This window comes from Dasypus novemcinctus, chromosome 27 (genome assembly GCF_030445035.2).
Source record: "Dasypus novemcinctus isolate mDasNov1 chromosome 27, mDasNov1.1.hap2, whole genome shotgun sequence".
In the NCBI taxonomy this organism is placed as follows: domain Eukaryota; kingdom Metazoa; phylum Chordata; class Mammalia; order Cingulata; family Dasypodidae; genus Dasypus; species Dasypus novemcinctus.
This window is the reverse complement of record NC_080699.1, coordinates 33,761,889-33,906,067: the sequence shown is the minus strand read 5'-3', so window position 1 is coordinate 33,906,067 and position 144,179 is coordinate 33,761,889. Positions and strand designations below refer to the sequence as shown.

The following is a 144,179-nucleotide window of genomic DNA, read 5'->3' as shown; positions in this document are numbered from 1 at the left end:
GGGTTGGCATGGCTGGGTCCAGGCGCTTAGATGTTGTGAGGTCTGTTTCCATTCCCCTCTTTCAGCAGGGCTTCCTTCGGAGTCTCTTGGTGTTAGATTTATCCTCAGATTGGCATTCTCCATGGTATAGGAAAGAAGGCTGCTGACAGCCCCAAACCTACAAAAAGAGAAGCGGCCCTCTCTCTACATATTCATATACTGAATTTCATGAATGGACTCTCACCAGGCTTTCCTGGATATGTGTCGACCCTTACTGATTGTGACAGTTTGAATTTTGTGAATCCCAGAAAAAGATTATGTTCTTGAACAAATCCATTCCTGTGGGTGTGGGGCCCTTTTTGGTTGAGGGGCTTTTGGTTAGATTACTTGATAAGATAGATTTAGGGCTTTGATTGCATCAGTGAGCAGTGAGCCAGCTTGGGTCTCCCCCTATTGCTGGGTCTGATAAAAATGGAGATGAAAGAGAGGGAGGAAAGAGAAGAGAGAGAGAGATTGCCATATTGCTCTTGCTACGTGAGAGAGGACTGCAGGAAAACAAAAGCCCTGAGAAGCTGAAAGAGAGGTCCCCGAGTCTGAAGCCAGCAGAGCACAGAGGCACAGAAGGAGTCCCCTGAGGGGCTGGGTCTGCAGAACAGCCCATAGCTGAGGAGACAAGCCCTGGCTTATGCCTGATTGTTACGTGGCAAGACACCAGGATCAACAGTAGCAGGCTTTGGTGAGAAAGTGTCCTTGATGTGAACATTTCATGGTGTTGAAACTGTAAGCTTTTACCTCAAATAAATCCCCATTATAAAAGCCCGCCCAGGGAAGTGGGTGTGGCTCAAGTGATTGGGCTCCCGTCTACCATATGGGGGGTCCTGGGATCAGTTCCCGGGGCCTCCTGGGGAAGGTGAAGCCGGCCCAGGCTGGGGAGAGCTGGCCTGCACCGCAAACTGACGGAACAAGATAACACAACAAAAAAGAGACGCAGAGGAAAGACAAGGAGAGTTACAACAAACCAAGGAGCTGAGGTGGCTCAAGCGATTTGTTACCTCTCTCCCATGTCAGAGGTTCCAGGATCAGTTCCTGGTGCTTTCTAAAGAGAAGATGGGGGGAGACGGACTTGGCCCAGTGGTTAGGGCACCCGTCTACCACATGGGAGGTCCGCGGTTCAAACCCCGGGCCTCCTTGACCTGTGTGGAGCTGGCCCATGTGCAGTGCTGATGCGCGCAAGGAGTGCCGAGCCACGCAGGGGTGTCCCCCGCATACCGCATAGGGGAGCCCCACACGCAAGGAGTGCACCCGTAAGGAGAGCCGCCCAGCGCGTGCAGGGGTGTCCCCCGCATACCGCATAGGGGAGCCCCACGCGCAAGGAGTGCACCCGTAAGGAGAGCCGCCCAGCGCGTGCAGCCTGCCCAGGAATGGCACCGCCCACACTTCCCGTGCTGCTGATGACAACAGAAGCGGACAAAGAAACAAGACGCAGCAAATAGACACAGAGAACAGACAACCGGGGGAGGGGAGGGAATGGAATTAAATAAATAAATAAATCTTTAAAAAAAAATAAAAATAAAAATAAAGAGAAGATGGGAAGACAAACAGACACAGAAGAATGCACAGTGAATGGACACAGAGAGCAGACAGTGAGCGCAGGCAGCAGGGTGGAGGCAGGCAATGAATAAAATAAATCTTTAAAAAAAAAAAGGCCAGCCCATTCTGGGTACTTTGCTTCAGCAGCCCTGTGGCAAACGAAGACATTGATGAACATTCCAGGACCACTGCGACCCCGTAGGTCTTGGGGAGCGGTGGGCCAGTCTGAGGACGGTATGCTGGCAGACAAAAACAGGGCCCCATCAACGCCTTATGGTAAAGTCATTACAGAGCAATGAGTTTAGTTAGTCCTCTCCTTCTCTATGTTCCCTTAACATTCTGTGGGTACTGTCTTAGCAGTTATCCCACTCCTGGTAACTGTTTATATCTTATGCTCTTTCTCCAGGCTGTGAATGCCTATAGAACCAGGATTCAGCCTTTCATTTTGACATCCCCAGCATCTAGTACTGGGCCTGTGCAAGGAGGAGGAGTCAATAAATACATACAGAACAAATGAATGCAATATAATGCTATGGTCGACAACGCAGTGTGAAGAAAGCCAGCATTCTCCAGGGGTCTGGCATATACCACAATAATAAAAACTATGACTTAGATGCCACTTTCTAACTTACAAAGTAAATTAAAAATACTGTGTAGATAAATTTTATATATGCACCTCATTTAAACCTAAACATGGTTTGATTCAATGAAAATTTATATACTACTTCTTAAAAGCCTTGTACTTTGTTGGGGGTAGAGGTAGATTAAGAGGGTTACAAATGAAGTAGACGGTGCAGGGTACAGTTTTTAAGGAGCATTTGGTCTTAGGAAGAGGCGAGAAAACCGAGACAGTCCGTGATAAAATTCTCATCCAATTCGACGGGTGCTCTCTGGCTAAAGTCCAGGGGCCGTTCAGGGTTCCAAGGAGGACTGTTGGGATACATTCCGAGTGGGGTTAGAAGGGAGTGCCAGGGAGCTGAGCTGGAAAACCTAACATGTGTGGAAAGGTCGAAGGAACTGGAATGACTCAGGTTGGAGAAGAGAAGGCCGAGGGGAAATGGAATCCTGTTCTCCTGCCGGGGGTTGGTGGCCAGCTGTCCTCTTTTGCCTCAGCAGGCAGAGCACGGGGAAATGGGCTCAGCCTGGAGCCTGGAGGACTAAGATTAGCGAGAAGGAAGAACTTGGCAGTGCGGTGGAGAAGCAGGGATGTTGTATAACCTACTTTCGGAGACAACTTGGGGCCTGAGGAGCGCCCACACTCCCGGTCTGGGCCCAGTGGACACGAATTCCAGGATGATCTGGCTGGTGTGTGGGAACGGAGGAGGTCCTCTGTCCCTTCTATAACCTGAACTTTCTCACTGCTCCCCATTTCCTGTTGGATGTTAACACCCCCTCCCCATCCCACCCCAGATTTTGGAGCTGCCCTCCCCACCACCACCACCACCACCACTGCCACCACACACTGCACCAGCCTTCCCCGGGCTGGGTAACAATGCCTGTCATTTCCTCTCCCGGGGGAGTGGGGCTGCAACCGCCCTGACAGCCCCGAGGGATTGAAGGCAACTAAAAATAGTGCCTTAAATATAATCTGTTGAGGGGCACATTTGCATCGCTTTCCTTTCCCCCTCTCCTGTCTCTTCTGCCGCCCCAGCGGGCCAGGGCTGGGTGGAGCTCTAGGCTTTAGGACTCTGTTTCAGCGGGAGCTCTAGCAGCTTCCATTTTGCTGCAGAGGGTTATTTTGCCAAGGGCCGGAGGGAACGAGTCCATAAAGAGCAATCGAGGCTCTAGGGGTGTTCCCTGCTTCCTTTTTCCCACCGGACCCGTGGGGTCCTTTGTGGCCAGATAGTCCAGGGAGAGAACCTGGAAGGTAGGGGCACGGTGGAGGGTGGCCGGGGGGAGGCAGTGTTGAAAAAGAGAGCCAGCCAGGCCTTTGTTCTCCCATCAGCCACTTCTGTCTGCTACACAATCTCTGTGAGGTTAAATATTAATTAAGAGCAGAATGACAGTGAGCGCTGAGCAGTGTCACTTTCTGTCCCAACACAAATGCTAATTTCCTTCCTGGTATGAAGTGACTTCGGAGTGGGATTGGCAGCCCAGGAAGAATAGCTGGGGAGGGGGAAGGAGTGGAAGCCAGGAGAGATTGGTGGCGGTGGTGGTGGAGGGAGGGTGGGGCCTGCTTCAGAATTATTCGGAGGAGTGAAGCCAGGAAGGTTTTGCAGCTGGCATTCGAGAGGCACGGAGGACATGGTCACAGCACAATCCTGGGCTCTCCCTGCTTTAGCAATAGCTGTCTAAGAAGCTGGAGAGTAGGCTCTTCCCATTCCCGAGGCAGGCTTCTTAACCTCGCGTCCATGCCTTGGTTTCCAGGCTCATGAAACCCCTGAAACCTGGGCACAGATTTCTGGAGAGACTTGTGAAATGCCCGCACACCGCTGGTGTGGTGTTTCACCGCGTCATCCTCAGCATGGGGTGCCTCTGAGACCACTCCCTGAACCAAGATGGCCGCCAGAGCTTCAGTGGAACATCTAGGTTCTAGTCGAGAAGTAGGGAAAGGTGAGAGTGGGGGTGGGAGTGGGGTGGCAAAAAAGCCAAACTCCATTTTTCTATCCTATTAATGAGCTTTCCTGGAAATCCACTTCCACATTATTGGTACACCTATCTGGAGGAGAGGCCAGGAAATAGTTTTTCAGCTGACGGCATTTGTGACAGTTTGCATTTTGTGACTCCCAGGAAAGGTTTTTCTTGCGCAAATCCATTTCCTGTGGATGTGGAGCCCTTTGATTGCATTAAATTCAGTTAAGGGGTCTTTAGTTAGGTCACTTGTGATTAGACTACTTTAGGGCTTTTGATTGGGTGACATCAGTGAGGCACGACTGAGGTTAGGTCTCCAGCCTCTTGCTGAGATCTCATAGGAAGACCTCTCTTAGGAGAACTGAACACAGAGACACACGGAAAAGAAAGCTCTGCCATTTTGACCTAGCCATGTGAGAGCGAGGACTCCAAGTTCATCAACCTGCTGAAAGACAGAGAAGCCCCCAGAGGCTCAAGGAGACAAGGTCCAGGAAGCGATGCCCAGTTGCCCACAGCTGAGCTTGAGGAGAAAGTAAAGAGAGACTGGCAGGCCAGCCATCTTGCCTCGCCATGTGGCAGGACTCCAGGATCAGCTAAGAGCTGACCTTCTGTGAGAAAACATTTCCAATGATACCTTTTTTTTTTAATTAAAGATTTATTTTATTTATTTCTCTCCCCTTTCCCCCCTCCCCCCCAGTTGTCTGTTCTCTGTGTCCATTTGCTGTGTGTTCTTCTTTGTCTGCTTCTGTTGTTTTCAGCGGTATGGGAATCTGTGTTTCTTTTTGTTGCGTCATCTTGTGTCAGCTCTCCATGTGTGCGGCGCCAATCCCAGGCAGGCTGCACTTTCTTTTGCGCTGGGCGGCTCTCCTTACAGGGCACCCTTCTTGTGTGTGGGACTCCCCTATGCGGGGGACACCCCTGCGTGGCACGGCACTCCTTGCACACATCAGCACTGCGCATGGGCCAGCTCCACATGGGTCAAGGAGGCCTGGGGTTTGAACTGTGGACCTCCCATGTGGTAGATGGATGCCCTATCCACTGGGCCAAGTCTGCTTCCCTCTAATGATGCCTTGCTTTGGACATTTTTGCAGCCTTGGAACAGTAAACTTTTACCCCATATAAATCCTCATGGTATTTTTGCATTGGCAGCCTTTGGCAAACTAAAACAATGTTGCAGCTCCATCTAAAATCAGTGTTTTGGTTAATAAGTAAAATGGAGAGAATGGTGGCCAGTTGGAGTTTCTGTTGTAGTCTCTATGTCTCAAAAGGTCAAGAATCTCTGATGGGGGAGGGAGGCCTAACATGAAAATGTTCACATGGGTTTGGAGTCCCGTCATCCCCTCCTGAGTTCACAATTGGTCTTTAGAGGCTGGTCTTCCTAAGTGAAGTCAGCAGATTTAGCCTCTGACCAGGGCTTGACTATTTGAAAGGAGGCTGGAAAAGGGGGTTGTTGTTCCCTTAAGGAACATGACCCTGCAGTGGGCTTTGTGTGTGTTGTCTAGGAACAACCTTGTTTAGTCTCTGCTAAATCTCCTCTTCTTGATAGCCTTTGCTCCTCACAGCCTAGGGACTGAGGAAAAGGAGGACATTTTTACTTCTTAAGGAAGGCAACAAATGGGGAAGGGTCTAGGAGGGGTGAACGGGTCGGCATGAGAGTCCACTTGTTGCCTGAACAGCTCCCTGAGAACCTGGGTGGTATATTACATCCAATCCGTTTCTCTCAAGCTCCTCCCATCTGGTTGGAATGGCCATCCCAACCTCTCCAAGACTCAGTCCCATGAAATGGTTCCTGATTCTCTTGCCCATCTCCCCTCCCCGCGCTGTCCTCCTGGAGGAACCTTCTTGGGATTCTGTGGTCCTCTGTACATAACTCCATTACAACAGTCATCACATCGTTTAAAATTGTTTTCTTGTTTTGTCTCCCTCCACTGGCCTAAGAAATCCTGAAGGATCACGAATGTTCTTGATCATCTGTGCTATGGAACTCTTAGTAGGGCTCAATAATTGTTTGATAGATGAACAATTTTTTCAAAATGTTAATGAACACCTACCTGAGTGAAGTACCCTATAGGTATGAAGAGGATTAAAGAAATAAAATGACATAGACATTGTCTTTTAGGAATTCACAGTCAGTGGGGGAGACAGAAGAATACATCACAGATCTGACAAAAAGGTGGTGGTGGTAAGTTTCATAAGATGCAGAGGTCTTTAGAACAGGAGACCGAGAGATGACTAAAACTGAGGGAAACCTGGGGAGGGCCCCAGGCAACTTTGTGCCAGGCCTCGAGGGAAATGTCAGGCTGCCATCTTTAGGGCAGTGACTGGGAGAAGAGGGGCAAGGAGAAAGGAGCAAAGACGCACCTTCTTTGGGGATCAGCTACTTTGACAGCACTGGAGAACCCATATGGGCACCTAGAAATGTCTGTTTGTTTGAAGCTTGACCCTGCCTACATTTCCTGGAAAAAGGGTGTCCTGTTTTTTTGTGGTTTTTTTTTTTTTCTGTATGGCTTGAAGTTGCTTGGGAAGGTGTCAGGACTGGAAGATGGTACTGTTCAGGGAAGAGGTGGCCAGAGGCCTGGGTGGGCATGGGGTCTGGATGGGTACCACATCACTCTGGGTGTTCTGAAGGCTGGGGGAAGGAGGTCCCATGCTAGGCCCTCCCCTCATCCTTCCCTGTTCCGTCTTTCTTAAAATACCCCGTGTTCCTGCAGCAATGCGGCTGTTAATCTAAAATAAAAACAGCAGGAAATGCAAATGGTCAGGTTCTCCTAGCAACAGGAGCCAACCCACGCAGGGCGTGTGGAGCAGAGTAAAACTGTCCTGAGGCTGAGATGCAGGTGGCTGGGGCAAGGAACAAGTCTCTGACAGTTTTAGAGAGGGGCTGTCTGGAGTGCACCCACCTCCTTCGCAGGAGATATCCTCGTGAGCTGGACTGGAGCGAAGGACCCTGTGCTGGGGAGGCCGTGAAGGTCGGGGAGGGGGAGCGACAGCCCTAGTTCTAAGACAGGTCCTGACTGCAGTGATTGGGATGGTGCCTTGCCGAGAACAAGACACGAGGGGTCTAATGAGGTGCGTGATTGGGAAGGACCTGGCTTTGTGTGTGTTTCTTCTATGTGTCCGTTTAAATAAACCCTTGCAGCCTTGTCATTCCTAACGTTATGCAACGAAAGAAGGTGCGAGATGGCTCCGATTCCTAGGCAAAGGAGATCAAAATCAGAAAACTGCAAAGACTCGTAGAGACAACTGGTTTAATCCACTCCTGTGACAAATGAGGTCCAGAGAGGAAGTGATTTTCCCAGGACACAGACCTAATTAGTGGCAGGGATGGAATAAGGAAACAGGTACCCAAGCCAGGATACCTTCCTCTGCACACAGCTAGACAATCAGAAGCCATAATAACCTTCCTGAACCCTTGGGAAAAACAGTTATCTTGGGCACATCAAATAAGGCTGGAATTGGGGCCACAACCCCATTGGGGTACCTTGGAAAAGGGAGCACCCAAAGGTGCAAGAGACACGGGTGGGGGCAGAAACAAAAGGATGTAGCTCAGAGCACACACTTTTGGTGGTTGCTATTGCAGGCATCCCTCAGGGAAGGGATCACCCTACCAACGTTATACAGGAGGAACCCGGAGAAAGTAGGGTGATGTCCTCAAGGAGACAGACCCAAGTGTGGTAGAACTTGGAGCAGAAGCCGGGCATCCTGGCTCCCGGAGAAGTCCGTGTGCCCTAGACAGTTTGGTCTTCTATTACATAAGCATCTCTTTTATTACTCACATGCTGGCTCCCTCCTGCAAGACTCCTACAGCATCTCCCCCAGAAAACACTGTAGAAGAAAAGGGTTCTGAGTTCTGGCCGAGTGCTGGAGACTTGAGGACATGGGCAGTCCTGAGAATTCCAGGGTAGCTAGCAGAGTGGGTAAGAGCAACAAGTCTCACTGGGGAAACTGCTGGCAGACTTGGGGCTGGATTTCAGAACCAATGACTTGCAAGTTTCACTGTCCTGTTTCCCCCATGCTGTCCCCTGACAAGAGCCCAGTAGGTGTGCCCCTGGTCCCAGGCTTCCCAAGCTGCCCCACTCCTTTTTGGCCAGGATGCCAGTTGAGGCATCAGTAGAGGAAAGGACATCGGTTTTGGAGTCCGTCACATGGGGTTCAATTCTAGCCCAGTCACTAACGGTGGGACCTTAGTTTACTTAGCTTCTAGGTAATGGATACTTTTTCTATGAAATGAGAGCAATGGTGTCTGTCTCATATGACTCATATCTTATGGATGCATGTAAAGTGCAAGTACAGCTAGACATACAGTAGGCCCTCAATAAATATTGGTTTCTACACTTCTTACTTGTGGTTGCAGTTGCTCAGGGAGCAGGTGGAACTCTCAACTGCAATTGCCAAAGCTCAGAATGCTATTTTCCAGGTAGTCTAAGATGGAGCTCAGAATGCAATTCTCACCCCCAACACAAAAATTAGTTTACTTTTCTTACTGATTGAATAGGTCTTTCTGGGTAGATCTTGGAATGTCTGTTTTTCATCATTGTATCCCCAACACCTGGTATGGTAGGCATGAAATAAATGTTGAGTGAAAGAACAAACACGTTGTATATATGGGGAAAGACACCTTAAGTTATAACCAGCTTACAAAAGAATAGCTGGAACATAATTAGTTCATGAGTCGGGTTTGTTTATAGAAGCTCCTTGAGACCAGGCCCAGAGGAGACAGCTCAGGGTGTCCAGGGAGGGAAACTGATCTGCTGGTAGGCCTACCAGGCCATGAGCAGTGTGTAGTCCAGTCCTTGTACAGCTTCCCAGCTCAGACAGGAAATCAGGCTGTACCTATAAATGGATAGTGAAGGATGGGGGTTCTTCTCAGGAAGTACCCAGAGACTATTTGGACAGCAAAGTGGATAGTCACCTTGGCCTTGACAACTCCATCCTCTATCCCGTTCTTCTGGCAGCAGGGATGGGCTTATTCAACTGAGGCTCCACCAAGGAGCTGTATGTTCTTCCCTCTTAGCTTGGACATTGATTCTGCCATGTTTAACCCCAAATTCTGCTTTTTGAATGTAGATAGAGCTGGTTTATTCTCAGTTCTCTTGCTGAAATAGAAGTACCCCGTGTCTCTCAGAGGCTCATCAGAGACGATGACCTCCACACCTGACCTCTGGGAAATCACAGAGGCTCTATGACTGTGGGGCCAGCGTGTGCGGATGCAAGGCGATTCCAGCCCTCTCCGCCCAGGAAGAGGATAGAAGAGTATGCCTGCAGAGCTTATTTGCAATCTCCTTGAGTCCCAGACTCTCCAAAGTGTTCAGAGCCTCTCCCTTTTGCTTTCCTATGCCGAGCACATCACAGACCTGCGAGGGCAATCAGTACTCTAGACAACCCGGGTGAGAGGCAAAGGGTTCGGCCTCAGCTTTCTTCTTTCTAAAATAAGGGGCTTTGCTCCCTGGAAGCAGGCGGCCTGATATCATTATCCATGGAACTAGTGGAAAGTAAGAAAATCGTATTTCTCTTCATGGGTGGGAAATCAGGTCATCTTCCCAAAAGGTATAGTATACTCCCCCGGGCTGTGGAGAGCAGCGTTCTGGTTTTTACCCAGAAAAAACTATAGAGCAAAAGTGTGGCTGCCTACTACTGCATATCAGGGGGGAAAGCAGAGATATTTTTAACATACGGAATATCAGTGAACAGAATGCTAAGGAACTAAAAAACTTATTCCAATAAATACGAAGCATATGCTGTGCCTAAAGCAAATCCAGCTTTTGCTATATACAAATTTCAAGAAAAAAAAAAGGCTGGAAATTGCAGGGCTGTCTGGGCGTGTGGAAGTGGCCTTCCCACCACTTGGTGCAGGAGACCAGAAAGGCCATGGGGGTGGGGGTGGGGGTGGGGTGGGGTTACTCGACGGGGCTTTATCAATTGCCTCTGAGGACTGTCCAGAGCTTTCTGGAGTCCTGGGAGCACAACCTCCTGATGGACAGCTCCCCCACCACAGCCCAGGCTGCAACATCAGAGCGCACATCACCAACCATCAAAACATCCTAACTGGCGACATGACCCTGTATCCTCAATTCCCCAAACATCGAAGGTTCTTGTCTCAATGGCAGATTCCTGGGCGAGGTGAGAGAGAGAGAGAGAGACAGAGAGAGAGAGACAGAGAGAGAAATACAGAGAGAGACAGAGAGACAGAGAGAGACGGACAGAGACAGAGAAAAGATTGCGCGACAGCTTCTTCCATTTGAAACCTGGAAAGGCAATCTGTATTCATCTCATTAGTGAGGGTCTAGTAATTGAGGATATTAATTTTATTGCTAAGCCCGCCAAATATTTTACTCTCTCCTGTAGTGGGTAATTGCATCTCCAGCAGCCTCTCTTTCTGTGCTCCCAGATGGGAAGGATGTGTGTTTGCCATTTTCATTAATACAATTAGTACCTTCGCAATTAGTACCTTAGCATCTCGGCGGCTCCCTCCCTGGCTGCACACTCTGGGAAGGGGGATAAAGAAGGAGGCCTGCCTGGGGGCCGCGGTCCTGGGGAGAGGCTGAGGGGCGGGGCTGCTCCCACACAGGGAGGCGAGGCGCTGCCTTGTGCCAAACCGCAGCAGTAAAAACAACACTAACAACTCCGTGGCTCAGGAGAAACAAATCATTACGCCGCCTGTACCTCCCCCTGCTCCTCTCGGTCCCGGAACGGCTCCCGCACAAAGGGCACCGCCGCGCACGTGGGCGCCGCTGCCGCCCTCCCCTCGCAGCAGCCTGACTGCTGACACCCTGCAGCCCCTGTCGCCCCCGCGCCGCCCCCACGCCTCGGTGCTTTTCGGCTTCCCAGAAGGAGCTGGAAGCCTCATTAGGGAAGCGGGGTGAGTAGCTGCCTTTTCAGCAGGCGGGTATTTAGGCATCTGAAAGCCTGTGCCCTTTCACTTAGGAATGGGAGCAAGCACCGTGCTCTGGCTGCCTGGGCCTCCACGTAGCTCTGCGAACCATCCCCTTCTCCATCCTCACCTCCGGCTGCTCTTTTTGACACATACCTCCTATGCCCTTCTCCTTGCCTTCTGAGCCGTCAGGGTGTCTGACGGGCGGACACCCACTTCTGATGCGATTTCTCCTCGGGAAGATGGAGGCAATGGCAGGAGAGGTTTGGGCTTTAGCTTGTGTCTTGATTCCTTTGCGCTGACAAACGGGACCGTAATACACTAATTTTTCGATGGGACTCCTCGGGGTCCCATCTGTTCACAGCTGCCAGGAAGCGGGGTGCACTGTGCCACCTATTTCCGACCTTGCCAAAGGCAGAGGTAAGGCAGAACTAGACAGGGGTCCCTTGTCCTTTCCTCCCTTTCCTCTGGCCGCTGAGTGCCAATTTGGGGACTGTTAGGGAAGAGTCCCAATCAGAAGCCACTCTAGGACAGCCACAGCCTGCACCTAGAAGGAGTCAGTCCTCAAGGGACTGTGGTCCTTATGGAATGGAAAATATGTAACATTTTAAATTCATCACCGGGTATATGAGGCAAGGGTGGCCATAGCCCTGCATTTCATTCACACTGTGCAGACACTTTTCTGTAAAAAGTGCAGACACTTTTTGCAGAAAAAGAATATCACATTCTTTTTCTGCACTGTGAGTCGCTTCCCGATACCATCTTGGCCACTGATGGCAGGGGCGGCAAAGCCTTACTTTAAAACACTCAGACAAGTATAGTGGGACTTGGAAGAACTTGGGTAGAGGCACACCCGTGGTCCTTAATCCTGATGGTGTCACCAAAGGACAGGAAACTCTGAGCATCAAGTGACCTCTCTGATTTAGGAATGGTACTTTTCCCTGAGACTGGAATTTTGGAAACAAGGCTAAATGGAGATGTGTGGGTCTTTTACCTGTTTTCCCTGATCAGAATGGAAGTCCTCTTTCTTTCCAACGTATGATCCCATACCTCTTCTTCCCCTAAGCAGCTTTCCTTGATCATAGCCATGCAAAGTAATCCTCTTAGAAAACACACTACCCGTCCCATTCACCCACCACTTGTCCATTCATTTTATCACTTGATCAGTGCTCTGCACAATTCAAAGCGACAGGACAGCTTGCTCAGCAGCCTCGACCTGTTGCAAAGCCTCTTTTCGCTCTAGACCCCACACAAAACTGACAGCCTTCTTATGAGTTTTGTGATAAATGGATAGGAGCAACACATTCACAGGTGGTGCATGTTGCCAGTCAAAACCAAAGAGGCCTGCTGGGCATTATGCCTCTTTCTCTGTGGGTAGGTAGTACAAGGGGCAACAGATTGTCTTTCACTTTAGAAAGAGTATCTTGACATGAACTAGCCTACTAGAACCTCTGGGACGTCACAATGTGGCAGGCTCTTGAACTTTCACAGGACTTATTTCCTACCCTCTGGTGTACCTACACTGGCATGTTAAGGATCTAGGACTCTTGCTATTTCCTGCTTCCTACGTCCAATTAGTATAATGTTATCACTGTAATGGGCCAGTGTGCTGTTCTGTAGGATATCACGACAGTCAAGGTCTCTCCTATATTATGACAAAGAGCAGGAGCAGTAACATAGTCTGAGGTAAGGCAGTAGAAGTATACTGTTGTCCCTGCCACACAAAGGCAAATTGCTTCTGATTATCTTTGGTGATGGGAGTGGAGGGAAAAGGAAATATGAGAACAATAGGATATCAGCGTCCCATTTTTGGGGTCTGTTTTCTTGGTCCTTTCCTTTTATCTATTCCTGCATCAATCTGGGGCCTGGAAGGCAACACAAAGTACACTCAAATGGGGTAATTGAGAAGGATATAATGAAGGAACTGTTTTTAAAGATGAAATCAGGGATGGTAGATTGACTAACTGACGTCAATTCTTCCTCCCTATTCTGCATTCATACGGTTTCATGTTCTTACATGGGTGGAGAGCATTCCCTGTTTTGGTCAATGGCATGTGGCTAGAAGCAAGAGCATCCCAGTTCCAAGCTCATGTGTAAAAAGGCTTCATGTGTTTTTGTTTGCTCTTATTTTTTCAATTTTTTTATTTATTTCTCTCCCCTTCCCCTCCCCCACCCCCATGCCACAGTTGTCTGTTCTCTGTGTCCATTCGCTGTGTGCTCTTCTGTGTCCACTTCTGTTCTTGTCAGTGGCACCGGGAATCTGTGTCTCTTTTTGTTGCGTCATCTTGCTGCATCAGCTCTCCGTGTGTATGGCGCCACTCCTGGGCAGGCTGAACTTTCTTTCACGCTGGACAGCTCTCCTCATGGGGCACACTCCTTGCGTGTGGGGCTCCCCTATGCGGGAGACAATCCTGCGTGGCATGGCACTCCTTGCATGCATCAGCACTGCACGTGGGCCAGCTCATCACATGGGTCAGGAGGCCCTGAGTTTGAACCCCATACCTCCTATGTGGCAGGCAGATGCTCTACCCATTGAGCCAAGTTCACTTCCCAGTTTGCTCTTTTGTGCCTCTGCCACCTCCATGAGAGAAACATGTCTGCTGGTCCAAGAGGACGAGAGACATGTGGAACAAGAGTTTGTTGTAGACATACAGTGAAAAGCATAGGTCTTGCTACCAAAGTATGAAGTAAGGATGCCCGACTGAACCTAGCCTGGATAAGCCAAGCTGTAGTTGTCCTGCTGATCTTTGAGAACAAATGGTGGTTTTAAGACATTGGGCTTTGGAATGGTGGTTATGCAGCATTAGTGTAGTAGAGCTAACTGATACACTAGAGTAAATAAAAAGAAAAGAAACAAAACAAAAACAAAAGCAAGAAGAACATGGGCCCTGCCCCAATCAAAATGGTAGAGTGAGAAGTTTCAAGGTTCTGTTCCCCAACAGAAGTTTTGAACAACTAGCAAGAACTGGAAGAAATATCTTTCTCAAAGCTCCAGAACACAATGAAAGGGTTTCTATAATAGGAGGGTGCCAAATCAAGAAAAAAGCCACGGTAGGATCTTGTGGTGCCCTGGTTGGTCCCTCACTCATCCTCTCAATGGCTCAGCCTGGAGCCAGCTACTGCTCCCAGTGGTTATGGAAGGAGCAGATTAGCTCTTGTGCACATAGTGGAAGCCTGTATATCTGGCCCAGTCTTTCTGGTGAACTGAACTGGAACACTTGTCACAGGCTCCTCGTCCAAGAACTTGCTCTGAATGTAGAAGGCAACTCACAGAACTCTCTTATAGAAAGTTGTGGGAGAGCATTCTAGTCAGAGATGAATAGGGCAAGGGACTGTTGGCTGTGAGACATACAGTACAGTGCCCAGACCATGAGGAATATATTTTCATTTGTATCCATCTATTTGGGGGAATTCCTATGGCCACATGTGTATGTCTAAGACAAGACATATGCACAGAAAAGATCAGGGCAACCCCAATGCTTTGGCCTCAGGCTATTCTCTGAAACTCATTGGATAAGCTCTGAAGGAGAACACTCAAAAAGGTCAATCTGAAAAGACTGGGAAAGGGGTTTTCTTTTTTCTTCTTCTTTTTGTTAATTCCTGGCATGCAAAGAAAGCTCTGCCATAACATTAGCTGTATACAAATTTAAGGAACAGATACCTCACAGTCTAAATTCCAGGGATAAATAATGAAATATAAAAATGTCCAGGTTTTAATATAAGATTACACATTATACAAAGAAATAGGAAGCAATGGTCCAGGCAAAGGAGAAAATTAAAGCATTAGAAATCACCAGTGAGAGGAATCAGACCTGGGACATACCAGACAATGCTTTTTAAAAAGTGGTCCTAAATATGCTCAGCTAGCTCAAGGAAAATATGGACAAACAACTAAAGGAAATGAGGAAATCAATAGATTGGCACAGAGAACATCAATAGAGAGATGGAAATTATGGAAAGGAACCAAACAGAGTTGAAGACCACAGTATCAGAAATTAAAAATTCTCTAGAGGCTTCAACAGTAGATTGGAGCTGACAGAAGAAAGAATCAATGAAGTTGAAGGGAAAACAATTGAATCATTAAGTCTGAGGAGCAGAAGGAAGAAAAATGAAGAAAAGTGAACAGAGCCTGAGGAAACTGTGGGAAACCATGAGGCATTGTGGAAGTCTCAGAAGGAGGAGAAAGAGAGAAAGGAGCAGAGAGGATAGTCAAAGAAAAAATGGCTGAAAACATCCCGCAGTTTAGGAAAGACATGAATATACACATCCAAGATGCTCAATGAACTCCCAACAGGATAAACACAAATAGACCTGTGATAGCTTAAAATTCTTTTATGAATCCCAGAAAGAAAAAGATTATCGTTTTGAACTAATCCATTCCTGTGGGTGTGAGGCTTCTTTGATTGGATTATGTCAATGGGGCATGAGCCAGCTTGGTTCTCTGTCCTCTTGCTGGGTTTGATATAAATGGAGACACAGAGAAAGAGAGAGAGAGACATGCACACAGAGAAAAGAAACCGCCATATTTGATCTGGCCATGTGAGAGAAAGAACTCCAGGTTTGTCCACAGCTGAGCTCAAGGAGAGACATCCCAAGAGGGTCAAGGAGCCAAGGCCCAGGGAAAGATAACTGATTGGCCACAGCAGAGTTCAAGGAGAAACTGGAGAGGCCAGCAGACCCACCCTCTTGCCTGATCACCACATGGCAGGATGCCAGGATTATCAGTAGCTGATTTTGGTGGGAAAGCATCTCTGATGGTGCCTTGATTTGGCCATTTCATGTCCTCAGAACTGTAAGATTTTCCCCTAATAAATTCCCATTATAAAAGCCAACCCATTTCTGGTACTTTGGATCAGCAACCCTGTGACAAGACCCATGTCATGACATATTATAATTAAACTGTAGAATGCCAACAATAAAGAGAGCATCTGAAAGCCATAAGAGACAAGCAGTGTGTCATGTTTGAGGAAGCTTCGATGAGATAAGTGCCAGTTTCTCATCAGAAATGATGGAGGCATATTTAAAATGCTGAAATTGCCAACAACGAGTTCTATATCTGGCAAAAAAAAAAAAAAAAAAAAAAAAGGAAAGGGATAGGTTAAGATATTCCCAGATAAACAAACACTGAGGGAGTTTGGCACCATTAGACCAGGCCTACAAGAGATGCTAAAGGTAGTTCTTCTTGAAAGAAAAGGAAAGTAGACAATAGATTGAGGCTGCATGAAGAAATAAAGAGCTATGTGAGGGTAACAACATGGGTAAATAAAAATGTCAGTCTCTGTCCCCTTGCTGGGTCTGATATAAATAGAGACAGACACAGAGAGAGGAAGGAGCTTCCACACTTGACCCTGCCTTGTGAGTGAGGACTCTAGGTTTGCCTACAGCTGTGGAAAAGCGAAGCCCTGAGAGACGTGGCCTGAAGAGACAAGCCCTATGCCTGATTGCCCACAGCTGAACTCTGGGAGATGGTAGATTCTGGAGGGGAAGGCAGAGACCTCGGGAGAGATCACCCCTTGCCCCCTTATCTTGCTTCATCTCATGGCAGCACACCTTGGAACTGGAAGCTTTTACCGCAAATAAATCCCCTTTATAAAGGCCAACCCATTTCTGGTACTTTGCATCCGCAGCCCTGTGGCAAACTAAGACAAGGTGTCTCCATTTAAGTGACCGGCACGGCCAGTTAGTGCAGCCCCTAAAGCAGTAAAGGTATCTGCCACACCACCTGGCCATGTCCCCAAAGTGGATGGAAACATGCTGCTGCTGAAACTCCTGTGGCTTATACCGGTCGGTGATGGCTCGATTTCTTTAGCCCCACAGTGGATATTACCTCCAGACTAGCTCTGTTTCGTAGTTGCAGAGGGCCAACCTTCTTGGTTATGCCACTTGCACAAAAGATATACAACAGGGGCAATAATCACCTGAGTGATATGGGTAGAACCTTGGCATTATGGCCTGCTCCTAGGGTGGGTGCAGGTGTGGTACTGTAAGCCTGAATCCTGCCCACTCTCAGCCCATGTCCTAGGGCCGATGGGAGAAAGTTCCATTGTTATTTTACTGAGAAGACCCCCCCTCTGGGTACCTACTAAGCATGTGTGCTTACACCCTTAGGCCTCTCTTCCTGATTCCCATGGCTTCGTCTAATGTATTTCTTGACTGGGCTCCCCACTGTGGCAACAACCCACAATCAATCAGATTGTTAGGTGTGCAGCTAGGTGCCAGCCTCCAGCAGCTCCGGTCTCCCCTGGAATTTCCTTCCCTTATCTTCGATGAATTAGAGTCATTGGCTAAAGATTGCAACGAAGAGGCACCTTTCTTGGTGGCCACTCCCCAAGCCCACAAACTCCTGTAATTACTAGTAGTCATTTGCTTGCCTGGTTTATATTGTAGCTGTGGCCTTATATCACAGTACTATTGTTTATAACCCACCCCCCACCCCGTTCCACGCTTCATGCAGAGGAGGTGACGGAAAGATTGTAAGACTTGTGGGATGGAGTGGATCGTGGCATATATGTCTTGGCTTTCACCCCCAACCCTTCCCTCTCTTCCCTCCTCCTCAGATTGCAGCAGCATTCCTGAATAGTTCAAAAAGCAAGCCTTGGGATCTGGGTGTAAACCTTCGACGGATCAGTAAATCTGGCAGCACTGCATTCTTTAGGATTCCTGTGTCCCTCACCATCTGCACATGAACATGCATTAGAAAAGACCTCTCTAGTTTTGCAGAGAGGGCAGATTGAGGTAATAAATGCTCATTACCCCCCTTCCCCCCACCCCCCCAGTTTTCACCCAGTTCTCCTTTTCCCTAGCTGTCCCCCCTTTTATCTCTAGTTCCAGTGGTAACTGGTATTCCTTATTCCTGTGTTTTTGGTGAATATTTCGGAGGTACAGATTGTGTTGATTCTCAGCCTTTCTCACTGTGGGTTTGGGATTTGGCTGCCTCAGTTGTGCTGTGTGACTCTGGTTTCCAGCTTCGGAAACCTATTAAAGTTGTCTCCTCTCCTAACCAAGTGGGCTTACGAGCTTTTAAAAAAGTTATTTTCTGTTGATTTTCTGGAAGATATAGAATTAGGTACATGTATTCACTATGCAATGCTAATCCAGAAGTCCCCAGTCCACTTTTCTAAATAAAAGAAGCTGACATTTTGGTCTCCGTTTGAATCAGTCTCAGCCTAATCAGGAGATAGAAACCTCTTCATTTATTTTAATAGAAAGAATTTATTATAATGAAATGTTAACCAGACATCAAGAATTGTCAGCAAGGTGACTGAAAAAGCTAAAAGAGTAAACTTATCTATTATGGAACAGAATCTGCAGGAAGCATCTACCCCCCTAGGTCTGGAGGAACAAAAGGGAGAAGCTGGAATTACTAAAATGTGGAAACTTAGAGAAAGGGCTCATGGAGCTGAGACCCAGGCCTCAGAGGAGGAACACTGCTCAGCCGGAGCTATTGTCTTGAGAAGGCATCATGAGGCTGGCGGTGAGTTTTGGAAACTCACCAGCTTCTGTACTGAACTGCTCCCGGGGTGAGAAAGAAACACTGTTGGGTGATGCCAATAGGCCTAGGAAAGCCAACAGGGAGTGAACAGAAAGGATCAGGTCCCAACCTCCTTCTCCTTCAGTCTTGAAGCCTTCTCATAATGCCCCCTATTTTTCAGAGCCTAAAAGACACCCAGCTGGCCAAGGAGAAATGTGTTTGCAGAGTCCACCCCTAAAATCACCAAGAAGAATAAAGGGTGGGCCAAAAGCAGACAGACAATAGCTCAATAACAGATATAGTTTCCCCTTTTGGCTACGCAGGGTCCATATGCACCTTACTAAACATGTCTGAGCTTCCATACAACCATAAAATCAACTCTATGTTTCCACCTTCTTAAAAATGAAGTCCTTCTCACACTCTTCCCCAAATGAAGAGACACCAAGTTCAAACAGTAATTGAATCCAGATGTGGGCTAAATTAATTACTGATCAAATTCCGTCATGGTCCTGTCTGAATATTCTTTCTAAATTCTTTCTAAACACTTCCTCCTATTTTCCTTCATTTGGTTTAGAATTTAGGTTGGGAAGAGAGGGGTGTTAGACATTGACCCCCTAAGCCCTAACCAATATTGCTTATCTTCAACAAGTTTATGTGCTATTGTGCTAATTTACATCTTAAGAGCAGTACATGTAAGTTTCAGTTGTTCCACATCTTCATTCACTTACTGTTGTCATATTTTAAAATTTTGTCATTATATGGAAGAGAAACTGTATCGTACTATTGTTTACCTGAGATGTCCTTTAATGTTGGGGAGGTTGACAACATCTTTTCATATATTTATTGGACATATGTTTCTTTTTCCCCCCCCATTTTCCTAATTCTTTCCTTCTATTTAATTTTTAGTAATTCTTAAGTTGTTCTTGGTGAAACGTCTTTGAAACATATAGATAAGAAAAGAGGATAATATTCATGACCCCATCACTCAGCTTCATTAAATCACAGCATTGTCTTATTTGCTTGAGTTATTTTTTTAAAGGAAATGCTAACACACATCTCAGCAGGATCCCAGAGATAGCCAAAGCAGATACAACCCCAGGTACTGGTGCTCCTGAGGGCTACGGAGACACCCAGGTCCTATAGTCATGACAGATGGCTCTGGAGTTCAGTGCCTTGCCAGTGGGCTCTATTTTGGAATTTGTGCTCCTGAGTGTGATGGAGTTGGACTCAGATGTAACCTGTCTACACATGCCTCTTCTGTCACTTTTAGTGAACCTATGGTTGGCACTGGGTTGGTGTATGCTCAGGAGAGTTGAATCTCTGGACTAACTGTGCACCAGCTGGGCCCTGAGCCTCAGTGGAGTTGCAGCGCCTACTTTCTGGTTCGTTGGACTAGCCCATGTCAGCTAAGAGGAAGGTGGAGATGGTCAACTGCCACACCAGGGAACCTAGAGAGTCTACAACTGCAAGCATGAGAATCACATCCATCAGTCATGTGGGATCTAAGCCGCCTCTTGATTTAGAGGTGGAGTGGACATCGCCATTCCAGGTCCTCAGGATAGAGGAATAAAATATGGATTAGAGTGGACTTACTGATATTCTACTATAGAATTATTGTGACTCTAGCAATGGAAGAAACTGTATCATTTATGTGAAGACTGTGGCCATGGGAGTTATTGAGGGTAAGGAAAGGAAAGAAGAGGTGTGATATGGGGGCATTTTCAGGACCTGGAGTTGTCCTCAATGCTATTGCAGGGACAGATGCAGGACATCATGTATCCTGCCATAACCCATTGAATGAACTGGGAGAGAGTGTAAACAACAATATAAATTATAGTCCATGCTGTGTGGCAGTGCTCCAAAATATATTCTTCAAATGCAATGAATGTGCCACACTGATGAAAGAACTTGGTGATGTGGGAAGAGTGGGGGTGGGGCGGGGAGTGGGGGTATATGGGAAGCTCTTATATTTTTTAAGGTAATATTTTGTATGATCTATGTATCTTCTAAAAAATTTTAAAAATCTATTAAAAAAACAAACACATTACATATATATTTGAGATCCTTTGGGCCTTTTCCCCCAATCCTATTCTCCTCCCTCCCTTCCCAATAGTAATCACTGTCAGGAATTTAGTGTTAACTATTCCCATACAAAGTTTTTATACTGAGTAGGAGTTTATATTCTAGATACTAATCCTTTGTTAGTTTTATGTATTTTGAATTGCAAATATCTCCCCTCATTCTGTGCTGTTTTTCACTTTGCTTATGGTGTTTTGATATATGAAAGTTTTACATTTTAATGTGATCATATTTATCAGGGTTTTCTTTTTCTGGTTTGTGCTTTCTGTGTCATATTTTAAAAAATCCTTTCCCTATCTCTCCTGTACTCTTTTTGTGAATGTACATTTTATCTCCTTGGTGAATGTCTATGTTCCCTTGAAGAAATGACCATGATTTATAAACTTCTCAAATCCTTTACAATGTCAATTTTAGGTATGTTAAAAAGACCTAATTGCATACAAACCATAACATGTCCATACAATGGAATATTATTCAGTGATGAAAATAAATGATCAAGTCATGAAACAACATGGAGGAGCTTTGAGAGCATATTGCTAAGTGAAAGAAGCCAGTCTGAAAGGCTGCATACTATATTATTCCAACTGTACAACACTGTAGAAAACGTAAAACTATAGAGACAGTAAAAAGATCAGTGGTACCATCACCACCATCCATTACCAAAGCTTTTCTATCATTCCAAATAGGAACTCTGTACATTTTAAGCCTTGACTAGCACAACATTGTGAGCACAATTAACAGCCCTGAAATATATATCTGAATATGATCAAAAAGGGAAATGTTAGATTGTATATATGTTAACAGAATAAGAATTTTTAAAAATCCATGAAAATACATTATACAGTAAATCCTCAATTAAACCATTGACTTTAATTAAGAATACAATTATAAAAATGTGTTATTATCAGTTGTAATAAATGTTCCACACCAGTGCAAGGTGCTGGTGGGTGGTATATGGGAATCCTGTATTTTATGCATGAAATCTATAACCCTACAACTTCTCTAATAAAGAAAAAAAATTTATGGAAAAAAAGATCAATGGATGCCACAGGTTCGCAGGAAATGAGTGGGAAGGAGGAATGAATAGGTGGAGAACAAGACATTTTTAGGAGAGTGAAACTATTCTGTATGATATTGTATTGGCAGATACATGACATTACATATTTGTCAAAACCCATGGAACTTTACACACAGACTGAACCCCAATGTAAATGATGGATTTTAGTTACTAAAAATGTGTCATTATCGATTCATCCATTGTAACAAACATACCACACTAATGTGTACACTACGGGTGTTTTTTTGGGATACATTGGAACTCTGCACTTGCTGTGCAATTTCTATGTATATTTAAAACTGCTTTGAAATGAAGTTTATTTTTTTTTTTAAAACTTAATTAGGAGGGTTTCTTAACCTTGACACTAGTGACATTTGGGCTGAGTAATTCTTGGTGGTGGGAGGCCTGTCCTGTGCATTGTAGAATGTCTAGCAGCATCTCTGGACTCTGCCTGTTAGATGGCCATAGCATTCTTGCCCCTCATCCTGCGTTGTGACAACTAAAAATGTCTCCAGAGATGCCCCCCAGACATCTCTAAATGTCTGTTGGGGAAGGGAGCGAAATCACCCCTGGTTGAGAACTTCTGTCATAATTAGATGGGCTGCAAGCACTTGTCTGGACCTGAAACTGTTAGACTGGGGAAGGGGGGGCAAGATGGCTTCTGAGTGAGTGCACCTCACAATCTCTCCTGCAAAGAAGCGACCAAGCAGGGTTAGAATCTTGTCGGAGCTGGCTGTTTCGGGGGTTTGCAAGGCAGGAGGTGTATGGACGTGGATTTGGAGAGACTGTGACAGAAGCAGTGCTTACTAAAGGTAGAACTGCATGTTTCTAGCACAGAGGTCGGAAGTTGTGGGGAGGCGGGACCCTTCCCCCTAGGGCTGGCGGCCACAGTGTCCTTGAAATTTGTCGGTTGTGCGGCGGCCTCCCCAAGCCCCGTGAGCCCCAGATGCGTGGTCCCCAGGTCTGTGTCCCCTAAGCCCCTGTAGCCCACGTTCCACAGACTTACGTACCCTGAGTCTGCAATATCCCAGATTTCCCTCCAGCGCTCCCAGAGGTCCCGGATTACCCCAGCCCTCCCGTTTTGGACTGACTCCGTGAGTGGGAGGGATTCAGTAGGAGGTGCAGAGGGGCTTTTTTTGTGTGTGCTTGGAGGAACATACCAGCTGGCTTGGGGACAGCCTGGGAAGAAAGGAGCGGCGAATCTGCTGCAAAAGCCCAATTTACCTAAACACCCTGGCAGAGGAAACTTGGTCTGGGAGAAGGTGGAGTCAGAAAATCAACTAGCCCTCCTGTAACACACCTAAGAGAAAGGGACTGTAGGAGGTCTTTCCAAGCTTCCAATAGCATACTTGGGGTTCCTGGTGAGGTGTGGGTGCTCTCTGGAAATTAAGAGTCATTGTTTTCTTCACTGAGCTGGTTCAACAAAGACCTACTTGAATCTCATACTGGACCTCTCAGGCAGCTTTCCTGCTGCCCTGGGAGAAAGGGAAGTGAGGAAGGGAGAAAGAGGGAATGTCAGATCCCTAAGCATTTTACTTAACTACAAAGAGGTTTCCTTGCTTGAAACTTTGCCTAGTATTTTGTTGGTTTGTCTTCTTATTTTTCCTTCCTCTTTATCCCCCCAAGACCCTTTTTTCTTTTTCTTCTATTTTTCTTTTTCTTGCTTGGTTCCCCCTCCTTTTGTCTCCCCTTTTTTCTTTCTTTCTTTCTGTTCTTTTTAATTTTTTTAAAATATTAGGTGCTGCAGGGAGCACTTCACATTTGCTGTATTTCTTCATCCTCCACTTCCTCTTTTCTGTGTGTATTGATTTTGGCTACCAACTCTATCCCCTTTCTTCTACATCTTTCTATCCTCCATCATTTATTGTTTCTCTTACATTACACTTCTCTTTGTTTGGCTCCCAATTTTTCTGATTTTTTATTTCTAATACCTTTGTTCTGTTTTCTGTCCTACATACACTCTTTATATTATTGTCCTTTCTTTCTCTTTCCCTCTCTCCTGAACACACTGGCTTTTAATTCACACTATATTCCTCCCCATATTCAGTTTACTGTCTCATTATAGGTACTCTATTTTTTGTACTATTATAACTCTACAGAGCTTACATGAGTCTAATATCCATTCTCATAGATCTCACATGGTTACTCTGTTAATATTTACTATCAATACTACTGTTATTCATTTTCTTTTCTTACCCCTTTTGCTTTCTCTGGCCCTAATATTTTCCTTCAAGGGAACTTAACCAACCACAAGGAAATAGAATAAGGAGAACAAAGTGGTAAAGGGAAGACTTAACATGCACGCAAAAACAGCAACTAATTAAACCCCAAACTAGACAAAGAAGCTAAGCAACTGATTAAACCCGTCAAGATAAAAATGGCGACTGGACAGCAACAAAAAACTACAAACCAAACTAATAATCAGGAAAACATGCCCCAATCCAATGAACAAACTAAAAACCAGGAAGAGGAGCAGAACATTGAGCAAGTAACTAAAGCTCTCAAAACATATATTAGGGACCAATTTGATGAAGTGAAGGAAGAGATTAAGAATATGAAGAAAACATTTGGAGAGAATACATAAGAAATTGCAATCATACACAAAAAGATAACGGATATGATGGTAATGAACAGCACAATTCAAGAAATCAAAAATAATAGCAGATTCAAAGGGGCAAAGGAAAGAATTAGTGCTGTGGAAAACAGTACATCTGAAATCAAACAGATAGTAGAACTGATCAATAAAAAGATAGAAAAAATCCAGCATGGACTTAGGGACCTGCATGACAATGCAAAATGCACAAACATACACATTATAGGCATCCCAGAAGGAGAAGAGAAGAGAAAGGGGACAGAAAGGGTATTGGGGAAAATAATGGCTGAAAACTTCCCAAACCTATTGAGGGAGATGGATGTACATGTCCAGGAAGCACAATGCACCCCAAATAGAATAAATCCCAACAGGCCCACCTCAAGACATATATGTGTCAAATTATCCAATGCTCAAGACAAAGAAAAAATACTAAAAGCAGCAAGAGAAAAGAGAACCATCTCATACAAAGGAGGCTCCATAAGATTAAGTGCTGATTTCTCATCTGAAACCATGGAGGCAAGAAGGCAGTGGTATGACATAGTCAAGGTACTGAAAGAAAAAATTTTCCAACCAAGAATACTCTATCCAGCAAAGTTAGTATTAAAAAATGATGGAGAGTTCAAAATATTCACAGATAAACAGAAACTAAGAGAGTAAACCAACAAGAATCCTGCCCTTCAAGAAATACTAAAGGGAATTCTGCAAGAAGAAAGAAAAAAATAAGAGACAGAATTGGAGAGGAGTGTGAGAGCAACTAAAATGACAGAAAGAGAAAAAAAAAATCAAACAAAATATGACAAACACAAATCCAAAGAAAATATGGCTAATATAAGTAATTCCTTGATAGTAATAACACTGAATGTCTATGGATTAAACTCACCTGTCAAGAAACTCAGACTGGAAGATTGGATAAGGAAATATGACCCATTTATATGCTGTCTACAAGAAACACAACTTAGATCCTGATATTCAAGGAGGTTGAAAGTGAATGGGTGGAAAACAATCTTACAAGCAAACAATAACCAAAAAAGGGCAGGAGTAGCTATATTATTTTCAGATGAAATACACTTTAAATGTGGAACAATTGTGAGAGACAAAGTTGGACACTACATATTAGTGAAAAGGATAATCTTTCAAGAAGAAAGAACAATCATAAACATTTATGCTCCTAACAAGGGTGCCTCTAAATACATGAGGCAAACACTGGAAAAACTAAGTGAAGGAATAGATGCCTCTACAATTATAGTGGGGGACTTTAATACACCACTATCAACTTTAGACAGAACATCTCAAAAGAGAATCAATAAAGAAACACAGATTTTGAACAATTTATTAGAGGAGCTGGACCTAATAGACATATACAGAACATTACACCCAAATACAGCAGGATATATACTCTTCTCAAGTGCACATGGATCATTCTCCAAGATAGACTACATGCTAGGCCACAGAAAATGTCTCAGTGAATTTAGAAAGATAGAAATCATACAAAATAATTTCTCTGAACACAGTGGAATGAAGCTGGAAATCTGAAAGGGCCAGAAACCCAGATTTGGCAACAAGATATAGAAGTTAAACAACACACTCTTAGAAAACAGTGGGTGAAGGAGGAAATGTCAAAAGGAATTAATAACTACCTTGAAACTAATGAAAATGATAACACAACATATCCAAACTTATGGGGTGCAGCAAAAGCAGTATTGAGAGGGAAATTCATACATAAATTCTTCATCAAAAAAGAAAGAGCTAAAATCAAAGACCTAACTGCACACTTCGAGGAATTAGTAAAAATAACAACAGACTAAACCCAAAGGAAGAAGAAAGAAACAGCAAAGATCAGAGCAGAACTAAATGAAATAGAAAATAAGAAAGCACTTGAAAAAATAAACAAAACCAAGAGGTGGTTCTTCGAGAAGATCAATAACATTGACAAACCCTTAGCTAGACTAACAAATAAAAAAAGAGAGAAGATGCAAATACACAAAATAAGAAATGAGAAAGGAGATATCATCACTGACCCCACAGAAATAAAGACTATCAGAAGAGGATACTTTGAAAAACTATATGCTAACAAGAAGAACAATTTAGAAGAAATGGACAAATTCCTAGAGACACATAAGAAGCATACATTTCTGAAAGAAGAAATTGATGATCTCAACAAAACAATCACAAGTAAAGAGATAGAATCAGTCATTAGAAACCTTCCACCTTATACTCAGGAGACTTGAATCTCTGGACTGTCCATGTGCCAGGTGGGCCCTGAGCCTCAGCAGAGTTGCAGCTCCTACTCTCTGGTTTGTTGGGCTTATGCAGGTCAGCTAATGGGGAGGTGAAGATGGTCAATCACCACCCCAGGGAACTGAGAGTGTCTACAACTGCAAGCAGGAGAATTGCATCCATCATCCATGTGGAATCTAAGCCCCCCCTCGATATAGAGGTGGAGTGGACATCACCATCCCACGGCCCACAAAATGGAGGAATATAATATGGATTAGAGTGGACTTACTGATACTCTACTATAAACTTTTTGTGACTACTACATAAAAAAACCCAAAAACCTCCCAACTAAGAATAGCCCTGGGCCAGATGGCTTCACAGGTGAATTCTTCCAAACATTCCAGAAAGAACTAACACTGATCTTACTTAAACTCTTCCAAAAAATCAAAACAGAAGGAACATTGCCTAACTCATTCCATGATGCCAATATTACCCTAGTACCAAAGCCAAACAAAGACACCACAAGAAAGAAAAATTACAAACCAATCTCTCTAATGAACCTAGACATGGAAATCCTCAACAAAATACTTGATAATCGTATTCAACAACACATTAAATGAATTATACACCATGACCAAGTGGGATTCATTCCTGATATGCAAGGATGGTTCAACATAAGAAAAACAATTAATGTAATACACCATAAAGAAAGATTGAAGAAAAAATCCCATGATCATATCTATAGATGCAGAAAAAGCATTTGACAAAATACAGCACCCTTTCTTGATAAAAACACTGCAAAAGATCAGAATAGAAGGAAACTTTCTGAACATGATAAAGAGTATATATGAAAAACTCACAGCTAACATAATTTACAATGGTGAAATCCTAAACTCTTTCCCTCTAAGATCAAGAACAAGACAAGGATGCCTGCTATCACCCCTCCTAGTTAACATTGTCTTAGAAGACTCAAGCACTGAGGCAAGAACCAGACATAAAAGGCATCCAAATTGGAAAGGAAGAAGTCAAAATTTCACTATTTGCAGATGATATGATCCTATACATAGGAAACCCTGAGAAGTTTACCACAAAGCTTCTAGAACTTATAAATACATTCAGTAAACTCACAGGTTACAAGATCAATGTGCAAAAATCAGTAACATTTCTGTACACCAATAATGAGCAATCTGAGGAGGAAATCAAGAAACAAATACCATTTACAACAGTAAATTAAAAAATGAAATACCTACGAATAAACTTAAGATGTAAAAGACTTATACACAGAAAACTACACAACACTGTTCAAGGAAATCAAAGAAGACCTAAATAAATGGAAGAATATTCCCTGTTCATGAATAGGAAGACTAAATATCATTAAGATGTCTATCCTACCAAAACTGATCTACAGATTCAATGCAACCCCAGTAAAAATCAACACAGCATTCTTTAATGAACTAGAAAAACTAGCTATGAAATTTATTTGTAAAGGAAAGAGGCCCCAAATAGCCAAAGACAGATTGAAAAAGAAAAATGAAATTGGAGGAATCACACTACCTGACTTCGAAACATACTACAAAGCTACAGTAGTGGAAATGTCATGGTATTGGAACAAGGATAGTCACACTTAACCAATGGAACTGAATTGAGAGTTCTGATATAGATCCTCATATATACTGCCATATCATATTCAACAAGGCCACCAAACTCTCTCAACTGGGAGAGAATGGCCTCTTCAACAAATGGTGTCTGGAGAACTAGATAGCCATATATAAAAGAATGAAAGAGGATTACCAACTCACACCTTATAGAAAATCAACTCAAGATGGATCAAAGACCTAAACATAAGAGCCAAGACCATAAAGACTTTGGAAAGCAATGTAGGGAAGCATCTACATGACCTTGTAATAGGAAATGGCTTCATGAACTTCACACCAAAAGCATGAGCAGCAAAAGAACAAATAGATAAATGGGAGTTTCTCAAAATTAAAGCCTTCTGTACCTCAAAGGAGTTTGTCAAGAAAGTGAAAAGAGAACCTACACAATGGGAGAAAATATTTGATAACCATATATCTGATTGGAGACTTATATCTTGCATATATAAAGAACTCCTATATCTTGAAAATAAAAGGACAAACAGCCGATTTAAAAAATGGGAAAAAGATTTGAACAGACACTTCTCCAAAGAAGATATACAAATAGCTAAAAAGCACATGAAAATATGCTCAAAATCACTAGCTATTAGGGAAATGAAAATCAAAGCCACAATGAGATACCATCTTACTCCCATAAGACTAGCAGCTATCAAAAAATCAGAAGACTACAAGTGTTGGAGAAGTTGTGGAGGAATGGGAACACTCATCCACTGCTGGTATGAATAGAGAAGGATCCAGCCATTCTGGAGGACAGTTTGGTGGTTTCTCAAAAAACTAGCTATAGATTTGCCATATGACCCAAGATTTCCACTGCTGGGTATATACCCATATACAAGGACATAAACATATATATGCACACCAATGTTCATAGCAGCACTATTCACTTTTGCCAAAAGTTGGAATCAATCCAAATGCCCATCAACAGATGAATGGATAAATAAAATGTGGTATATACATACAATGGAATACTACTCAGCTATAAGAACGAATACAGTACAAACACATGTGATAACGTGGATGAATCTTGAGAACCTTATGTTGAGTGAAGCAGCCCAGTCATTGAAAGACAAATACTACATGACCTCTCTGATATGCAACAAGTAAACCAAGCTGTCTCAGAGAGCTAGAGACTGGATGATAGGCTTAAAGGAAACTGGGGGTAGAGGAAGTTTGCAAGCTGATACCTTCATTGGTGAAATCTATGATAAGCTGGAGGTAAGTATTTGTACTGGGAAGGGATAAAATGGGGGCATAGGGATACCTTTGGGTGGGGCTTTGTGGACTTGAGGGGGACTAGGGATGGGAGGAAGTGTCAGATGGACCAAGAAATTGGGGAGATGCTGGGGGGAACATTTGAACATAGGAGATTGTCAGGTATGTGGTTAGAATTATAATGTAGAGAAAACTCTTTAGAAAATATAATAAGGAAGGTTACGTGTTTAAGATGCTTAAGGGGGGGCATCTGACACAGGGCAAGCTTCTAGGGAGTGTGCGCGTGCTCATTTTGTCATAGTGGGTTAAGTCATTGGGTGGAAACCCATACAATGAGAGTGAAGGTATACCCACATCCTGGGGAGGACTGATGTTCTTAAACAGAGGGAATTGTATCTCTTGAGACAATCGGTGGCTCCCAATGGGTTAGGGCAGTCGAGTGTGTCAAGCCCTCAACATTGTTGCAAGTGTGTCTGAATATGGTCCTTCAAGTAATGAAGATTGATTGTCATTGTGGGCCCTGAGGAAAGGGGGAAAGAGGTATTGAATAGATGGGATCAGTGTAACTGTGGGACAATGGAAGCGTTCCACAAGATCATGCAGTAATGGATATAGGACATTTAAATGACACCAAAAATGTATAAAAGTCTATAGGTTAAAATGTAAGCCATAGGGAAACGGACTTGGCCCAGTGGATAGGGCGTCCATCTACCACATGGGAGGTCCATGAGTCAAACCCCGGGCCTCCTTGACCCATGTGGAGCTGGCCCATATGCAGTGGTGATGTGCGCAAGGAGTGCTGTGCCATGCAGTGGTGCCCCCCGCATAGGGGAGCCATACGTGCAAGGAGTGCACCCCGTAAGGAGAGCCGCCCAGCACGAAAGAAAGTGCAGCCTGCCCAGGAATGGCGCTGCACACATGGAGAGTTGACACAGCAAGATGATGCAACAAAAAAACCCCCACAGATTCCCATGCCTCTGACAATAACAGAAGCAGACAAAAGAAGAACATGCAGCAAATGGACACAGAGAGCAGACAACTGGGCGGGGTGGGGGGTGGGGGAAGGGGGAGAAGGGGAGAGAAATAAATAAAATAAATCTTAAAAAAAAAGTAAATCATAATGTAAAACATAAGATAACTAAAATTTTAGAAAATTGTATAGTCTAAAATAGAACCATAATGTAAACCCAAATGGAACCATGTTTGGAAGCTGTCATTTCAATATCTGTACATTAGCTGCAGCAAATATAATGTGAACATGTAAAAAGATCATTGCTGGGGAAGGGACAAAGGGTTTGATGCTGGATATGTGGGAGTACCATATATTGTATAGGTGAATAACTGTGATCTAAAACTTTTGTGAAGACAAACTCAATAAGTAGGAAAAAAAAAAAAAAAAAGAAAGGATGTAGACACTGAGGAATAAATGGAAGAAATTGCCTTGCCACTGTAAAAACAGGGCAACACCTATAGCAGTGATGAAAGGCAAAACGTCAAAAAAAAAGCTTTTTCATTTTTTGATACCCCAATTTATTTTTAGTTTATTTAATTTTTCTAAATTAGTATGTATTCTATATCTAACCTTTAAATCCATTGCTATATTCCATTTTACTATTAATGGAACCTGGCAATACATTAGGCTTCCTTTTTAAAGAAGTTTAGAACCCAGAAAGGTTCAACTATGGCAGGGGAGGAACAATGGTGTGGTGTAGGGGGCACATAGTTAGGAGGGAGTTCTCCAGGGCATGTATACAGGGTACATAAAAATGTTTAGATATTTTCATAGTGGTTTCAGTTAAAAACTACAACTGAGGGAATGCTGAGTTCCTAGCCAGGGGAGCTCTATCACATTTCCCAGTGGAACAGCAGCAATCCCCCAAATGCAATGGCAAAGACCAATAGAGATGGATGGTCCACCAATGAGACCTTGATACTTATGGTTATGATTATGAGCCTGTGCACCTGAAATATGAACTAGGCCTAGAGCTGCAGAGTGCCCAAGAGTTACCTCCTGAGAGCTTCCATGTTGCTCAAATGTGGCCACTCTCTAAGCCAAACTCAGCATGTAAATGCATTACCTTCCCCCGAGTGTGGGATATGACTCCTGGGGATGAGCCTCCCTGGTGCTGAGGGATTACTACCAAGCACCAGCTGATGATGTAACTAAAAAAAGTCCTTTATTTAAGGGTCAACTCAGACCAGCAGAATATGTCAGCCTACATGTAATATCAGGTGTTAAAAACCGCTCTATGACTTTGGATAAAAGGAGGAAATGGAAAGGACAAATAAGTTTATATGGCTATGAGTTTCCAAAAAAGATATGGGAGGTCATCAGAGGGGTAATGTTTATACATGCCTCAGCAGGGTTCCAGAGACAGTCAAAGTAGATAGAAGCCCAGGTACTGGTTCTCCTGAGGGCTACAGAGACCCACAGGTTTTATGGTCTTGGCAGATGGCTCTGGAGTTCAGTGCCATGTAGTTGGCCCTACTTTTGAGTTGTGTTCCTGAGTGTGATGGAGTTGGACTCAGATATGACCTTTCTACAAATGCCTCTTCTGTACTGGACCCGTGGTTGGCGCTAGGGTTGGTGTATACTCAGGAGACCTGAATCTCTGTACTGTCCATGTGACAGTCAGGCCCTGAGCCTCAGCAGACTTGCAACTCCTACCGTCTGGTTTATTGGACTTACCCCGGGCAGCTAACAGGGAGGCGAAGAAGGTCAACCACCACACCAGGGAGCCAAGAGTGCCTACAACTGCAAGCAGGAGAATTACATCCATCATCCATGTGGAATCTAAGTTCCCTCTTGATGTAGAGGGGAACTGGACATAACCATCCTAGGATCCACAGCCTGGAGGAATAGAGTGTGGATTAGAGTGGACTTACTGGTGTTCTGCTATGGAACTTTTGTGATTAGTAATGGAAGAAATTGTAGCATTGATGTGGAGAAAGTGGCCAAGGTAGCTGCAGAGGGTAGGGAGAGGGAAGAAGAGATATGATATGGGGGCATTTTCAGAACTTGGAGTTTTCCTGGGTGGTACTGCAGGGACAGATGCTGGACATTGTATGTCCTGCCATGGCCCACTGGGTGGACTGGGAGAGAGTGTAAACTATAATGTAAACCATTATCCATGTGTTGCAGCAGTGCTCAAAAATATATCCACCAAATGCAATGAAAAAGGTTGTTGATGTGGGAGGTATGGGGTGAGGGGGGTGGGGGATATATGGGGACCTCATATTTTTAAATGTAACATTAAAAAAAAATAATAAGGGGGTATGGAAAAATATGCCAAATATATGTTATAGACTTTATTTAGTGTTAAAGTCTGATGATATTATCTCATAATTTGTAACAAATGTTCCACAATAATGTAGTGTGTTGTTGGTGGGGTGTTATATGGGAATTCCACACATGTGCATGACTGTTCTGTAATTTCATAACTCTTTAATAAAAATATGCTAAAAATAAAAAAATTTAAAAAAGAATACATTGAAGAAGAAAAATCACATAATCCTCTCTATTGATGCAGAGAAGGCATTTGAAAAAATACAGCATAATTTCTTGGTAAAAACACTCCAAAGGATAAGAATAGAAGGAAACTTTCTCAATATTTTCATGTATGAAAAACGCACAGCTAATATTTTACTCAATGGTGAAAGACTGAAAGCTTTCCTGCTGAGTTTGGGAGCAACACAAGGATGCTCATTGTTACCACTGATATTCAATATTGTGCTAGAAGTTCTAGCCAGAGCAATTAGGCAAGAAAAAGAAATAAAAGTCTCCCAGATAGGAAACGAAGGAGTAAAACTGTTGCTATTTGCTGATGATATTGTCTTATATCTAGAAAACCCTGAGAAGTTCACAAAAAAGATTCTAGAATTAATGAAAGAGTTCAGCAAAGTGGTGGGATACAAGATTAAGATACAAAAACCTGTAGTGTTTCTATATATACTACTGATGACCAACTTGAGGAGGAAGCAAAAAACAACAACAACAAAAACCTCCTATAATGGTGACTAAAGGAATCAAATATTTAGGAATAAACTTAACCAAAGACATAAAGGGCCTGTATTCAGAAAACCCTAAAACATTGCTAAAAGAAATCAAAGAAGACGTAAATAAATGGAAGGGCTTTCCTTGCTCATGGATTGGAAGACTAAGTATAGTTAAGACGTCAATTCTACCCAAACTAAGTGACAGATTCAAAGCAGTTCCAATAAAAAATCCTAGCGGCCTTTTTTGCAGAAATGGAAAAGTCAATTATCAAATTTGTTTAAAAGCATAATGGGCCCTGAATAGCCAAAAATGTCTTAAAAAGAAGAACAAAGTTGGAGGACACTAACCTCTTCACTTTAAAGCATATTACTTTAGCTACAGTGATAAAAATAGCATGGTACTGGCATAAAGATAGATATATTCACCACAATTGCTAAATATGGAACCAGACCACGTGTCCATCAACCGATGAAAGGATAAACAAAATGTAGTATACACATAGAATGGAATACTATTCAGCTGTAAGACAAAATGAAATCAGGATGCATATGACAACATGGATGAACCTTGAGGACATTATTTTGAGTGAATTAAACCAGTCCATACAAAAAGACAAATATTGTATGGTTTCACTAATATGAACTAAATTTGATGAGTAAACTCAGGGAATGAAATTCTGGAATGTAGCTTACTAGGAGGATGTGTGTTGAGAATGGGAGCTTAGGCTTAAGGTATGTAGAATTTTTAATACGGTTTATTGTAAAAGTGTGGAAGTGAATACATTTGATGGTAACACATTATAGCGAGTATAACTAACACTGATGATTTATCAATGTGATTGTGGCTGAAAGGGGTAATCTGTGGATGTAAATGTTAATTGACAGGAAGCTAGAGAAAAATCTAGGGACTATAACACAGTGATTTCAGTGGTGGATGAAGATTGTGGTAAATAGTATAAATATAAGAATGTTCTTTTACAAAGTGTTAAGAATATGGTGATACACGGGAAAATTACAACTAATGTAACTTACAGATAGTCTTAGTTTGCCACATGGCTGCTGATGCAAAGTACCAAAAATGGGTTTACTTTTATAATGGGAATTTTATTAGGGGGAAAGCTTACAGTTTGGAGCTTTGAAATGCCCCAATCAAGGAAACATCAGAGATGCTTTCTCACCAAAGTAAGCTACTAGTGATCCTAGCATCCTGCCATGTAGCAACCAGGCAAGACAGTGGCTCTGCCAGCCTCTTTCTAGTCTAGTTTTTCCTTGAACTCAGCTGTGTCCTACCAGTCATCTCTCCCTGGGCCTGGGCTCCTCCTTGAGCCTCTCGGGGCATCTTTCCTTGAGCTCAGCTGTGGGCAACCTGGAGTCCTTTCTCTCACATGACCAGATCAAATATGACAGCTTCCTCTGTGTGTGTTTGTGTTTCTGTGTGTGTTTTCATGTATATCGGACCCAGCAAGAGGGCAGAGTCCCATGCTGGCTCACACCTCACTGACATAGTCCAATCAAAAGGGCCCTATACTCATAGGAATGGATTAGTTAAAAACAATCTCTTTTTGGGATTCACCAAATTCATACTGTCACATGGATGATAGTTAATAGTAATATTGTAATATTTTTGCATCAGTGGCAAAGAAGATAATATATCAATTCTAAGCAACAAAAGAAAGATTAACTTGGTACTAATAGAAAGGGGGGAGGTGGAAGTGATAGTGGAGAGTCAAGAAATGGCCACATCCAAAAGCATCTGCTATGAGACACAAAGTGACAGCTGAATGACCATTATCACTCTCTTTGCTTCGAATATTCAACAATCAGTCCTAAGCCCTTATCATCAGCTCTTCTATTTTAATTTTTCTCCCCCATTTTTGATTCAGGTATGGGTATTGTAGCAAAATTAGAAATATATAACTTTGTCAGTGATTGAGAAAAAATGGCAAATTCTGGCATGGCACTAAATTCTGCATGTATCAGGCGCACAGTAGTTGTTATTATTTCGGATTTTGGTAATTGTAATTCATTCAGAGACAGAACTGTGCATTTTTCTGTTATATATTAGTCCCTGATCAGCAGCAAAACCCCATCCAGTTCTTATCCAAATGACATTAGAGGAGTGAAGGGCTTTTAAAATGTGCTGGCATGTCAGAGATTTGCAACTTATCTTCCATGAGTCAGGTTCCCTGAGAATGATTTCTATGACAGAATCTGAAGACAGGTAGTTTATTGGAGAGTGCACTCAGGAATAACGCCTTCGGGAAGGAAGGAAGCAGGACTGCGTAGAGGATGACATTGAACAGTGATAAAGTTGCAACAGAGGTTCAGCCAATGCCATGGCTGAGTTGGCCCTACAGAGTTGTCTCAGTTTGAGGCAAGGGGCCAAACCCTTGCACCAAAGTCATTATATGTGGGATGCACTAGTTAGGGAAATGTTTCAACCTAGGGTGAAGCAGCCCCCTAATGCCTAAGGCAATCCCTAGAAAGGGAAGCAGCTATGAGCTGTCAGAGCCAACACTCCCAAAGGTTGAGGGAATGTTTACATTAGTCTTGACAGTGGGCAGAGAAGGATTTGGGCAGCATCTGCTACTTTTACCCAAGCAATCTAAAAGCAAGTGTACTCGAAACTCATTATTGGGATAGCTCTATAGTGATCATGTTTCCCTACCAATTATTGTTAAGTCTCCAGGCATGTGTATTATCTACTGTTTCAGAGATTTCAAAAATATGTTCTTATAGCTTCCAAAATTGGATTTAATGCCTGGTTTATCAAATGGAGCCCTGCGTTAGAGTAATACAATTTCAAGGGCATAAGATATCATCTTACCTCTAGGTCAGGAGCCTTCTGAGATGGGAGATTGTCTTCAAGGATAGAATGATGGCAGCTTTTCACATTTCCCCCATTGTGTCTGACTCTCTTGAGATAGGATGTTCATACCCATCTGTGACAGTATGAATTTGGTGAATCCCCCAAGAAGAAAGAATATGTTTTTAAAAGTAATCCATGCGTGTGGGTGTAAGACTTTTTTGATTGGACTATGTTAGTGAGGCATGAGTCAGCTTGGGTCTCTGCCCTCTTGCTGGGTCTTATATAAGCAGAGACATACACCACACACACATACACAGAGTGGCACAGGAGAAAGGAAGCTGCCATTTTTTGTTCTGCCATATGAGAGAAAGAAAGTAGAGAGAGAAAGGACTCCAGCTTGCCCCACAGATTCAGAAAGGCAGAGGAGCCCTAAGAGACTGAGAGAGGAAGCCTCAAGAGGAAGCCACAGCTGAGCTCCAGGAGATGGTAGATTTTAGAGGGGAAGGCAGGAACCTCAGCAGAGATTGCCTGCCATCTTGTTTCACCATGTGGCTTGCTCACCATCTTGCTTTACCACATGGCAGTATGCCAGGATTACCAGAAACTGACCTTGGTGAAAAAGCATCTCTGCTCATGTCTTGATTTAGATATTTCCTGGCCTTGGAACTGTAACATTTCCCCCTAATAAAATTCCTATTATAAAAGCCAGCCCATTACTGATACTTTGCATTGGTAGCCCTGTGGAAAACTAAGACACCATCCTTTGGTGATCTGCTGTTCTTGGAGTGTTGACAATCATTTGGCAATGTGTGTGGTAATAACTGGTGGCTCTTGAGATGTTACAATAACATCACTACCCAGCAGGGTTTTAGTTTTTGACTCTAGACAACAGAGGTTGCTTCATTCACAAAAATAATCTCAGATTCTAATTGTATTCTGCAAGTTCAGTCTCTTCTGAGAGCCCCATAGGCATAAGTCACTGTTAGTCTTGAGACAGTAGGAGGTCAACAAGTGAGTGTAGAAAAGGGGTCCAAGGACTGAGGTTGGGAGCAATTTAGTGTTTAGTGGTTAGAGAGTTGAAGAGCTGCCAGCAAAGGAGATTGAGGAGAAGAAGCCAGAGAGAAAAAAGGAATACCAAATAAGTGCTTATAAAGTTGTCATTCATAGTACTGTTATAACACCATATCCATTCCTTCCCGCTTTTTCCTCTTCCTTTTCCTCCTTTACCACAAATATTACCATCATTAGATTTATGTGTGTGTTTGTGTGTGAGAACTGACTATATGAAAAGCACTGTTAATTATTTATGTGTATTTCAGAAAGAACTATTGGAAAAGTTTATTGGTACCTTTGTTTTTCTTTCTGTTATATACTAACTAGGGATGATACCTTTTTAATTTTTTTTCTTGCGGCCTCCTTTCCTGGACAGGAAATCTAAGTGTTTGCATTAATTCTGAGTCCTCTTGAAATCCCCTCAAGCCAGATGACTTTGTCTGATGAAGGAATGGGTTAGAGGCTGGTGGTTTGGGTGAAAAAGGGGAAGGAACAGCTGGAATCCTGGGGGAAGAGTTAGTGCTTTTTTTTCTAAGTCTGGGGGAGGGGATGAAAGTTAGGGGGCTAGAGTCCAGTGGATATTAGAGATTCATATTTAGCTAACTTGCAGCTCTCTAGTGACAGAAAGACCTTGGAAGGGGAATGGCTGCCCAGATGGGGGTGGAGTCTGGAGAATGAATGCCGCAGTCTTAAAAGCATTGGCATATCATCTGTGTCTGAGTGGAGACAATCACTTGGGTTCAGCTCTGTGTAGAGCCTGATAAAAGCTCGGTAACAGGGAAGGGTGATGAGGTACTTGAAATAAAATTGCTTTGCAGAAAGCACATCTGAGCCTAAGACACCCCGGTTATGGAATAATGTTTACAGTTATCCCTTCCCCATGCGTAAATGGCAGGTAGATGACTTCAGCACCTCCAACGTGGAATTCATGGGGATCTGGGTGGCTGGGGGCATTGTCCAGAGTGTATTAGTCAGCCAAAGGGGTGCTGAGGCAAAATACCAGGAATCTGTTGGCTTTTATAAAGGGTATTTATTTGAGTTAGAAGCTTACAGTTACCAGGCTATAAAGCATAAGTTCCTTCCTTACCAAAGTCTGTTGGAGCAAGATGGCTGCTGACATCTGCAAGGGTTCAGGCTTCCTCTTCCTCTTAGGACTCCGTGGTCCCAACTTCTCCCAATATCAACTGTAGGCTAGCATAAGTCTCATCTCTCTTCCAGGGTTCATTTCTCTCCAGGCTCAGCAGCTCTGGTCTCGCCACAAGGTCAGCTGTAGACTATCAAGCTCTCTCTCTTCCTGGGGTTTCTGCTGTGTCTATGGAGTCATCTCTGTTCGTGGGTTCTTCTCCTGTGTGTTTACTTTTCCGGGGTTCCAGCATCCAAAAACTCCAGCTAACTCTGCCATGTAATTTTCTCTGTGAGTTCCTGCCCACCAAGGGGGTGGGGACTCAATGTCCTACTGACATGGCCCAATCACAGCCTTAATCATAATTTAATCAAGCAGAAGCGGAACCTCTGAATCCAATGCAATGTAATATGCCCAGAGGAACAGACCAGTTCACAAACATAATCCAATATCTATTTTTGGAATTCATAAGCAATATCAAACTGCTATAAGAAGCAATAACACCTTAAAGGACAATCCTTTGTTGGCAAGGTATTTTCTAACCACCAGCACAAAACACTGATGGAAACAGTCAAGGAGAAGTGCTTTGGTCATCTATACTTATTGAATATCTAGAAGATGGGGAGCTGGTACTTGTCCTTTCCTTTCAAAGCTTGAGGATTAGCAGCATTATATATTAGGGCTGTCTTTAATATGAACCCTAGGACATTGGCACAAAATAGCAGGATTGTCCTATCTCTTGAGGCTTTAAAACCTGGAGTTGGCTTCTCCTCTTGGTAGATATATGTCCCCGGAGGCATTTTCCCCCCAATCTGGGGCACTTTTCGTCAGCATTGAATATCTGTTGTGGTTTGTAACGTTCTCTTAAATCAGTTTCTTCAGGGTTTCAGGAAATTTCCTAGCAGCCTCTTGATCAGCATATACTGCCTCTTCTGCTACTTTTACATTGTGTAGGCTAAACCTTTTTTAAAAATGTCAAATCAGCTTTTGCTGTCCTGAAATTCCGCAGGGGTAGACCTTTCACCTTCATTTTCCTTAGGGAATTGTATAATGACTTAGACTTTTCTTGTATGATGCCAGAGTTTACTGAGATGCCTTTTAAAAATAATCCTGCATCCAAAAGTATGTTGCACTTTCTACTTGAGAGAGATGTGAATCTGGGGTTTATGCAAATACATTGCCGCTGTTGGTGTAGCTGCCGCAACGGCGTCACAGATTTCCTTCTTTCTTGACATGCCTTACTATCAACTCAATAATGTCATATTGGCGGCCAACCGCGGCAGCCATTTTGCCTGAATGAAGGGTATCTAACAGTTACGTTTTTTCCTTCAGGGTCATCACTTTCCTGTTTCTTGGGAGCACATTCCGAACCACTAGGAACACTACACTTGGGACCCATGATTTTAATAGAGTTATAGCGTTTAAACAATACAAGATATGAGGAATTTGAGATGCAAAGGTCACTGTGAGATCACTGAGAGATGCCCGGTGAGTGATTGCCATAAACACACTTCGCATTCCCAAACCAGTGCGTAGAACCACAGTTCTTTTACTACAAATTTCATTTTAAGGAAAAAAGTTTAGCTGTTCATTTATGTTAATAGTAAAATACACACTGTGCAGGTAATATTATACATTAAGAGTGGTACGTAGTTGGTTTTAGAAGCTCCTCAGGATCCATCCAGTTGGGAATGTTATTGAGCTTTGGGAAACAATGGTTGAATGTGTGACTGTCAACGAAGAGAGCTGTAATCTCGACCCAAAGTGTGGGACAGGCTCTGTGGTAAAGGCAGGAATCGGAACGAGCTAGGGCATCACCTCGGTCTGCTGGACCCTGTTACATCAATATGGTGGAAAACAACAGCGTTAATGAAATGATAAGACTCCACTTTCCCTCCATTTCATATTGGGAAGGGAACTACACTCTTAGGTCTATGATGTCAACCCCCCTGTTTCTCGGACAGTCAAGGGTGGGGAGGTCTCAAGAAGGAGAGAATGAACTTTCTAAAAATAAAGCATGGGGGTATGCTTGAATGGTTCATTAAAATGATAAAAGAGATAAGGCCTCTGAGTTTGTGAAACAGGTATTACTAATTATACATTAAAGAAACTTGGGGGTGTTTTGCTGAGGAGTAGATAGGAGTTAAAAAAGCTTTTGCTTTTTCAAATATGACATCTTAATCTTTTTCTGTGTGGTTCTGGGGAACAAGATAATAAGACTGTAAGCTGTGTGAGTGTAAAAACAAATATTCACTGCTAAATTCCAGCGCATGAATGGTGCTCAACACATTTTAAATAAATTATTGAATGCATGCACGACAAATGAAAACCAATGACTGAAATTTACAGGGAGGCAGATTTTTTATTCCGTTTATCATTCTAATAATTTGAGCTACTAAAAAAATTAAACGGACTATCTGTGAAAAGCAATGAAATTATTGCTGGGGGGAAAAACAGGAGCTAGAGGAACACACTTTAGGGATGTAATAGAAAGATTTATTCGTTAGATAAAAGCTTAGACTATATAATCTCTGAGCTCTCAGAAAACTCAGATACTCCAATTCTATAACTCTAAGCCCAAGGGTCTCCATACATAGGCTTGGAAGAAGTATAAATAAGACTCAATCTCAGAGAAATTTTCAAGTAGCATGTTTCTAGTGGCATGTTTATTAAACAAATGCTCATGACAGATTTTCACAACAGCAACAAATGTTATTTTACTACATCAACTCTCCTTTACTAAGGAAAAAAATGACAATCACACTCAAAGTTGATGGATTTGGATTATTTTTTCATGTTTCATGGGGTAAAGCCAGTCTCCTCATTCTGTTTCCTCTTGCATTGATTTTACTTTCTTTATCTCCTCTCTGGCTAAGTGTCCCCGGAAGACTGATTGGATTTTGATAGCAGCATTCTCCTCTTTTTCCTTATCTTCTTCAGAAGACTCCTTCATTGAAAGAAGAAAAAGTACGAGACCTCTTAAACATTCATATTTTTTATGCCATAAAAATAAATGCATAAATTGCATCAATTTAGGGATGAAACAATCCGAGATCTATTGCTTCCTGAGGAAATTTTATATATTGTCACGTTGTATATGTACCAAATGGTAGATGCCAAAATAGTAGGCATTTTGTTTTGTCACTTTTTAATATGTCTGCAATAAAAGATCACTGCCAACTTCTTTTTTCCCCTTCAAAATAGCTCCTGTTTAACAGTTTCCTGAGTAATAACATTTTTTGGGGGAAACAAGAAAGTGTTCTTAACGCATGGTAAAAATGTCAAGAAGAATAGTAAATGTGCTGCTTCAAATTAATCTTGGCTACATAAGATGGATGCAAGTCTTAATTTCTCAGTGATTAGCTAATCAAAACCATACATTAAAAGTGGAGTGCCAAAGAGAAATCCATTTAGTCGAATGCCAGTTTTAATATGGTTGGTTGAACTTTGGTATGTAGCCACTTTTTCTTTTTAAAAACCTTTAAGAATGTTTTCCACACAGTGAAATGCACAGATTTTAAGTGTACAATTAAATAGATACATGTCTTTTAATATATATTAAATTATAAAATGGAAATACATGCATATTTAAAAAACAAAAATTAAGTATCACTGGAAGTAAAAGGGTTCTCTCTCATCCCCAAATCCCACTCTTCAGAGATATCCATTATTATGGGTTGAGTATGTATATCCTTTCAGAACTTCTCTCTATGCAAATATATTCATATGGGTATATATATATGCTTTTTATTTTAAAAATGAGCTCATGCTAATCACAGTGTTATGCAACGACTTTTCCCATGTAACACTGTCTTGGCTCTCTTTTTCTGTGTTATTATTCAGTATATCCAACACTACCCATTTTTAAAATGACACCATTGTATTTACTTGTACTGATGTACTTTTCTTTATCCACTCTCCTACAGAGACACCTTTGGATTGTTTCCTCCAAACCCTTTCCCAGTTCCATTATAAACAATGAGTTCTTAAACTTTAATTAGTTCTTAAACTTTAAAATGCAAACAGAATGGTATAAAAATCCTCTGAGATGATGCCTGCATCATGCTTAAGTTGGAAATTAATGAGATTCCCAACTCAAATTCAAGAAAACCTGTGTCAGGGCACTTACGGCAGGTGTAAGGAAATGACACTCCTCCCTTCTTCTCTATCTCCCATTGAATTTTATGCCATTATTAGGTTTCTTGGGTTGTAGTGATATGCTTCTGGTAAAATTTTTTAAAGGTTTCTGGGAAAATCCATGCCCCAGTGGGTTGGAAGCGAGGAATTCCTTGGGGGAGATGTCCATTTTTGGTTGTCAATTATTGGCCACTAACTAAGACATTAAGACATTAAAAGGAGCTCAGAACTTTTGGCCTGCAACACTGTAGAGAGAAAGTAGTTTCTCACTAGGTGTGGTACTTTTTGAGTCTGGACTCTGAAGAATATAGGCAGTGATGTGCTGGCAAATGTCTAACAATTGCATCTCCAGGGCAGGAGTAAAATCCCTGATTTGTAGCATTTGCCATGGTCTTAATTCTTCCACTGTGGCTGATTTCAAACTCTCAAGGTGATTGCACTGAACATGGAGTTAGGTAGAGATATGAGAACTGGCTTTAGCACACCGCTGAATATAGGTATCTTTGAGAGTGGACCCTCCTCATGTCTCTACCACTGGAATGTAGGCTGTCAGGCAGGAAGGCATTGTTATCGTGGGCCATGAATGGGAGGTGGGTCAGCTACATTTTGTAAAGTCATTTTATTTGGTGTAATTCTTTCTGATTTTCCTTTTGCTATCTTTAAACCTGTACATTGTATAGGGGTGGCAGCATTAATTAGTGAAAAATTCCCAATGTAGAAGGCGATTTCTGAAGGAACAAAATTGGAGCTGTAAGATTTGTCTGTCCTACCCCACAGGGAGATTCTTCTCCCCCTCCTCCCCTCCATGACAATTTTGGAAAATAAGATCTGGTTTTAAGAGGAAGAATGGGCTTTCCTTTCTAAGAAGCATGGCAGAAAACGAGTTCCCAGTTTCGGTTATCACTGATTTTATCTAGAAAGCAAAAATCACGATTTTAACCATGATAGATAGTCTGAATTCATATTTGGAGTATAAGTTTTTGTCTTATTATTATTCCTGCCACGTGACTCTTTACACAGACCCACTGTTCCTATGCATGCAGCTATGCGGATAGTCAAGGCATATTTGTATCCCAAGAGTCTCAGTTATTTTCTCCTTCCTATTCCTTTTTCATGCTCTGCCTTATTTTCTCTGAAACTGAAGGCATCTGCTTATTATTATATTTTTGTTTGTTTGTGTCTGTGTAAAGGTTCCTTGGCAGGAAAACATGCATATGACCTTAAAATAAACACCAGCATTCTAGGGTAATGCACAGAAAAAATGTAGTATTCAGACATCACTGCAAATAAATACCCTGTACGGATGAAGTTATTTAGAATATAACAACATTTCTAATGGATCAATATTGTAATGGAGTATAATTTTTAAATTGAACAATATCATTCTTTGTAGGAATCCATAATTATGTGGAAAATATTACTTACTAATAAGTCTGTGATGGGTGTCTCCTCATCTGTCAGAGATGTTGGGGACTTTCCTTTTTCAGTCACACATTTCTCAGGTGATTCTTGCTCCTGGAAGAGGGGAGGGAAGGGGGTCAGACAGGCAATGTTTCCAAAATAGCAAAGTCTTGGATCAAACGGCTTATTAAATATAACTTTAAGTTATTGAGAAGGAGGAGGAATTAAATACATAATGATCTTTTAACAAGGAAAGTGGGTTGGACCAAGAAGCAATAAATGAAACTCTCAAGGGAATAGGAGTAAATAAATATGAAAGACCAAGGAATTGGAAAAATGTTTAATTTTTGCTTTTGGAATGTGTGTGCCTCGTCTCGTCCAGGAATAGTTTCCTCTTCCTTTACACTGAAGACCACTAAGACATTGTCTTATACTGAAAGTTGATAAGATGCTGTAATGGCTCCTGAATAATATAAAAAAGAGGTACCAAGAGTTTCTAAAACAGGAACAAAATAAATGCCATTGTGTTCCACAGTATGAGGTCAAGTTGATTTTTTAACGAGGGTTGTGAATTAAAACTTGTCAAAGAAGTAAATTTTGCTGTGGGGAATTATTTAAACACAAAAAGAGAAAGCAGCTCTGCCTGTTTTGACATAGTTATTAAAAGTCTATCTCCAAAATACAGGCAATGTTAAGTCCCCACCTATGGGAAGAGCTTCTTTAACTCATAAAACAGACATTTCTGAACATATAAGCTAATCAAATAAAGCATTTAAACTTCAAAAGATAAAGCACAACAAATATGAATCTACCATGTTACACAATTTAATTATTCATTTGATTTCAGTAAAATGGAAATAAAAATAACACATAAAAATAGAACAAGTCCAGTCAAATGGAAATAAACAGAAAAGGCCCTAATCTGACAGGCACAAATGGATGGAACTTTACCTTTCATGGAATAAGTGAGAACTACTTCCTCAGTAATTTGCCAACTCTACTAAGGGAACAAATCTTAAACTTTGCTAATCCTTTTAAATTCTAATATCTGTTGGTGTTTTTTGTCTAATGACCTTATCTCAGTAGTCTAAAATAGTGCTTTTCAAACTTAAATGTACCTACAAATTACTTTTGTGATCTTATTAAAATGCAGCTTCTATAGTTGTCACCACAGGTTCTGAGAGGAGGGAGAGGGAAGAATAGGTGTAACATGGGGGCATTTAGGTGTAACATGGGGGCATATTGCAATGATGAATAAAGGCACTATACATTTTTTCAAAACTTGTAAAATTGTACAGTGCAAAGTGTAAACCATAGTGTAAACTATAGACGATGGTTAGCAGCAATGCTTCAATATTTGTTCATTCATCAACTGTAACAATTATTAATAATGTGAAGGGTGGGGTATATGAGGATTCCCTGTATTTTCGATGTAACTTTTCTGTAATCTAACACTTCTTTAAAAACAAAAGAAAACAAAAGAAAATGTAGTTTCTAATTTTGTACACCTGGGAGGGCCTGAGATTGTCACAGTGCTATCAAGCTCCCAGGTGATGTAATGATGCTTGCTGATAATACATAACCTTTCACAACCAGAATTCCTCATCTGAATAAGAGAACACAGAAAATGATTTGTGAGACTATTTTTTCAGTTCTCCCAAGGATGCTACATAGCCAGAACCATTCTAGATAGAAAGGAAAAACATTGATTCCTTACATGCAATGGATGCCTTTAGCTTATCACTTAGTTATTTTGAGAAAACCTGGTTGAGAAAGGGTGGCTCTGAAAATGTGCTAACACAAAAGATAGGTTCAGTCTCTATAGGGAAAATTCTATACCATTACCATCTTTAATTCTAGGCAGTCATTTGTAATATGTCAATGATAATTACTTGGATTAATAGTGTTTTATTTTATGAAATATCATTAATTAAGTCAACAAATATTTATTACTTTCTATGTGATAGGCACTGTGATAATCAAATATTGGAAGAATAAATATTTTTTCTATAACTTTCAGGTACTTTCTTTCTGGGGATCATCATTAAATATGAGCTAAGTTTCTGTACACATGATGCACACACTTTAGAATTTATGAGAAAAATAGCACACTTAAAAGGTTTAATGAAATAAGATATTTGTGATGCCTCTTGCAATTCTCATGATTCTGGAAAGATCCTAATAATCTCGGTTTAGGTCACAAGGAGAAGAAATAGCTAAATCCAGTAGCTTTACTGGACCGTACCTTGAATGCATGGTTGTTATAGAAGCGGTCATCTACCTTAGCCCCCCATTCTGCTGGATCAAAGTTCGTTTCTAAATAATAAAAATATAATAATTTCAGACTTATCTTGAGTTCATCAAAATATATCTATAATATTAACACAATTTTTTTTCTTTTTCTAACCACTGGTTCTTTATTGCCTGTTGACAATTTTATTGATATTTCACTGTCATTAAATATACAATACTAAATTAAATATTGAATAAACCCTTGTGGATATTTAGAAAAACAGTAAAAAATATAATTTCTGCCTTCACAGAACTTATAATGAAATTAGAGAGAAACAAATACTAATATTTAAATGTAAGTATAGGTACTTACAGATAAATATTAGTAAACATAGGAAAATATATAAAAATAAATGCTAAGTCACCAGGAAGTTTGGAAAAGTAAGGATGGGAGAGGTAGGTTTTTAAATGAAGCATATTATATAGTCAGTTCACATAGACAGGGAGGAAGATTTATGTTTAAACACATTTTTTTCCTTTATTTTTTATTATCTAGCCAACTATCCAATTTCCCCCATTGCCTAATATATTTAGATTCTTTCCTTTGTTGAATTGGGTCATTTCTTCCTTTGAAGTTTTCCATAGCTTAGATTTTTTTATGATTCTATCCCTATGGAGGTTAACAAGTTCCTCTGACTTTGAATTTCCTATATGACTGGTAATTAGATCTATAAGTTTTATCTGATTCAGATTTGGCTTTTTTTGGTGGTGCTGTCTAAATCCATCAGGAGATACATAATGTCGGCTTGTGTCTGTTTTTATGATTTTTACAGGGCCATTGAAGATTATTGCTACATCATTTTTTTAGGGGTTGCAAAATATCGATGTTTTAATTTGATCTTACTTCTTTATCTTGTGGAGTACTCAATAAAGAAACTCTGCATTGTCAACTATTTGATTACTTTGAGGTACAGTTCTTACAGAAAAGACAAGTTAAAGTTTAGATTCTTTCCCTTTCTTTACCAGTCTTCAGAACAAGTGGTTCCCTATGATCCTTTGAAGGGACTAATGAGATTTTTAGAAAAAGTATCATTATGAATTCATGAACATTTACTAAATTGGATGAGTTTCAATCCAAGGCACTTATTATGCTTATTGATGCTTTCATTTCCCAAATTTAGCCAATGGGACCTTATTCAAGTGCTCAGATGCTAAGACTTTTAGAAAAAGCCCTAGTAATCTTTGACAATGTCCTTGTTTTCTTGTATGGCGAGATGTTCTGGATCATTTCGTGTATTTCCTGCCCAGTTCATGGAATTAGGCTAGTAATCTAAGAAGCCCTAGTTCCTGGGAAATGTATTTAGAGACCACAGTCTAGGTTAGGTGCTCACTGTACTTGGTTTGTCATTGTTTCAAGTCCTTTTTAATGGATAGAACTAGAAAATACTATTATTTTAGAAGACAAAACATATCATGAGGTAATACCAATATTTTTCCATTCAAGTTTAAGATTATAGGACTTTATTAATGTCTTTCGTTTTTATATTTATGTCACTTTTCTTACATTAAATTCTTATTCGTAATGACACTAGTATAGTTACTTATTTGCTTTGTCCTACAACACATAAAATAATTTCAGAAAAACCCATACTTATGATTATCGAATAATCAATATTTCAGAATAAACATGTTTACGATTACTGAAAATTTAAGATTTTTTTTCAGTTCACTTTCCTTTTAGGATATATCCAGAGATTTACAGTTAAATGATTGCATTATAAAGTCATTGGATAATTCCTTTCTGTGTGGTTATACCACCCATTTAATACTAGTTAGGATCATTTATTTCAATTTCCATGTAATTTTAAAAAATTGTTTAAAATTTGTATTTAATTTTATAAACTGTTAAACATTTATATGATTTCAAATTCAAAAGATTCAGACATATTCAGATAAGTCTAGCTTCTATCCTGCCCCTTCTACTTCCTCTCCTCCTAGAGTAACTTAGTTTTTAAGTGATTTGTCCTTCCATTAAAAAATATAAAGTTATGTGTTCATATCAATCCCTGTTTGTTAAGTAAATGGTAGCCCAAAAAACACTCTTTCCCTGAATTGTTTTTTTTCATTTTAACATATCCTGAAAATCACTCCATAGCATTGTATAGAAATCTTCCTTATTCTTTTTAACAGTTGCATATTATTCCATTACATGGATGTACTCTACCTTATTTAATCAATGCCTTATGATGGACATTTGGGTTATTTCTACAAATAATGGTGCAAAGATAGTCTAAAAGTGGAACTCCTGGGTCAAAGGTCAAATGCACATAAAATTTGGTAGTGTTTGTCAAGTTCCTTGACCATAAAATGGTTGCGGCGTTTTGTATTTCTTCCAGCAATATATATGAGTACTTGTTTCCCCAGTCTTGTCTACAGAGTATGTTGACAAACTTTGGGTTTTTGCCAATCTTATGGAGGGGATGGTGTAGTATCAATGTAGTTTTTGTTTGTTTGTTTTGTTTTAGGTAGCTGGGCTGGGGAATGAACCCAGGACTTCATATATGGGAAGTCAGTGCTCAACCACTGAGCCACATCTGCTCCCCTGAGTTGTTTTTTTTGTTTACTTGTTGTTTTTTTGTTTTGTTTTGTTTTTAGAAGGCACTGGGAACCGAACCAGGACCTCCCAGGTGGGAAGTAGGTACTCAACAGCTTGAGCCACATCCGCTCCATTTTTCTCTTCTTTTTCTTTCTTAGAGGTACCAGGGATTGAATTCAGGACCTCGGACATGGGAAGCAGATGCTCAGCCACTGGGCTACAGCCACTCCCCATCAGTGTAGTTTTGGTTTGGACTTATGTTATTAGTTTGAGTATGGCTTCATATGTTAAGGGCCATTTGCATTTATTTTTGTGTAAGCTGCATTCTTATATTTCTTGTGCACATTTTTTTCTATAAGGCTGTGGCTTTTTACTTCACTATTTTTACAAGCTCTTTATTTATTAGGTTTATTAACCCATTGTGCTATATATTGTAAATATTCTTGTTTTGGTTTCTAATTTGTAGTTTTATTTTCCTTATGTGATTTTTACCATGTAAAAGTTGATTTTTATGTTGTTGGTTTTTTTTTTTAAAAGATTTATTTATTTATTTATTTCTCTCCCCTTCCCCCCCACTCCGGTTGTCTGTTCTCTGTGTCTATTTGCTGCGTCTTCTTTGTCCCCTTCTGTTGTCAGTGGCACAGGAATCTGTGTTTCTTTTTGTTGCGTCATCTTGTTGTGTCGGCTCTCCGTGTGTGCGACACCATTCCTGGGCAGGCTGCACTTTCTTTAGTGCTGGGTGGCTCTCCTTACGGGGCGCACTCCTTGCGTGTGGGGCTCCCCTACGTGGGGGACACCCCTGCGTGGCAGGGCACTCCTTGCGCGCATCAGCACTGCTCATGGGCCAGCTCCACGCTGGTCAAGGAGGCCCGGGGTTTGAACCACGGACCTCCCATGTGGTAGATGGACACCCTAACCACTGGGCCAAGTCCGCCGCCTATGTTGTCAGTTTTATCAACTGTTTCTCTAATTGATGCTGGAGTTTTGAAGCATAGCTAGCAAAGTTTTTTCCTCTCAAGTTATAGAAAAATTCAGCCATTTTTTTCTAGTATTTGTATGGATTAATTTTTTAAAAAAATGTTTAAATGTCTGGTCAATCTGGAATTTATTCCCAGTGGATGGTATAAATAATTGATCCAGTTTTATCTTTTTACATCTTTATCCCACCATCATTTATTAAAAAGTTCATCTTTTCCCTACTTATTTGAGATATCACTTATATCATATACTAACATGTTTCCTGTCATGAAAATCAAAGTTAAGACTAGGAATTCTGGCAAGGAAATTCTTATATTGTGTGGGAGAATTGTTTAGAGAACCTTAATGATTTTTCTCCCTTTTTTGGAGAGACTAAATTCTGATGCTTTGTATCAGTCTGATAATTTACCTTTGGTTGACATGGTTGCTGTGGGCATGGTGCTTAATATTTTTTCAAATGGTTTTACCTATTATTTATCAGTTAGAGAGCAAGTGTACTGAGACCGTTAATCTGAATCACCAATTGCTTTAATTACCATTATCCGGTAACAGTGACTCATATGTTTTTGTAAGGGGATGTTCCTGATTTCTAAAATTAAGTCATGACTAAAGACTTTTTAATGCATGAATTTATGAAATAAGATGTTATAATAACAAAATTAAAATAATGCTCTTTACAGTTCACCTCTTACCCCAAAGGATTTCTCTTAATAACTTTTCCACCTACATAAAATTTATCAAAATGTTTTTAGTGGCATTTAAGTTTTAGATTGTGCAACAAATATTCACACTGACAGGGTATGGAAAAGCCCAGCAACGTTCAGGAAATTGGCAGAGATTCTAAGCCCTGTGAGGTAGGGCAAAAAAAAAAGCAAGGGGGTGGAGCTGTACAGTGTGTTTGGGAGAAGTTCTTTGAATTCAAGCTTTGGGTAGGTGTCCTTCCTCTAAAATGATTTAAAATGGAATGGTTATTTGCTTGTGGCCATTTCTAGTCACCTAAACCACTCTGTTGGAATACTATAATCAAAAGTAATGATGACAACAGTTTATACAGAAAGGATGTTCTAGTCAAGGACAGGTTTTCAGTATAAACTTACAGATGTAATAATTCCCATCTTGAACCACTAGGTCAGGTCCTAATAGTAATGAACATTCAAGGCTGCAGATTTGGAAATTTTATTTATGGAAGTGAAGGAACTCTGCTTTCTATCTCACCCAAAGAGTCATTGTTAGCATGGATCTGCTAACAATCTCAGTGTCTGGGCTGGATGGGACCTTAAGACTGTAGAGGAAGAATATAAATTATCTTCCCAAACTGGGCAGTTCACTTTCAAAGCAGTTGTCTATGTGCCTTTATTGCAGCAGTTTCATATACCCCCACTGAATACCAATTTGCTTAAAGAATGTAGAATAATTTTTAAACAACACTTTTTTAACATTTTCAAAGGACAATAATAAAAATCTAAAGAAAACCACCAACTCTCTTCCCAGGAAGAATGAATAGTCAACTGCCTGAGATGCAGAGGGAACAGTCTATTGGAAAGTGGAGGGGTAGATTGTACACCTCCTGCGGTCCCCTTCCACCCAGTGTACCCATGAGAAATATAGTGACAACGATCTGGGTAATAAGTGGTAACCTTCAATTATGTAAAACTTATTTAAGAAAACCTGTAAAAAAGGCACATGTTACACAAAGCAAGAACTGCTATGTGAAGCCATGTGCATCAAAAGTTTTTCGGTGAAATCAGATTGGCCCCTTAGCAAGCTTTCACCATAACCAAATGCTTAAATTAAAAAAAAAAAAAACAACCCATTTTTAAAAAAGCTTACTCTCTCTTTTCTCTAGAAGGTTCTCAAAATATGCTGCTGCAAAAGCTGGTATATTTTCCGGTTGCTCCCTTAGAATCTCGCGTGTCAGCCCTTCAAGAAGATTCCCAAATCCTTGCGGAATTCGGTAGTGGGTGTTGGAGAATGGAATCGACATCTCCTTGGAAGAAACTGCCTATTGTACCTAGAGATTCATTAAGGAGTTCTGTCTTTAAATTTGTCTGATTTTACTTGTATAACCACAACTATGACAACACTTTTTTTTCCTGAAAACCAACTTTTCTGAACTTCCATTCTTTTTTTCCCCAACACAACCTTAGTCAACCCATTTCTTCCAAAAAGTTTGAATTCTCCATTATTAATTAGAATATTACAAATACAAATACAGATCCATCTAATAGGCCAAACACTTTTAAAGAATTTAAAAAATCAGATATTTTTTCCCACCATAACACTATGTAGTTTTTAATTTCTGTCCCCCAGTGTTTCTGTCCTTCAAAGGTGGGGGTAATTTTTACTATCTCACAGGCATTTAGAGAGAATGACTTATAAAGCTAGTTTAAGGGAGCAGATGTGGCTCAAGCAGTTGAGCGCCTGCTTCTCACATGGGAGGACTGGGTTGGTTCTGGTGCCTCCTAAAAAGCCAAATAACAAGCAAAATAAACGAAAAAACCAACTCAGAGGAACCAATGAGTCTCAGTGGTTGAGTACGGGCTTTCCACATAAAAGATCCCAAGTTCATTCCCAGCCCCCAGCACCTTAACTCAATTAATTATAAGTTGCTGAGAAGATCCTGTTTAGGAAATTATACATATAACTATGACTAAAATTTAAAAAAAAAATTTAAAGTAGGAACTAATCCTGGGTCTAAAAATTCCTCTAACTTCTTGAAGAAGTTTTACGCTTAATCTTTCTCTTAGCTGCTGCTCAAGAAGCATGGCCTATAATACCTCTGAGAACCTATAAACTCTGGAATGGGAAGGGGGCGCAAGGCCATGATTTTGAAATTCCGGCCTCCAAATATTCCTCTATATTTTCTGGTTTTGTCTTGCCAGGCCTTCTTTTCCTGTTTTGGAATATAAGGGCTAGGTTAAGGGTAATTGCCGAGCAGTGGATTGGGTTACTGAGTATTAAACGACACTCAGGGATTTGGTCAGTTTGTATGTGAGAACGTGTGTGTCCACGCGAAGCAAAGGCGGAGGTCGTGGGTAGGGATCCAGGTTGGGGGATGAGGAGGTTTAATGAGGCTCAATCTGTGGAGGGACTTTTCTTTTTTTTGAGAGGGCAGGGGATGAGGTGTTGAATCAGTCTAGGATTGTGAAATAAGGGACTGGTGAGACTTTGAACGAACGTGGGGAGTAGGGGGATGGACCGAGGCGAAGAACCAGGTCTAGTCAGAGGCGGAACGTCGAGCATCTGGCATTTCAGACTCCCGTAGAATGGGCTGTCTTGGCTCCCAATCTGACCCAGGGTTCCCAGAATGTATAGGGAGTCCTGAAAGAATACGAGAAAAGAGGGGGGAAAGCGAGGTCTCAGTTTTAGAGAGGAAGTGGGGAAGCCGCCTCACCTCTTCTTTCTCTCAGAGCTGGTGCCGATGGTTCCAGTTGTTTTTGCTCGTTGCTGGGTAACCGCTTTTTTTTAAACTACGGCGGCCGAGAAGGGGGAGGCACGGCCTCGCCCGGCGGCCGCAGGCAGCTTCGCGGACTGAATGGCCTCGTGGGGGTGGAGTCAGGTCGCCCCGCCCCCGCCCCGCCCAGTGTGGCCCCGCCCTCGCTTAACGTCCACTTCCGGAGTCCGGCGCAGTTGGCCTGAATCCTCCTCGCGAACATGGCAACCCCGGGATTTGTCCTTGGGCTGGTGCTGCCAATAATCCTGTGGGCTGGCAGCAGCGCAGGTGAGGCGGCCGGGCTTGGCCGGACCCCTGCCCTTCCGCCTGCGCCGGCTCCGAGGCCCGGCGTCCTCTTCAGGACCCGGACCGGTCCTCTTTCTCAAGGTCGGGGCGGGAACCGTGCCAGAAGCCGGGTTCGCTGACCCAGGCCTCGGCTGCAGGTGCCTGATGGGCTGGAACTCTGGCCTTTCCGCTTTCTCCTTGCACGTGCTTATGGGTTATCTTCCTTTGGATGCAGTGTGTGGGGAGGCCCAAAGATGCCCAGTCTCAGGCCTGCAGGGTCTTTGAATAACTTCAGAGGGGAGCTCGGAGTGGAGGGGGCGAAGCTAGTTAGATAATATTTGGAAACAGGTGACTCAGTCATCCAAAACATTTCAGTGCTGCCCCCTCAGTGGTACCCTTGGGGAGGGTTTGCTTCAGGCTGAGTTCTGTGGGGGAATTAAATTTTACTAGTTTAAGTGGTGATTAGGGCTAAGAAATACAACCCCCTCACTGGCTCAGAGTATTTAAGGCTCAGCTTTGATTTTTGGCAGAGCTGCAGATATTGGTGGTAGGATAATAAGCACGGCATTGGACAGGAGGGTGACTGGCTGTTGTCTGGGTCACATCCTACCATATGCATACCCCTCTCCTCAGAGTAGGCAGGCTGGACGCTTAGTCCCAGGAATGGAGAAACCAGAAGATGGAATCTGTCTGCTTAATATGAAGTGTTGCGATAATGCTGGAATTATTTTTTCATTCAGACTACTCAAAGATAGATCTCAAAGATTACCTATAAAGAAATGAAAATTGAGGTGGGAGAATGTGGGGGTAGGGTTGGAGGGGGGAGGGCAGAAAAATAACTGCTGCTCTACATAAGAACCTGAAAAACTACCCGGATTCAGACAAACTAGCCTGTAACATGACTTTTCTGGATTTAACACTAGTGCAGACTTACAGCATTCTGCATATCATTCTCTGACCTTTGAGTTCCATTATATTGGGGGAGGGGAGAATACAGTAAGGAGAGGTGTGCCGTTCTTTAAATAGTTTTTCTTTAAAAACTGTTAACTTTAACACCTGTATTACATCTTCTTTTTTGGTGTCATATCCTTATATCACCTTCCTTCACATTGACTGTGTTTTTAATTCATTAGTGCTCTAACTTTCTCTTCTAACTTGGTTGCTTTTCCTGACATCTTTTCTTTACATGTAATTATATTTTTATCATGTAATACTTGAGTCATACAAAAACATGCGCAATGGTGAAACAAACACCCATGAATGACCCACCCAAGGTAAGACCTGGAGCATTCCCTGTGTAACAGACTCCCTGAGTGTGCCTCCCCAACGACCCCCACCAGCTCCCCACCAATAGTAACCACTCTCCTAATTTGGTCAGTCTACTTCAAATGATGGTCTCTTCCTCACAACACTAATTCCTATTTATCTACTCCAACCTCCAAATGAAGGAAAAAAAATCGAATATTAACTAAGCCCCCACTTGACATAGATGTGCAATGGACACAACTAATCCAATGTCCACAGAGAAAATGTGGAATGGGTGTGGGAAGGGTAGCCATGGTGGCTGCTGGGTTTGGGGAATGGGAGGAAGAGATGAGATATGGAGCCGGTTTCGGGACGTGGAGTTGTCCTGGGTGGTGTTTCACGGACAATTACAGGACGTTGTAGATCCCCCCAGGGCCCACTGGATGGAACGTGGGAGAGTGTGGGCTATGATGTGGATCATTGACTATGGGGTGCAGTGATACTCAGAGATGTACTTACCAGGTGCAATGGATGTGTCACGATGATGGGAGCGAGTGTTGCTGTGGGGGGAGTGGGGGGTGGGGGCGGTGGGGTTAAATGGGACCTCATATTTTTTGAATGTAATTTTTAAAAATAAATAAATAATTAAAAAAACTCAAAAAACCTTAAAAAAATAAAATAAAATAAAAGCAATTACTAATCCTTAGCCCTGCCCCTCCCCTTCCCAGTTTTCTACTTAGTCTACTGCTCACTTCCTTGCTAATGTTTTGTTGTGTATCCTTATTGGCTTGGAATTTTGCATTTTACCAAGACAGGGAATATGACTTTGATTTGCCATCAGTGTCAAACTGTGGCAGAGTGGGAATTGCAGTAAAGTTGGAATCAGGTGGCTGCTAGCTTTGTCATTAACTGTGATTTTAGGCTAGTTGAATAAGTTTAATGTCTGCAATGTGTTTAGCTCTGTGCCTGCCACTTGTAAGTTTTCCAGTAGAATGGAAGCTCCCTGCTGGTAAAGGCTTTGTGTTTTATTTTTTTAACGTTATATCGCCAATGTTTAAAATGCCTGGTGTGTATGTGTGTGTGTATATATACACAGATACACTACCCACCTAGCAATTTTTAAAAAATTGATTAATTTAGTTGGGTGTCTGTCTCTCTATCTTAGAGAAGTTGTAGGTTTACAGAAAAGTAGAAACATAGAAAACAGGGTCCCCATATACCACTTTCTCATTGGTGTGGTATATTTGTTACAATTGATGAAAGCATATTTTTTTATAATTGTATTATTAACTATAGTCCATGGTTTAACCTAGGGTTCACTGTGTTGTGCTGTTCTAGGGATTACTTAAAAAATTTTTTTTCTAGTAACATATATACAACCTTAAATTTCCCCTTTAACCACACTCAAATATATAATTCAGTGTTGTTAAATACATTCACAGTGTTGTGCTATCACAACCATTCATAACCAAAAACTTTTCCATGACCCCAAATAGAAACTGTACATTTTAAGCCTTCACCCTCTATTCCCTATCCCCACCCTGTCCCCTGGTAACCTGTAGTCCAGATTCTCACACTATGGGTTTGCTTATTTTAGTTATTTCATATCAGTGAGAGCATACAATATTTGTTCTTTTCACTCAACACAGGGTCTCAGTCTCTTGATCAGTATGTTACATGAAGGTTGCATTTCCAGGTGCGGAAGATGCTTTTCAACTCTAAAATTCTTTAATCCAGAATTGGACCACTCACCGAGAAGTTCAGGAAAGGAATTTGTCCCTGGCTCTGGGCCACTGGCTGCACTCTTTTAGAGCCGTTGATTTGCACTGGTTCTAGGTTCCTGTGCACGCAGCAGCAGCCAGTTTTCCTCACGCCACTCCCCTACCCCCGCCCTCTCTCTGCTTAGCTCTTATGCCTTTGGTTTTCAGTTTTTTGTTCCATGTGAAGCACCTACTCAAGACAAGGCCCTCCCACACACGTCTCCCTGCTTCCCCCCCCAGCAGGCTGCCATCGTGCTCCTGCAGTTCTGGGGTGTTTAAGTCTCTTGGAGCGTTTTGCTCACGGTAGCTGTGCATCTCTAGCCCGCTGGGCCTTCTGGGCGATCTTTGATTGTCATGTAGGTTTCAGGATTGAAGTAGCTCATAAGAAAGAGTTGAGGATTTTTAGGGTCTGGGCTCCTATTCAAAGGGCTGGATAAATAGGGTACCGAGTATGTGTAGGAGAGACTCAAGTAGCTGTTCTGCCCTGCTCAACATAGCCTAAGGGGCTGTCATCATTTGTAGCTTCCAGGGAGAAAAGTGTCAACTTTGTTAATTCAGTTTCTCTTTCCTGTCTATCAGTTTTTTTTTTCTTTTTCTTTTCGTTAAGACCCTTAAAAACACTTTATTTTGTTAATTATTTTCTTCTAGGGATTTTTTCTGTTTTGTTCAGACAAATTGGGATGGAACTTTTCTTGTCAAGTTTTGATGAGGCACTCACTGAGATAATTTGGGCCAATGCTTGTTATAATAAAATAATTCAATATAGGGTGATGATGTTAAAAATAGGAATCATCTTGTTAAAGTGAATTCTTATTCACTCTTGTTAGTGACTCTCTAGAATAGAATCCATGTTTTTAAATGTGCTTCCTCTAGTTCTTTTTTGTATAATTTAGCTTGTGAAATGGGTAAAATTGGGACGAAAGAGCTTTGGTCAGGCATTTTGACCTTTTATTTCTCTCTGACCTTATTTGGAATCTTTGTTCATCTGAATTCACCCTAGAAGCAAGCAGGTTTGTCATGGACATTCATAAATGCTTATTTGGAATTTTCAGTGCAGGATACTAGGGTTGTCAAGAATTATGTGAGGGAAATGAACACTGGTAGGATGGAGAAGAGGGAGATAAAAAAATGGGGGAGATTAGAGCAGGCAGTATTGGAGAGAGGCATGCTTCTTTATTCCCAGCTACTCAGAGTGGGAGTGACAATAGAAAGTAGGGAAAGGAAGTGGTTTATTTTTCTCATAAACACCATCTGTGAGGGGCATACAGGCAGCATTTTTGTGATTTGGGGAGGTGGGGGTGGGGAAGAGTCAACCATTTGGGGGCCAAGTCTGAGAATATAGGAAGATCAAGAGCTCTGAAGGAGAGAGGCTTATGGTACGTTAGTTGCCCTATATTCATTGAATTTTTGTCATTGCCCATCTTGTTCTTTGAGGCATATGTTGGGAACTGTTCTTGTTATGCAGCTTACCTATTTTAGGAGGAATAAGATCTCATTTTAGATGATTGAAAGAACTAGGTATATTTAAATTCTCTTGTATAAAGGCTGTATGTTTTTTTCCTGTTTTACCTGACTCAGTTGGTGAAGAATCTCCCGGTGATGCCCTTCTAAACTGTTTGCTAAAATTTTTAGGTATTGGTTTTCGTTTTGCTTCGTACATCAGTGATTACATGGTGCTGCAGAAGGAGCCTGCTGGGGCAGTGATCTGGGGCTATGGTATACCGGGAGCCACAGTGACCGTGACCCTGTGCCAAAACCAGAAAGCCATTATGAGGAAGGGGACCAGCGTGAAAGGTAAGGTGCCTCATTCACTCTTGTCTTCTTCTGCCACCTGCTGGACTACCTGAGAATGAATGCTTATGCTCACGCTCAGGTCTGTCTCTCCATCCCATCTAGCCACCCACCCTCCCATCCATCCATCCATCCATCCATCCATCCATCCATCCATCCATCCGTCCATCCATCCGTCCATCCATCCATCCCCAAACGTCCCTGGTATTCTTTACCATGTGCTAGGCACCGAAGATACAAAGAAAAAGAAGGCTCAGTCAAAGTCCCTGTCATTCAGGAGCTCGTGGAATAAGGGGAATAGACAGACACTAAGGTATACGGTCCAGTGTGATATGTGCTTTGATGCAGGTGGATGTGGGTGCCATGGGGTACGGAGGAGAAACAGTGGACTCGGAATAGGTGGTCAGGGAAAGTTTCCACAGAAGGTGACACTTGAGCCAAGTCATTTGTACATGAGAGGCAGTATGGAGAAGTAGTTAAGAACTGAGGCTCTGGAATTCACTGGGTTCAGGTTCTGACTATCATTTAGTGCCTGGATATGTAGTTTTGGGCATGTTGCTTAATCTCTATGCGCCACAGTTTATTTGTAGACTGGAGATAATATTTTTAGGATTATTGTATTGTGAGGATTAAAAAAAATTAACACATGTAAAGTACTTAGAAGAGTGCCTGGCATAGGGTAAGTCTGACTAAATATTAGCTGTGGTTATTGTTGCTATTCCTAGTACTATTGTAGTGGAGAAATTCGGATAGGCGCGGTTTCGAAGGACAGGACACGAGAATACCGAGAAGGAAGTTGGTTTATTTCGACCGGCCGGGCTCGGCGGACTCTTGTCCTAATAAAAACCGAGCCCCGAACAGCCTTTTACAGACCCTTTTATACAGAGGATATAGGATTAGGAAGACTAACAGTGATGGTAAACAGACCTTTGGTTAGGTTCTTCAGATCTTAGTATCAGATAGGTTATTTCCTCCCGGTGAGTTACATATTCTCCACATCCAAGCCAGTTTGGATTAGCATATCTTCCACATCGTCTGGAGGCAGCCCTGAATACACATTCAGTCTCACATCCCTTCTGAACATTCAAAGACTGCAGGGCCTATATTGCCTATTTGACCATCTTGGAGACTAGGTACTCTTGGAAATAATTTTGTTTTAATGCACAGGCTATATCACTATCATTACCATTACTACTACCATTATTATTTAGTCAGTCACGCAAATAATTATTGCATGCCTACTATGTGCCAGACACCATGTGAGGCACTCTATCCCCTAATGAAGCTTGTAGTTAGAGGTGGACACAGAAATAATAAGTATTGACAACTGTATGTCATAAGAGCCATAATGGAAAAGTGTAGCTGGCTATGGCAGTACTTTGTAGGCATAATTAACTTAGTTGAAGGCTTATCTTGAAAGATGAGTAAGGTAGACCTGGTGGCCTGGTGATGACATGGAAGCATGAGTGAACGTAAGTCTTCATAGAAATGGCAAGCAGGTTGGCTTGTGTGGAATATCTAAGGTGTGTAATTGGTGATGGATGATGGGAGATGAAGTTGAAAAGGTCGGGAGGCTTGTCTGTCACTGCTAAGGTGTATGTACCTTATTTTGGATGAATGGATTTAAGCAGCAAAATAACCGGATCAGATTTGTATTTTCGAAGGATCATTCTGACAATACTGTGGAAGAAGGATTGGTGGTAGGACCCCTTCGCTGGCTGTTATATCTATACAATAGGCTCTTATAGCCATACCCAAGAATGTAGCTGTGAGGATGTTCAAGAAGGCTAGAATTAGCAGCCCTTGGGAGCAGGGAGATCCTACAAAGGGTTCTCTGTCTAGGAGAGATAAACATGTATAAAATAGTATGTAGAGAAGGCCAAGCTAGGAGTTAGTGGATGCAGGGAAGCATGCGTAGGGCTGGGTCAGGTGGAGACCTGATGACATCTTAGAGGTAGCTGTGTAGTTACGGGATGTATAGCTACGTGAGAGTCAGACAGGCGAGGAGGCAGCTCTGGGTGGAGGTGGAGTTTATGTGGGAGTTGGTGGTTTGAAAAATGACTTGAACGTGCATGTCACAGGGTAGCTTGTGGAGATTTTATTGGCCCTGAAAAGAGTTGCCTCATAAGTTTTATCAATACACAAACCAGATACCCAGCCTAGAGTGATCTAAAACTTGACATAGTCTTTTCATATTTTCTTTCCATTCAGCAAACATTTAAAAATACTATGTACTAGACACAAGGTAAGCTCTTCTAGTTTTTGGGTTTCAAGCCTTGTTTTTAAAAGCAAGAATGTTATTGGGGGAACCTAAGAGAACTTCTTTAGATTTAAATGCTCTCGGTGATTTGCAGGATGAACTGAAAGTGAACAATTCAAGGGACTAGCAGTGCTTTTTGTTTGTTGTGTCCCTCTTAGAAATGAGCTGCATAGTATACAGATAATGGGAATCTCAGTAAATGACATTGGTTTAGAAACCCAAAGAACCACTGTTGTTAAAAAAATAGAGTTTCCTTGGTGCTGATAATTAATGTTGTCAGTAAATATTTGGGAGCTAGAAACTACAAAGTACTCAAGAGATACAGAAAACACAGTGTTATATAACATTTAATTTTTTTAGAAGTCGTATGCATTATTTTTAGAGTTCTCTACCCACCCCCTTACCCCACCCATGACTGTTTTCAGGACTAACGTTTGGGCCAGGAGGGTTTAGGCAGGAGGGTAAGTTGTGACAAGCAGGAATAAAAGGAAATAATTAGGGGATGAGCCAACCTTTTCCTTTATAGTGATTGTGAATCTGCTCACTCCTTTTGAGTTCAATTCTATAAACATTTATTGAGGACTAACTGTATGTAATCTAGAAACCTGGGGAAATACAAAGAAGAAGAAATACTCACTCTTTGACCCTGTTTGTCTGCATTTAGTAGTTTAGGTTTAAGTGATGCCCTAATTGCTTCACTGAAAAGTGATGCATGATTTGGGATTGAAATAACCAGCACCAATGTAAGGGAATCAAGGATTCACAGACTATTGGTGATAATTTCACAGAAAAAGGAGCTGGCAGGGATGGGAGTGGGGGTAGTTCTATATATCAGACTTTGCATATTTGCTGGGTAGAGAAGAAAGGTATTTTTGTTTATGTAGATCCACAAAACTGCTTCGTGCATCTTGCTCTGAAGCCAAATGAATGAAATGGTATTTGGAACAAAGGAGGGAGACGTGTAGGGATTTTCACAGGGCAGAAAATAAAATGCCTGTCAACGGAGGTACTACAAGGGAATATTGTGTGGTTGGTTTCTCTTTTAGATTTTAAAAAATAATTAAAATTTGTTTTGTTAGAGAAGTTGCGTGCTTACAAAACAATCATGCATAATGTGCTGAATTCCCATACATCACCCCTCAACCAAAACCTTACATTGTGGACCTTTGTTACAGCTTATGAAATAACATGATCAGATTATTACCAATAACTATGGTCCATAGTGTACACTTGGTATATTTTGTATTTTTTCCATATCCCCCCTATTATTAACACTATGTATTAGTATTGCACATTGTTATTGTTCATGAGAGAACACTCTCGTATTTGTACTGTTAACCACAGTCCATCTCTCATCACATAATTCACTATGTTATACAATCCCATGCCTTGTAGTATCTATCCAAAGTGTATACTCAGTGAAAAATAATCAATTTTTAATTGTGGTAAAATAGATATAAAATCATTTTAACCCATTTAAGTGGACAATTCTTTGACATTAAGTACATTGACAATACTGTGCAACTTTCACCACTATTTCTGCAGTATTTTCATCATTTCAAAATTCATATTTATTTAACAGTAACTCCCCATTGCTTCCTTCCCTTTACCCCTGCTTTCTGTCTCTATGAATTTGCTTATTCTATGTATTTCATATAAGTAAAATCATAAAATATTTATCTTTTTGTGTCTGGCTTATTTCACTCAAGATGATGTCTTCAAGGTTCATCCATGTTGAAGCATGTACCAGCACTTCACTTCTTTTAATGGTTGAAAAATATTCCATTGTATACCATATTTTGTTTATCATTCATCTATTGATGGATACTTGGGTTCTTCTACCTTTTGGCTATTGTGATTAATGCTGCAATGAACAATGGTATACAAATATCTGAATCTTTGTTTTCAATTCTTTGGGTGTATACTTAGGAGTGGAATTGCTGGGTTATGTGGTAATTTTGTGTTTAACTTTCTGAGGAATAAAAGTTTTCTATAGTGTTTTCTATAGTAGCTACACCATTTTCTACAGTGGCCGCATCATTTTACATTCCGACCAACAATATATGAAGGTTCCTATTTCTTCACATTCTCACAAACACTTGTTATTTTCAGTCTTAAATGATAGCCATCCTAGTGCATGTGAAGTGGTATCTCGTAGTTTTAATTTGCATTTCTTTAATGGCTAATGATGTTGAACATCTTTTTCTACACTAATTGGCCATTTGAATATCATTTTTGAAGATATGTGTACTCAAATCCTTGACTCATTTTAAAATTTGGTTGTTTGTCTCTTCGTTGCTGAGTTGTAAGAGTTCTTTATATGTTTTGCATATTAAGCCCTTATCAGATATATGGTTTCCAAATATTTTCTCTCATTTTTTAGGTTGTCTTTTCACTTTTTGGAAAAAAAATGCACAAAAGTTTTTAGTTTTGATTAAGTCCATTTAATCTATTTTTTCTTTTGTTACTTGTGCTCTTTGTGTAAAATCTAAGAATCCATTGCAATTACTCCATTACTGCCTTTTTTTTTTTTTTTTTGGTATTCAGTTGCTTTTTTGTATGGGACCATTTGGATTCTATTCTTCTTTCCTTTTTCCCATATATTTTTTAGTTAATTTTCTTATTAACGTCTTAAACTATTAACAACCTAGTTTGACTAGTACTAATCTAGTTTTAGTAGTATACAATCTCTCTACTCCTATATATTTCCTTCCCTCCCCCTATATATTTCCTTCCCTCCCCCTTTGTATTGTTATTGTTTCAGATTACATCTTTATACATGGTATACCCATTAACATAGATTTAAAGCATTATTTTACAATTTGCCTGTTAAGTCATCTAGCAAGGAGTGAGAGAGAGGGAAAATAATTACAAATCAGAGGTATGACAATATAGGACTTTATGTTTGGGTATGTAGTCACCCTTACCAGTGTTCTTTATGTCTTCGAGTTACTGTCTAGTGTGCTTTTACTTAAACTTTGAAGTACTGCTTTTAACATTTCTTCTAGGGTAGGTCTTCTGGAAATGAACTCCTTCATCTTTTGCTTATCTGTAAATGCCTTAATTTCTCCTTCATTTCTGAAAGATAAATTTGCTGAATATAGAATTTATGGTTGGCAGTTTTTTCCATTAAGGGCTTTATATATCTCAACCTGCTGTTCTCTGATCTTCATGGTTTCTGATGAGAAATCCACTGTTAATCTTTTTTTTCCTCTCTTTTCTTCCACTGTTAATCTTAACTGGGGATCCCTTGTATATGACAAGTTTCTTCTCTCTTGCTGCTTTCAAAATCCTATCTTTGTGTCTTTGGATTTGACACTTTCATGATAATGTGTCTTGTTGTAGACCTATTAGTCTCTTCTGCTTACAGTTCATGAGCTTCCAGGATATTTATCAGATTGGGGAAGTTTTTGGCTATTGTTTCTTCAAATACTTTTTCTGCCCCTTTATCTCTGTTTTGTTTTTCTGGGACTCCAATGATGTGTATGTTGGTATATTTGATGGTATCTCACAGATGCCCTAGGATCTGTTCATTTTTTTTTCATTATTTTTTAATTTCTGCTCCTCACACTGGATAATTTCAATTTTCTTGTCTTCAAGTTCACTGATCCTTTCTTCTGCCTTTCAAATCTGCTGTTGAAGACTATACGTTCAGGAATCATTTCTATAGTTCATTATTAGAGAAGGTTCTCTGAACATGTAGGGCATCAAATCTGCTGTTGAATCCATCTAATTAGTTTTTTCATTTCAATTACTATACTTGTAGCTCCAGAATTTCTGTTTGGTTCCTTTTTGTAATTTCCTTCTCTTTATTTTGTTCAGACAGTGCTTTCCTAATTTCCTTTAGTTCTTTGTATATGTATTCCTTTAGCACATTAAACATTTTTAAGGCAATGATGTAAAGTCTTTGACTAACAGTTCCAATGTATGAGTTTTCTCAGGGATGGTTTCTGTCAGATTCCTTTTCTTCCTGTGAATGGGCCATACTTACTGTTTCTTTGTGAGTTTTGCAATTTTTTTTTTTTTGTTGTTGAGAACTAAACATCTGAATATTAACTTGTTATAACCCTGGAAATCTATTTCTCCCAACTCTTTGGGATTGCTAGGTTATTTGTTTGCTCTGTTTTTGTTGTTGAGGACTGGAACCATCAATTTGTGACTTTCAAACTATTTTTGCTCACAATTGGGGAATGGAAAGAGAAAAGATCAGAGGGACAGGTACCGTCTCTTTAGGACTCCTCTGCTGCTTTTGCTTGTGGGGGGTCTGGAACAATGGCTGCCCTCAGAACTGGCCCCCACTGATCTGAAGTAGCTGATCAAAAACTGTGATCAGTGATCAAGCCACACATTCCCATATTTTTGGAGGACTAGGTCCTTATAGCCTACCTTGGCACCAGCAAGCTGTATCAAGGACCTGGGCCCCAGTCCCCATTGCTGCCTGCCATGAGGCTGAGGGCTGAAGACTGGTAGCCACTGCAGGGAGGATGAAATTCACTGATATTTACCCACAGTTTACCATCTTCTTCCTCCAGCTCCCCTCCAGCAAGTGTTCCACTAGGCCTCAGAGTTTCAAAGGAGTTGATTCAGATAGTTCCTGCTAGTTCAATAGTTGTTTTGGTAGAGGAACTGATTTCTGGAACTTCTGACTCCACCACCTTCCCATAATCTTCCATCCTTATTTAGATTTTATGAGGAAACTGGGATTTTCTGCAATACTAATTCAATTTGCTACTCTGGTCACTTCTCTCAGTATTTAACTTATTACCTTTAATTCCCTGGTTGCCCAAAATACAAAGGTTTCCACCCAACATACTGACACTTAAGCATTGGGAATATTAAAAGCCCAGGGATGAGTGGGGATATGCTCAGGAACTGGCTCTGTTCAAATTATGTTGTCAAATGATTCATGATGATTTTCTCAGACATTAGTGATAAAATCAGGGAAAATAGGTTATATCTTCTCACTTTGACATATGTGGTATGATATTTGTGATAGGTGCATCTCTCTCTGTCATCATGCTTGAGGTAAATAGATACATTTTCTCTAACTTAGAAAAATACAAAAAGCTTTAGTTCCTCTCCCCCCTCCCTGGTTGCAGTGTTAGGATGTTTACTAGTTTTTCATGCTACCTAACAAATTACCACTAACTTAGTGGCTTAAAACAGTACACATTTAGTATCTCACTGTTTCTTTTGGTTTGAAGACCAGCTATGGCTTGGCTGGGATGTCTGCTTGGTCTTACAAGGCTAAAATCAAGGTGTTAACTGGGCTGCATTTTCATCTGGAGGCTTGACTAGGGAAGGGCCTGCTTCCAAGCTCCCTCAGGTTGTTGGCTGAATTCACTTCCTTGCAGTTGTGTAAGTTGTAACAGAGTCTCTCCTTCTTGAAGTGTTTAACCACAAGACCCTCTTTTACAGGACTCACCTTATTAGGTCGGGTCTGCTCAGGGTAATGCACATTTTGATGAACTTCCAGTCGACTGATTAGGGATTTTAATCACATCTGCAAAATCCCTTCACTTTTGCCATATAACATAATCTAATCACCAGAGTGACATCTTAACCCCTTTGCCACTTTCTGTTGGTTAAAAACAAGTGACAGATTCTGCCTGCCCTGGAGGGCAGAGTATTTATTATACAAGGGCACGGCTTATTGGGGGCCACCTGAGGGTGTGCCTGTCACAGTGTTCTAGAGTATAAATAATTTGCCTGAGCAGTTTAATTGATTGCAAAACACTTAAGCTTTTTTCCTGCATTCATATTTGGTAGTTGTGGAGATGAGCTTTAGTTTATAGAATAAATGAAGGCTGGTTAGGGGCAGCTTTAGAAGTAAAAGGCCCTCCTTACCTCCACGCCACTTCCACAAACCACTGAACCAGTTTGTAGCTGGCGAAGTACCAGTGTTCTTTGGGGAAGTGTGAATAAGACTGCTTCTTCCAGCTCTGCATTTTTCCTCTTGGGAAGGGAAAGGTCATAGATAATTTTCTTTTCTCTTCTTGGCATCTGTGATTTTGGCACCGTAACCTGAAAAATAATTAACAGCTGATGTGAATAGCGAAAAGAAAAACTAAGAAAGCACTTTATGACTAATCATGTCTCTAGACAAATTATTTTAAATTTTTTTCTTTAATTGTTTGTTTTTCCCGTTTTGAAGGGGAAAGGGGCTGGTCAGGAGGCAGAGTAAAAATGGAGGTAGAGAGTTCTTTATTTATGCCCTTGGCTGGAATAGGAAAAGAAGAGAAACAGAAATAGGCCACCAGTTATGCTAACCATTAGATGTGAAGACACAAGGCTCTAGACAGTTTGTGTGGCTTTCTTGTCAGCCTAACCCAGGGCAGGGGATTATGTTCTGCCATTTACTTGATGGAGTGCCTGGCTCAAGTAAGCACTGTAAGTTGCTGCATAATGAAGGGAGGAAATGAATCTTGCTAGGAAGCAGAAGAAAGAATGAGGAAGCAAAGATCTCAATGCCACGAAAATGACAATTTATAGAAACCTGGGCCTGGATTGAGGTTACAAGACAGCAAATGGTTAGTCCAGAAGAAGGAACCAGAGCAGCTGTTGCTCAGAAAACTGATCAGGGTCAGCAGAAAACCCGCTGGATGGTAAACTTGCAACTCTTTGTGATCAGTGACTCAATTTTACCACTTGGACTCAACCTAATGGATTTGACAGATCAACACAGGTTTCTCAGTACTGCACCTGAACTTGATTGGCACATGGTGAGTTCCCAATCACTGACCTGTCAGCCAGTCCTGAACTGACAATCCAAGGAGTCATCACTTTTTATGAAATATGTTGGCTTTTGCCTTAGAAACCCACCCTTGCCTCTGGTCTGAGAAACAGTCCTCCCTGGGATCCTTTCCTTTGTCTATACTTACAGAGAAGTAAGTCTGCCATGTTGTATAGTAATTGTCTATGAGGTAGTTCAACAGTTAATGACCTCTCTGTGGCCAGGTTTTTCTCTGCCTTGTTTGGCAGTTAACTTCACAAAACCCTCATTGTTGTGTCAGAGTTTGATTTTTTCTTTTTTCAAATGGGAGAATAAAAAGGCTAGAAACAAAAAGAACTTGAGGCTTAACACAGAAGGTAGTTCTCCAAGGGCTCTGTGGAAAGATTCTTGGGAATAAGGTTTGGATTCTGATGCCTAGTTTCTCTTCAGCTCTTTCAGCCCTCAAGGGAGCCCATCTTCTGGCTGTAATAGGTGGTATTACCACATTTTGCTCAAATGTTTCACCCCTTTTCTGTCAATTTATTGCTGGGCAGCAAAATTTTTCAGAAGTGCTTGTGAAGCTAGTTTTCTTTGCCAACTATGTTGTGTGGATTCGGCTAAGTGTAAATACAAATTATTAGCAGTCACTAAGAAGAGACTGTAGAATAAGAGAAGGCTGAGACCTGGTCCTCTCCTAGGTTTTCTGGCGTTTGACTGCATCATAATAAGTAGGTAATATTGGTGGCAGAAGGACAGAGCTCCAATAAGATGTGTCAGTGCAAGAAGTCTGGAAAGACCTTGGCAAGACTGTAGTCAGCACAGATTGGAGTGTCTGCCTGCTCAGAAGTGTGAGCCATATGGAGCACATCACACCTGGGCGACACAATCTGTACTAGCTGCCCACTGTTTCCAAAACAGTGATTTTTTTTGCTTTAGGTGAATTATACATTTAATATGCTGATGTCTGCCTATTGGTAATATAAAAACAATAGCAAACATTTGGTCCTGGGGCTTAATTGACTTCTTAGGGATGGAAGTAGCAAGCTTAGTTGGTTTTGCTTTTAGGAGGAGCAGACATGCACCCTTTTACTGAGCCCTTGGGGTTTTTTGGAGATTTCTCCCAGGAATCTGATCTATCCTTTATGGCTTGAGCCCTTACTCCGCTCTATCCTTTATGGCTTGAGCCCTTACTCCTCTCGTACTTTCAGACCTCTCATACTTCTGCTTAGCAGTTACTGATTAGAGGGAACTTAGCACAGTGTCGAGCACTCAAGATTTAGGGGATGATATTTTTATAATTATAATTTCTTAAAGGTTGGGAATAACAATATGATGATGCTCCATTTCCAGTCCTTGTCCTTTTCCCTTTTGAATTTACATTGATCCATTGGGTGTAAATTCTAAATTGGTTCATATTTGTTGGCATTTTGCCAAGAGTGTTTATTTTTAAATGCTCACTTCTCAATTTTGTTCAATTTTCACACTCTCATTTCTTCAACTTTGTTCGTGTTGTTTAGTTGTACTAGGCAAAGTTTTACCATTTTGAAGGTATTCTCCTTGAGTTTCTGAGTTTGATGTTGGCAGCCGTGGTAGGGTGAGTGGGTGAGAGGTAGGAAGGTGGTAGGGGGGTGGTTCCCAAGGAATATGCTGTAAATTTCTGAAATAGGGTCTTGGATAGCTCTTCATTCTCCCCAGTGGCGTCCGAAAACCTTAACATGTTATAAATAACTCTGAGAAAACAATTAACTGGGAAAATTCTAAATCCTTCTTCACAGAGAGATTAATTTATATACTCCCACGCCTTCTTTGTGTCACTTTTTCCATTCACCTATTTTAACTGTTGATAGTAGAACTCAGAGCCACTGGAAATATTAATCCTTGTTAATATCATGGGGAGGAGAAGTTTCAGATAATAAATGATGACAGGAGGATACCACCAAGTAAAGGGAAGTTTCAGACTACAAATGATTCTCTCTAACCTGTGCTCACATTTGACTAGATAATTACAAGTTAGTGTGGGGCACTGTGTGAATCTAAAAGATTATGATTATGTTACTAGTGACAGTCAGCTAGCCTAACAATAATTTCAATTTTATGTTGTTTATTAAACTCTCTTGAATTTTAATGTGTGTATTTTTGCTTAACATTTAAGATTATAACTCAACTTTATTTTTCTTGTAAATGCTTCAGTTAAAAGTAAGAATGGTTTGGCACAAATTAAAGATGGAAGTGCTGCTGCTCTCGTTAATTTTATCACCTGGTGTGAAATTTGGCCAATCTTCATAGCTTTGGATTCCGTTTATCACAGAGTCTGGGAATAGCCACAAATGTGAATATGGCACATGACATGATTGGGCTTTAATTTCATTTTGCCTAATTGGTTAATTCCTTGGAGCCCTGTTGTTATATCAGCAGACTCTAAAATCTGGATGGTGGTCCTGGATCCCATGAAGCCTGGTGGACCTTTTGAAGTGGTGGCAGAGCAGACCATTGGGAGGATAAACCACACACTGAGTATTCAGAATGTCTTATTTGGAGATGTCTGGGTTTGCAGTGGACAGAGTAACATGCAGATGACTGTTTTACAGGTAATTTTCAGAGTCACAGCAATAAGAAATAATGATGATGAAGAGAAAGGAGGAGGGAGGGTAAAGAGGAGAAAGAGGCAAGTTACTACTTATTGAGTTCTCATCACGTGCCAAGATCTGTTCTGAATGCTCTGTATATATTAATTAATTTGATTTGACAGTCTCACAAGGTAAGTACTGTCCTTCTCACAGATGAGGAAATTGTGGTGCCCTGAAATGAAATTACCTGCTTAAGGCCACACAGTAAATAGTAGAGCCAGGATGTGAACTGGCCAAGTGATCCCAGAGCCTGTGTTCTTAACCATGGCAGTGTATGGCCAGTGTGCCAAGCACTGCTTCCTCACCTTACTGGCCTAAGGCCTGAGAGTATCTGATGGCAATGGGAATTTCATCTCAGATGGAAGACAATGTCGATTACTCTTCTTGATTGGTCTTGGCAGATTAACTTCTAGAGAGAGCCTAAGGAAATCAAAACAATTTTGTTTTAATGCTCAACAACTAGTAGATGACTTTTTTAGCGTGGAGATTCCAAAAAATTGAGACTATGTTGGCTTTGTCTTTTAACTAGTTGTATGGCTTGGAACAAATCACTTGGTATTTCTAAGACTTTGTTTCTATAACTGTGCTGCAACGGTAATTATATCTGACCTAACTAATTACAGGGCCATTGTGAAGATTAAATTATTTTGTTTGTCTCTGAAAGTCCCTTACAAATCAAAAAGTGCTATCTAAATATATCATTATTTTTTTTCAACTTTTTATTATTAAAAATTTCAAACACACAAAAAAGTTAAGAAACTTACACAATAAATTCCTCTATACCAGTCACCTAGATCGACCATTGTTAATATTTTGCTATATTTGGTTTATCTTTTTTTCCGATTTTAAACTAACCTGCAGACATCTTGATATTTCAGTTAGGCATCCTGTATCAAATTGATCTATATCTAGCTATATATTTATTATTTTATTTTTTTTCTTTATACATTGTCTTTGTTTGCCAGGGCTGCTGTAATAAAATACAAGAGACTATGTAGCTTAAACAGTGGGAATTTGTAGCCTCACAGTCCTGGAGGCTAGAAGTCTGGCATCAAGGTGTGGGCCGTGTTTTCTCTGAAGTCTGTAGGCCCCTGACTTGCCTGCAGTCTGTGATAGAAATCTCTGCTGCTGTCAATGTGGCCACTTCTCTCTCTTTCTCTGCATCATCCGCCTGTCACACAGTCCAAATTTCTTTTCCTTTTAAGGACACTAGTTATATTGTTTTAGGGCCCACCAGATCCAGTTTGGTCCTTTTGTTTTTGCCTTTCTCCCTCCCTCTCTCCTCCCTCCCTCCTCCCCTCCCTGCCTTTCCATTCATTTTGGCTTCATCTTAACTAATAACATCGTCAAAGATCCTGCTTACAAATAAGTTCACATTCTCAAGACCAGGGGTTAGGACTCAAACAGTTCAACCCATAACACACAAAAAGAAGAAATAATGGGCCAGTGGTGACTTTCTTGGCACAACTTTCTCATAGTCTTAAGATTTCTTTTGCTGGGGTCCATTTTTTTTTTTTCTTTGGGGGTTACTTGTTCTTAAATTTCAAGGCCTAGAGTTTTTTTCTCCTTTGTTATAACTAGACAGGGAGTTCATTAGAGCCTGTACGTGCTAGAGTGACTGGCAGGAAGAGCACCAAGCAGGCTCCAAAACAGGGATGGGGCATTTATAGTATGTGGAGAATCAAGGGGGCAGAACAGGGGAGTGTTGACTTGCTGGTACCTTGAGGTGTGCCTATTCCCATTGCTGCTAGTGAATCCCACCCCCCAGACTGTGAGAGAAGGCTTTTAGGTAAATCTAGATTAAAAAAATAAATAAAAAAAACTTAAGTTATCAAGGGAAGCAAGCCTCTTCACAGTTTGATTTGTATTCTCGCAAGGAAACAACAGCAGAACGAAAGCCTCAGTGCTATCTGTCTTTAGTGCTCAAATTTCTTTCTGGGATCAACTCTTCTTTTAATTAAGAAAAAACTCCAATAGTGTGGAATAAGAGGAGAGACCATTTCTGGATAGGATGTGGCAGGCCTTAGTACGTTGGGTCTCAGAATTGTCATTATTTCATTTGTTTAGTGTAAGCAATCTGATTTAAAAATAAAAGTAAGGATATTCACAGTTGGAAACACAAATGTAATGCAAAAATAAAAAAATATTTTTCGGGAAAAAATAAAAGGAGGGGAGACCATTGTTGCCTCATTTAAATTAGGATCAGGGGTTGACAGCATAATAGCAAATCCATACACATATTGAAAATATAAAAACTGAAAGTGCTGTTGAAAGGTTAAATATTTTTTACTCAGTATCAGATATCCAGAGAAATTAATATGAGTTAAATTCTATGCACATTTGAAATTGGGATTGATTTTCTTTGTTATCTCTGATTTCTGGTTTTTCATATAATGAGCATATAATAACTGCATAATTTTCTAAAGAAAGGTATAAAAACAAGAAACTGATATTGGCTTAACCAAATCTGTTAAATGTCTGTCATAGGCTCAGCTCACAATAAAGGTATACATTATATAAATAAGAATCTTAGGAATAAATTCTCTAATTTGAGTTATTGATTGACTCTAATATGTTCTATATACTTTGATTTGTTTCCTTTAATAGATTGAGAACTTGGAAAGATTATTGTTTTTCCTAGCTCTTTCTCTAAAACTCAGTTTCTTCTCAAGGGGATTTCAATTTTCTTGCCTTTCTTTCATTATCTTCTTTTGTACCTTTCAAATTTAAAAATCTCTACAACTAGGCCATGACCACAACTATTTCTTTTGAAAATTTATAAAATGGAATTCTTTTGCATACTTTGTGATTTTTCTGTTTTGCTTTGCTAGCTTCTACCCCTCATATTTTCTTTCATTTTTCTTTTTCTTTTAACCTATTACTAACTCATGCTGTTAAAAACATCCTATTCTGGACATATCTATTTCATTTCATCATTAGATTTCTAGTTTAGAATCCAAATTCTTGCATTTATGTCTTCTTAACCAATATTTTATTTATTCTTGCTTCCTGCCTTACTTAAACATGGAAGTATTTTGGATTTAAATGTTATTACGCTGAACCCTAATTGAGCTCTCTTTGAGCATAAATAAATGGAAGCAAAACTGAAATTGTACCTCTTGATAGAAAGCATGTTTTGCATAGAAGTGGAATTGCTGTTAACTCATTAAGGAAAACAGTACTTTCCCAATGCTTTAATTGCAACTTCCTGTTTGCACAGACTGGCAGGGACCAGATCTGTTTGTATCTATGTAGTCACGTTCTCAATTAGCAGTCTGTGCCAAGGATTCTTATCCCATTTTATTTCAAGTTAAATCATATTTTGATTGTTAAAAAGTAAATACATTCTTTCTGCCTAGAATTTACTTTTAAGCATCTTCTGTATTAAGCTAAGGCAGCAAGCTCTGAGATATAGTGAAACAGAAAAGAGTGTTCATTTTTAATTTTTGTTTTATATCACGCACTTACTTTGCAAGACAACATTTTTGGTGCTGACGGTACTGAAAGCCAAGTTTTCTAGTCTCTTAGTCTGTAGAACTTTATTATTTGAACAAAAGGGTGCTCCACATGATTATCCCTTTATTTCTTTTTTTCCTTTTCCTGTGCAGCAACCCTCTCCCCCACCCCTTACCCCCACACAGGGTCTATCTCTTTCTCCTCCCCTCCCTCCCTCCATATGACTTTTCTGAGGAGGTGAGGTTCCTACTATAACCTAGCACTCTTCACATTCAAAGGAAAGAAATGGCAGATTGTATGCCCATCTTGTTGTTAGGGTAAAGTGGAATTTTTAAATTGAGTGTTATTTATAACACTGAGTGAGAGGTTTATAAATGGAGAAAAGTCTAAATGTTCATCTGTTGCCTTCTAAGTCAGGGTAGGTCTTAAGACTTGGATATTTCCAGTTAGGTTCAGAAAATGATGACCAATGTTAGGCAGGTAACCCTTTTTTTAAGATTTTGGCAATCCCCGCATTCCTACCTTACCAATGGAAAAACCAAAAATCCAGAGGAGAAGGGCTGGTACCACATTACAATATAAGACTCACAGGAGTTTATGATAGCCGGTTTATTTTTAGTTACTATCTCGACTCGACTTTAGAGCTGCCATGTTATACTCTAGTAGAAGGTAAAATAACTAACAGAACCCAAATTCTTTTAAGTGATAAAAGTTTCCCCACGTCTTTGAATACACACACATACACTTAAACTCACAGACGCCTGCTCCCCCATGCAGACCCCAAGCCAAAATCCTCTGAGGAAATAGATTCTTGACGTTTCTTCATTAATTCAAGAATGTGGTATAAAGGTTACAAAATGAACACAGGCGAGCAGCTGCTTTGATGGTGAACGGGGTCCCATCCCTGGAGAGGTGGTGGTGCTCGCTCTCAGCCGCAGCAGCGTTAATGACTTCAAATACCTCGGTCTTCATTTACATCCTCATTTAAATACTTGGTAGAAAAATAATTACACTGAGGTGTTTGATGAGATGAAATCTGATCTCAGCAGATGGACTAAGGTTCCCCTTTCATCAGCTGGAAAACCAAGTGTCATTTAAATGAAAATCTTCCTGAAATCTCTTTATTCCTAAATTTGCTGCCAATATCCCTGAGGAAATGCTCCCATCAAAAGGACCTAGTGATCTGGGAAAGGGATAGTGATTTCAGAAGTAATTGTCATCAGTTTAGCAAGAATTCTCCCTCTCGCCCATTTTTGTTAGCATGTTCCCTGGCTTTCTGGGCTGGCCTGGAATATTACACACATGTGAGTTTGGCAGTGGACGTTTTCCCAGCCAGTGCTTTGGCCTCAGTTCCACGTACTGGTAGCAATACAGGAGAACACGAGCCACTCAGACTTTCTCCACTTTGTTAACAATGGGTCCAAAAGACAAGCAGCAGCCCTCGCAGCCTGCCTCTCCAAGCTGGCATCTCATGGCCAGGAGGCACTTGAGTTCCGAGTCACTGCGGAAGCTAGTGTGGGTGGAGAGAATGAAATCAGTTTCATCCACTGTTTCCATGGAAGCAACTTACCATCCTCAGTGCAGAACTGAATTTCAAGGGAGGTGACTTTTTACAGGTACTTGCCGCTAAAAAAATTTTCCCTCCCAGCATATATTGTGAGTGCATTAGCCTGGCCTTAATGTTTATTTTACTTGTGCCTGGCAGTATACTGACCAAACAGGCCTGATTGCCTCTGGGGTTTTCCTGAGTTCATATACTATCTCTGTCCTACTAGAGGGAAGACTGATAACCTCAGATGGGCTAGAGCATTTCTGACAACCAGGAAACATTTCAGACTGTGGCTCCCATTGTGACCAAAAGAGCCATTTCATTTGCATCTGGCCTTGGTCATCTTGGCCGCAGCAGGCTCAGTGGCAAGTCAAAAGGTGATTCAAGGAGCAGCATATTTTAATGAAATGCTCTGTGGGGCCCTCCTGGCTGTCCCATCATTTCTCTTCCACTGTGGGCTGGAGGGCCAGCTGTATTCTCTGTGGTGGGTGGGAGGGAAAGCGAGCCAGCTGCACGCTCTGTGGCTAGCAGCCAATGGAAAGTATCCTGGCCTCCTATGCATATCACTGTGCCAGCCCTGTCTCAGCTGGAGCTTTTGTTCCCCGAGGCAAGTGATAACTGGCCTCCCTGATGCTCCTGTTAGCCCTTTGTTTTAGGAGAAGTTGGACTAGTCCAAGATGGGTTGAGAAGAGGACTCACCAAAAAACAAAAAAATAAAAATTAAAAAAAAAAGCAAAATAATATACTCAGCATGGGTTCTTTCTAAAATAAAAGAAACATGTAATTGAAAAATCAGGACTAAGGGGAATAGCAATTGTGTGTAAGCTTTTAGGAGAATGAGACTTCATAGATGTAATAGAGAAACTATTCAGTATGCATGCACATTCTTATCCAGGAAAACCCTGAGCCATTCCTGCCATACCCTTTACAACTGATGAAGTTTCATAAATTGATTTGGGAAAGTATGATGTTTCTTTGGACGGACCCTTTTCTTTGTCTCATTTCTTTGGGACTATTCCAAGCAGCCTTACCAAAGACTACCTTTTTTTTTTTTTTTTAAATATTTATTTATCCCCAACCCCCGCCCCCCCCCCCCAGTTGTCTGCTCCGTGCCCATCCGCTGTGTGTTCTTCTGCGGGAATCTGTGTCTCTTTTTGTTGAGTCATCTTGCTGTGTCAGCTCTCCATGTGTGTGGCACCACCCTGGGCAGGCTGCACTTTTTTTGCACTCGGCAGCTCTCCTTACGGGCGCGCCCTCCTTGCGCGTGGGGCTACCCTATGTGGGGGACACCCCTGCGTGGCAGGGCACCCCTTGTGCACATCAGCACGGCACGTGGGCCAGCTCCTCACATGGGTCAGGAGTCCCTGGGTTTGAACCTTGGACCTCCCATGTGGTAGGCGGACACCCTATCCGTTGGGCCAAATTCCCTTCCCCCAAAGACTACTCTTTAAGTCTCCATGCCTTCCGTGCTTTTCTTTGGTGACAGACTGAGGCCCGAGATGAGAATGTAAGTATTTTGAGACTGATTTCAATTTGTTCTAGTCGTTCAACAATAATTTCTAGATGTGTATCTTTTGACTGCAGTTCTCCTATGTGGCATGGACTACACAATAGTCTACTCCCCTTCCCCTTGCCCCATTCATTGCCTCTTTGGCTCCACAGGGGCTCTCCAAGCACCCTCCTTTTAAGAAGTTGATTGCCTTGGCTTTGCGCTATCAGCTACTTTTTCTGAGTAGGAGTACTTTACCTGCAAGATATCAAAGTGGCCTAATTGAAAGTCAGTTTTCTTCAGCCTCAGCCCCTCCATTGTCTAATGCAGACGTTCTCTTTAAGATCCCAGGTCTTGTTATCTCCCTACCCTCTTTGGAGACATGATTCCTCATAGTCTCTGTTGGTCAAGGTGGATTCACATTGGATCAAGGTGATTCGGTCCTGCCCATTACTGGTTTGGGTTATTCATTTGATCTTGGAATGCCGAGGGCTCAATGGGAGCCCAGAGGGGGGTGGTATTATATTCTAAGAGGAGGCTGCTGGCCATCTGCCCATTAGGTCCTCTAAGAAGTGACAGGACTCTTTCCCTTCTAGATATTTAATGCTACCAGTGAGATGTCCAACACTGCTGCTTATCAGTCTGTTCGCATCCTCTCAGTTTCTCTTGTCGAGGCAGAGCAGGAGCTGGAGGACCTTCCTGGGGTTGAGCTGCCATGGTCTAAGCCCACCTCAGGTAAGTGATGGCTTAAAAGTGTTTATGGTAAATTTTGGGTAATGGAGGATACTGATAGCAATATAACATTGTGCCCTATATTATATATTTGAATGTGGTTAAAGGGGGAAATTTTAGGTTGTATATGTGGTTGGTACTAGAATAAAAATTATAAAAAATCCACTGAACCTTAAGCTAACATAGACTATAGTTAACGGTACAATTATAAAAATGTTCTTTCGTGAATTGTAATAAATGCATCACACTAATACAAGGTTTTAATAATAGGGTAGTATATGGGAACCCTGCATTTCTGCATTTTATGCATGATTTTTTGGTAAACCTACTACTTCTCTAATAAAACAAAACAAAACAAAACAAAAAAGGTGCTGTCATTATATAATGGGTCAGTGCCCTAAGAAGAACATATAATCTTCTTTGGTTCTTATCTGTCTGTCTGCTTACTCTTACTCAGTAGCTCTTTCATTCATTATTCACTGTCCATCCCATTCCTGGCTGTGACCATTTCATATGTTTTCTTCCCATCTGCTCCCTTGCTATAAGCAGATGACCCTTCCTTCAGGATACAGCAGTAAGACAGACACAGCCCTAGTCTTAGAGCTTACAGTTTCTTTCTTTCTTTTTTTTTTTTAGTTAAGGAACTTTTAATACTCAAACAAAGAAAATTAAAGAGAAATAGATAAAATTACAACAGACATTGCATCAAAGAAGATTTACACATGTCAAACTAAAATGAAAGAGGCTCAACATTTCATTCAGCATTAAATGAGAATAATACCTGAAATGCCACTACTAACCCAATGTAACCATCAACATTAGGCTTTTTTTTTCAATCTTATTTTTTTCTGTTTTCTTTCTGAACTTTTTTTCTTCTTCTTTATTTTCTTTTAAATGTTACATTCAAAATATATGAGGTCCCCATATACCTCCCACCCCACCCACCCCACCCCTACCACTTCAACAACCTCTTCCATCATTGCAGCACATCCACTGCACCTTGTGAATACATTCTGGAGCGCTGCTGCACCACATGGACAGAGGTCCACATTGTAGTCCACACTCTCCCCCAGTCCACCCAGTGGGCCATGACCAGACACACAAACACACAACTTCCAGCATCTGTCCCTGCAGCACCACCTAGAACAACTCCAAATCCTGAAAATGCCCCCACACCATATCTCTTCTTCCATCTCCCTACCATCAGCAGCCACCGTGGCCACCCTCTCCATATCACTACTACAATTTCTTCCCTTACTAATCCCAATTGTTCCCCAGCAGAACACCAGTAAGTCCATTCTAATCCATACTCTATTCCTCCATCCTGTGGACCCTGGGATTGGTGATGTCCAGCCCCCTCTACATCAAGAGGGGCCTTAGATTCCACATGGATGATGGATGCAATTCTCCTGCTTTCAGCTGTAGGCACTCTTGGTTCCCTGGTGTGGTGGTTGACCCTCTTCACCTCCCTGTCAGCTGGCCAGGGTAAGTCCAAGAAACCAGAGGGTAGGAGCCACAAGTCTGCTAGGGCCCAGGGCCTGGCTGTCACATGGACAGTCCAGAGATTCAGATCTCCTGAGCATACACCAATCCAAACAGCAACCACAGGTCCGGTAAAAGTAACAGAAGAGGCATGTGTAGAAAGGTCATATCTGAGTCCAACTCCATCACACTCAGGAACACAAACTCCAAAGTAGGGCCAACTGACATGGCCCTGAAAGCAAAGCGAAGCAAAACATAAACATCCTTCTCCCTGCTGCCTCATCTCTCATTCCCTTTACCAAACTATTCTAGAACATCTTCTCTTTTCATTCTCAATGCCTTTCCATGCATTCACTCTTCCACATTTGTAATCTGGCTTCTGCTTCCACCTCAACAGTTTTTACACCTCATGGTTACTAATCTTTTAATTACACACTCTGAAGACCTTTGTTAGTTTTCAAAAGTCTCTACCTCTCTGAAGCATTTGATACTCCTATCCAGCCCCTTTTTTGAAACTGCACATTCCTCCTAGCTTTTTTTTTTTTTAAGATTTATTTATTTATTTATTTCTCCCTCCCCCCCGAATCCCGCTTGTCTGTTCTGTGTCTATTTGCTGTGTCGTCTTTGTCCACTTCTATTGTTGTCAGCAGCACGGGAATCTGTGTTTCTTTTTGTTGCATCATCTTGTTGTGTCAGCTCTCTGTGTGTGCGGCGCCATTCCTGAGCAGGCTTCACTTTCTTTTGTGCTGGGTGGCTCTCCTTATGGGGCACACTCCTTGAGCGTGGGGCTCCTTTACGCGGGGGACACCCCTGCGTGGCAGGGCACTCCTTGCGTGCATCAGCACTGCACATGGGCCAGCTCCACACAGGTCAAGGAGGCCCAGGATTTGAACCACGGACCTCCCATGTGGTAGACAGACACCCTAACCACTGGGCCAAGTCCGCCGCCCCTCCTAGCTTTTTATGGTGCTTCCTTTTCCTAGTTTTCTTCCTCTGACTTCTCCCTCCCTGATTCTTTGCTTTCTTCAGTGCTTTCCTCCAAATTTGGTCCCTTTTCCTTTTGTCTGTACCTTGGTGATCTCAATTGCTCCTGCAGTCTCAACTATTAATTCATTCAGCAAATATTTGATTACCTACTATGTCCTAGGCACTGCTCTCAGTGCTGGGGATGGCTCAAGGGGAAAACAGACAAGAATACCTGACCTCATAGAGCTTACCTTCTATTTATTTATTTATTTATTTTAAAGATTTTAATTTTTTTATTTCTTCCCCCTACCCCCTTGCCATGTTATTTCTGTGTCTGCTTATGTTCTCATTAGGTGGCTCCTGGAACCAATCCTGGGACCTTCCGGAGTGGGAGAGAGGCGATCATTCTCTTGCACTGCCTCAGCTCCCTGTTCTGTTACATCTTCTTCTTATTTCTTCTCTGTGTTTCTTGTTGTGTCATATTGCTGTGTCAGCTCTCTGTGTCGGCTGGCATTCCTGCATGGGGTGGCACTCCTGCACGGGGTGACATTCGTGTGGGGGGTGGCACTCCTGCGCGGGGTGGCACTCCTGCTTGGCCGGCTCTCCGCATGGGCCAGCTCAGCCCGTGGGCCAGCTTGCCTTCACCAAGAGACCCGGGGCATCGAACCCTGGACCTCCTATATAGGAAACAGGAGCCCAACTGCTTGAGCCACATCCGTTACCCTTTTATTTATTTTTATTTTCTTTTTTTGAAGACAAAAGCTTACATTCTCTTTTTTTATTATCTTTTTTTTAAAAAGATATGTGGATCACACAAAATGTTACATTTCCCATATACCTCTACTCCCCACACCCCTACTACTTCCACATCAACAACTTCTTTTATTAGTGTGGTATTACAGTCTCTTTTAAAGAGTTTCCTGAAAAGAGAAGGAGAAAATGGGACAATAGTTGGAAGAAGTAGTGGGGAAAATGATTCTGATGTTGATAGCTTAGTCCATCTTTCTCTGGAGCAGTATACCTACATTTCCAAGGTTTCCTAGGCATTCACAAAAAATTTCCTGCTGTCTTAATCAATTTTATGTATAATTCAGTGGTATTAATTACTTTCACAGTATTGTGCTACCAACACCAGCATCCATTATCAGAAATTTTCATCACTGTAAACAGAAATTCCATATTCATTAAACAATAATTTCCCATCCTTCTATGCCCTACCCTCCCTCAGCCCTGGTAACCTGTAATTTATCCTCCATCTCTATGCATTTGCTTATTCTAGGTATTTCATATAAGTGAAATCACTTAATATTAGTCCTTTTGTGTCTGGCTTATTTCGCTCAATATGATATCTTCAAGGATCATCCAGGTTGAAGTATATATCAGAACTTCGTTCCTTTTTATGGCTGAATAATAGTCCATTGTTTGGATAGACCTTATTTTGTTTATTCATTCCATTCATCTGTCAATGGATACTTGGATTGCTTCCATCTTTTGGTGTTTGTGAATAATGCAGCTAGGAACATAGGTGTTCAGCCTATATCTTTTACCTATTCAAAACAAACTTCTCTGCCTTTCCTCCCACATAGAATTCTCCTTCTGTCTATTGTGCTTCTGTGGAGGGTACCATCATTTTCCTGATCACCCAAGCTGGTATATTTTAGATTCTCCTGACTTTTCCCTCTCACTTACCCTACACATGAGGCCAAGCCTAAACCTTCTCTGAGATGCCTTTCATATCCATTTCCTCCTTTTCAGTTGTATTGCTCTTATTTTAGTTCAGGCTTTCATTAACTTTTCCATGAGGACAACAGGATTCTAATTTGCTATACACATATTGGGACATTCATCTTAAGGCATGAATTTTAAAATGTCATTCTGTACTAGTTTTCTCTTTCTACCATAATACATTACCATAAACTTAGTATCTTAAAACAGTTTATTGTCTTACAGTTCTTTGAGTCCAAAGTCTGATACAGGTCTCACTGCCAGGCTACCATTCAATGTGTTGACTGGGCTACACTTCTTTCTGGAGGCTCCAGGGAAGAATCCATTTTCTTGCTCATTCAGGTTGTTGGCAGAATTCTGTTCCTTGTAGTTGTTGGTTTCTGTTTCCTTGCTGGCTGTTGACTTTTTGAGGCCACCTGCATGCCTTGGCTTGTGGCCCCCTTCCTCCAACTTCAAAGCCAACAATGGTGGGTCAAGTCCCTCTTCTGCCACTCCTCTGACTGCAGTTGGGAAAGATTCTGCAATTTTAAGAATGCAGATGATTAGATTAGGTTCACTTAGATAATCCAGGATAATCTTCCTGTCTCAGGGGTCATACCTGCAAAGTTCATTTTGCCACATAAAGATGATGTATTCATAGGTTCGGAGATTGGGACATGGACGTCTTTGGGCAGCCACTGTGCTGCCTTCTACGTGTCCTCCTCCTCATGCACTGGCAAGTAGCTTTCCATTTTCTTGATTCCAAGGTATGGCTCCAATCTTCCCTCCAGTTTTATCTTCCACCATTCTCCTTTTGTAATCTGTGTTCCAGCCAGACTCTTTTTAGAATTTCCCTGTTCTATGTAGCTTTTCACAAATTGTTTCCTCTGCCTAGAGTGCTAGCTCTGCTTATTAAATTCCTGTCTGTCTGTAAAGCCCCTCTTCTTTCTCCTCACCTCCTATTTCTCTTCCCATACTGGCTCATCCATGAATCCACCTTTATACCAGCCACTTACAGCCACCCAACACCAGCCATCATTCATTTGCTAACTCTGTATACAAAGTACAGAATACTGAAGGATACAGATGTCCCTGATTTCAAGTAGGTAATAGTTTAGTGGAGTAAGAGAAACACAAACAGATTAATATAGGAAAGGATAGCGATGGACCTATACCTAGAATATTATGGGAGCACAGGGGAGTTCAGTCTTCAGTAGGCTTTTTCTGATCTGCCTCTGATTTGATATTCTTTCCTTTGCTGCTAAAGCCCCTTAATACTTGTTTATACCTCTCCTCAGGCACTTACCATATTTTGCCATATGTTTTATTTAGTTACATACTTGTCTTTTTCTGTAAACTATAAAACCCATGAGGAGAGGTTCCATGTCTTTCCATGTCTCCTTCATTATTGTATTCTAGCCACCTAGTAGTGCCTATTTGTTACGAAATAAATTTTAAAATAATGAAATTTTAGTGGATTCATAGTTGATTTGAATTTCCACTATTGTACTATAAACTTTTTGAATGCCAGAACTCTGTTGAGTTTGGATCTTTCATAGTGCCAAGGAACTTTAAACATAGTAGGTCTTTAGTAACTATTAGGTTGAATTGACCTCACCAATTTCGTGTGCCTAAGCCAGTTCCCCTCTTTGTCAGATTTACTCTAACATGGGAATTATCAGTCTGGCCTGGGTTAGCTACTGGGCAGTTTGCACAGATGTGCTAGACTATGCTGAACATTTAAACACTGGTTTTGGTTTCTGTTGTTTTCTGTTTGGGGCAAACTTCCCATCACTTACCCATCCTTGTTTTCATTACCATAGCTATAAAGTTGGATATGAAAACACTCAGAAAAAGAAACACACACACACACACACACACACACACATTTCTTCTCCACATGTTCCCTGCCTGCTTATTCCTTTCCACAGAGCCAAGTAGGAGTGAGCGGCAAGGTAAGAGGAGAGGCCCAGGAGGGTAGTGTAGGGACCCTGCCCCGTGGAGGAGTAATATTAATATTCCTAGATTCTGAAGAACCTGTAAGTGATGGAGAAGCAATGGGAAGCATACTTGTCTGGCCACAGAGTTATGGCTCCCCGAATATGTATGTGAATTCCTTATGCCTCAGTTGAGAGCAAAACACTTGCCATTCACCTCTGGCTCAGGTCGAGAGCTCTGTTTTCCCATGATAAGAATATGCATTTTGAGCAACTGACTGAAAATGAGGACAGATAAACGGAAAGGATCACTAAGGCTTCATTCTTCCTTTTTTAGAAAAGATTCTCCTTAGTGAGGATTTGAAAGATATAAATAGATTCAAGACCAATAAATAGGATTAGCAGTGTGGAGGAGGCCTTCAAGCCTGGTAAGAGATGGCCCTCACAGCCTCACTCTTACTTTCCTCTTGAAATCTTAGAAAGGAACACAGGGGATGACCCACACAGTCCTTCTCCTCTAGACCCACCTAGTAGCTGAAGTTTGTATCCAACTACTTTTTCCCTGATGACTTTTTCTCTGGCTGTTTTCCTAACCAGAAAATTTAGGCCATGGGAATTTCAACTACATGTCGGCAGTGTGCTGGCTGTTTGGGCGTAACCTGTATGACACTCTGCAGTATCCCATTGGGCTGATCTCCTCCAGCTGGGGTGGGACACCCATTGAAGCCTGGTCATCTGGAAGGTCCCTGAAAGCCTGTGGGGTCTCTGAGCAAAGGTAAGAAGGCATCCTCCAGGAGCATCCCAGTTGGGTGGATTCCCAGGCTGGGAGAAGACCTACTAGGGAATTAGGTAAGAGAAAGATCATGTATTGAATGTCCACATATGGATGGAATGTATGTAGCTTACTCCATGCACAGGTAAAGTTTTATTTTCACTGTCGACACTACCACAATCATCTGAGAATATATCAAGAAATGAGTATGATCCTTCTCCTTAATAGTTTAATAGTAATAGCTAATACTTACTGGAAGCTTCCTGTATATCAGGTACTGTTCTAGGTACTTTCTGTGAATAAATTCATTTAATACAACAACCCCATGAAGTATAGATACTATTAAAATACTGTGGCTAACGATACTAAGTCTCAGACAGATTCAGTAACTTGTCCATGGACATGATTAATTAGTGGCAGAGTCTGGCCTCACTGTCAGTGCTCCTGTCCACTGGGCTAGGCAGCCTATAGGAATAGCAATCTAACAGGAAGCGCAAATGCAGAAGCATGTGATCAAAGAAATCTTAGTATACTGAGGGTGAAAGCATGCTTATGAAAAGCTCAATCAGGAATAATACGCAGGTGGAGAAGAGGTTAGTTAATAAAGATTCTGATGCTGATATTAACATAGAGATGAATACTGTGTGAACTGCTTTCACATTCATTATCACATTTACTCTGGGAAGGCCGCTGGGAGGAGGATGGACTTGAACTCTTTGGTATGTTTTGGCCAGCGGCTTGCCTGTGGGAGAGTGAAGACAGTCAACTCTGGAACAGAAAGAATGACCTGCAGTAGAATGGAGGGAGCATAATCCCCAGCCTGGGTTGGGGGGACAAAACCTGGATATTTCAGATTTATAGGGGTTGGGAGGAATAATGCCCAGTTAGGAAGGGTATGGGGAAGTGGGCATTTCCACACATAGCCACTAAGAGTATACCTTCATTTAACCATTTTGCAGAGAAATTTAGGAACATGTTCAAGGCCTTAAAAAAAAGGTATCTTTTGACCCAGCACATCTATTTCTGGCCCTTATCTTAAGGAAATAACAAGCATGAAAGCAATGTTTCAGCTACAAGGATGATAACCACAGCATTGCTTATAAGAGCAAAAACTTTAAAACCTACATGCATCCATTGAGCACTAAATAAATGCATTGCCTGCATAAGCAATTCATAATAAAACATTCCTCCTCTCCGGCTTTGATGACCTGATCCGGAACCTGGAATGGCTGACTCCGAACTCCTAGAAAGCTGACTGACACATTTATCCTGAAAAGAACCTGGAGATGAAATTTGGAGACTGTTTATCTTTTCAGGTGAAACTCAGTGGTTCAGTTTCATTCTATGTTGCTTTTACCAGAAGGTCACCTACAGTGAAAGCTGAATAGAAGCCCCACTAAGGGATTATCATGTGATCAATCATTAGATCTCTGGTGATGCCTGTGTATCTTATTTATTCCAGGTTCATTCCACTTAATTTAGGTGGCCCCAGTAATAATTCTGTTCTCTGGAATGCCATGATCCATCCGTTACATAAGATGACTCTGAAAGGGGTGGTATGGTACCAGGGTGAGTGTTAAATTTGCTATTTCTTCATTGTATCGGTTAGCTTTTGCTGCACAACAAACCATTCCAGAATTTAGTGGCTTAAAACCACAATAATTTTATTTGACTTATGATTCTGTGGGTTAGCAGAATGGTTTTTCTGATTTGGGCTGACTCAGCTAATTTCTGCTAGGATCTCTTTTGCATCTTTGGTCACCTGGCAGGTTATTTGGTGACTGGATGATCTAAGAATGGCCTCTTTCTTGTGTCCATTGACTGGTGACTGTCTGTCTGCTAGGGTTCTCACATAGCTTCTCATCCTTCAGCGAGCTAGGTCAGACTCATTTACATGGTAGTTTCAGGCTTCCAAGTGCATTGAGAGAGCAAGTCCCAAAGCTGAAGTGCTTTTCAACCTCTGTTTTTCATCATGTTTTCTAATGAAGAAAGTCAGAGAAAGTCACAGGCCAGCCCAGGGAACCTGTGGGAAGGCGCACAACTAAGGGCATGGATAGAGGAATAGAATAATGTGTGGCTATTTTTTATAGTCTACCCAAAGCCCCTCTCACAGTTTTGATTGTTTTTAGGTGAGAGCAATGGGAACTATAACACAGACCTGTACAATTGCACCTTCCCTGCACTCATTGACGACTGGCGCCAAACCTTCCACTGTGGCTCCCAGGGGCAGACGGAGCGTCTTTTCCCATTTGGGTTTGTCCAGGTATATATTGACAGCAAGAGGTTTTATGGGCATTGTTCTGGGATGAACTACTTGATCTCTTTCGTGGAATTCATATGTCTTCTTTGCCCTTATGGCCTGCTGGTTATGAACAAACGTAAGTCTTCATGCATCTTAATTCATTGATGGGGCAATTAAATATTTTAAAATATTTAGTAAGTAAGTAATGTAAAAGAGCATTACACATTCATTGAAGACATATTGAAAAGATAAGCAAAAGAAAAAAGACATAAAAACATTTACAGTTTTATAATCTAGAAATAAGAGCATTACACATTCATTGAAGACATATTGAAAAGATAAGCAAAAGAAAAAAGACATAAAAACATTTACAGTTTTATAATCTGGAAATAAGCAGACATTTTCTGCTCATATATTTTTGAAATAGGGTCCATACTATATAATACTGCATCATATCCTGCTTTTTCTCATAATGTCATATTATGAACATTTCTTCATGCCAATAAATATGAAAATTCAACACAATTTATTGTGATTGCAGAGTATTCCAAAATATGATTGTGCTGTAATCTATTTAACTATACCCCAATAGATGGACACTTAGGTTGTTTTAAACTTTTTGCTTTTATCAGCTGTGGTATGTTTATTTTCCTTGTAATTAAATCATTGCATGCATGTTTAACTATTTCCATAAGATAAATTCCCAGAAATGAAATGGCTAGATCAAAGGCACATTTAAAAGGCTTTGAACATTTCCCCAAATTCCTCTGTAGAGCAGTTATATGAATGTATACTCTTAGTAGCTATGTGTGAGAATGCCCACTTCCCACACATTCCCTAACTTGGCATTATCCCTCCCACCCCCTAGAATGAACCATGTTTTCTCACTCCTAGGCAGTTGCACATGCTCTTTACCTGGAAAAATCTTTCTCTCTGAAGCTTTCTTAGCTAACCTTTTTTTTTTTTTTTTTAATTTTAAATATTTTGAAACTTACAGGGCAGTTGCAAATATAATACAAACCCCATTTTGCCATATTTGATTATCATTTTATCTATCTCTCTGTTTCTATATATCTGTCTTTTTTATCAATTTTCTTTTTTTCTTTTTTAAGATTTAAAAACAATTTAAAAAATATATTTAGATTATACAAATGTCACATAAAAAATATAGACAATTCCCGTATGCCCCGCACCCTACACTGCTCACATTTTCCCTCATTAACAACATCCTTCATTAGTGTGGTACATTCATTGCAATTGATGAACACATTTTGGAGCACTGCCACTAAGTGTGGATTAAAGTTTACACTGTAGTGTATACTGTCTCCCACCCAAATCTGTAGGTTATGGTGAGATTTATAATGGTCTGTATCTGTTGTTGCAATGTTATTCAGGACAATTCCCAAGACCCCAAAATGCCCCCATATTACACCTCTTTTTCCCTCTCCCTGCCCTCTCAATCTGTTTTCTGAATCCCTGAGTGCAGGTTACATAAATCATGTTCCTTGAACGTTCAATACTGCCATGTACATTCCCTAAGAACAAGGATTTCACTTATGTAACCAACTAGCATGCAGTTATCAAGTTCAAGAAATTTAACATGGATATAAAGTTTACAGTCTGTATTTCAGTATTTTCAAAGGTCCCAATAATGTCCCTTTAAGCCCTTTCTCTTCTCTTGCTAAATTCCATCCAGGCTCATATATTGTATTTAATTGTCATTGTCTCTTTAATTGCTCTTCCTTGCTTCCCTCCCACCCTACCTCCCTTCCTGAAGCATATATACAATATAAACTTCGCCATCTCAATCCTCCCCAAGCATAGCATTCAGTGGGATTAATCATATTCACAGTATCGCCGTATCCTTACCACCTTCCATTACTAAATCTTTCCTATCTCCCCAAACAGAAACCTCATACCCATTATGCGTTAACTCCCCATTCCCCCTGTCCCCCCTCCTTCCCCCTGCCTCTGCCAACCTACACTCTAATCTGTCTCCATGAGCTTGCATATTTTCTGATATTTTCTTTATTGTTATCATGGGGCTTAAATTTAACATACTAAATCTATAAAAATCTCATTTGCTTTGATTCCAGGTTAACTTCAATAGTACATACAAACGGTATTTCTATACTTCTCTGTCCCCCTTCCTTTATGTAGTTTTTGTCATATGTGTTTATACATCATGAATCCCAAACCATAGATTTATCATTACATTTTATGCATTTGCTGCTTAGATCCTGTAGGAAGTCAGAAGTGGAGTTACAAACCAAAAACACAACAGTACTGGCATTTATATTTACCTATATAATCTCCTTACCAGAGATCATTATTTCTTCATGCGGGTTTGGTCTCTTGTCTATTGTTCTTTGCTTTCAACCTGCAGAACTATGTTTGGCATCTTTTGTAGGGTTCTAGTGGTGATGAACTCCCTCAGTTTTTCTTTATTTGGAAATGTCTTATCTCTCCCTCATTTTTGAAAGATCATTTTGTTGGATATATAATTCTTGGTTGGCAATTTTTTTACTTTCAGCTTTTAAAATATGTCATCCCACTGCCTTCTTGCCTCCATGGTTTCTGATGGGAAATTGGCATTTAATCTTATTGATGATCCCTTGTATGTGACATATTGCTTATCTCTTGTGGCTTTCAGAATTTTTACTTTATCTTTGGCACTTGACAATCTGATTGTAATATGCCATGGTGTGGGTTTATCCTGCTCAGAGTTCATTGAATGTCTTGGATGTGTATGTCCATTAAAGTTGGGAGGTTTTCAGCTGTTTTTTCAATTTGAATATTCTCTCTGCCCCTTTCTCTCTTCTCCTTCTGGGGCTTCCACATTGTGTATATTGGTATGCTTGATCACTGTCATCCACAGGTTCCTCAGGCTCTGTTCATTTTTCTTCATTCTTTCTTTTTTCTTCTCCTTAGACTGAATGATTTCATTGATCTTACCCTCAAATTCACTAATTCTTTCTTCTGCCAGCTCCAATTTGCTTTTGAAACCTTCTGATATTGTAGTTTTCAGCTGTTTGGTTCTTTTTCATAATTTCCTGGTTTTAATTTTCATCTCTCTGTTGATATTGTCTTTGTGTTCATTTATCATTTTCCTGGTCTCCTATAGTTACTGTTCATGTTTTCCTATAGCTCTCTGAATATATTTAGGATCATTTTGAAAAATAAGTCTATGTCTGAAATTTCCTCAAGTTTGGTCCTCCTCACTGATGGTTTCTAGTGCTTTAATCCCTTTTGCCAGAGGCATTGCTTCCTGTTTCTTGTATGTTTTGCAGCCTTTTGTTGAAACCTGGACATTTTGATATTTTAATGTATTATCACTGGACTTAGACTCTGGGGCATCTTTTCTTTAAGCCAATCCAGCTAGTGATATGACAGAGTTTTTCTCAAATGCCAGGAGCTAACAACAACACACACACACACACAAAAGAAGGAAAAATGGAAAATGACATTCCCAGCCTCTGCATATTGATGTGTGCAAGTGCTGTCCTTCAGCAGATATCAATACCATGAGTTTAGGGGATAGTTCCAGGCCAAAGCATAGGGGCCATCCTGGTCCTTTCTGCACATGCATCTTATCTTGGGAACCCTAGGAGTTCCCCTGTTCACACAGATGTGAATGTCCCCTCTTCCCTGGGAAATGGCTTCCTCACTTTTCTGGGCACTGTGTAGTATGACCTACAGTCAACAGTCCCTTAGCCCATACTTGACTGTGGTCCCACAGCATCCTGTATGGGAGCTTGGTGAACTGCCTTCTACACACGGAGCAAATTCATGGACAGTGAGTCCCTCAGGCCACCACCAAACAGATTGGGTCAGGCACACATGCTCCCAATACCGGTATGTATGTGAGGGTGAATTTGCTCCCTCCAGAAACAGGACCAGGGATCTGCACTGAGCCGGTGAGGGGCTGCGGAGAGGTCAGCTAGGGTGCTGTAAGATAGTACTGCTTCAGGTAGCTTTTGTCTTCATTCAGCACTCATCCTGTTACTGCAGCCCTTTAACTCTTTCTGGAGCTTTGAGAAAAGGCATTTCTGTCAGTTCAAAGCTCTTTGTGGGAGGATGGAATCCTGACACATCTCACCCCACCACCTTCCCTAGATAACTTTTGGTCTCAGCCTGGATATCAGGAAGACTTTTGTGACCACCCAGAGTTTGGCTTCGATGCCTCCCTTCCCCAGACATAAGCCTCCTTAGCACCCTCTGTCTTAATTGCATGTGGTTTGCATACCTGACTATATATTTTCCTGTATCACATTTATATCCCCAGTGTCTTGTTGGTTGGCATTCATTAAAAAGTGGCTGAACACATGAATGAAAAAACACATCCCAGGGAAACGGACTTGGCCCAGTGGTTAGGGCGTCCGTCTACCACATGGGAGGTCCGTGGTTCAAACCCCGGGCCTCCTTGACCTGTGTGGAGCTGGCCCATGTGCAGTGCTGATGCGCGCAAGGAGTGCCCTGCCACGCAGGGGTGTCCCCGCATAGGGGAGCCCCATGCACAAGGAGTGCGCCCCGTAAGGAGAGCCGCCCAGCGCGAAAGAAAGTGCAGCCTGCCCAGGAATGGCGCCGCCCACACTTCCCGTGCTGCTGACGACAACAGAAGCGGACAAAGAAACAAGGCGCAGCAAATAGACACAGAGAACGGACAACCGGGGGAGGGGGGGATTTAAATAAATAAATAAATCTTAAAAAAAAAAACAAAACACACATCCCAGAGAAACCATACTTTTAATTAAGGTATTAATAACAAGCCAGAAGATTCTGCTCTTAGCCTTGCATAGAAGGAATAAATATATTTGACAATTCACAATTGCCTTATCTCACCTGTTCATATAGCCCTTCTGATATCCAGACTTTTTTTAGTAGGGTGGTAGTTCTGGCTTTTCTGGAACATAGAGAGTCAAACAAGTAAGGTGTTATATAAAAACAAGGCCCACATCACACCATATTGGCACAGGCTTTAATATTTGAGGTGGACATACATAGTTCCACACTTCTGCCTCTGCGTGGTCCCATAAGAACGTTCTTCTCACATCCTCCCATCTCCTCTACCTCATCCTACTTCACCATACTCTTTTTTTGGATGAAGATTTTTATAGAGTTTCTTTCCACTTCAGATTACTTTATGATTATTTTCTTTCTTCTTTCCTACATTTACTTTGACACAAGATGATTCTGCTCATTATTTTCAAAATAGCAGCTCCTGCCACCAATTCTGTATTACCCTTGGTGATGTACATTTCTCTTCTCTTAGCTTGTAACATGTCATTTGAATGTGACTTTAGCCAGTTCAAACACAAAGTAAGTGCTGAATGCTTATTATCTACCATGAACTGCATGAGGTGCTAGAAATACAGCATGAATCACCTGGCACTAAACACTTTACAGTTTAGAAGTCACTTAGCCTCTGTGCTTTAACTTTATTATTATCAACAACAAAAATAAGTTGGTGACTTGTGGGCAACTGGGACTGTAAACATGGTTCCTACCTTCAAAAGGAAATATAAAAGATGATATCATAATGGTTCAGAGCCTGGGATTTGGAGCTAGTCTGCCTGGATTCAAATCCAGCTCTCACATTTCTTTAGCTACATGATCTCAAACAAGATATTGAACCTCTGTTATTTTAAGTATTAAATGAGTTAATCTATATAAATTCTGATAAGTGTTGGATAATGTTAGTGCTTATTATTATTCCTGAGAGGAGTAAGAAAATCTGGAGGAACTGATGGCTTGTAAGGAAAGATGAATTAGCTTTATAGACAACGTTGAGTGTGAATGATGGGTGAAAGAGCGCACCCACCTGAGCATAGGAGAGAGACCAGGGCTAGACACATGTGGCTGAGAGTTGTGAGAGTGGGGAGGTAATCTGAAACGTGGGAGAGAAAGAGCAGAAGGTCAGGGCCTGGAGCTTTGGGGTGTGCTTTTTCAAAGGGGTTTAGAGGAACAGTGGAGCAGACTACAAACTGCAGCAGGTTATTTGTAAAATCCTCTGAATGTGGCCTTTAATGTTCATTGGTTGACACATGCCTTCATTAGTACGTCTGCTTATCACTGTGAGAAATTAGGCAGTGAGGGAAAAACAGGAATTTAATTTGCGATGGAGTACGCAATTTAATTTGCTGGTGCCCCCACGTGGCCATTTTGCAGTAGTGCGCACAATGAAATCGCATGGAGAATTGTGGCAGGAGAAACCTGCCATTTTGAGACAAAGCCCTGGGCTTGAGGGGCTGTTATTAGCATTTCTCCCCGTGGGGCTCCAGGCAGTCTAGTCCTAACCCTGGACTCCCCATCATGGCACTGGCTGGTAAACACAGCTCCACTTTCCATCTTCTGGTTGTAGTGTGGAAGAAGTAGAGCTATTTCCCTGGGACTTTTTCTTCCCATTTTCTAGTTTTCATGAGATTCTGTTGTCATGCTTCAGGTTTCACTTTTATCATTCTATCATTTCATATGTTAAAATCAATTTGCAACTATTCTTTTAAATAAGAGAGTTGGAAATGTCCCCTTAGTTCCATGTCATACCCAAGGCTCCTTTCTGCTGCGATTGCTGCCTCTTCAGGGTTTTCCTGATGGTTTCCTATTTTTTTCTGGAGTGTCTCAATAAGCATAGCACTTCCTCTCTTCAAAGCTTCCTTTGGCACATTCATAGGGATGATCTCAAGTATTTCCTGGGCTATGTGAGTAATAAGACAGGATGTAACTGTCTACTTATTAGCCAGCCCCTGTGATGGGATCAGGAATCTCGAGACAGGGTCAAAAGACAATGTGGTTGCTGGCCTAGACTGCTTCCCACTTTGTGGTTTGACTTTCTAATGTTGTTGGATCATGGTTTGTAAAAGAGAGGTAAGAGTTTGATGCCTCTCATTGGCTGGAAGTCGGGTTGAGAATAAGATGCTCTCTAAAAGGAAGAACAGGGTGACGTAAACATCAGAGAAGGAAGTAAGGAAGAAAGAGTGGGTCCACATGCGTCACAGTAATATTAGAGTGTTTTCCTGAGAACCCCTGTCCTTTCCAGGAGTAGGAGTATATCAACTTTCATCCTAGATGGAAGCAAATCCTATTGATTCAGTATATAGTCCCCCACTTTTCACATGTTTACTGCTCCTACACTAGTCTAAGCCACCATCATCTCTCCTCTGAATTACCGCAGAAGTCTTCTAACTGGGCTTCCTGCTTCCACCTTTCCAATATTTCCCTTATAACAAAGTGATTTTGAAATGTAAGCCATATCAAAAGTCTCTCTAGTGGCTCAACAAAGCCATACACGATCTGCCCCCCAGCCCCATTAGCTGTCTCACCTCACCTAATTCTCTCCTCCTGTTGTTCTCCCTTAGCCACGTTAGCTGCTCGCCTTGCTTTGCTTTAAGCAAACCAGGCATACTCCTGCCTCAGGGTCTGATTTTCTGCTCCCTTTTTCCCCAGTGTATTCATTTACTATTGCTGTGTAACAAATCACTATATGTTTAATGGCTTAAAACAACACAAAACAGTTTTCCATGAATCAGGAGTCGGCCTGGCTTATCTAGGTCCTGTGCCCATGGCTGCAGTCCCATTTGAGGCGTGGGGTGGCAGAATTCCTTTTCTTACGGCTGTAAAGCTCATGATGGCTTGTTTCTTGAAGGCCAGCAAGAGAGAAAGTCTCTGACTTCTACATCTTGGTTTAAAGAGTTCACCTGATTAGGCCAGGCCTACCACCCTCCCTTTGGATTTTTTTTTTTTTAAAGATTTATTATTTATTTAATTCCCCCCCCTCCCCTGTTGTCTGTTCTTGGTGTCTATTTGCTGCGTCTTGTTTCTTTGTCCGCTTCTGTTGCCGTCAGCGGCACGGGAAGTGTGGGCGGCGCCATTCCTGGGCAGGCTGCTCTTTCTTTTCACGCTGGGCGGCTTTCCTCACGGGCGCACTCCTTGCGCGTGGGGCTCCCTCACGCGGGGGACACCCTTGCGTGGCACGGCACTCCTTGCGCGCATCAGCACTGCGCATGGGCCAGCTCCACACGGGTCAAGAAGACCCGGGGTTTGAACCGCGGACCTCCCATATGGTAGACGGACGCCCTAACCACTGGGCCAAAGTCCGTTTCCCCCTTTGGATTTTCTTGAAACCAATTTAGGGACCTTACTTAAACATCTGCAAAATCCCTTCATCTTTGCCATGTAACATCTCGTCACATATAACAGCATAAAACATTAACGTCACAGAAGTGAGACCCCATTACTTTTGCCATATTCTCTTGATTAGAAGAGAGTCACAGGCCCCACCCATGCTCAAGGGAGGGTGTTATATAAGGGAATGGACCACTGAGGGACATTGTAGACCCCTGTGTGTGTGTGGAGGGTCTGCCTCCCACACCCAAATTTCTCCTCTTACCTTCTCCTAATCTTCGTTTAACCCTAGCACTCCCCACTCCTTTCTTGCTGTTTTTCTCCAATGCCATTACCAAGTAATTTACTTCTTGATGTCCTTTATAGTTTTCTCTCCCCATCAGAATGTAAGAATGGAAAGGGCTTTTTGCATCTTGTTCACTGTTCTATCTGCTGGGCAATACTGGTGCCTGGCACAGAGTATGTGCTCAGTAAATATTTGTAAAATGAATGACTGACCAAATGAGTTAACTGGGATTATATGAGCTGCTGATCCTTACCGCAGACTCTGGAGCAATATTACCTTCCCAGTATTCTGGTACTACTTGGTGAAATGCCCTTCGACTTCAAGCTGACAATTTGGATGTCAGACTGAGTGATGGATGTCATCCTGTCTCTTGTGCCCCATAGCCAGCCAGTTGCCTGGTTCTGCCAGTTTGTCTTTCAGAGTGTCTTATTTCTACCACCCCCTTCCTACTACTATCCTTCTAGGTTAGCCCTTTCTTGTTTTAATGCCTAGGCTACTATAGCAGCTTCTTAACTACTCACCCTCTCTGTTTTCAGGCCCTTTACCTCTCCAGATCCATTTATATGACCACTAGACTGAAGTTTTGAAATAACCCTTTTATCTTGTAACTGCTGGGGCTTCCTATCTTTTTCTTATTGAGGTGAAATTTACATAACAAAAAGATTAGCCATTCAAAGTATACAGTTCAGTGGTATTTAGTACATTCACAGTGTTGTGCTACAACCACCTCTACAGTGGCTCGCTATTACTTAAAGAGTATAGTACAAACCCTACCCAAACACTTGCCTCACTGTCTTTCCAACCTTGTCTTTTCCACCTAATCCCTCCCCTGCAGCTAGATTTTTATCTCCAAACTGCCTTTCTCTTTCCTATCCCTGCACTTTATGAGTTCCTAACATGTGAGACATGAGCAGTCTTACTTGTAGGGACTTTTTATATTTTCTTTGCCCATCCAGATGATCTTTTATATATTTCGAGGCCATGTTTTCCCATAATAACGATTGTTGTAAGTACATAGCACTTATTGCCTGTGCCACCAATTTAGCATTTAATCCATTCTATTTTTTACAGTTATTTATTACCACTTCTGAGGTGAAGGTCAGTCTTCTCAATAAAGCTGTAAAGTATTTGTGCCACTTAGCAGATTTTAAAAACCACCTTAAAACGTAGGGGCTTAAAATAATTTATTGTTTGTAGCTTACTTGTCTGGATAGCTGGAGGCTGACTGATCTCCACCGGGCTCTTTCCTGTCTCTGTGGGCCACTTGGGAACTCTGCTCCAGGCTGGGCTTGGCTGGAGTAGATTAAATGAGGCATCTCTGTTCCACAGCTCTCACCCTTCTCCAGAGACTAGTAGGCTGGCCCAGGCATGCCCTTTTCCTGGTGATAGGAGAAGTACGCAAGACCTCTTGAGGCCAGAGTTAGGTGCTGACGCATGGTCATTTCTGCTGCAGTCTAGTGGCCAATCACATACTGAGCCTGATCCGACTCAAGCGGTGGAGAAATATGCTCTTCTTCTTAATGGGAAGAACTGCAAAATCACAAGGCAAGAGGGTGTGGCTATAGGGAGGGGTAAAAAGTTGGGGTCTCTGATACAGTTTGCCACATGCTTAAGGGCAGGCTCTTCTCTGATTCCCTACCTAGCCCTGCCTAGCCCTGTGTTGTGTATACTTGTATCAGTTACCTATTGCTGTGTAACAAACTAACCCCAAACCTAATACTTAATGGCTTAAAACATCAGCTTTTTTTTTTTTTTCACATAATCGATGGGTTAGCAAGAGAAGGTCATAAGAGGATACATGATCAACTGTATGCCAAACTAGACAATGTTGATGAAATGAACAAATTTCTGGAAACACATGAACAAACCACACTGACCCTAAAAGAAATAGAAGACCTTAAAAAACCAATCACAAGTAAAGAAATTTAAGTAGTCAATTTGTTCTCTACTACAATGTGTTAAGTATGTGGTGGTACATTGGAAACTATAACTAATATAATTTATGGACTATAGTTAACAACATTGTAACGTTTTTGTAGCAAGAGCAAAGTCGTTGCTATATTAATGATAAAGGTAAAAAGAATATGGGGTTTGGTTTTATGAGAAATTAATATGATAAATTATTTTTTTCATTTTTTTAAATTAATAAGGACACCCTGACTATGTCATTTGACTGTGTATCTTTCTGAGTACTAGAGGAACAACTGAGTTAGTAGTTGGAATTAGATGAGATAAAAGTGCTTGGAAATAACTTTTTGGGAGTAATGTTTTAATAACTTGTTGAGCTGCTTTTTTCTGTTATTATTATTTTTTATTTGAAATAAAGTTATTAAAAAAAAAGGTGGGGCCTCTTAAGGCATAGACTGAGAAGCAGTACAAGATGCAGCTCTCATGGTCTCATGGTCTGAGCAAATCACAGGGCTAGCAGAGATTCAGTGGGAGGAGAAGACCACCTCTTGATGGAAAGTGTGAAAAAAAGCTATACTGTAAAAGGGCATGTGGGATGAGAGGGATTATTGCATCCATTTTTGGAAATACTGTGCCACAACAGAGTAGCTCATTAAATACTTGTTGAATGAACATCTGAACAAATGAGTGAAGCAGGAGTGGGGGAAGGCTCTGCCAATCAAAAGACTCCAGTTTAGGATTCTGATCTAATAAAAGCAACAATGTCTCTGCTTTCTAGTTATCTTCAGATTTGTCTGCGGGCCCCTCACAGGATGGATTTCCCCAAATCCGCTGGCATCAAACAGCAGACTTTGGCTGTGTCCCCAACCTAAGGATGCCCAATACTTTCATGGCTGTAGCTATGGATCTTGGTGATAGGAACTCGCCGTTTAAAAGGTATGGTTGTTTCTTGGGCTTTGCTTGAACAATTTATTTTCTCTGACTTTAAGTCCTTCATGCTGATGTTTGTTGGTGAGGAGGCAGAGTATGGGTGGCCTAAGGATTGGCATATGACTGTCCTTTATGTTGGGATATGCTGCAGTAACAAAAAACCCTCAACAGCTCAGTGGCTTGATGCAACAAAAATTTATTTCTTGCTCGCACTACATGTCCAAAGGTCAACGGAGAGGTTTTGCTCTTTGTAGTCATTTGTAGTCCCAGGGTGACAGAGGCACACTGGCAGTTAAATGCTTCCGCCTGGAAGCAATACAAGTCATGTCTGCTCATATTGCATTGGCCAGAGCAAGTCATGTGGCCATGCCTAACTTAAATGAGAGCAGGAAATGGAATTCTACCATGTACCCAGAAGGAGGAGCAATGAAATATTTGTGAAATCCCTGATGACTATCAAAAGCTGCAGGATAAGAGGGGATTTCAAAGGTGAATTAGAACTCAATACACAGGTCTGGATTACAGTTAAGAACTTGATAATATTCACTGAATGAAAGAATAAAATCTGGAGGGGACCAAATAATGGACAGCTGACTGGTGAATCACAGGACTTTCAGTGGTTGGATCAGTCTAATGAGTTAGTTTTCCTAGGTGACTTCCAAAGCCTTTCTTCTCTTCCCTCCCTCCCTCCCTCCTTTTCTCCCTCCCTCTTTTCTCTCCTTTCTGGGTCAACTATTATTGCAAGGTTTTCAACCCATAGAATGCCCAGGGCCTCAGCTATGGTTACTGTTTACCATTTCTCTTAAGCCAATTAGCCACTGATCACTGGATATTAGGTCCAGTCAACTCTTCTCACCTTTAGAGGTGCTTCTGTCTAATTTCCTTTTTCTTAGAAATGAAATTTATTGATAAGCTCAAACCCAAAGTTCTCTACTTTTCTTCACCCTCTAGTATCCACCCTCGAGATAAGCAGACTGTGGCCTATAGGCTGCACTTGGGGGCCCGTGCTGTGGCTTATGGTGAGAAGAATTTGGCCTTTCAAGGACCACTGCCTGAGAAGATAGAACTCTTAGCTGACAAGAGGCTGCTCAACCTCACATATTACCAGAAAATCCAGGTGCAGAGGCTGGACAAAAAGATATTTACGGTGAGAATGGCAGAAAAAATAGAGGTTCATCATGTGTTAGAAGTCAGGATTTGTTCCAAATCGAGTCCTGTTTATTTCATTGTAACATTATGAGTCAGGTCTTGTTTGGTTGAAGGCTGAACTTATCTCAGAGGGGCAAATAAACAACTTAGTATAGAGGCAATTTTGATAGGTCAAGGAAGGGTAAATGGGTATTAAATAATCTCATATTAAAATAATATTCTTCTTCTATTTTTCCTCCCAGAGCAACCATCTTTCCTCGAAGATGGGCCTGCAGCTTTATCTGTAGGTTATCTATTGAAAGGATCCTTGCTCCAGAATATTTCCCTCACTGTAGGGGGTCTTTTTCTCACACCATCCTAAATTCTGATATTCTTTTAAGTTTAGTGTCTCCTTTGAGAGCCTTAAGCTTGGTGATTTGTAACTTAGTATGAATTAATGTAATCAGACTACGTTCTCTAATATCTAACAAGGACCATAACATTGTGGGACTGGGGCTGTTGATTAAAGAAGTTATGTGGGAGTCTTTTATAATTGCCTGAAGGAGAGTGGAGGCATTCCTAGATGGAATGTTTAAATGAGTGTCTTTGGGTATCATGATGCCTTTAGGCTGGAGGGAGAAAAGAGCATTGGAGAGGACAGTATATTAAAGACAAATTTTAATTACACAGGACTACATCTAGGGCTGCTGCTGTTCTGGAATCCTTACCTCAACACCTACGAGTCTCTGGGGCATAGTCAGCACTTCTCCCACTTAACTTCTTTATTATTTATTTTGGCAAAGTCCAGGACTGTTTATTGTTTTTTTGTTTTTTTCTATTTTTTATTTTTATTTTTAAAGATACTTAGATTATAAAATGTCACATAAAAATATAGAGGATTCCCATATGCCCCGCTCCCCACATTTTCCCACATTAACAACATCCTTCATTAGTGAGGTACATTCATTACAATTGATGAATATATTTCGGAGCATTGCCACTAAGCGTGGATTAAAGTTTACATTGTAGTTTACAATCTCTCCCACCCAATTCTGTAGGTTATGGCAAGATAAATAATGGCTTATATCGTTATTCCACTTAGCTTCTTTAGATACCTGGTGTGAAGCAAGTTTCACCTCCAAGAAGTCTGGATTTGGAGTTCTAGGTAGGCAGTCGCTGGAAGTCCATCCATCACCTGGACCAGGACTGAGTTGGACTTGGCAGAATTTAGCCATTGGATGCTTGCAGCAGTTTGGTATAATGGATGAATTCCAAAAAGAAATATTGGATTATGCTTATAATCTAATCTGTACCTGGGCATGATTGAGTTATGATTAGGGCTTTGAGTCCCTACCCCTTGGTGGGTGAGGACTCTTAGATAAAAGGCATGGCGAAGAACAGAGTTGAGGGTTTTCTGAAGTTGGAGTTTTGATATTGGAGTTTGATACTGAAGACTTAAGTTGGAGCCCTGGGAAGTCAGCACACAGAGGAAAGAGAAGCCAGTCCCAGGAAGGAAGGAACCTTGAACCTAGAGAAAAGCAAGCCCCAGGAACGTAGGAACCCAGGAAGCCTGAACTCTTGCAGACGTCGGTAGCCATCTTGCTCCAAATAGACTTTGGTGAGGGAAATAACTTAAGGCTTTATGGCCTGGTATCTGTAAGCTTCTACCCCAAATAAATACCCTTTATAAAAACCAACCAATTTCTGGTATTTTGCATCAGCACCTCTTTGGGTGACTAATACAGAATTTGGTACTGAGGAATGGGGAAGTGCTTTTGCAATTACTGAAATGCTGGAAAGGTTTTATAAATGGGTAAGGGGTATTTTTTGGAAGAATTGTGAGATGCTTGGAAGAAAAGACCTACAGTGCTTTGAAGAGACTGTTGATAGCAATATGGATGCTAAAGAGACTTTTTATGATGCCTTAGAAGTAAACGATGAAATTATTATGGGAAACTGGAGGAAGGCAATCTGTGTTTTAAAGTTGCAGAGAACTTAGCAAGATTAACTCCTGGTGTTCTACGGAAGGCAAAATTTGAAAATGGTGTGTGTGTCTGGGCATTTAGCTGAAGAACTTTCCAAAGTAAACCCCAGAGAATGCAGCTTGCCTTCTGCTTGCAGCTTATAGCAAAATGCTAGACGAGAGAGATAAGCTAAGGACCAAACTGTTTGACAGAAAGAAAATAGAAACTGATTCCGGAAATTCCAAGCCTTTGGAAATCAAGTTCCCAGATGAAAGTTCCCCATTTGAGGACTTAACTAAACTTGGAACTGGTAAATCAAGATTGAAGATGCAGTTATCTGGGAAAGACTTGTGGAAAGTTTTATAGTCTGATGGCTTGGACCCCTGCTTCCTGCATGTTAAACCAACAGACTTCTGGAGAGAGCTGTATAAACAAAACCACTGTCAGCCTGGAATAAAAAGGACATAGAAAGGAGAGATTGAAGGGGAAACAACTTCAAGAGGAAAACCATGGAAGCTGAGATCTGGAATTAGGACATCACCTTGGGTCAAGAGAGGAACCCCACCCATGTGTACAGAGAGGGTGAGTTTGCCCAGCAGTTGAAGAGGGTGGATGTTCCCACCCAATGTTCTGGGAGAGTTTTGCCACCCCAGCGTACAGAGATGGAGCATATTCCCCAAGGATTAGAGCAGTTAAGGTCTGAGAGGGGTGGACCTGTCCCCCAAAGGTTAGGGAAGACCAGGTGGTCAACTCGTTGCTCTGAGAGGGTTGAACCTATATGCCAAAGGTTAGGGGGAATGTTGTCTTTACATCACTGTGCTAGGGGGGGTTAAGACTGTAACCCAAAGATATTCGGTAAGGTGTGGCAGTCACCCCAACACCGTTGGAGGGAGAGGTCTGGAGCTTGGTCAACACCCAGATGCTTGATGAGGGTGGAAACAAAATGGCCATTGGTCAAGCATATGGAAAGGTTAGGTTCCCATTAGGCCCCAAGGAGAAGAAACCATCATCTTAAGATGACTTTCAGACTTTGAAATTGAATATAGAGGATGCCCTGCAGGTCTCCTGAACTGCAGAGAAACTGTAACTCATATTTCCCTCCCAATTTTTCCTTATTGTAATGAAAATGTTTATCCTTTTTCTCTCCATTTGTGTACTGGAAGCAGATAAATTGTTTTTTAAGTTTCAGAGGTCTATAGCAGATGGGGCTTTGCCCCAAGACAAACTGTATTTCTTTAAATTGATTATGATATGATTTAGTACTTGCATTGTAACTGATTTAAGACTGTTTTGAATATTTTTTTTAAAGATTTTTAATCTCTTCCCTTCCCCTCCCTCCTCCCCCCTCCCCCCCCCCCCCCAATTGCCTGCTCTCTCTGTTCATATGCTGTGTGTTATTCTTGTCAGCAGCACCCGGAATCCGTGTGTCTTTTTGTTGCATCATCTTGCTGTGTCAACTCTGCGTGTGTGTGATGCCATTACTGGGCAGGCTGCACTTTTTTCGCGCTGGGTGGCTCTCCTTACAGGGGTGCACTCCTTGTGCGTGGGGCACCCCTACACGGGGGACACCCCGGCGTGGCACGGCATTCCTTGCGTGCATCAGCACTGCATGTGGGCCAGCTCATCACACAGGTCAGGAGGCCCTGGGTTTGAACCTTGGACCTCCCATGTGGTAGGCGGATGCCCTATCCATTGGGCCAAATCCACTTCCCTTTTTGGAATATTGTAATAACTTTTTGGAATGCAGACAGTGTAGTAGTTTGATAAAATGGATGAATTCCAAAAAGAAATAATTGGATTATGCTTATAATCTAATCTGTACCTGGGCATGATTGAGTTATAAATAGGGCATTGGTGGGTGGGGACTCACAGATAAAAGGCATGGTGAAGAACAGAGTTGAGGGTTTTCTGAAGCTGGAGTTTTGATGTTGGAGTTTGATGCTGAAGACTTCAGCTGGAGCCCCGGGAAGTCAGCATGCAGAGGAAAGAGAAGCCAGTCACAGGAAGAAAGGAACCTTGAACCTAGAGAAAAGCAAGCCCCAGGAACGTAGGAACCCAGGAAGCCTGAACCCTTGCAGACGTCAGCAGCCATCTTGCTCCAAATAGACTTTGGTGAGGGAAGTAACTTAATGGCCTGTATCTGTAAGCTCCTACCCCACATAAATACCCTTTATAAAAACCTACGAATTTCTGGTATTTTATACCAGCACCCCTTTGGCTAATACAGTGCTGGATAATTTATGTCTCCTTTGGATTGCTTTCTGATTTATCCACAGTTTGCTTATGCCCATTCTTCATTCCTTAGCTCCTTTGGGAGTGCCAGAGAGTAGTAGCAGCATCTGAACTGCTTCACCCAAATTCCACCTGCTTTGCCATTTGGCTGAAGGGCTCACAGGAAGAATGTTCGGGGGAACCTTCCATAAATGCTTTGATTACACGTGTCTTCCTCAGCAAGCTGTTTGAGCAGTTATTTGTTTAATCACATGACCATTCACTATCAACTGTGGCTTTGCTGACTAGACCCAGTCTGGACTCAGGTTTGTTCTGGACACTGTGGGAAATGGTTCTGTGGTTAAGGAGGGGTGGCTCCGTCCACCTCCTAGTCTCTGAAAGAGCAGATCCAGTTCCTTGGGATGCCCTTCTGACCTACCTGACTGTTATTATTTTATTACTCTGCTTAGATCTCCTGTTGCAGTGACCATCAATGCAAGTGGCTCCCAGCTCCCATGGACACCTTCTCCACACAGACCCTGGCCCTGGACATAAGTCTTTGTCGTGGTACTCCGGTGGCCCTCCGCTATGCCTGGACCACATGGCCCTGTGAATATAAACAGTGTCCCCTCTACCACCCCAGCAGTACCCTGCCAGCTCCTCCCTTCATTGCTTTCATTACAAACGAGGTTCCTGGACGACACAGCAAGGTTGCCAAATGATTTAGTTGCAATGTGATCAGATCCTTCGATGTATGGGTCTTTTAATTTGGGCATTTAGGAGTTTAAATGATCATTGTTGCTTTTGAAGAAAATTAACATTGGGATGCTCCCAGTCAGAGGTAGCACATAGCTATTTTTTCTATGTTCTGAGTCAGGGCTGGTAGGCATCTGACATGCTTATGTCCCCCAGTCAGTGGTCTTTATTGGACTAATTCTGAACTATAAACAAATTTGACTTTGATATCATTCACTTACCTCCTATTATTGGGAGTAAGATACCTAACACTTTTGTCCCCTTTCATCAAGCACCTCAGGATTGGAGATTTTAAAGGCTATTTGGTGCTTTTTGTGTTCTTTACAAAATCTCTGACCAGTGGTTATCGACTCTTGATGTTTCCATTCTAAACTTCCTATCAGTTTTTCCTTATGTGAAACTGAAATCCTTCTTCCATGACACTTTATTACTGTGTAATGGTCACTTAGATCCTTGAAGACAGCCCTATTTGTGTCTTCTCTGAGCCCAAAACAATCCTATTCCTTCATTTTAAAAAGGTAATGTGAATGTTTAAAACCAACCAACCAACCAGAACCATGTGCAGACAGCTTGGCAGATGCTAGGGGACTGCCTTAGGAATGAAGTGAAAGGTGAGACGGAAGTAGTCCAGTGAAGGTATGCAGGCTACCAATGGGAGGCACTGGGAAACTCAAGCTTAGGAGAAAAGGAGATTAGAGGCAACTGGAGACAAGCAGGTTGTTAATTATAAATCTCAGGATCTTTAAAGATAAGAGGTTTAACTATAAACATAATAATCCAGATGGAAGAAGAAAGTGAGGCCGAATGCTAAGCTACATGATGAGTTTAGAAAAAATAATGCATGTGACAAATGTGAAGGAGGGCTTGTGTGTATACAATTAAGACTCATGTTTATTGGTTGATAAAAACAGCTGATGGCACTTGATAATTGTGTTATGTATTAGAAATAGGAAATAAATACATATAATCATTAGTGATATGTACCTATTTATATCCAATCAAAATTGGGTTAGGAATAGGCATGTAAATTGTCCTTTAAAGCATAAGAAAGGAGTAAGAATGTTATCTATGGGTAGCTTTCATCTCCTTAATAAAAATGAACAGAAGTGCTAAGCATGTCTTCCAAGGGAACCTTGTATGGTTTCCAACAACAGGAATAGCTTTCAGGACCAGATTTTATTTAGTAAAAAACTTGGTAAATATGGGCAGCCCACAAGCAATTTTGGTTTCTCTGAGGAATTCCTAATATACAGTTAACTCCTAATGCCCATACTTTCACCTCTTATGCTCCTGGCCTTGTGGGAACCTCTGGCTTCATAATTGGATAGAGGCTCCTGGGAAATGGTAAACTTATCTTGTCTACTACCACCCTCTTTCTCCCTCCCAAAACACATATACCCATAGGCTGGTCCAATTTGGTGGTAGCTAGATGTAGCCAGAAACTCTAAGCTAGGTTTCTTTCATTTCTAGCTTGGTGCACACAGTGTAAAAAAATTTGGTTTATGTAGTAGATATGTAAAAGAAGTCATGTAAAAGTTTATTTTTTTAATACTGAAGAATTTAAAATATTCTGTGGGAATTCAGTTTATTTTCTCAAATAAAAATAACTTTAATTTAAAAAACATCACTCCAAAGTTTGTCATGGGAGAGAAATAACATTTTGGTGAACATTCACTTCATTTGTTTGCATGATATACTTTTACAAACTATATAGTATATTATTTTATAATCTGCCTTTTTGGTGTATTCTAGGAAAATAATTTTCCTTGTAAACAGAATATGGATTTAGTGCTCCTGTTTGTGGACACCCCATACTTTATTTAACCAATCTCTATTCACAAAGAGGTTTATTTCCAATTTGTCACTGTGAAGCCAATGTGATGAACATTGCCTGTCACCACACCATGTGTCCAACTATTTCATTAGGGCCCTTAATGTGTAATAATAGATTAAATTATATATGTGTGTTTATAAATTTGATACCTTTGGTAACTATCCCCCCAAACAGTTAAACAATGTTATAGTCCCAAGCTATAATTGTCTTTTTTATTAGTATTGGGTGCTGTCAAATTTAAAAATCTTTAACAATAGATGAAAAAGAGGTATTTTAAGTCTATTAGGGCTGTGTTTTTCAAGTTTTCAAAAACCATGATCCATAGTACAAACACTTTACATTGTATGCACATCTGTATGCACATGCGATATTTATGTAAATATATACCCATTATAGCTGAAACCAAATTTTTTTAAAACAATACCTTTGCTATATGTGATCCACTCCAATATGTTCTAATTATTTTATTTAAAAGATGTAGGTGTTGAGTCCCTAGACTAAGCTTATAACCCACTAAAGGGCTGTGTTTGAAAAATTGTTCTAAGAAACCCACAAAATTAAGTAACATACTAAATTATTTAAAACATTTTATGTCTTCCTGAAACGAGCCTCTCTTTTAAAAGTGTTTTTACAAAGGCTCTTAACGGAATGGAAAAGGTAATTGTTGCATGGATAAAAGGAGCATATATAATTTCCGTATACATGCAAATATGTTCAAGCAATTAATGTGGAGAAAGACACAAAAGACAAACATTAAAATGTTAACAGCTTTGAGTAATCCCCTTCCCATCCCTGACTTCCTATTATCTAAATTTTATTATATTTTTGCATTGTAAAAGTTATACATATGTATAAAAGGATTGTAATTAAGAATCATCAAATTAATACCAGTTACTTTAGTTTCTGATCATTTTTAGTGGCCAGTGTCGTATGATCTAAAAGCTGCTCAGTCTGATCCCCTCCCTCTACTGGTCAGATTTGTTACTCTAAGAAAGCAGTTGGCAGCTGTAAATTGTAGCACAGTAGCTCATCCACTTCTCCCTACTCTGTCCCTACTCTTTTACTTCTGGAATCCTGGGTACCTGGTGGATGGGTAGGAACTGGGTGATACCATAACCTTCCACCTTAATGCTGTGAGTAGGATCCAAAAAATTCAGTTTCATAGAATGTGGATTTTGTTACTGTACTGCTAATGAAATGACAGAGTGAGTCTGTTACAGCAGGTTGGAACAAGTCCTAATCATGTTATATCTGAGTTTGTGTTATATACTTTCACTATGTATTAAGCACAAAAGCACATTCTCCCATAAGGAGCCTCAGTGAGGATACAGAAAGTGTTGAAAGTAGAAACTGACTTTTATCGCCTTGAAAAATGTGCAACTTATGAAGTAAAAGATGAACAGAGCACCTTGGACTGGGCTTTTCAGCTTGGGTTTGATTTTCATGTCGTCAACATGAAAATAAAGGAGCAGCCTGGGTTGCAGGGGGGCTGGGACTTACTATTCATTGAACTAGTACCAGACTCAAGGGTAGAAGGCTGTCAGAATCCTGATGTCTCCCTCATGAGTTGGCACACATTTCTCTACTTTGGTTTATGATACAGTTAAATTTACTCTTCCTCAGGTAGAGCTAAGCTAAAAAGTTTATATCCTGAGTACAATGAGATGAAAATAAGCAGAGTTGCCAAAAGAAATTTATTATTAAAAATAAAGCAGCAAAGTTTTTCCTAGGGAAAACTGTTACCAGGGAACTTCCACAATAAAATGTTAATATCTTCTTCATTCCCGAATTGCTGCCTTCTTCAATAAATTTCAAGTTTCAGTTTAAGTTAAAAAATTCAACATGATGAAAACCATATGGTATCTGATCCCTTCTTGTTCAGTCTGAAGACTGAGTTGGGCTGCACTGCGATGGGGACTTCAAGTGCTGCAGGTGTGTATCAACCAAGGGTTCATGTGTCAGGTACATGGGCTGGTAAGAAGACACAAAGGCTACAGGCTGAAGCTCTGGGAGGTCCAAGGATCCTGGAGGAAAAACCCTTAAGTTCCACCGTGGCCTGGAAATCTCAGGAAACTGTTTTGATCAGACACATATATGTCCTTTCAATCTCTTAACACCACTGCATCTGCCAGTTCAATGTTACTCTTGTTGGATAAGACAGGGCAGATAGTTACTTTTACAATAAAGAGAAACATGGCTGAAAAAGGTTAAGTGGCTTGCCTAGGATTGTATGATGTATTAGTCAAAGAGTGAGAATTTCAATTTTACTTTCTTATTTCCAGCCCAGAGCTACTCCTATCTGGCCCCAGTGCCTGATACCCTGATCACCCCACCCACTGTGGGGGGTGGGATGGAATGGGGGGTAGGTGTGAAGAGGGGTAGGGATGGCATGGAATCTAGGCAGGACCAAGACCTGATCACTTTACTTCACTTGAAATTTTAGTTCCTGCAAAGCAAACTTTCCCCTGGCATTTGGCTCTGATCTACCTTAGGCTAGAGAATGAGAGATTGAGTCTCAGTGGGCCCTGCCTTGCTAGGATCACAGGCATCCCTGTGACCTCTGGGATAATCCCGGGAAATAAGACAGGGAAGCAGATCCTCTTCTGACTCAGGACTATCCATGGTTGGAGGAGTGAAATCTTCTACCACATACTGCACAGGCATTTGGGGTCCTTGGCTAGGTAGCATAAAAAGTGGGCACTTTCTAAAGTAGAAAATTAAAAGTACCTGTCAGAATGGGATCATTCTCATCTTCAACAAAGGTCTGTCTCTGAAAGGCCTCAAAGCTCAGAGCTGCATCATTCTCTGGCAATCCCTGGGGGACCTGCCCATCTCCAGGTCTGCACACGTCAAACTTCACCCACTGGTAACTGCAGGGTCAAAGGGAATCATTCTTGAGAGTTGTTTGCTAGCAGTAACAACCTATTCCTACCTCCAAAAGGATCAGGTATAGCTCACTCCTAAATATACCTAAAAAACCATATTAACAACTAAATGAAAACTGCCTGGACTCTTTAGTGACACATTATTCTGCAGGACTCTCATGGTACACAAAGAAAATGGTAATGATTATAGGATACAGTAGAGCCCTTGCACCTGCTCACCTGTCCAGAGGGCTAAGGGGACACTCTCAAGGCATACTGGTTGAGGATCAAGCATACCTTACACTCAGAAGATGCTAACGTGTGGATGAACAAAGCAGTAACTCCCAGTTTAGGTTCCTGACCAACTATTCAAGGGAACAGATTTGACCACACTTACTTGACACATTTTCGAGCTCCTGGACAACTCTGGATCAAGTTGTGGATGGTTGGATGAGAAAACCCAAAAAAGTTAGCTCCAGATGGAAGCAAGTTGGGTGTAAGTTTTCCCCTATTTAAACAGGAGAGGGAGAATTTTAGTTGAGTGTTTAGGGGGAGATAAGAAGATATAACCATACAGGAGAAGCTCTCTTGACTTGGTACTCTGGAGACTGGTTGCTAAGATGCTTGAAGAATACAGGATAGGTTTCTTATAATGTCAGAAGAAAAGGGATATCTGCTCAGTAAAAAAATGAGAAAAGAGGTCACTGCACCCAAAGTGATCCTTTTTGCCTATCATCAAGGTGTTTGCTAACTTACATGGTAGAACTTATGGTCTTGAGCAGTTCTGTGTGACAAGCATCTGCAGAAGAGCTGACAATGGCATTCTGGGGGTCATCTTCAGGAACAATTTCAAACTGGGGAAAATAAAGGAGCAATCAGATCAATCCTCAAGGAGGAAGAATTAAGTTAAGAGGAAATTACACTATTCCTATAAATATTTTTTCACTCTGGAACTTGAAGGTGATGTGTATCATACCAAGAGGTGGGTAAAAACAAATCCCTGTAAAAAATCAAAGTCCTTTAAACTGTTTCAATTCCATACTCTGGTCGACTGCTCTCCAGAGCTCAGTATTTGTCATGTGACCTTCTGGATCCTTTTCTATTCACTTACTTACATCTATATGTACAAATACAAATGGTATTTTAAGAACAAATGAGATCACTCTGCATATAATCTTTGATTTACTTTATAACACCCAGGAGAAGGACAGGACATTTTGATGGCAAACCTCCATTTTATTTTAATTTTTGCAGTGGAAAATATCTTAACTGTGTTTATAAAAAGAAACTGTTAATCAAAATTGTGCTAATTTTCTTTTGCCAAGAAAATATTTCTGTAACAAATTCTAGCTGGCCAATTAAATTCCTTGCCCACTTTTCTATAAAGTTCAGTCAAACAATTTCTAATTTGTTTAATGTTGATTTTATTCAATTATTCTGAACAGGATTAAGTTATTTTCTGTATAATTTTTTACAATAATATGCACTATTGATCAGTTTTTAAAAATGCAAAACAAATTTTACTGAGTAGTTTCTACTACTGTTTTATGGTTATTTCACTTAATTCATTTTTACTGTGTCAAATTTTAGAGATCTGACAATTTTGTCAGTAATTATTTTGTGAGTACTTTTACTCAATGACAGTTTTATTTCAATCAATGATATACATTATGAATTTAAGATACTGATGGATTCTCTTTATTTCACAGCTAATCCATGGGAAAAAAAAAAAACCCATGAGCATTTATTTACCCTACTGTTTAGTACTGGTCTGGCCAATTAAATTATTTTTCTGTATTGTGCAAACTCTCCTATTTGCACAAATAGCATTTAGAAAGGTCAAAACTTCATGCTTTGGTTTTGAAAATCCACAGGGTGGATATACCTTAATTCAACCATTCTCTTGTTAGGGGGGTATTTAAATTATTTCTAATTTCTTGTCTTTGCAAACAGTGCCACATTGTACCTTGTTAATTGACTCTGTTCACATTTGTTTATTTCTCTAGGAAATACTGTAATCTTAGAAGTATTCTGGGTAAAAGAATAAACATATTAAAACTGTTGACAGATATTGCCAAATTGTTCTCAACAAGACTTAACCAATTTCTACTCTTACCAGTATATACTTGTTCTCCTACACTCTGGCCCAACACTGAATATTATCAATGTTTCTTATTCTTCCCTATGAGCAAAATAAAATCTCATTTTTAAAAATTTGCATTTTCCTAATTACTTGTGAGGTCTACTCTTATCTCAACTGTTTGCATCTGTAGTTTCTGTGAAATGTCCATTTAATCTTTTTATTTTATTCCATAGGAGCCCTTTATCAGGATGTTAATCATTGTTGCTTGGGTTTTAACTTTGATTATGGAATTTTTTTCATTCACTTTGAAGTGTTTAAGTTTTTAGTAGTCCAATACAGGTTTCATGTTTTACTAAAGAAAATCTTTTCACCTTACCCCAAGATTATAAAGCTTTACTTGTATATATTTTTAAAAACATTTATAGTAAAAAATGTTCTATAAAACAAATACTATAATAGTACTTACAAAGAGATCAATTGAATAGATATGTCTGGAAAGAGACTTAAAATATTATATGTATTTAATGTATGTGTCAGTTGTTAATGGGGAAAAAACAACTAAAGTTAGAGCCCTAATTCACATTGGACCTAACAATAATGTCCAGATGAGTTAACAAGCTAAAAAAAGGCAAGGTAAAATCCCCACAAATTCTTTTTGGAAAATATTTTAGCTTTTGGATGAAATTAAGAATTAGCTTGTCAGATTCTATTAAAATTCTATTAAGATTTTGATTAGATTTGCATTGAATTTATAGATTTGTTATGTTATATATTGCTAAAATATTGAGTCTTTCTGTTTAAGCACTTTCTAAATAGGACTGCTGCATGACCAAGGTCATTTGAATTTTCAGATGCATCAAACAATGCTGAAGCCAATATAGGAGTGATGCAATACTATCCAAATGAGTCAGGAAGGCACAGGGTTCTCTCAGCTTCTGTTCAAATGTACCTGATTACCTTGCCTCTGCCTCCTTCCATCCAAGCTTGGAACTCTCAACATGGTCTATTTTTGTCCAATAATCAGGGATAATGGTAGAGGAAAATTAACTGCCTTGATTCTTAGCAGAGGATGAACAAAGGTATTTATTAAGACTAGGATTCAGAAGTCCTACATTCTTAATTAAGAGTATGTACAGCTAGAAATTAATAGATAATTTCTTTGCAACCTCCTTTTTGGTCCAACCTGAAATGGCAGGATATCAAGCTAATCTTCCCTGTATCTGGCTCTGTACCTCACAAACATGCAGAGTCAATCAGGACTCACCTACTCATAGTATGGAGAGTAGCATGGTTTAAGGGAAAGGATGCTGGTTTGGGAATCAAGACAGGTATAGATTCATGTCCCAGCTCGACTACTTAGTAGAAGTGTGACTTAGGACCAATCACATAGGACCAATCTTGGGATTATCCATATGGCAATTGTATAATATCTATCTTATAAGGTGTCAGAACAGGTAATAGACATAGGCACTTTATGCCTGGTACAAAGAAGATTCTCAAAAGAAAGAAAAAAGAAGTAGCTACTATTGGAGTGGGTACCTGAGGCTGTACACCACCATCCTTTATCTGACAGGTATACAGACACTTCTGGTCTGGGCACTTCATGCTGGCATATGTCCGAGTACTGCAGTAGCCCACAGGGTAGATGGCACACTCATCATGGAAGCCAGGCCGATCGGTGATGATCTATAAAAAAGATTCCCCCATACTGGGATTGAGGTCACTGGAGGATTAGGAATCCAGTTCACTGTGGTAGCCTATAGGCCCACTTTGGGGCTGCAAAGAGTGATTCAAATCACACAGAGAAGAGAAAGAGCACAGGTTGTATAGCAGACAAAACTGACCTGGTTTCCTACGGACTGGAGATTTTCTGGGGTTGGTTCTGGATCAGCAGGGGGAACAGGGAGGGAAGGCTCAACCCCATTCCCGTATTTCTCTGATTCTCCTCTCCCTATATCGCTGGTCTCACTCACCTCCCCCAGGCTATATACTGTTAGACCCCCCAGTCCGATCGGGAACACAGGCCGTCCTGAGGGATCCAGGGCAATGGGCTGAACCAGCTTGCGAGCACCTCCCTCCAGTTTCTTTTTCTTGGATGTTTTCTTCAGAACTGAAACGCAAATCTGGGGTCACCCACTTTAAGCCCCTCCCAATGCTGAGGGGAAGGGGAAGATTCTTTGTGAATGCTAAGGACAAGGAGCCAATTCTGGTTCTATACACTTGTTGAATGGGCACATGGGACTTTTCCCCAAAGCCCTGAGTATCTTCCTAAACCACCACCCACCTGGCAGTAACCAATTTTAATATTAGCACTTAGCAGCGACAAGCCTTATAGTTTTTGAGCTTTCTTTTTTCATTTAAGATCAGAAATTTCCCAAGTCAGCAGGGTACTCAAAAGACCACCCAGCCCATTTCCCTGCCTCCAGAAAAGACTAAATCTAACATAAGCCAGGGAGCGGAGGGGAAGGGAAAGGGCTCAGCCTGCTCCGTTTGCATTTTACCAGGTATAATTTGACCTTCTCCACCCAAAGTGGCTTTAATACATATACTTCTCAAAGGCTTTTAGGTCTGCTTAAGGACCAGATGAGAGTTTAAGTATACTCATGGCTATGTGTGGCTGCCAGTTAGTACCAGGTCTTTTTCATTCATGGAGCCACTGGAGCAAATGACATCCTCTCTCCAAGGTACCTTCCAGTTTGTTGTTCTCTTTGCCTTTTTCTTTTTTCTCCTTCTTGGATTTCTTCCCAAATGGTTCCTCAGCCCCAGTGCTGGGCCCAGAAATGGGCCCAGATCCCTGTATAGTTCCCACCGAGCTGGCCACAGCATAAGTCAGGGGCAAACTGGAGCTGTGGGAAGGCGCTGCAGTCTGTGCTTCCCCTTCAGTTAGTGCCTGAAGCTGGAGGAGCTTCTTTAGTAAGTACCTGAGGTCAGGAAGGAAAGGGAGAAGAGGTATAAACTTATTTTATCTCAACTGAATATTTCACTCAAATATTAGGAATAGCCAGAACTATGTACAAAGATCTTTATACTCATAAATATAAGGTTCTCATTGCACACTGGGAATGAAGCCCCAGAGGAAATTTGATACTCCAAGAATGACTATTGAATGATAATTATTGTGGGTTCTCTCTCCTGAATCTGGAGAGTTCCTCTACTTGGATGTTGGAAGGTATAAGGCTTCTGAAGGGCATTTACTGTGAATTACATATGTACATATAACCACTGTGCTTTGCAGAGAGTAGTACCTACTGAATGAATATTTGTAGAGTGAGTGGCAGTTTCACTTATCTTTGGTTTTTAAAACTGAGACGTTATAGTAACATTACTTTTTAGATGTGGCAAGAAGGCATTGCGAGAACGATGGAGAGGAGTTGTCTCATCCTGGGTCCAACATGATTTGGGTAATTAGGAACTGATATCACAGGTTTTGAGTATTTTCTGTACTTGATTAAATGTCCAAGGGACTGTGCAACACACAAAATCTCACTGAGGAAAAACCCTGGAAAAATAACACTCCACATCAATCACCAAACATGTAACTCTGAAACACAACATGAAGCCAACTCACCTTCTTTCTTCTTTTGCTTTAAGAAATTTTTCTTCAAGGCGAGCAATTTCATCACAAATAGCAGCATTTTCCTTTAAGAAAAAATGTGAACATAATTACATAAACTGATAAAAGATCAAAGTATTATGATGGGAAGAGGATCCATATTTCAAACCAAAAATGTCTGTGCTGTTGGGTGAGACACACTAGAAATTATAGGTAAAAGTCAGGAGTTAGGTTCTACAATGGGTAAGGTAATTATATAATTCATTATCCAAACCCAGGCACCTCTGAGAGTGAAAAGGAGTGCTATTAATGATTAGACCAGTGTAAATCAGGACCGTCCTGCACAAACCAAAATGTATGGGCACCCTAATTAGGGCAGCCTTTGGCAGAGAAAAGGTCATGCTGCTTAAATCCACAGATACTTAAATTCAATACTGTGAAGATGAGGACTGTCCATTCCCAAGTACCTTGACTTTTGGGGACCTTAGAAAGCCAGACTAACCCTAAGTATTTCATGCAAGAACCTTAGGAAGAAAAACTGGATTGAACAAAACTAAATGTAGTATTTAATATTTCTAAATGTCATAACCTACTTATATGTATTCAAGTATCATTTTCTTTACTGATGACTCAGTATATTTCCCAAGCACCAATCTTGAAGTGAATGCTCCAATGTGGATGTTCCATAGGTGGGGCTTCAAATTCTTAATATTTTACACAATATCCTTTTTTTCACAAAACTTTGCATGGACTTGATGGAACCAGCATTCTCCTAACAACACAGACTCCTAAGTTTTAGGTAGCTTTGAAATGTAGGGGATAAAAGGAAGGAACAGTCCAGATATCAAGTCCTCTTAATTCCACTTTTCTCATTCCTCTCCAGTGGATACAGCAGGTGCTGAATAAATGTTTTGGGAATGAATGTTCTAATTTCCAAATCTTCCCTTATGCTTCTAAAAAAGCTGAGAGATGTTCAAGCTTTGAGTATAAAGAAGAAAGAGGTAAACTGTTGATTTGAGATGTGGGAGAACATTTAAAGACTCCACTCCCTATTTTCATGCCATGAGGCAAGCTTGGGCAAGCCAAGGTATCAAAGTTGTGGCTGGCAAGCCTAGTTCATTCATTCGATAAGCCCAGTACCTCTACAATAAAAGAACTGCTGAACCACTTGGGAGACAAAGGCGGTTAGAAGGAGGGGGGATTACTGAAAGCCTCAGGTGCCTGTTTAGCCAAGGGGTCAGTTACAGATAAACGGGTTGCTTGGGAAATAGGTGGTGTATTGGAAGTAACAGAGAAACTGGAATTAGGATGTCTAAGTTGGAGTCAGAGGTTTGACCAGTGCTCCTAGGCTCATCTCTCTGGGCTTCAGTGTTGGCACTTAAAAAAATATCTTGAGAATCAAATGCATTTCCAAGAGTTTTTCAGTAATAACGATAATTATTAAAATTTATTGGTACGTCTTCTCTGTTCGAAACACTTTGCTCATTTAATCTTCACAACTCTGCAAGGCTATTATTGCTCATTTAAAGATGAGGAAAGAGGATTACAAAAATTACGTAATTTGTTCAAGGCCACAAGGCCAACTAGTAGTAACGTACACTGCAAAAACTAACGATGTATTAATACAGCCACTACTCCTGGGAAGTAGGATAATTTGGGGAAGGAATTCGAGAGGAAGGAATCTCGAGAGGGAGTGATGGTTAAGCGACCGACAGACTCACAAACACCGTGGCTTTAGCCGCTTTCCGCAGCCGTAGGTACTTCAGCCGGTACTTCTCGTTCTGACTCTTCTTCGGAAGCTTTTTCATCCTGGCCCTGCAGGACGGCGGCTGGGCCCGTGGCGAGGAGGAGAGGCCGCCCAGCAGGCTCATCGTCCGGCCCCACAATGGGGGCTACAGGGAGCGGCCGGCATCAGCTCTTAGGCGGAGGAGCGTCGGGGGCACCGGTTTCGTCTGTTCTGGGCCTGCGGGATCGGGCCTTTAGAAATCTACCTTTTCAGGACGTGCCCAAAGCCACTATAGAGGCTGAAACCCCGCAACCACACCGGCTCGCAGCGCCTCCCAGCACTTCCGTGTGCGTGGCGGAAGTGAGTCCTGCCCGGAAGTTACGTAAGGGCGCCGGCCGCGCGAAAATTGCGGGGCTGTGGGAGCCGGGGCCCTCGGGTTCCGCTACTGTCCCGAGAGGAGTGGGGAGTGGCTGGAGGCCGGGGCAAGATTAGGAGAGCCGGGAGGGACTGCGGCCCGAGCCACCCGCTGTCACTCGAGCGTGGAAGTGCTTAGCTGAGGAGTGGGCCTAAAATATTACCCACACGGACCCTCACACGCTCCTCACGCCCAGTGCGTTTCTACACACGTTTCCCTCTCATCGACAAACAGGCCTTTGCGGACTGTGGGACCCAGTTGAAACCACGTACATGGGGCCCTGCTTCTTTTCTTTCTCCTTTTATACAGCTCAGATGATTTTATTAGGAGTCGAAACTACAGGGGTGAATAGGCAAAAAGGCCTCTCACATGATCTAACAGGAAAGGAGGAGGATTTATCAAACAGTTTTAATCAAATGCTAGTAGGAAGTAGGCACAGAGTAAATGTTGGCGCAATGAAACCTAACACATTTCTGTGACTAAAGCTGTCTTTATGTACCTATAACTGTATAACCAAGGCCCATCTAAAATCACCAGATAGGAGGATAGACAATTCTTGAGGGTGCGGTATTGGCAAATGCACCAGGCAGGCAGAAGGCTTGGATTCCAATTCCAGCAGTGCCGGTACCTAGTTGAGTGAGCAAGCTTCTGGGTCATGGTTTTTTTCCTTCTGAGAATGGAAGCTACTCCTTGCCTTCTCTGCCATACAGATAGAATAATGGAGGTGAACAGGATTTCCAAATTGTAAAGTACTCTACTGATATAAAATATTGTTAGTTACATATTAAAAATTTAGGCTTCTAGAGTTGTATACAGATAATTAAAAAAATCCGTACAGTTGAAACAAGTTCCTTGAATTACTAGAGAAAAGTTTTTAAAATAAGTAATTTATATCAAAATTAAAAAAAAAAAAGATAGGTTTAGAATTGATAACCCAGGCATTTCATTTCTGAAAATTGTAAAGATAGTGACAGGGTCTTGCAAAAATGCTTTTACACAGAGAGAAGGCACATGGGAATTCTTTTGTGTTCACCCATGTTGTAAGCTACTCTTGCAGGACATGGCCGGTTTTTAATAGAGCAACTCCTCAGGTGCCAGGGTATTTTTACAGATTCATTCAAGGCAGCAATGTAGATTCGTTTTTGGAAACTGCCGGGGATATTTCCAGCCCACAAAATACCTACACTCATGCCTTTGTAAACAAGGCTGGCACTATGGCACATTGAGTTATGTACCCCAGAAAAAACATGTTCTTAATCTTACCCACACTCATGTGGTTGTGAACCCATTGTAAATAGTACTCTTTGAAAATGTTATTTCAGGTTAAACGTGGCCAACTGAATTAGGATGGGTCTTAATTCTATCACTAGAGGACTTATGAAGAGAAAGTCATGGGAGGAGCCAGAAACTGGAGGTCAATGGAACTGGGAAGAGAAAGGAGAGGACATGGCCATATGATGGGAAAGCCAAGGAACCCAAGAATGACTGACCAGTCAGAATGCTACTGACCCTGGCATGAAGCAAGTTGCCTAACCTCTGAAACTGTGAGCAATTCTTGTTGTTAAACTGACCCATTGTGTGATTTTTGTCACAGTAGCCTGGAAGCTAAAATGTTCCTTTACTTTGGAACCTGAAAATAATCCCACATGGTAGGAAGAGAATTTCTGTTTTTTAAAAAACTTTATATGCTAACTGCTCAATTTATTTGCTGTCCAATTGAGTTTTGTCCTTGTTGACTTTGGGAATCTGACTTTATTTGCGTTATTCCTCTTTGTATATATGTATATCTATGGAAGGGAATGTGCCATCCTTTGCCTTAGTTTGCAGGCTGCTCTGGTCAATGGACTTAAGTGGAATTTACATAAAATATTTATTGTTTTTTTTTCATTAGAAACATTTTCTTACAATTAAAACATTTCATGCAAATTTTAGAAAATACCATACAAACGAGATAAAAATAATCCATTAAGCTGCCATGAGGAGTGAATCACTTTTAACATGTTGATATGTGTGTTAATATTTTCATGCATTTTTATATAGGTCAGTTCATACTGAATATGTTTACTTAACATTATTATATAGGTGTTTTACAGTGTTCTTATGGCTTCTTATAAACACAATTTAAAATGACTACTTAATATTCCAGTTATGATTATATTTTACATAATTATTTCCATGTTGTTTGACTTTTTGGTTATCTTTGCATAGAGCTTTTTTCATAAAGGACTATTTGGAAGCTGAGTCGTAGTGCTCCAAAGAATGTTATGCTACAGAGCAACTCATTCAGTCACTTTTATTTATTCAGAAAAATATTTATTTAGTACCTATTATGATCCAAAATTTAGGGAACTTGATTTAAGAGGGAAGACAGGTAAGTAAACGGGCAATATCAATACAGTGTAATAAGGCTTATCTCAGAGGTAGATATTAGATGATATGGCAGCCTCCAGCTATGGAAGAAGGAAGGAGATAGGGAGAGCTTCTTGAAGAAAGTATACTTAGGCATAATCTGAAGGAGAGGTAGTACTTAGCTCAGAGAAGAGCAGAGAGGGCATCCTGGACAGTGGGAACAACATCTGCAAGGCTCAGCATCATGAGAAGCATGGAAACTGCAAGGAGTTGATTGGCGTGAAAGATGTGTGTGGAGAGACGCAGGAGGAGAGACTGACGTAGTAGAGAGTTTGGATCAGAAAGGGTTTTGTGTACCAACTGAAGATCTGGAAATTTAACGAATGATGATAGGAAGCCATTGATGAATGCCTATATATTATCCCCTTTGCTTGTTTTAGGTAATTTGTATTGGGATTTTGTCAGAAGTAATGTAGCTCTTCCACTTTTCTTTATATGAAGAATGGTCTAAATGACTGAGGTAAAAATTCTCTGAAGAAATGTATAATGTACAGTTCTGAAAAGAAATAGAAAATGACAAGAAGGTATTGTGGACTGAGCATGGTATCTGGAGTCCATTAACTCCAGGTGTTGGAATGGGAATTAGAAGCTAAGACGGGGGAAACGGACTTTGGCCCAGTGGTTAGGGCGTCCGTCTACCACATGGGAGGTCCCCGGTTCAAGCCCCGGGCCTCCTTGACCTGTGTGGAGCATGGCCCATGCGCAGCGCTGATGCACGCAAGGAGTGCCCTGCTACACAGGGGTGTCCCCTGCGTAGGGGAGCCCCACGCGCAAGGAGTGCACCCATAAGGAGAGCCGCCCAGCGTGAAGGAGGGAGCAGCCTGCCCCAGGAATGGCGCCGCCCACACTTCCGGTGCCGCTGACGACAACAGAAGCGGACAGAGACACAAGACGCAGCAAAAAGACACAGAAAACAGACAACCGGGGGAAGGGAGGGGAATTAAATAAATAAAAATAAATCTTAAAAAAAAAAAAAAAAGCTAAGATGGGGTGAAGAAGAGAGAGAAAGAGAGCACCTTATTATCTTCCTGGTTAGTTCTAATTGGTAACTGTTCAGTGATTACTGTAAGTGGAGGTACAGCATCTCCTGGGGTCTTAAATATACACCTGGCCCATTAAGAGTTGTAGAGGAATCTGCAGCCCATAATGCCAGCCCTGGGTGAAGAGAGTCCCTAGTTTAGGTGATGAAAAAGTGTATCTGGACACCCCAAGGCTCCACTTGGATGCCATTGTGGCTGCTGCATGGCCTTGTTTTGCTCTGTCCTTAAGTCTCAGATTCCAGCCATCATCATCTTGTGGCTCACCTTGAAAGCCAAGAGGGCCTGGGCAAGATTGATGATTTCCACAAAGCAAGCTGGGCAAATTCATAGGATTTTAGCCCACACCATAGGGTTCCCAGGTTTCACATATTTATTACTCCAGATTCCCTCATTTTTTCTTGGGGATAAGCTGAGTGTGCATACTGGAACAGCCAAGGAGTAAATATGATGATAAGAACCTGCCTCCTTAGATAGCCTATAGATCAGGGGTACTTAACCTTTTCTTTTCCATGGACTCCTTTGCCAGTCAGGTGAAAACCTTGGACCCCTTACTAAGTCCACACTGTGTGTTATTTAATAAATATATCTCTCTTGCACCAACACTTCCCTAACAAGAATGTTTTTTCTGAATTAAAATTCAAGCTCATTGACACCTTAAGCATCCCTCCTCTATACCCTTCTCTCCTTGTAGAATGTCTAGACCATTTTTTTTTTTAGGCTTAAAAAAACTATGCTCATAGAATATCTCTAGACCTACTTTTTTAGTTTTTTAGTTCTTTGACTCTTTCACTGAAAATTTCAGATTTGTTTCCATTTCTTGATTATATCTTACCTTAAAGAGAATGCGATATAGAATGTATGATTCAGCTGAATCCAAGGTTAGGAATTCTAAAGTGGACATTTTTATATTCGTAAGTGAGGTTTGGGAGGAAGAGAGAGAATTTTTTACTTTCTATAAAATTTCTTACTTCATGCCTTTTTTTTTTTAAAGCTATGGGTGTTCCTCACACACCTGGTGAGGGAGATTCTTAGGTTTTGAGGGCTCTAAGCCAGCCAATAAAGTCATGAAATCCACTACCGTGTCAATATTGTGCTTCTGAGTGGTTGTATCCTTTAACACACATAAGACATTCAACCAGCTAAAAGAGATGAGCTCAGAGATATTGGCCCGGAGGAAGAGAAGGATCACATTGAGGTCATTGATGGGGCATCCCAGCATCTTTCTGCTGAGGAGATCAAAAGCTGGGAGCATCTCATAGATGGAAAGGAGTCTTTTGTCCCACCGACATAGCCGTGTGAGGTTGTATATTATCACTGGAACCAGTAAGGTGTATATCGCTGCACTGGAGAGGCTAACAATCTGGAAAACAGCCAGGGAAGTCAGCCTGCATGTGATCAGATCAGGGACATGGGTCTCATCACTTAGCAGCCCTGTCTTGATGGAGCAGCTGAATTCTTCTTGGAAGAAGACATCTAGGTGGAAGTGGCCAAGGTACACATAGGTGGCTGAGGTGAAGAGGAGCAAGAGGGCATTCTTCAGGAGGTAGGTAGCCACAAGGGAATGTGAGCGCTGCTTACATGCCAGGTACCGCTCTAGCAAGGGGAATTCAAAGTATCTCTCTTTCCGAGCCCTGAGCAGGGGGAGAAAGAAAGCAAGGTTAGGAGAGACCATTTAGAACCATATCCTAGGGGTGACATGTGGGGAAGTAACAGAGCATCTTTGTATCTAACATGGCACTCTCAACGCTCATGAAAATCTTCTCAGAGCATAACCACCCTGTCCCCCAAATAGGTGTGAGTGTATCTTCATTCTCCAAGTACTGAGTGCAGTGTGATAAACCCAGTGAATGATCAGTGATGATGACGGGGCACAGTGAATTTCTGCTCAGCACAGGAGACTAAACTTCCAAACTGAAATAGGATTCTTAAGAAGCTATAAGTCTTATCAGTTAGCACTACATATGATTCTTGGTCTGGTGCTCTGTGTATGATTTTTGGGCAATTAAATTTTATAAAAATAAATGTGTTAAGATGTATTTGTTGAGAGTGGTGTGCTCAGGCTCTGTTCTGAAGAAGTTTAAAGTCTGCCTTGTGGGGAAGGGGCAGAGAAGACATGCAAATATGAAATAAAAATAAAAATAGCAGTTGAACTGTTGTTGAAATGGGTGTAAACCATAGTCGTTGCAGAAATTAGGAAAGGGAAACAACGCTGTGGGCTGGAGGGTTCAGAAATGTTTATGGGAATATTGGTCTGGAGCTGGGCTTCAAAAAGTAGATTAGGTTCAGAAAGGTAGAGAGGAACTTTATTCAAAGGATAGAGTATGTGTACAAACATGAGACAGACTATAGCTTTGAATCTTTGCTTAAATATCTTCTTGGTGAGGCTTATCTTGGCTACCCTATTTAAAATTGCACTGCTTCTCAATCTCCCAGCTCCCCTGACCCCACAAGCCTGATTTACTTTGTATTTTCTTCATACCACTTATCTTCTAACATATACTTTACTCATGTTTTATGTTTCTTTATTGTTTTGTCTCCCTCACTAGAATGTAAGCCTCACAAGGATAGGTCTATTTTTGTCTCCCTCTCCCTCTACACCCACAGACCTAATGTATCTGAAGCACCCAAACCTTTACCCAAAGGGGTAAAGGGGACACTCACTTCTCCAACTCATCCCAGAAAACATGGGGGTCAGAGCTCTTCTGCCGGATCTTCAGCATGTGCTGCACCAGACGGATGGAGCGGTTATAGGACTTGTCCAGTTCGCTGATGATGAAGAGCAGGTCTGAGCTGAGGGATGGAACAGCCGCAAACTGCCACAGCAGAACTGGCAGGTACATGACCACAGCCAGGGCCAGCAAGGAGTAGGGGAGGGCCTGCAAGGGGAGAGTGAGCTAAGGAGGGAGGCCCAGGGTGCTGAGACCCCGGAGAGAGCTCAGCCAGGGCCTTGCCTTTCCCCAGTTCCTGCCTCAGAAGGGGAAGACAGTCTGAATCTTGAGCTACCACAGGCCCAGGACTAGGGCTTTCTGCTGGCCTGGCTGAACTTAGTGAGGGCTGGAATAGAAGGGTTGGTGATCTCCATACTCCCCTGCTCCACTTGTCTGATGCAGGGTAGGGAGAGCTTCTACTTTTCTTTCTCTGACTGCTCCAGGTTCCTCTTATCTCCAGACAGCTGGAATCCATTAGTTTTCAAAGCCCAGCCCAGCCGGGGGCCCAACATCGCTGATTTTTACTTAGACCCTCCTGGGATGAGATCAAATTGCACTTCCTCCATGTAAAGCCTTTCCCGATTCTGGCAATGCACAGCGGTCTTTTCTCATCCCTGGATTCTTGGCAATGTCAAATGACATCATCAAGAATTGTCTTGGAACTTCTTTAGCAGGATTTTTACAATCCTTGTCTCCCCAACTACATTCTTAGTACCTATAATATGGATCTTTTCTTTTTTTTTTTCCTAATCATACTTAACACACACATAACAGGTCTGGGCTCACTATTTTGCCCACAGTAAAAACGCTACCTGTAATGGCTTTTTTTTTAAAAAAAGATTTATTTTTTATTTCTCTCCCCGCCCCCCCCGCCCCCCCAGTTGTGTGTTCTTCTGGGTCCACTTCTATCCTTATCAGCAGCACCAGGAATCTTACATTTGTGTTAGGTGCTTAACATGTATCATTCCATTTGATCTTCCCAGGGTTGCTGTCAGATAGTACTATTACTGTTGGCATCCCTATTTACAGATAAGGAAACTGAAGCATGAAAAGATTAAGTGACCTGGGCAAGGGTACACGTCTACGTAGGAGAGCCAGAGTTTGGAACGAGGCAATCTTATTTTGGATCCTATTGTCTTAATGACTGCTTGACCTACAGCTTCTCCTGAACCAGGAATGCATTGTTAGTTTAGAGGAGAGTTTGAAGAAAAAGAAGAAGGAAGCATATTTTGATTGCAGTTGGGTAGAGCAGTAAGGTATATGTTTGTGTGTGTGTGTATGTATTTTCTGAACTAAATGAGATACCAGGTAAGGAAAGGTACACTAGACCATGGGAGAAAATTAGAACCTTTACCCTCTTGTCCAAGAAATGATATTCCTTTAAAATACATACTTTATCCCTGGAGATCCTGTTTCAGTAGGATTGAGGCAGAACCAGAGAATCTGATTTTAAAGAACTTTTTGGAGGATTCTGATGATCAGACAATTTGACCCTTTTCTAACATGCAAATCTACAGTATTTTTAACATGTTTCCATCTAGATCCTGCTTCAATAATTTCAGTGACTAAAACCTCATTAGCTTTTCCCTTTAAGCCTGTGGTGTTATCTGGGTCCCAGATCTGTGGCATTTTCAGGCCTTGTAAATTGTCTTGACTAGGAAATGTTAAGAGAGACTTTGGATTAAACAGTGTGGATTGAACATACACATTATCTCAGCTCCCTCATAAAATACCACTAGAATGACAATAAAGGGATAGAAAAGACAATCCTATAAGGGCAAAGAGAATGGAGAGGAGACAAGAGCAACAGAATACTGAAAACTGGAAAGCAGTTGCATGGCAGAAGATAATAGCCAGTAGGGAGGATGGGGAGCCAAGGCAAGGGTAACCAAACTGTTTTGTATGGTAGAACCAGAAAGAGTCAGAAATTGGTGATACCAGATATCTCTTAAAATGGAATTTCAGGTGGGGCTGAAAACAAACAGTATCCCATATTCTCTCTGTAACATGACACAGTTAATCAGCTACCATTTTTGTCCCCTGGTAGGACATTTGAGGCTTGCTTTTTGGGAAGAATAAACCAGAGAGACTCTGCACTTGGCTCCATTGAGGGCAGGGGAACCAGACTGGGTACAGGGGGATTAGCTGAATGAATACTGAATGGTGAGACCCAGCTTAGCTCCCTGAGGGTTGGCAGTTAGGCTTAAAACCAACTGTGGGGGAAGCAGATGGTGGCTCAAGCAATTGCGTTCCCATCTACCATATAGGAGGTCCAGGGTTTGATACCCAGTGCCTCCTGGTGATGGCAAGCTGGCCCTGTGGTGAGCTGACCCATGTGGAGCGCTGGCCCGCACAGGAGTGCTGGCCTGCGCAGGAGTTCTGGCCTGCGTCGAGTGCTGACCCACATGGAGAGCTGGCACAGCAAGATGATGCATCAACAAGAGACACAGAGGAGAGATAATAAGAGATGCAGCAGGGAAGCGGGCTTGGCCCAGTGGCTAGGGCGTCCGTCTACCACATGGGAGGTCTGCGGTTCAAACCCCGGGCCTTCTTGACCCATGTGGAGCAGGCCTATGTGCAGTGCTGATGTGCACAACGAGTGCCATGCCATGCAGGGGTGTCCCCCGCATAGGGGAGCCCCACGCAAAAGGAGTGCGCCCCGTAAGGAGAACCGCCCAGCGCGAAACAAAGTGCAGCCTGTCCAGGAATGGCGCCGCACACATGAAGAGCTGACGCAGCAAGATGATGCAACAAAAAGAAACAGATTCCTGTGCCGCTGACAACTGAAGCGGACAAAGAACACACAGCAAATGGACACAAAGAACAGACAGCTGGGGGGAGAGGAGAAGGGGAGAGAAATAAATAAAAAAATAAATCTTAAAAAAAAAAAAAAAGATGCAGCAGACCAGGGAGCTGAGGTGGTGAAAGAGAATGGTCACCACTCTCCCACTCCGGAAGGTCCCAGGATAGGTTCTTGGAGCCACCTAATGAGAATACAAGCAGACTCAGAAGAACACACAGCAAATGGACACAGACAGCACACAATGGGGGATGGGGGGCTGATAAATAAAAATCTTTAACAAAACAAAACACAAAAACCAACTGTGCCCTCCTCTTCCCCCCCAATTATTCTTCTTTAGGAAAACTGACACGCTGAAGAGGAAAGGCCTACAGATATTGATATTTGGGGTTCTCCCAATGAAATGGCCCAATGAAATGGGCAGCCTTCAGATCACCAACTGAAGGCTGCCCATCAACAAACCTCACCAATAGGCACAAAGCTTCCAGTCAGATACAGATATAAGTGAACAACTAAAGATCATCAGACATTTGAGAAATGCCTGAAACATGAAAGGCAGAGACCAAAATAAACATGGTTGGGGGAGAAGGAGAGGAAGAAGAGAATATAATGATGCAGTTCCATCCCACTCCACTTAGCCATGGAGCTGGCCTGTAGACACTTTACCTTGTGAGGCCAGAGAGACTTCATTTTGTACCGGCCAGACTCATCCTGTTGGTGGTGAAGCAGTGAGTCCCAACAGGAACTGTCCACGTAGGCAGCCTGGCGGGCACTGAAGTTACTCGGAGAGAAGCAGCCGATGGGAGACCCTGGGACAGGAATACAGGTTAGAAGCAGACCTGACGTGGAATGGAGGAACAGGAGCTCAGGCAGCAGTCATCTAAGTTTCCTAGGGGTTGCCTCCTTACATCGTTCCCAATTTCTGAATATATCAGGAACTGTCCTTTCCCATACTCCAGTTTTCTGAGTTTGGCATTGATATGCCATGGTATGCTGGGACAGAACTCCCCTGTTCGCCCCAGGCCTGCGCAGTGCTCTGCCTCAGCCTTTTATCTGGCCATTCTTTTCTTTCAAAGTTCCTCCAGGACTTCTAGCAGGCAGGCAGTGGAGGAAACTCCGTACTCCTGCAATTTGGCCCCAGTGGGCTTGCAATTTGATGCTGATATTTCCTTTCTGAAAGAGCTGATGTCTTCTAGTCTCTAAAACTATAGAATCGATTGCCTGGACTGGGTGGGGATGGATGGAATGTGACCTTGAAGGGACAGTGTGCCTTTTTGTTTTCCCATCATACTCCTGAGAGAGGCAGAGGCAGAGGGAACCAATGTTCCTTCCCATCTTGTAGATGAAGGAAGAGGCAGTGGGGGACTGAGATACCTCTCTGGGAAACATAGAATATTAATACCACAGCTAGAAAAGAAAGCCAGAAATCCCAATTCTCAGGAAGTGTATGTTCTCTTTAACAGAGGTGGTGGACTTACTGTGTTAATTTAGAACCTACTACACTAGATATATGGATATGTTCATGCTTGTGTGTGTTGTTGGGGTTTGCAGAGAGAGAATAATGGATTTTTCAGCACCTGTTAATGTGCCAGGCTCTGGCAGGTACTTAATGTGTGTAAGCAAACCAGTAATTCTGGAAGCGGGGAGTGAGAAGAGGGCTCAAGAAGATAAGCATCTTGTCTAAGGCATGTCCTGATATAAGACCTTTGGAGGTCCTAGGTCCTGAAAAGATCATGGTGCCCTGATCTAGCTCATCCATATGGCATATGACACATGCATACTGAAATTAAAAGTGTATTTATAGTTTTTTTTTAATTGCACATTTTGGAGATCACTTGCAAAATTTTATCATGCCTCTGATTTTCTGGTGCCCTAAATGCATGCATAATCCATCTGTTGGGTAATCCATCCCAGCCCAAGGTCATGAAAACTAGTTACTTCAGAACCCACGCAAAGAGGGAAATAAAATGGAATCTCTCCATTGTACTAGGTCGTGGAAGCAACTTACCGGAGGAGAACTCCTGAGCAAATGCCAGGGACATCAGCAACAATGGGAAGCCCACTGCTATGAACTTGACCATCCGGTCCAGGGGCAGTTCCAGGCGCAGCCCTTTGAGGCGGGGGCCCCTGCGGTCTGGCAGCAGGGCATCTGAGAGCATGTACTCTGCAGCTGTGTGTGCAAGTGACATGTTGCTGCTGAGGTTGGGGCTGCAGAAGCAGCAGGCCCAGGGCGGTAGAATGAAGAGACAGCAGCGGCAGGCAACTGGCTTTGAGCAGACAGTGCCTGCAGTCCCAGCCTCACAGATATCTGTGCTAGGAGTAGGGGATGGTTCTCTAAATAACTGACCAATCTCTGGTTCAGGTTTCCTGGTAATTAGAGGGAATCATAGACTTAGTGGGTCCTCGTGGAGGAGGGTCGGGCTTCTCCTGGGGCTGGTGCCAGGCCGCTGTCCTGGGCTGTCCCTGAGCAGATGCAGTTCTGTGGCTTTATGCTGTCCTCTCATTAATAAAGTATTTTCAGCGGGGTGGCAGAGAAGGGAGGTCTGTGGAGCCAGGCAATTGGTGTGGAATTTGGGTGGAGACTGCTTAAATGTGTTGAAGGCCCTCATTTTGTGGTTTGGGGTGGGAATGGAGCCCCCAAGACTCAGCTAGAATTGCTGCCCTACAGAGTATCCTTTGTCCTAATGATGATTTTTCCCTCTGGGCCCTGGTTCTTTCCTAGAAACTGCTCTGTGTTTGGTGTTAAATTTCCTTGCCTCTGGTCTTTTTTCCAAATGTTTCAAGCTCATATTTACAAAGTTCTTTTTATGCTTATCAGTTCTCTTGAAAGCTGGGGAATGCATGGCAGTGTTGAATAGTGGAAAAACTTGACCTTTGAAATTTGGTGGGAAAATACCCCCACTGCAGACTTGGTAGTGCTCATTTATAATTGTGTGACTTCAGGAAGGTCACTTTTGGTTCAGTTTTCTTATCTCTAAAATGGTATACTTTTGATTGTGAGGATTGATTAAGAGTATTTTATGTATGTCTTATGATGATGGGGGAGATTGTTGTTGTGGGGGGAGGAGGGGGGTGAGGGGGTAGGGGTATATGGGGACCTCATATTTTTCAAATATAATATTAAAAAGTAAAGACAAAAAATATTAAGAAAAAAACAAAAAAGAAAAAAAGATAAAAAAAGAGTATTTATGTGAGGGTGCTTTGCAAATGTTAAAATGTAGGACAAATGTCAGCTCCTATTTCAATTTGGTGGGTTGGGTGGGTGGGGAGGCAATCACTGGGGCATAGTGTGCCTTGCCTCTTGTACTGCCCTTAGACTTGGCAAGAAAAGCCCTTATGTGGGCTTCACTTTGGCCTCCTATGTCAAATAATTTATGGGGCCAAGTGGTTGTACCCATTCAGAGCCCATTCATCCCCTCTAGGTCCTCTCCTAGTACCTAGGACTCTGTAATTCCCTGCTGAATGGCTCCTGCCTGCTTTCAGGGCCTGCACAGGCCTTTCCACCAGGTATGTCTTCCCAAGGGTAGCTCATGCTGCTGATGCACATCCAAGACCTAAGGAATGGCTGATTGTGGGGGTTTGGATGGAAGTTAGACATCCTGGGGTGTCCATATGTGCAATTGTGAGGACCCTTGCAGTGTGGGACTGAGCTGGGTGGGAAGAGAAGGGGAGTGGGCCAGGGGTCGGGGGTGTTCTGGCTTTCTGCACAGCCATTGTTCTGGCACAGAATCCAGATGAGTCTGAAAATTCTAAATTTGAACCTGCCATTCCTAATCATTATGAAGCTCTCTGTCTCTGACATCTATCATCTATCCATCTCAATATCTTTCTAACTATTTCTATCATCTATTATCTTATCTATCTATCATGTCTATATATGTCAAGGTAGGCAGAACATATTTTATTAACATTTTCTAGGTCAATTTACAACTTTTAACTTTTTATTAATGCATAGGCCTCCATTTGAACTTTTTTCCCAGGGCTCACCAATGGGCTGGATCTGCCTCTTTCCCCATCCCACAGGCTAGATCCAACCCTGATTCGGAACTGCCCTATATATGCTAACTGGAGTGAGCCAGGCTTTGGACAGAAAGGATCCTTTTTTAAAAAAAAAGATTTATTTATTTATTTAATCCTCCCCCTCCCCCTCCCCCCCCCCCTCCCCCTCCCCCCCTCCCCCTCCCCCGGTTGTCTGTTCTCTGTGTCTATTTGCTGCGTCTTGTTTCTTTGTCTGCTTCTGTTGTCATCAGCGGCACGGGAAGTGTGGGCAGTGCCATTCCTGGGCAGGCTGCACTTTCTTTTGTGCTGGGCAGCTCTCCTTATGGGGCGCACTCCTTGCATATGGGGCTCCCCTATGCGGGGGGACACCCCTGCGTGGCAGGGCACTCCTTGCGTGCATCAGCACTGTGCATGGGCCAGCTCCACACGGGTCAAGGAGGCCCCGGGTTTGAACCGTGGACCTCCCATGTGGTAGACGGACACCCTAGCCACTGGGCCAAGTCCGTTTCCTAAAAGGATCCTTTATACTTATTCTCCTTATCCTTTCCACACTCCATTTCTATATCTTTTAATTATATGCATTTTTGTTTAATGTTTATTACTGGTTTATGTACATGTATATTTTTGTCTTTTAAAGATATTTTATAATTTTGTTGAAATATAACTTGCATACATTAATGTGTATACCATAAATGTACAGTTTATTTTCAGCTGATCAAGAAATAGAGCATTAGTAGCAGCACCCCAGAAGTACCGTTGGTGTTCTTTTCTAATAACTATCCTTTCCCAAAGGGTAACCATTATCATAACTTCTAATAATATAGATTAGTTTTGTCTTTTTTATATATTATAGGAATGGAATCATATGTTTCTGGCTTCTTTGAGTCTACATTAAAATTATGAGAATCATTCATCTTGTTGTCTGTTTTTGTACTTATATGAATGGAATAATATTGTATTAGTTCCGGTTCTCTAGGGAAAGAGAACCAACAGAAGATATCTGTAAATAGTATGAGATATTATAAAATTGTCTCACATGGCCATGTGGATGCACAAGTCCAAATTCAGCTGGGCAGGCTGCAAGCCAGGAACTCTGATGAAGGTCCTTAATGAGTTCCCCAGAAGAATTGGCTCTCTGAAGAAGAGACGGGAATTTTCTGTCTCAATGCTGAAATCACTTCTCCTTTTAAGGCCTTCAGCTGACTGGACGAGATGGCATTCATTGCTGAAGAACATCTCCTCAGTTGATTGTAGATGTAATCAGCCATATATGCAGTTAACTCACTGATGATTAAAGTCCATGAAATGTACTTATATTAAAATTAAGTGCTTGCTTGACCAAACAACTGGGTACCATTACCTGGCCAAGTTGATACATTAGCCTAACCATCCCATGTTTTGTTTTTTTTTTGGTTTGGGTTCTTTGTTCAACATATATTTGAGATTCATCCATGCTGTGGTGTGAAATCCCTTCCTTTTTATTTCTGAGTGGCATTCCATTGTATAGATACACAACAATTTGTTTATCTATTCACTAGTTGGGCATTTGAGTTTCCAGTTTCTGGCTATTACAAAATAACACAACTGTGAAAATTCTAATTTGTGTCTTATGGTGAATATAAGTTTACATTAAAAAAAAAAGATTATTTGTTTATTTATTTATCTTCCCTTCTCCCCCCCAACCCCAGTTGTCTGTTCTCTATGTCTGTTTGCTGCGTGTTCTTTGTCCGCTTCTGTTGTTGTCAGCGACATGGGAATCTGTTTCTTTTTGTTGCGTCATCTTGCTGCATCAGCTCTCCATGTGTGCGGTGCCATTCCTGGGCAGGCTGAACTTTGTTTCACGCTGGGCGGCTCTCCTTCTGGGGCACCCTCCTTGTGCGTGGGGCTCCCCCGCGCAGGGACACCTCTGTGTAGCACGACACTCGTTGCATGCATCAGCACTGAGCATGGGCTAGCTGCACACGGGTCAAGGAGGCCTTGGCTTTGAACCACGAACCTCCCATATGGTAGATGGATGCCCTAACCACTGGGCCAAGCCCGCTTCCCCAAGTTTACATTTTTAACAGTTATATACCAAGGAGTGGAATTGCTGGGTTATAATGCTATGCATTCATCTTTATTAGTTTTCCAAAATGACTTTTTCAGTTTGTACTTTTTCCAATAGTTTATACAAGTCCTAGTTGCTCCACACCCTTGTCATTGCTTGTTTGCAAAGTTTTTCCTTTTTATTTTAAAATCCTTATCACTAGCTCTAGTATCTGGATAATTTGTGGATCTGCTTCTCCTGTTTACTTACTAGATTACTTTTTGTCTTGATTATTGATCATAGGTCTTTACCTTTTTGCATGTCTAGTAATTTCCATTGTATGCCAAACATTGTGTATAAAAGAACGGTAGGAACCATGCATACTTTTGATGATGCTATCTTTCAGCATAAATTATTCTCCTTTCTTCTGTTAGACAGACAAGGCAAGGAGAGGGTCACTGCAATCCAGTCAGGGACAGAGTTGGTTTAGGCATGTGTTGGAATTTTAGTAAGCTTCAACCCACTCTTAGCTTTCCCCATTCCTAGAGCCTGATCTTTCCAGCTTTTTGATTGAGAGCCTTTTGGGTCTTTTTCTCTTAAACTCTGAAAGACTATGAGAAGTTCTCTTATCCTCTTTAGAGAATTTCAGCTTAGCCCCTTAGCCGTCCACTCAATGTAGCTTCAAAATTTGGCAAATGTTTTGAAGGGAGACCAGCTCATAGAGTTTGTGTTGATGAGTTCAACGTAAGTCCCCTCCCTCTGGAGTATCATTGTTTTTCTAAATACCACAGGGGTGTAGGAGGATACGCTATCCATTTTAGGAGATTTTGGTTTAGTCCTCAGTCCACAATCCATTTAGCAAGTGTCCTTTGGGCAAAACTGGCAATGTATTTGAAGTTTCTCAAATTTCCAACTGTCAGTATATCCCTGTCACAACACTAAAAGCTTTGATGGTTAATTTTTACCCCAACAGAGACTCTCTGGTTGGACTGAGGCCAATGGTCAGGTACCCAGAAGCAACAAATGTCTCGAAGGGAAAAATTCCTGGATATTGTTATCTTACCTCAGAATGGTGATTCCTCTTCTGGAATTTTAATTCATCCTGTCCTCATTTCTTCCATAGCTCCCTGATATCCACAAAACATAATTTTTAAAATTAATATAACTTTTGCCATTTGTTGCTGTAGGAGCATTTGTCTGCCATGACATAGTTCCTCTTACCTGGAAGTCTATGTGCTGTAACTTTAATATACATAAGTGATATGGTATTTTATATTTCATTCTGTTTCTTAGATTTTTTTTTACTTAGCACTGTGCCTCTAAAATTAATCTATGATGCTATGTACAGAGCTAATATGTTATTTTAATTGCTACAAATACTTCATGATCTGCATCTACTACATTTTACCTACTCTTTTGTCACATAGTAGACCCTCATTTTGCTTCTACTTCCTTTACCACAAATAATCTACGGTTTTTCTTATGGTCCTACAAGAGAATTCAGTTGGAATATATATCCATGCCTAGAATTGCTAGGTCCTAGGGCTGCATATAGTTGTCTTAAGTAGTAGCATATTGTTCTCTTGAATGACTGTGGTACACAAGCTTACTGTAGTCCCACATCTTCACCAAGAGTTAGCACCATCCAACTTTTTAATTTTTGTCAATCTGTTGGATGTAAAGTAGAGGTTCTCAAAGTATGGTCCAGGAACCCATGGGGGTGGTGTTCCATGAGACCATTTCAGAGAGTTCGTCAGGTTAAAATTTTTTTCCAAACTAATACTATGACATTATTTGAACTTTTAATTCTCATTCTCTCATGAGCATAGAGTTTTCCAGAGACTACATGCTTTGTGCTATTTCAGTGGATTGAATGCAGAAGCAGATAGAATCTATTTGTCTTCTTTTAAGCCAGACATTAAAGAGATTTGAAAAACTGTAAAACAGTTTGACTTTTATCACAAAATTCCTGTTTTGTTTTGGAACATATATTTGTTTTCTACAAAAATATTTATGTTACTGTGTAATGGGTTCATGGTTTATTTAAAAATAAATAAATGAATGAATAAATATTTACTTTTTTCAGTTTTAATTTCTAGCATAGTAAATATAAATTTATGTAACCCACATACACAGAAGATCTTTTTTTTTAAAGATTTATTTATTTCTTCTCTCCCCCCCCCCCCATCTACTTTCTGTGTCCATTTGCTGTGCGTTCTTCTGTGTCTGCTTGTCTTTTCTTTAGGTGGCACTGGGAACTGATCCTGGGACCTTCCAGAGTGGAAGAGAGGTGCTCAATCTCTTGTACCATCTCAGCTCCCTGTTGTACTGCCTCTTTTTTTGTTTGTTTCTTTGCCTTTTATTTGTTTATTTTGGTTTTCTTTTTTTGGTCACATACCAAGTTATCACAAATGTAATGGCTTTAAACAACACCCAATTTTTACCCAGTAGGTTCCGTGGGTCAGAAGTCTGGGCCAGCTCAGCTGGGTCCTGTGTTCAGGGTCTTACCAGGTAGAAATCCAGGGTCTGCAGGGCTGTTTTTCTTGGAGGTTCTAGGGAAAGTCCACTTCTAAAGCCATTCAGGAGGTTGGCAAATTCTGTTTCTCAAGCTTTCCACATCTCCCTCCCTCTTCAGGGCAGCAGTGGCACCTGGGGTCCTTCTCATGCTTCAAAGCTCTCTGGCTTCCTCTTCTTCCTGCTTCCCTGAGCAAACACTACACAGCATGATCCAATATGGAGTTTTCATTTCTGTAATTGGGAATGACTCTAAGCAGAAGCAAAAGCAGCACATATTCTGGAAGCACTCACTCCTGAGGAAATATCTGCATAAGAAAATCAGAGCATTCTTGCTGACTTTGTCTGGAGAGTCATTCTGTTTCCATATCATCATTGTTGCTAGTTCCACTCCGAGAAATCTATCCAAGAGAAACTGCTGTACCACGATTCCCACAACAAGTTCATGGCTGCCAAAATGGGCTCCAGCCGGGCGCAGGCAGGCGTCTGAGGAGGGGCCTCGTGCTCTGCCTGAGGGTTCCAGGCTGGCGTTTGCTGCCCGCCCGCCTGCTGGCTAGACACCCCCTCCCCATGCACGGGGAGCACCGCACACATGGAGTCCCGCACACGGGGAGCCCCTCGTACGGGTAGCTCCGTGCACAGGGAGCTCCGTGCACAAGGAGCCCCGCGCCGGGCCTTGGCCTGGCGGGAGCACCAGGTCAGTGAGGCCGACCCAATACCTGGCGCGCCAAAGGTCTACTGTGTCTTATGTCTCTCCTCTGCTTCTCTTTTTGTTGTGTCATCTTGCTGTGCCAGCTCTCCACTCGGGCCAGCTCGCTGCACGGGCCAGCTTGTCTTTATTAGGGGGCCCCAGGAATCGAACCCTGGGCCTCCCATATGGTAGACAATCACTTGGGCCACATCAGCTTCCCCAGAAGCTCTTTTTTTAAGAGTGTAAAGGCATCCTGAGACCAAAATGATTTAGACCCACTGGTATAAGAGATATCTTGTTGTTGAAATTTGCATTTCTTTTTATAACTGATGAGTTTGGGTAGCTCTTCATATGTGAATTTGTTATTTATTGCTGTGTAAAAAGTTCCCTAAAAGCAGCTTAAAACAACAAACATTTATTATCTTCCAGTTTCTGTAGGTTAGAAGTTTGGTAGCAGCTTAGCTAGGTGGCTGTAGTTCAGTGTCCTTCATAAGGTTGAAGTCTAGAGCTTAAGACTGGGGTTGCAGTCATCTGAAGGCTTGACTGGGGATGGGGGATTCAAATCCAAGATTACTTACTCACATGGCTGTTGGCAGAGGCCTCAGTGTGGCAGGAGGCTGTTGCAGTGTGGGCTCGCCCGGAGGGCCGCTGTAGGGGCGGTGTGGGCTCGGGCGGAGGGCTACAACACACGGAGGGGCCTTCTGAGAAGGCGCTCCGGGGCCGGCAAGGTGCGGAGGACACGCGGTAGGAAGAAGACTACCGAGGAGACCAGGATCTGTGCACAAGTCTGATTTATTAAGGAAGTACAGCGGTTAATATAGGGCGAAGATGGGGGAGGGGCAGGGGGCGTGGCCGGGGGGGCGGCAGACGGCTGATAGGTTGGTGCAGGGGTGCATCACTGGTTGCGGGCAGAAGACGGGGTATCCAGGGTTCTCGGCGGCAGCGAGGTGGGGCTGTCATGGCGCGGCGGTGGCCCTCGGGGGAGAGGCGGGTTAGGCCACCGAGGGGGAAGCGGATGCAGCTGGGCAGAGGGGCGGGCAGTACGCCCGAACCCCAAGCGGAGGGCCTTAACGCCCGTTCCCGCCACCCGGGTCCGACTCGCACCGGCGCCTGGAGACGAGCCGACCCTTGCTGTCGCTGCGCTCCCACACGGTGCCACCCTACAGGAGGCCTTACTTCCTCACCACATGCCCCTCTTCATAGGGCTGATTGAACGTTCTCAGCACATAGCATCTGGCTTCTTCTAGAGCAAGCAATCCAAGAGGGAACAAAACAGCAGTATAAATTGCAGAAGATCCACAGAAAATTCCCAGAGCTGCTGTTGAAATGCTTTGGACTTGAACAGTGTGAAGTGATGAGGAGGATGCTGGAGAGAAGAGGTACAGGAAACAAGGACTGATAAGTTAGTAACTATCATGTCAAATCAGGCCAAAAAGAAAATTGCCATATCAGTATCATGCATGCTAGTGCATAAGAGAAGTAATTACTGATGAAGAATTCATCATAGAACAGTTTTAATATAAGGCACAATGTCTATTGGTTGAACTAATAAACACCACTAAGAATTCTAAAACTACCCTGCCATGTGGAAGGAGTCCAGAATCACTGGCCACCAAGCTTCGGGGAGAGAGCTTTAAATGATGCCTTGATTTGGACATTTTTCTCAGCATCAGAACTGTAAGCTTTATCATATGCTATAAAGCAGAGGGCTGTGGGTAATGACCTAGCATTTGTTGGTCAGCATGTAACATTTAGCCTTTACAAATACATGGACGAAATAGAGTAGTGCTATGCTATCCTCTTAAGAGATGCTGTTTTTCTCCAACTCAAAGTTCACCATTATTTTAGGGGTAATAAGAGAAGAGTAACAGATCCAAAAGTGATAAATTTCTGATGTAGTAGTACATGGGGTGCAAATCTGAGATTTAAGAAAAATTCCCCATATGGGGCTCAAATAGATTTCTAGAAGAGGGAAAGCTGGAGTTCTGTTGTTGACTTGTTTAGTCCCTGACAATGAAATTGGGCACTGTAATGTTATTTTCTCCAGCCATTCTACTCAGGCAGGAGGCCTGTGGAAAGGTCAGGTACAAGAATCTTCCCCCCATGAGTTCTTTCCTCTCATTATTGCTAATGTTTTCTAGGAGTCAGACCAGCTAGGGAGTTCTTCAGAGATCAAGATGGTGAGAGGAAATGGGCAAGCCCTAGAGTTTCTACTGTCTGCAATTTTTTCATATACTTAGAGATAAACATTTTTGTGTTTCATTTTGTTTTAGTGTGCTAAAGGCTGCCAGAGCAATATATCAAAAATGGTTGGATTTTATGAGTTTTTATTAAGTTATAAGCTTATAGTTCTGATGCTGAGAAAAATGTTCAAATCAAGGCATCAGTTAAAGCTCTCTCCCCAAAGCATGACTGCCGGTGATTCTGGACTCCTTCCATGGGGCAGGGAAAAATGGCAGTTCTGCCAGTCCCTGCCTTCTCCTCTGGGCCATATTGCTTTCAACTCCTTGCTCTCATGGTGTTCTCTCTGCTTAGAGGGTTGGGTTCCTCTCTGTCTCTGTGGCCTTCTTTCTGTGTGAGCCTCTGCATGTTTCTCCCGTTTATAAAGGACTCCAGTAAGAGGATCAAGACCCACCCTGGGTCATGCAATCTAATCAAAGGCCCTTAACTGACATAATCAAAAGATCCCATCTATGGTAGCTTTCCACCGCAGGAATAGATTAGCTCTAAGGACATGATCTTCGGGGTTCCACTCAGCTTCAAACTGTCATGTATTTCTTGGGTTTGGACACATATTTTACTTCAGAAGTTCAATATCCAGTGTCACATAGGCAACCCTGAAATACTCACTGGGACATGATAACATAAAACTGACATCCCAAATCTAGGAGTTTCCTTGTGGTGTGGGTAGTTATACTACTTATAAATGATAAGGAGGTAAATCTTAGGCAATAGGTAATATTAGGCTAAGTTTCAATTGAACAAGAGTAAGTTTCATAAGTACAAGCATTAATATCGAAGGCTTGGTGTATTAGTCTGTTTTCTTTTATTAGGCACTGACTATGTACTCTAGAGATTCTTGCTACTATATTAGAGAACATAGCAGGACTCCCCAGGATGGGAATTTAATGTTTCGTTGGTTATTGTGTAGGTCTCCACCCATTGAGATAACATGCTATTATCACATGAACACATTCATATTCCACAAAGGTATGCCCCAGGTGCACCCTTCCCCTCAAATGCCCTCACCACTGGCACCCTGCACCAGTCTCCCTCCCTTGCCATGGTTTTCATAAGAGCACTCCCACATCACATTCTCAACCACAATCCTCTTGTCTCCCCAAAGTTTACCAGTTCCTTCTTCCAACCCTCACCCCAGCTCCGTAGATAGCCCAACCCACTCCCCACTCCCACTCCAACATCATTGACCCCACTCATATTGTGGCACCCCCATCACCCCTGTCCACCACCAAACCACCTCTATCCGCCTTTTCATAGATTCGTCGCAAACAGATTCTTTTATTGTTAAACGTCCAGATGTGAATTACTTTTTGGCTGACACCTTGACTGCAATCTTGTGAGGTCCTGAGTCAATGTATAATAATGTCTAACTTAGAAGAATCAGCAAATAGCACTATAAACCTATCATTTGGAAATAAACATATGTATCAGAATAAACAGGTAAAAGATGTGAAAATCAATACCTTTGGGGAGTAAAACTTGGAGGATTTGTGTTGTAGGTAACTGCTGTATTTTATTATTAACCTTTAATGATGAAAATATATTTATAATGTATTATAGTATTGGATGTTTTAATATGACCAATATTACAGAAAAACATGTTTGTTGAAAATTATGCTATATATATATTTTCAGCTTTAATAATTTTTCTGTAAAAAAACAAAAATAACCATATCGGGTTAGGACCTTCAGTATGACATTGAATAAAAGTGGGGAGATCAGACATCCTTGTATTTTTCCCTGCCTTAAGGGGAAAGCATTAACTATTTCACCATTGAGTATCATGTTAGCTGTCAGTTTGTTTTTTTTTTTGTATCTGCCCTTTATCAGATTGAGGAAGTTTCCCTTCTATTCCTCATTTGCTAAAAACTTTTGTTTTTATTATTTATCAAATGCATTTTCTGCATCTATTGAAATGACCTTATGGTTTTTTCTTCTTTATTATGCTTATATGGTGAGTTACTTTGATGTTTTAAAATTCGAAATAATTTTAGATTTACAAAAGAGTTGCAAAGATAGTACAGAGAGTTCTCCTATACCCTTTACCCATCTTCCCCTAATATCAACATCTTATATAACTATGGTATATTTACTGAAACTAAGAAATCAACACTAGTATACTACTATTAATTAAAGTATAGACTTTATTCCAATTTTACAAGTTTGTCCACTAATATCACCTTCTTGTTCTAGGATCCAGTCTAGGGTAACACATGGCATTTGATTATCATATCTCCTTAGTTTTCCCCAATCTGTGACAGTTGCTCAGCCTCCCCTTGTTTTTCATGACTGAAGAGTACTAGTCACATGTTTTGTAGAATGCCAATGAAGTATGTTTGTCTGATGTTTTCTCATGACTAGATAGAAAGAGCTCCTTCTCCTTTACTAACTATAAAGTAATTAGCAGTTGAGGAAAATGGCAGCCGGGGGTCATGTACTTCATTCTTGATGTCTTAGTATTTGCAGAGCATTAAGAAAAAGAGGAATGCTGTATTATTTTTAAAAAATTTCTAGGAAATGGAACCTCAAGAAGTTATCCAAGTTATGTAAGGCGATATAGCTAGTAAGATGCAGAACTGAGCCTAGAACCCAGGATTTTGGGCCATTAGTCTATCCTGTCTTCTGCTATAACCTGCTGTTTTGTTATACTTTGCTTTTTTGTAGGACTATTATTGTAATTATTTGAAGTAAAATTCATTTATTGAATCTCTAGAGATAGGCAGACGAGGGATCTGATTATTGTATTTCATAAACATTTTGAAAAATTATAAAAGCAATATATGTGTAAATGAGAAAACATAGGTAAGAAAAATGAGAATTTAAAAACTTCAAAAAAAAAGTAAAAATGAAAATGTCATGTTTCCACTATCCAGTGATTACCATTGTTATCCTTTCAGGTGTTTTTCTATGGATACAAATATATATGCCCTTTTTAAAACCATAGTGAGACTACAGTATATATACTGTTTATAACATGCTTCCCCCCCTTTTTTAAAAATACTTTTAAATTTTAAAAAGAAACTTAGATTACCTAAATGTTACATAAAAAATACAGGGGATTCCCATATGCCCTGCTCCCTATCCCTCCCATGTTTTTCTACATTAACAACTTCCTTCATTAGTGTGGTACATTTGTTACAATTGATGAACACATTTTGGAGCATTGCCACTAATCATGAATTATAGTTTATATTGTAGTTTACACTCTCTCTTGCACAACCTTTGTTAAGTTATGGCAAGATACATAATGGCCTCTATCCATCATTGCAACGTTATTTAGGACAATTCCAATGCCTGAAAATACCCCCATATTACACCTGTTTTTCCCTCTCCCTTCCCTCAGAACCTCCAGGGGCCACTGCCTCCTTATCAATGATAAAAGTTCTTCCATTGGTAGAATCATAGTAAATCTTTAATAGAATACCAGTAAGTCTACTCTAGTCCTTCATTTATTCCCCAGTCCTAAGGATTCTGGGACGGTAATGATCACTCTGCCTCTAATTGAGAGGGGGCTTAGATCCCATGGGGCAGATGGTTGGGACTATCTTGCCTGCAGTTGCAGACTCTCTATTCCTTGGAATGGTCATTGTCCATCATCATCTCCTTGTTAGTTGTCCTGTGAGTCCAATGAACTGGAGAGTAGGTGTTGCAACTCTGGTAAGATTTAGGGCTCAACTGGCACATGGACAGCCCAAAGATTTAAGTCTCTTGAACATATGCCTATTAACTCCAGTACTAACTATATGTTCAAATATAAGGGGCAGAAGAGCCATGTGTAGGGAAACTACAACTGAGTCCAACTCTGTCACTGGTGAGCATAAATTCCAAAGTAGGGTCCATTGGCAGGGCACCAAACTCCTGAGCTGTCTGCCCTGCCTATAGTGTCTAGATGTCTCCACAGCCCTCAGGAGCCCTGCTATTTGAGGTCATATTTACTCTGGCAGTCAGTGAGATCCTGCTGAGATGTGCATAAGTGTAACCTCTGGAATGACCTCCCAACTTACTTTGTAGTCTCTTAGCCGTATAAACTCATTTGTCTTTACCTTTACCCCTTTTGATCAAGGTCTTTTTCCAATTGGATTGCTATATAACATGATTTTTGTTGTGTCACACATAAAAATACCTATTTAATTTGATATCATTCCCCCATCCCACTTAACGATACTTGCCTGTGGTGACTTGGAGCTATGAACTCCAGAAAAACATGATCTTGAACTTAAACCATTCCTGTGGGTGCAAACCCACTGTAAATATGACCCTTTGATGAGGTTACTTCAATTAGGGTGTGGCCCAAGTGACTCAGAATGGGTCTTAATCCTATTCCTGAAGGCCTTATAGAGAAAGCCATAGGAAAGTCAATAGAACTTGAAAGAGAAGAGAAGCCAGGAGAGGCCGCCATGTGCATTGCCATGTGACAGAAAAACCTAGGACTAAGATTGCTAGCCAGTCCTAGAATGCCACAGTCTTTCTTCTCGGGAAGCATCACCTTGATGATGCCTTGATTTTGGATTTCTCTAGCCTCAAAACCATGAGCCAATAAGTTACCCCTGTTTAAACCACCCCATTGCATAGTATTTGCTTTGGCAGCCAGGAAACAAAAACACTGTCCTAAACATGTTTTTTCTTATATATGGGAAAGAAACTTTAAGCTTCAACTTGCAATAGTGAACACAGGGAAACTCACATTGGATCATAAGCTTTATACATTAAATTATGGTGTCAGAAATGGTACCATGTATTCCTAACTACAGCCCTTTGAGTTGTAGTTATTATCCCCATTTTAAGATAAGGGATTTGAAATTCAGAAAGAGGTTAAACACGTTTCCCAATGTTATCCAGCTAGTAAGTGGAAGAACCAGGATTTTTTCGAGGTCAGTTTGATTCCAAAGTTTATGCTCTCAATACTTAGATGAACCATATAATTTATCATTCAACTGAGATATATCTGAAAATACAAGAGGATATCACTAGAGTGATGTCAGCTACTAGAGTAGGGAACTCCAAAAGTCCATCCTCCACAAAAGCAACCAATAATCTGCAAAAACTGTCAATATCCACTTTTTTGGAACTTTGGAAAGTAATCAAAAGCTTATAGATCTGTTTACTGTGGCAATAAGCGAGATCCTGCGGAGACAGGCATAAGTATAACCTCTAGAATGATGCTCCTGAGGGCTCTAGAGACATCCAGACATCATAAGCAGGACAGGCAAGCTCAGGAATTCGGCACCTTGTCAGTGGGCCTTTCTCTGGAATTTATGTTCCACAGTGTACCAGACTTAGACTCATTTATAGTTTGCCTATATATGACTCTTCTGCCACTTTTATTTGAACCTATAATTAGCACTATACTTGTTTAATATATGTCCCAGAGACTTAAATCTTTGGTCCATTTATGTGCCAGTTGAGCCCTGAATCTCATCAGAGTTGCAACACCTACTCTCCAGTTCATTGGTCTCACCCAGGACAACTAAGAAGGAGAGGATGATGGACAATGCCCATCCCAAGGAACAGAGAGAGTCTGCAACTGCAAGCAAGACAATTCCACCCATCTGCCCCCTCTCAAATACAAACAGAGTGGGCATCACCATCCCCAAATCCTCAAGACTGGGGAATGAACAATGACTAAAGTAGACTTATTATTATTTTATTATAATCTTAATATTATTCTAGCAATGGAAGAACTTTTATCATTGATATAAAGGCAGTGGCCACCAGAGGTTCAGAAGGGAGGAAGAGGGAAGAATAGGTATAATATGGGGTTATTTTCGGGACATTGGAACTGTCCTGCATGACATTGAAATAACGGATACAGACTATTATATACATTTGTCATAACCTACAAAATTGTGTGGGATAGAGTATAAACTATAATGTAAACTATAGTCCACAGTTAGTAGTAATGCTTTAATATGTGTTCATCAATTATAACAAATGTACCACACTAATGAAGGATGTTGTTAATGTGGGAAAGTATGGGAGGGGGAGGGGTGGAGTATATAAGATTCCCCTACATTTTTTATGTAACATTTATGTAATCTAAACTTCTTAAAAAAAATCTTATAGCAACCAGGGAAATACTTAATCTAGAAAAAAACCTGGATCTCAGTAAGAGGTTTGTGGCATTTTCTCTCACCCTGGATCCATCCCTAGCTCTCCAGATCCATGCTGGCCTTGAAGAGAGCAGCCCACATTTTCAGTACAAGTTCCCAATACTGGAGGAAGCATAATGGGCCCTATTCTTGAAATATTATTGTTTGTTTGACCTTATATGTAAATTTTACTTCAATAAAACATGGTGTCTTAAATAATTTTGCCAGGACAATAATTGTATACTGGGAATGTTCTGAGTGATCAGCACAGGTAGTCATCCTTTTAATATTACCTTCTACCTCCTAAGCTGGTTATTCTCAAATAAAGTCGAGGAGATACCTGCTTTTGGAGAAAAAGATTAGTTCAGCTCTGAACAAGTTGAATTCGGGGTGACCACAGGATAGCCTATTGGAAGTATCGTGTAAGGAGTTTGGATACCAGGACAGGAACTTAATAATGATGAGAAATAAAGCTACAAATTTGGGAGCAAGTAGCCTTATAGAGGAGGTTGTTGCAATCATGGGATTGGGTGAGCTCACCAGGCATTTCAGGAAGGAGAAGGGCCGAAGGCTGAGACCTAACTGAATCTGGGAAAAGTGAAACATGAGGGGATGGGAAGAGGGTATAGGGACAGTATGAGATGTCTCTATATTGTCTTGTCTCTGTAAGCTCCTCCAAGGTATTAACAATGTCTTTTGTTTTCTGGACCTAGTGTATTAATATGTTGAATAATACACAAATAAGAATTAAAAATATTTAATTAAATAATACAATTTATTTTATTTAATAAAAGTAATATAGAAATTAAGAATATTTAAACATTTAATAGAATGGATATCCATATAATTCCTGATAGATGTCCTTATTTTTATTTACTTCTTCAGGATCTAATTGAGGTCATTAGAATAGAGACCTCTCAGCTGCCATTTTTTTCTCTCTGGTTCAGGCTCTGTGCTCTTCTTGTTGAAATTATGGCTTATTTCTGTGCTCTTCTGGTATGTAGTAATAGGCAGTTTTATACATATACACATACATGTATATGTATACATATGTATGTATATATATGCATATATTTGCATATTACTGTTAGAGATAAGTTGAACAAGAAGCATTATGCAGAGATTCAAATTTTGGAAAGCAGACAGTTCTGCACCAAGAAATACAATCAAGAAAATTTCTTGCTTCTGCTTGTGCTAGAACAAGTCATACGTGAACATGACTTTAGAGAAGCTTTGTTTAAATAGACTTGAAATGAAGCTCCTGTGACAGCAGTCTCTGGAGAGATAGCAACTCAGAAAAACTTTCCCTGGTGTTGCGTCATCCAGACTCTCAAAATCGCGTAGAGAAAAGTCAACTTTTAATGAACCCCTTGAGGTCTTATTTGCTCTTGAGTCCCAAGGAGAGTCTGTCTTATGGGACTTATTTAAGTTTGTGTTAATGAATTGTTTTTCTCTATTTGTAAATTTTGTACAGTGGGAATGAGGACAGGAATTGGGATTTATTAATCACACACTGTAGGGCCTGGCATAATTCTAAGTGAAAATCTATAAATGAGGCACCATGATTGCTGAGCCTCGGTTGAATAAGGCACAGAGAGATAAGCAATCATATATTCATAGACATGAACAGGCCTTTCTAGGGAGAAGATGAGCCTTTGTGTTAGGATTCCATAACTTCTCCAAAAAGACTACAGTCCTTAACTCTAACAAAAACATATCTAATCTACTGGTTTACTGAAGCTTGCATTTCCCCACGGAGACTTATTTCTTTAGTTAAAAAGTCTGTACTCATTAAAATATATATGTCCCTAATAAGGAATGTGG

General features: G+C 41.4%; 4 protein-coding genes across 9 annotated transcripts; 1 reads left to right on the top strand and 3 right to left on the bottom strand.

Annotated features, from left to right (window-relative positions):
* Positions 1-40,909: 40,909 nt before the first annotated feature.
* Positions 40,910-53,092, bottom strand: SPA17 (sperm autoantigenic protein 17). The gene is made up of 5 exons (XM_004469270.4): positions 53,012-53,092; positions 51,448-51,628; positions 46,057-46,127; positions 43,836-43,925; positions 40,910-41,220 (listed from the first exon to the last, which is right to left on the bottom strand). Exons 2-5 carry the CDS (start codon positions 51,599-51,601, stop codon positions 41,095-41,097), a joined length of 441 nt encoding a protein of 146 aa, XP_004469327.1. The 5' UTR covers positions 51,602-51,628; positions 53,012-53,092; the 3' UTR covers positions 40,910-41,094.
* On the top strand, positions 53,085-110,275 carry SIAE (sialic acid acetylesterase). 3 transcript variants are annotated; one of them, XM_023591960.2, is made up of 10 exons: positions 53,085-53,338; positions 57,973-58,134; positions 69,519-69,691; positions 76,821-76,959; positions 83,643-83,820; positions 85,280-85,386; positions 85,947-86,080; positions 97,153-97,310; positions 98,256-98,451; positions 103,078-110,275. In XM_023591960.2, the coding sequence occupies exons 1-10, from the start codon at positions 53,272-53,274 to the stop codon at positions 103,327-103,329; spliced, it is 1,566 nt and encodes a 521-aa protein (XP_023447728.1). In that variant the 5' UTR covers positions 53,085-53,271; the 3' UTR covers positions 103,330-110,275. The 3 variants fall into 3 exon arrangements, with proteins under 3 accessions (XP_023447728.1, XP_004469334.1, XP_071068491.1); XM_004469277.4 differs by having other exon boundaries at positions 69,516-69,691; XM_071212390.1 differs by lacking the exon at positions 103,078-110,275 and adding an exon at positions 99,535-99,643 and having other exon boundaries at positions 69,516-69,691.
* Positions 102,137-115,785, bottom strand: TBRG1 (transforming growth factor beta regulator 1). 4 transcript variants are annotated; one of them, XM_058289090.2, is made up of 9 exons: positions 115,419-115,785; positions 113,713-113,783; positions 112,833-113,065; positions 111,989-112,254; positions 111,684-111,830; positions 108,818-108,915; positions 108,459-108,569; positions 107,925-108,067; positions 102,137-102,350 (listed from the first exon to the last, which is right to left on the bottom strand). In XM_058289090.2, the coding sequence occupies exons 1-9, from the start codon at positions 115,566-115,568 to the stop codon at positions 102,208-102,210; spliced, it is 1,362 nt and encodes a 453-aa protein (XP_058145073.1). In that variant the 5' UTR covers positions 115,569-115,785; the 3' UTR covers positions 102,137-102,207. The 4 variants fall into 4 exon arrangements, with proteins under 4 accessions (XP_058145073.1, XP_004469330.2, XP_004469328.2 ...); XM_004469273.5 differs by lacking the exon at positions 102,137-102,350 and adding an exon at positions 106,873-107,270; XM_004469271.5 differs by lacking the exon at positions 102,137-102,350 and adding an exon at positions 106,873-107,221.
* A 4,493-nt stretch (positions 115,786-120,278) lies between these two features.
* PANX3 (pannexin 3) lies at positions 120,279-127,066 on the bottom strand. The gene is made up of 4 exons (XM_058289089.1): positions 126,804-127,066; positions 125,462-125,604; positions 121,949-122,163; positions 120,279-120,918 (listed from the first exon to the last, which is right to left on the bottom strand). The coding sequence occupies exons 1-4, from the start codon at positions 126,982-126,984 to the stop codon at positions 120,279-120,281; spliced, it is 1,179 nt and encodes a 392-aa protein (XP_058145072.1). The 5' UTR covers positions 126,985-127,066.
* Between the last annotated feature and the right edge of the window lie 17,113 nt (positions 127,067-144,179).

Coding starts and splice junctions, on each gene's coding strand:
- SPA17 (XM_004469270.4), bottom strand. CDS start 51,601: ATGTCGATTCCATTCTCCAACACCCACTACCGAATTCCGCAAGGATTT. Junction 46,128..51,447: donor CCTTCTAGAGAAAAGAGAGA/GTAAGCTTTTTT, acceptor TTTATTATTTAG/AAACGAACTTTGATCCAGCA. Junction 43,926..46,056: donor ATAACAACCATGCATTCAAG/GTACGGTCCAGT, acceptor CCCCTCTTCCAG/GAGCAAGAATCACCTGAGAA.
- SIAE (XM_004469277.4), top strand. CDS start 53,272: ATGGCAACCCCGGGATTTGTCCTTGGGCTGGTGCTGCCAATAATCCTG. Junction 58,135..69,515: donor GAAGGGGACCAGCGTGAAAG/GTAAGGTGCCTC, acceptor TTGTTATATCAG/CAGACTCTAAAATCTGGATG. Junction 97,311..98,255: donor AGGAACTCGCCGTTTAAAAG/GTATGGTTGTTT, acceptor TTCACCCTCTAG/TATCCACCCTCGAGATAAGC.
- TBRG1 (XM_004469271.5), bottom strand. CDS start 115,568: ATGAGCCTGCTGGGCGGCCTCTCCTCCTCGCCACGGGCCCAGCCGCCG. Junction 108,570..108,817: donor AAGACCATAAGTTCTACCAT/GTAAGTTAGCAA, acceptor CTGTTTAAATAG/GGGAAAACTTACACCCAACT. Junction 107,222..107,924: donor GAATGATCCCATTCTGACAG/GTACTTTTAATT, acceptor TTTTTCCTCCAG/GATCCTTGGACCTCCCAGAG.
- PANX3 (XM_058289089.1), bottom strand. CDS start 126,984: ATGTCACTTGCACACACAGCTGCAGAGTACATGCTCTCAGATGCCCTG. Junction 125,605..126,803: donor TGCTCAGGAGTTCTCCTCCG/GTAAGTTGCTTC, acceptor TTCCTGTCCCAG/GGTCTCCCATCGGCTGCTTC. Junction 122,164..125,461: donor AGTCTCTCTGGCCTCACAAG/GTAAAGTGTCTA, acceptor CTCCCCTTGCAG/GCCCTCCCCTACTCCTTGCT.